The sequence below is a fragment of the Thamnophis elegans genome, chromosome 2 (assembly GCF_009769535.1).
Source record: "Thamnophis elegans isolate rThaEle1 chromosome 2, rThaEle1.pri, whole genome shotgun sequence".
Lineage (NCBI taxonomy): Eukaryota > Metazoa > Chordata > Lepidosauria > Squamata > Colubridae > Thamnophis > Thamnophis elegans.
The window spans coordinates 56,212,197-56,356,375 of NC_045542.1; the positions used below are offsets into that span (position 1 = coordinate 56,212,197).

Below are 144,179 nucleotides of genomic sequence, written 5' to 3' on the forward strand. Positions count from 1 at the left end.
CAATGGCTCATAGATCAGTGATGGCGAACCATTTTTGGCTCGCATGCCAAAGCGGGGAGAGCTCAGAGGGGTCATGTGCCAGCATGCCACACCCATAATGCTATGCGCAAGACCACAGTGCGCATGCATGCATGCCAGCGCTCCCTCCTCCCATTTTTGGTGTGCTTTTTTCGCCCTCCCCAGGCTCCAGAAGCTTTATAGGAGCCTGGGGAAGGCAAAAACAGCCTCCCCTGACACACACACCCGCCTCCCAAGAGGCCATCCAGAGGCTTTAGGAGTTTCCCTAAAGCCTCTGGAGGGCAAAAAATGGACCTACGGGGAACCTGGAAGTTCAGGAATGGACTTACCGTTTGCTCGTAGGGCCGGTTTTAGCCCCCTGGAGCCTTCAGGGGCCTTCAGGAGGCTTCCCTGAAGGCTCCGGAGGGCAAAAAGCAATGCTTCAGGGAAGCTTCCGGAGGGTGAAAAATGGCCTCAAAAGGAGGCCAAAGTCAGATGGCCAGCGCGAGCATCTGCGCTGGCCAACTGACAGGGCAAGTCTTGCATGCCCTGACAAATGGCTCCACATGCCACCTATGGCACACGTGCCATAGATTCGCCATCATGGTCATAGATTATCGGATAATTTGCATGCTAGAACAGGAGCATATCACTTTGGGGGAGGGGTTACGAAGTTGCATTCAGAAGAGTGGAGTGAGGCCATAGCAAAAAAGGGGCTGGCAAGGATAAAAACTAGACTTGTTTTAATTTACATTTTTGCTTAGTTAATATCAAATTGATCGAGTACTATTACTACGAGAATGCCCTCATATACTATTAATACAAATACTGTAATTCTTTTGTTGGAAGAAATGTCCTTCGGGTTCGGCTCCAAGTGGGGAAAAAGACACTGGAGACATGGAGGTTGCTTGGAAAGATGGTTTTAATGGTGGACAGGACCACATGGCTTGAGTCCTGAACAGAAAAGGTGATCACATGGTTCAATGTTGGTGGAGAAGAGAAGGGAAAGCAAGGAAGGAAGATAAGCTGAGTCCCTGGTTTTATGCCCTCTCTGGCCTTTGATCTTGGGTTTGTATTCTGATTGGTTGTCAGACTCCCATGGGCCCATGCAGGGGCAACTCTCTAAGATGCGTTTTGAATCCAGGTTTGGTAGAGTTCTCAGATGCCATGTAGCGAGTTGGGTAAAGGGCCAATATTATCATGCCTTAATCCCATTACTCTGGAGCTGAAGTGGATAACTCTTTATTATGTAAAGTGGACTAGCTCAGGCTTTAATGGCTCATTGACCAAGAGGGATGGGCAGGAAGCTGCAGGCAGCTATTCTGTCTTTTAAAACATGTTTCTTTTTTTTCACATGCAGAGAAATATTCTACCTTTTCAATATTTCCTAGGATATTTCATTTTTCTGGGACAGGGCTGGTTGATAACTTCCTACACTTTATTACAGGCCAACGATCTGGACTAACCAGAACTTAACCAAATAAAACCTACAAAAAGGAAAATGCAGGAGAAGAAGGCAGGGCTTAGCAGTGAGAAGACGGATTTTCAGGCTATTCCTGAAATTCCCCTATTCCGAAGCACTTGGACGGTTCCTTTTTGGACCCAAGCTGTCCCGGAGAGACAGTGAAAGGTAGGAGGAGATCCAGTGGCCCCAGAGACGTTCGCAAAGTCTCTGGGGGCTTGGAATTTAACCTCCTTTGCCAGTGACTTCTGGATTAGCCATAAGGCTAACTGAAACTGCAGATAGCTCCGAAGAATGGCGAAGTGTTTCCAGCTGGTAAGGCGATTTTATTACTCAGAGAAAGACAGTCCACCTAAAAATTCAAGCTAATTTAAATTAAAGAAGAGAAGGATCTAGCGGCGATTTCGATCTCTTTATTGGTTTATGGACGGTGGTTACCCTATTTTTTAAATGTTTAAATGCTATTTACATGGACAAAGGATAGATTACTCCAACATCTCCTCTGATCCTCTGCAAGTGGGCTGTAAACCAATTCACTATAATTTGGCTCCTTACAACTTGACACTTTTATTGCTTGGCTGGATTGGTCTAAGATCAGATAAGATTGTACAGTTCCCAGCTTGTTTTTACTTGCAAATACATCAGAGTTCCCAAAGAAAAATACTAACTGCGTACAAATATGGCGTCTATTCAAGCTTCTATTCAAATGATTTCTTCGGCACTACAAAAATTATCTGCCACACATGATAGAATTGAGAGGAAACTGGATCATCTGCTGTTTCTAGCAACAAAATATGAGGGGGAAAATGAGAACGTTGAACGTTTGAATGTTCTTCAAATACAAACGAAGGATGTCAGAGATAAAGATTTTCAACTTGCTGATATTCGGGGCAACTGGTTTACCTCTGAGGGAGAAAAAGATGGAATGTCTGAAGGGGGAGCAGCCACACAGAAGATTTACTTCGAAAGACAGGGCGCAGGAGGAGTGAGAAGCATTAAAGAATTTATACTTTATGAAATGCCATCTGCAAAACTTTCGATACCACCACTGAGAATTAAAGACAAGCTGATAAAGGAAATAAACGGAGGACGGCAGCATTATATGAGAGGCACCATAAGCAAAAAGGTGCAAAGATTTTTTTGTATGGACTTGCTCATAAACATGTTTGGAGAATTCGACCTACAAATGGCAACAGGATTAAGGAGGTTCTGTTACTGGAGAGATACAGGCTGATAGATGGAAGAATACAATTTAAAACTAGCTAAACCTAGTTAAATTCATTTGTAATAGATATAGTTGAATAATAATTGATAATGATAGTAATGTATGTAATGTTGAGTTGCTATGATAAATAATAATTGGATATGAGAAGGGAAGGTTAGAAATATTTTTGGACTATATATAAAGGTTATTAATCACAATAATTATTACTATTAAAAAATAAAATAAAACTATATACAGTTAAATCTTAACTAATATGGGGAAAATGCTATGATATACGATATAATTAAATAAAGAAAGGAGAATGATAATAAACTATATACATGGAGGATGCAATTTTTGGTATTAAATATTATGGATGTTTAGCTAAAACAGGATATGAGGATTTGATGCTAATGGAGGATTTTATAAACAAGTAAATGAAATGCTAGCATGTGGTTATGGATTAAATCTTTGGCATAGTTAAGGATGAAGGATGTTTAAACAACTGTAGTCAACTAAAAGTGGAGGTATGATGATGTTAATATGGTAAACATTTGAGTTAAGATATTTGAATTAATATGAATTAATGGAAGAGATGCACAAAAACTTGTTGTTACCAGCTGATATACTTTTTTATAACATATACTTGTTGTGTTTTTTTTGTTTTTATTTCTCTGTGTTGTTTTTTGTTCTTTTTTGTTTGATTTTTTTTCCCCACTGTTGTGGGCATGTGTTGTTTATGTAACAAAAAAATAAAAAAAATTATTAAAAAAAAAGGAACATGCAAATAAGGCATGCAAGATCAAAATCTTTGCTATCATGTTTCATTATTTTGCCAACAGCAATATCCAAGTTTTACAAGCTGGAAGAAATTCACCTTCAAAGTGGTCCTTGTTGCGTCCTCTTCACCCTCTTAACTGACCACAAGCCCCTTCTGTGCATTCTATCGGGGGACAGGCCCACCCCCCCATCCTCTTGACCACTCCGCGTGGTCGGAGTTCTTGGCCTCCTACACCTACACCCTTCTCTACCGACCCGGCAAACACATGGGTCATGCGGATGCCCTCAGCCGCTGCCCGCTGCCAATTCTCATGTTGCCCCCGTGACCTCCATCATCTCAGTGACTGACGAGCTCACCCTCCCTCCCTCTGCGGCCGATATTGCCTGCACTTCCCGATCCGACCCCCTCCTCCTGAGGGTCCTGGATGCTGTATGCCGGGGCTGGGCAGTGGACACTCGCACTGCCGAGTTCCTGCCGTTCTTCTGCTGCTGGGATGAACTGTCCATCCTACAAGACTGCCTCCTCTGGGGCTCCAGGGTCGTCGTCCCTGCTGCCCTCCACCAGCAAGTTCTCCGCCGCCTCCATGAGGGCCATCCTGGCATAGTGCGAATGAAGGCCCTCAGTCGCAGCTATGTCTGGTGGCCCTCTATGGACATGGACATTGCTGGCTGGGTCCAGTGGTGCCCAGCTTCCCAGGCCATCCATCCAGCTCCTCCCTCTGCCCCAGCCCATGAATGGGATACGCCCCCGCCCCGTGGAGCCAACTCCACCTCGATTTTTGGCCCCATTGATGGCCGCACCTTCCTCCTCATGGTGGACGCCCTTTCTAAATGGGTTGACATTTTTCCTATGCAGTCCACCACGTCCAGCGCCACCATACAACTCCTAGACTCCCTTTTCACAACCCGCAGCATTCTGGACATCATTGTCTCAGACAATGGCCCTCAGTTTACCTCCGCTTCCTTCCAGTCCTACTTAGTGGACCTGGGCATTCGCCATGTGCTGGTGGCCCCGTACCACCCTGCGGGGAACAGAATAGCAGAGCGGTGTGGCCGCTCGGCCAAGGAGGCCTTTGCCCATGTCTCCCACCTTCCTTGGCCGGCCCATCTCCGGACATACCTCCTGGCCTAGCATACCACCTCCTGCCAGGCCTCCGGCAAAAGTCCGGCCGAAGTCCTCATGGGGAGTCGCCTCTGGACCACTCTTGACCACCTGCACCCCTCCTTCGCCCCCACTGCCTTCCCGATCCATGGGCCCCCTGGTCCTTTCTGGTGGGGGAGGGGGTCTTCACGCAGAACTTCACCGGAGATCCTAGGTGGCTGCTGGGGGACATAACAGAACTAACTGGGCCCTGCTCTGACACCTCCGATGCCGCCCCAGCTGGCCTCACCATCACCACAACTACAACCAGGCGCTGCATGCCAGCCAACCACTCAGAAATCTCAGCTGCAGCCAAATGCAGCTCACCAGTTTCAACCTGTTTTCCCCGTTCCTCCTCGCCGCGTGCTACCTACTGACGTCCTGGCCGGGCACTTACCTTCAAACATTCGCGCTCGTCTGGGGGCCGGGCCTTCAACTCCACTGTGTCACAACAACAGACCTCCGACGACGACAGACACTCCCTTACCAAGGCGTTCCCAGCGCATTCGCGTTGACCGATGATCTCTGGGGAGCCAGGGATGGAGGCCATGCCTCCATCCTGGTGCTCCTTGACCTCTCGGCAGCTTTCGATACCATCGACCATGATATCCTTCTGCGACGACTGCGGGAGGTGGGGGTGGGAGGCGCTGTTTTACAGTGGTTCTCCTCTTACCTCTCGGACAGGTCGCAGTCGGTGTTAGTTGGGGGGCAGAGATCGACCCCTAGGCCCCTAACGTATGGGGTGCCGCAGGGTTCGGTCCTGTCCCCCCTTCTTTTCAACATCTACATGAAACCGCTGGGTGAGATCATTCGACGGCACGGGATAAAATACCACCAGTATGCGGACGATACTCAGTTGTATCTGTCCGCCTCGTGCCAACTCAACGAAGCGATGGATGTGATGAGCCAGGGTCTTGAGGCTGTTAAAGACTGGATGGGGGTCAACAAGCTTGTGCTCAATCCAGAAAAGACCGAGTGGCTGCTGTGTTTCCCTCCCGCGAATTGGCCAAGTGTTCCATCTCTCAGGCTGGGGGGTCAAACTGTACGCCCCTCAGACAGGGTTCGCAACTTGGGAGTCCTCCTGGACCCACAGCTGACCTTCGAACATCATTTGTCAGCTGTGACCAGGGGGGCATTTGCCCAGGTTCGCCTGGTGCACCAGTTGCATCCCTACCTGAACCGGGAGGCCCTCACAACAGTCACTCATGCCCTTGTGACCTCTAGGCTGGAATACTGCAATGTGCTCTACATGGGGCTGCCCTTGAAGAGCATTCGGCGACTTCAGCTAGTCCAGAATGCGGCCGCGCGAGCGATCGTGGGTGCACCTCGGTACACCCACGTAACACCTATCCTCCGCGAGCTGCACTGGCTGCCTGTTGATCTCCGGGTGCGCTTCAAGATGCTACTTATCACCTACAAAGCCCTTCATGGTAGTGGACCTGGGTACTTGAGAGACCGCCTACTGCCAATTACCTCCACTAGACTGATACGATCGCATCGATTAGGCCTCCTCCAAATTTCATCATCCAGCCAGTGCAGACTGGCAACTACCCGGAGGAGAGCCTTCTCGGTGGCTGCTCCGACCCTCTGGAACGAACTCCCCGTGGAGATTCGGACCCTCACCACCCTCCAGTCCTTCCGCGCCACTTTAAAGATCTGGCTGTCCCGGCTGGCCTGGGGTTAAGATTCTAACCCCACCCGAATTGTGTGACTGCTGTGTTTTCTTTTTAATATGTTGTATTGTCTTCATGTTGGAAAATTGTTTGTCCTTCCCCCCCCTTTTTGAACTGTGAGCCACCCTGAGTCCCCCCAGGGAAAAGGGCGGCATACAAATAAAGGGAAATGAAATGAAATGAAATGCGCCAAAGAGCGTAGTATCTAAACGATTACGCATGCGCAATCTGGGGGAAAGGAATGTTGCGTCCTCCCGACGCAGACAGCAGCCACGACCGGAGCCGGAAGAAGAGCTGATTGGTTCTAGCGCGGCTGCTGGCCGGTGGGAGAATTGTGCCTCCCTGATTGGTTCCCCGCCTGACAGCTGTCAAGTACAAATAGCTGTCAGGCAGGCGTTGTTTTGTTCTCTCTTTCTAGTTCTGTAAACGTTGAGTTAAATAAAGCTATTATATGAACCCTGTCCTCAGTGCTTGAGTATTTAAAAGTCCTAGTCAGTTGGTAAACACGGAACATAAAATTCTTCAGTCGATTGCAGAAATGATATTAGAAGGGATACTAGGAGCATTGCGTGCATTTAAATAGCAGAATATGAATTTGTTTTTCAATGTCGCTATCTTTACAAGAACCAAGCCTTTCACAGAATCCTGCCCCAGCTCTGCTGATAAAATAATACTAAACTGTAGCAATAAAATACTCACTGAGATGTATTGTGTGCATAAATAAATACACATTGGGTGGGTTTTGTTTTATCCATTAAAGCTAGTTGTGTCACACTTTGAGATTGGAAGTGAACCTTTAGCTGCTCTTTAAATACACATTAGCCATGTTGTTGTTTCAACTTTTGTTAACTCTTCAGGGCAATATTAGGCATGTGTGTTGCCACTTACAATAGCTTTCGTAGGACATTTGACCATCTTGTTTCAAAGTCTGACAATTCATTCCTGCATTTAATTGTGCTCTGTGACTTGGATAATGTCTTAGCTCTGAAAAACTTGAAGGCAGCTGGTATGCACTGGACACCTCTCTAGAACATGAACAAATGGATTGCTGGGAAATTCTTGTGGGTGTTTGAAGCAACCTGAGCAGTGTCCATGTGTTGCTTCCAGGATATTTGAAATCAGCCTGCTCTATTTCATGTCCTCATAGAATCCAATGCAATTTTTTTTTTTAAAAAATGGCCTGTGCAAAATGCACAAACTTTGTGACTATAGAGATTCAGTCAGAGCTGAAGAAGCTTCTGGGATGATGTCTTAAAAGGAAAACAAGGAAATCAAGTTGCCTCTTGAAAAAGCACCTTAGGGACATAATCTCTGTTTTTTTCATAATTGATCCAATAATAACAACAACAACAACAACAACAACAACAACAAAAACTCTGCCATTGCCAGTCCTAAGCCTGAATGAGTAAGGAGGAGGGTTGCTGTGGTGGTCTCTCATGAGGAATAAGACACGCAGGCAAGTTGTCTTGGGATGAGAGCTCAGAACAGAGTCCGAAACCCCCTTTTATTATTACACTCATTAGCATACAATGTTATCACTTAGGTGGCCAGAGTTGCCTATGTCCAGTTACTTTTATGAGTCATTTATCCTATTTTCCACATCCCATGCGCTTTCATTGTTTCGTGTGCTCTACTAAGGGACATCCTGTGGGAGCAGGTCTCTGCAATTATTCCCACATCATCTCCTTTTTTATATTATCAACGGAGACCTCCTCTAAGTTCAGACGGACCTTGGTTTCCATGGCCAGAGCGTCCGCCCTATTAGAGGGAAGAAGGGTTTTGCACGTTTGTAGCAGGTATGGGAGGCATTGAATACAACAACAAAGTAACACCAGCAATACAATAATGGTTATTATCACAGGAATCAGTGATCTCAGCCAGGAGCCATCAGGTAGCCATGAGCACAGAGCCCCCCAGAAGTCGATGGTACCAGAGCCATCACTATGCAGGGGGTTGTTACGTACCAAGGACTCCATTTTTTCCACTGTGGCAGAAATATTAGGTTGATTATCATGAATGTACATGCAACAATGTGAATGAATCAAAGCACAAACACCACCTTTTGCAGCCAAAATAATATCCAAAGCAAAACGATTCTGCAATGTTACACTATGTATTTCCCCCAGTTCCTGATTAACTAATTTTAGAACAGTAATAGTTTCATTAAACATAACAACAGTCCAATTATTTAACTTATGCAAATCTCTATAATTCATAGCAACACCTAGTGGAGGGAGAACACCTCTAGAAAATTGAGTCCAGGATGATCCTCCCAACGTCAGGGGGGATTTAGAGAAGGTGTTTCATTTATTTCGAATTCTTCCACTAGGTAATTCTTTCATAGCATATATACCCGGGACCAACAATCCCAATGTACATACGCCTTGCCAATTTCGTGGAGTCTGTCGGTAAGCCCTTCTACCACATATGAGCCACATATTAGGTATGTCATAAGTTCCTTTTTTCGAGGAGTTGGCAAACTGTACCATGGCCTACATTTGACTGCAAGCCCAGTATTTATTGACTCCATCTGGCACTGTTGTATTAATGGCATTACAACAAGTAGCCAATCCATTCCACGGAATCAGAGTCTCACAATTAGTGTAGGTGCCAAGATATGTTGCATTCGTCCATCGGCCTGTGCTGGAAAAACAGTAATGAGCAGGTTCCTGCACACGGGTGGCTACAGCATATGTGATGTTGAGCAAACTTTGCGTTCTAGGCCAGGTAGCTTGTTTCCATCCTGTTTCATTAAAGGGAATAGCGTGTAACACCATGCCACCTTTGCTATCAGCCGGGATATGTAAGCAAATGCAACAATTAGTTAAATTTAAAAGGTGTGAAACCTTCTTTAAGTCCTGTAAATAAGAATTGGCACCCCAGGCCCCCAAGTCATGTGTCCTACACCGAGGGAATGTCAGCAGCCACCATGTAAGGCTGAACACAGTGAGCAGGTGTCCAGATAATTTCACCATGGTCTTCAACTGCGGAATAACCATGGCCCCAAGTAATGAGGGAGGCAGGACCTTTCCGGGATGGGTACAGCAGACGTAGGTAGTACACTTGTGGACGTGGAGAGTCTGCGGGAGAAGCAGAAAAATTCCTGCTGGCGGCCGTGAGACCCGGGGTGCCGGTAACATTAAGAAAGTTGAGAGTGTAGAGAGTAAGATTTAAAACATTTTGTATTCCAGGTAAGCCGGGGTTATTTTCCCCTTTATTTTTGGAGTGTGCAGCAAGAGCAGTTTTCAAAGTTTGATTAGCTCGTTCCACAATGGCTTGACCAGTAGAGTTATAAGGAATACCAAATTTATGGATAATGGACCAGCGATGGCAAAACGCCGCAAAGGCGGAACTAGTGTAAGCTGGGCCATTATCAGTTTTCAACTCTGTTGGGTTACCCAAAATACAGAAAGTCCGAATGCAATGATTAATAACATGTTTGGTGGCCTCACCCCATTGGGGGGTGGCCATAATAAAGCCTGAATGGGTGTCAATGGAAACATGTAAATATTTCCAAGGGGCAAATGGCAAATATTGAGTCACGTCCATTTGCCACAATTGACAACTTTGCGTCCCCCGAGGGTTGACACCATGGGGAACTGCATGTGCTTGAAGGCTACAGGTAGGACATTGTTGAATAATGGCTGATGCCTCCTGAGCTGAAAGAGAAAATTGTTTCATAAGAGCTTTTTTATTCTGATGAAAATATGCATGACTATCCCATGGAGTAACCGGGGAAAGGACTAGAATGGAGGAGGCTGCAGAAGCAGCTCCATCCGCCCGGGCATTGCCCTCTTGAAGCATGCCCGGAAAAGGCAAGTGGCTACGAATATGGGCGGGGAAGAAGGGACAAACACGACGTTGCAAAAGGAGTTGAAGAGTATGAAAAAGGCTTAGGAGAGAGTCGTCCAAAGAGGGAGAAACATAGGAATTAGGCAAAGAAATAAGAACACGATACACATAAAGGCTATCCAAAATCAAATTAAAGGGTAAATGGGGAAAAGTCTGAAAAGCCAAAATCGTAGCGGCAAGTTCAGCACGTTGAGCAGAGGATTGAGGCGGGGTGATTTTTGTGTGCCAGGATCCATCCTGTTGCCACACACAAGAACCATATATTTTTCCCCCATCCACAAAAAGCGTCAACGTATCCAAGAGAGGGGAGGTTACCAAGGAAGTAGACAGGGAAAGGGGAATGTTGAGGAAAAGTTGAAAATGGGGATCAGAAGGTAAATGACAAGACACAAAACCCGACCAATCGGCCAAGGAAAGTTGTAAGACATCAGATGTGGCCAAGAGGGGTTCCCAAACAGTAAGAGAAATGGGGACATACAAACCAGCAAGATCAAAACCAATAAGGCATTTAGCTCGAAAGTGAGCCTTATTTATTAAAAGAGCCATTAAATGAGGCTGGGAACTGATGGACTTACGTGGGGTATGAGGGAGGTGTAACCATTCTACAACGTAAACTTTTTTGTCATGGCATTGTATAAGTGCCCCAGTGGATAACGGAGGAGTAGCAAAAATTGCCAATGAGAGTATGTGATCTGGTAGAGCTCGATCCACCCAACGGGTGGTCATTGCCTCATTTATTAAACTAAACACTTGCTCCTGGGCCGGAGTAAGAAGTACAATAGAAGAGGGGCCTAAAGGTCCCTTTAATGCCATAAATAATGGGGCTAATTGCATGGTGGTAAGAGCCAAAAAGGGTCTTACAAAATTTATGGTGCCTAAAATTTGCTGCAAGGCAACCAAAGTCAAAGGCTAGGGTATTTTGATGGAGGGTACTACCGGAGATGAGTACGAGGCCAAAACCTTATGGCCTAAGTAGGAAAAAGTTCATGGGTCTGAATTTTGTCTGGGGCTACTTGAAGACCAAACGTGGCCAATAATGTAACAAGCTCCGATAGCACAAGTTGTACTGTACCCTTTGGGCCAGGAGCCGCAACCAAAATGTCATCCATATAATGGTAAACCAAAAAAGTAGGATGAGATTTACGGAAAGGTTGTAATGCAAAATCCACAAAAGCCTGACACATAGTAGGGCTATTAAGCATTCCCTTTTGTACTCGGACTCAAACACCACATACTGGGTTCCATTAAGCAACATCCAAGCCAAATCTTTCCAATCCTGCGGTAGCAGTTGATAGGCATCCACTAGAGAATTAAGAAGTCCTCTGGAGTAGTGACTGGTAATTCCATAATCCTTTACCACAGTTTTTAATTCTTTAATCATTACCAGAGGCACAGGTTCCCAGTCAAAAACAATACCTGCTTGTGTATTTTGGTATGTGACTGGAAACAACTCAGTATCCTGCAAATCGGAGGTGTCTAAACCTCCGTCTTTTATTGCTTTTTGATAAGCTCCTCTAATAATTCCTGGCTGTTGGGCGTGGCCAGAGGAGCTGTCAGCAGTAGTCTGACAGCATGTGGGTTGGGAAAAACCCTCAGGAGCCATGGGTTGGCAAACCCGTAAATCTGGAGCAGGAGTTGTTAACATAACAAACATTGTTTGATAAGGAGGTGGATTTAACAACAGCTGAAGAGGGGATTCAGCATGTGTCTGAATCAATGTATAGGCAATTTTCCACAGACAAAGAACATCTGGGGGAGCCCTCGGAACTTGGTGGAGGACTGCGCCAATTTTCCTCCATGTCTCAGCTTTTAAGGAACCATGTTCCGGATAAGATGGACAGTTAGCCCAAACATAGGCAAGCAATTTTACAGTCTCTGATTTAGAGAGAGGCTTGGTAATTTTTTGGTCTTGGGTGCTTAAATATTTTTTCCTGCCTAATTGCCTAAGCTCTTCAACATGAACTTTCTGAGCTGCAGACATTCCACCCCCCATACTTACAAATTAGAGTCAGTCAGTCGCCAGCGACGTCGTCGGGTGCACCGAGCCTATTCCAGGCGGTAAGCAGAGGGTTAGCAGGGACGTACGCAGGATCACATCGGGGTCACCACATGTGGTGGTCTCTCATGAGGAATAAGACATGCAGGCAAGTTGTTTCAGGATGAGACCTCAGAACAGAGTCCGAAACCCCCTTTATTATTACACTCATTAGCATACAATGTTATCACTTAGGCGGCCAGAGTTGCCTATGTCCAGTTACTTTTATGAGTCATTTATCCTCTTTTCCACATCCCATGCGCTTTCATTGTTTCGTGTGCTCTATGGGACATCCTGTGGGAGCGGGTCTCTGCAATTATTCCCACAGGTTGCCAAACTGACGCCGTAAAAAAACCCGCCAACCTATATAACATGGTGAAAGAAACGAATAAAAATTCTATACCGCATTGGTCGTTCCGCGGGTTAACAAGGGCCGCGGTGGATGTTGGGGTCCCTGGGCATCCGTCGACAAGTGGGCTACAAGTGGACCAGCCAACAAAATGACAAAAATATAGTGCAGATGAAAATCGTGCCATAATGGCCTGTTATTACAACTCAGAGCCAGAAAAAAGAGGCTATTTAAAGCGAATGTATGAATTATGGAAACAACAATATCCAGATTCAAATGTTAGTGAACAACGACTAGTAGATCAAAGGTGATTTATTATACTGAATAAAGTGTTTAGTGAAGTTGAACTTGAGGAAATTCAGGCAATTTGCAAAAATAAAAAAACAACATCACAAGCGGAAACAACCAATACTCAAGACACAACTAAAGACATTGTAGTAGAACTCCCAGAAGAAGATGCCAGGGAGGAAATAACAACACTACCAGCAGAACCAGATATCATTGAACCAACTGATGAACTAACTCAAAAACAAAAAGAATTGAAGGACAAGATCATGGAGCATTTTCTGTCTAATGAGGAAAGGCAACGTTTACCATCATTAAAAACTATGCCTAAGAAAATTTTGGCTCCTATTATGAAAATGGTTAATGCAGTGCTTTCAACAATCAAACCGGGATCCATCTTGGAAACGAATCAGTTAATGTACAGTATAGCTGTAATAGTCATTAAAGAACTAGGCATCAAAATCAAAGCACCTAGTCACACAATGGAAAAAGCATCAAAGCCAAAGTGGAAAATCCGATTAGAACAAAAAGTCAAAAAATTAAGGGCAGATGCTAGCAACTTAAAGAACATGCATGAGCAACGGCTTAAAAACAGCAAAATCATAGATCAGCTAATCAGAAGATATAGATTGGATACAAGAAACATCAATGAAGCTGTAGAGATTGTAAAACAGCAGATAACAGCAACAGCTAGAAAAATTGAAAGATATGAGGCACGAATCATCCAATATAAACAAAATCAGCAATTTCGATCAGACCAACAGCGTTTTTATCAAAGTCTTAATGTGAATGGTGACACCAAAAGTGAAAAACCAGAAAATCAGGCCACAGTTGAATTCTGGAAAGAACTGTGGGAAAATGCAAAGGACTACAATAAGGAAGCAAAGTGGATACATGACTTTGAGAAAAGCATTGGCAACAAGCAAATGCAAGTATTAGAAATAACAACTGAGATGGTCAAAAATCGAGTAAAAAAGGTAAAGAATTGGACATCACCTGGAAATGACCAATTACATGGTTTCTGGCTCAAATATCTGACCAGTTTACATGCAATATTGGCCAGGCAACTGAATGAAATTTTACAAAATGGTCAAATTGATGAAAAAGGCAGTCAACTCATTGACACATAGTTGGATCATAAAATGCTTAGAAACAACTGGCATTAGCAAAAATATTACATTCTTTACTGAAAAGGCGATGAAACAATGGAGAACTGAGTTGGCAGTAGGGAATGAGAACTACGGAATGGTTAATATCAAGCAAGGAAATTTCCAGGGTGATTCACTTTCACCTCTTCTCTTTATCATCGCAATGATCCCACTATCAGTAATCTTTTAAAAAATGAAATTAGGCTACCAAACAGCCAAAGAAGCTGAAAAAAATTCTCATTTATTATATATGGATGATTTGAAACTCTATGGAAAGTCAGAAATAGAAATCCAATCACTGACAAACACAGTCCGAGTATTCAGCACCGATATTTCAATGCAGTTTGGCATGGAAAAATGTGCCACTGTATCCATAAAAAGGGGCAAAATCACTACATGTGAGGGAATTGAAATGCCCAGTGGCCAACTAATTAAATGCAACAAAAATGAAGCCTACAGATATTTAGGCATTCTGCAGTTGGATAACATCAAGCATGGAGAAGTAAAAATTATTGTCAGAGGAGAGTACACAAAAAGAGTTAGGAAAATTTTGAAATCTAAATTGAATGGAGGAAATACAATCAAGGCCATAAATACCTGGGCAATACCAGTTATAAGATACACAGCTGGTATAGTTAACTGGACACAAGCTGATTTGGACATTTTGGACCGAAAAACCAGGAAACTAATGGCAATGCACTAAAGTGTACATCCACGTGGTGATACTGATAGACTGTACCTGCCCCGAAAATCAGGTGGCAGAGGATTATTACAGGTGAAACAAATAGTTGAAGAAGAAAAACATGCACTGGCTGATTATTTAAAAGAAAGTCAAGAACATCTATTAATCAAAGTAAAGAACAAAAATCGAATGAAGGTCCAACAGACGAAACAAGAATACAGGAAAGATGTGATAAAATCAAGAATGGAGAGTTGCCAGAACAAAGCATTGCATGGCCAATTTCTGGAAAAAATAAAAGATAAAGTGGACAGTGAACAAACTTGGTTATGGTTAACAGCAGGTACATTAAAGAAAGAAACCGAGTCACTAATCCTGGCTGCGCAAGGACAAGCTATCCGCACAAATGCCATTAAGGCCAAAATCGAAAAATCCTCTGATGATGCCAAATGCAGACTTTGCAAAGAAGCTGATGAAACTGTTGATCACATACTCAGCTGCTGTAAAACAAATCGCGCAGACTGATTATTGCGGCACAATTCAGTAGCACAAATGACACATTGAAATTTGTGCAAAAATATTAAAAGAGCAACAAACTGGTGGGAACATAAGCCTGAAAAACTCACCGAAAATCAGATGGTCAAGATCTTGTGGGATTTTCACATACAAATGGACAAAATACTGGCGCATAATACACCAGACATCACACTGGTTGAGAAAAACAAAGTTACAATCATAGACATCGCAATACCAGGTGATAGCAGGGTCGACGAGAAGGAATATGAAAAAATCGTGAAATACCAGGACTTAAAAATCGAAATTCAACAATTATGGCACAAACCAGCAGTGGTAATTTCAGTGGTAATCTGCACACTGGGTGCTATTCCAAAAGCACTAGAATTACATTTAAAACGGTTAAAAATTGACAAAATCACCATCAGTCAAATGCAAAAAGCTGCACTGCTTGGATCTGCATGCATATTACGAAAATACGTTATGACGTCCTAGGCCCCTGGGTGGGGCCCGACTAGTAATCAATGCCAAATCTGGCGAAACAATTGGCCGCTGTGATACAATTCTGTTATTGTGATGATAATAATAATAATAATAATAATAATAATAATAATAATAATAATAATAATAATAATAATAAAATACGTTACAACATCCTAGGCCCCTGGGTGGGGCCCGACTAGTAACCAATGCCAAATCCGGCGAAACAACTGGCCGCTGTGATACAATTGTATCATCATCATCATCATCATCATCATCTGTTGGGTAAAACAAAAGCTGAACTGAGGTTATTAATTTAAAGCACAAAAGAATTTAGCCAAGACATTGGCATGCAGTTTGGAACTGACAAATGTGCAACACTGGCAACCAAAGCAGGCAAGGTCATAGAAGATGATGGAATAGAACTTGAGAATGAAGAAATGATAAAGGCAGTAAAACCAGAAGAAGGCTACAAGTACTTGGGGATTTTAGAGGCCTCTGACTTAATGCCAGGGACGTGCAGTCAGGGGAGGCAGGGGAGGCGGGGCCTCACCAGTGTCATGAGGAAAAGAAAAGAATTTTAAAAATAATTAAAAAGGCTAAGGTAGTTGCTGCCAGACTCCAGAGTCACAGTGACTCTGAATCTGCTTAGTGCTAACTGTAGGGGGAGGCGAGAGAACTATGGGCCTCCTTTGCATAAGGAATTTTTTGCCTTTTAACGCTTGCTCAGAGTTAATTCCTTATGCAAAGGAGGCACGTGATTCTCCTGCCTCCTGATCTGGGAGCAGCAAATCATGCCTTGGCAGCCTTGCCTAAGTAAGTTGCTTTTTTATTTAATTTTTTACATTATCATCATGACGGGCAGACAAGAGGAGAGTTGAAGATTAGGCAGCAAGAATATAGAATCCGCGCTTTTGCGGATGATTTGGTCATAATATTGGAACAACCGCAGGAATCTAATATGGTTTTAATGAATACGATTAATCAATATGGTCAAGTGTCTGATTTTAAAATAAATTTAGGAAAAACAAAAATATTAGCTATAAATATGAATATTAAACAAAAGGAAGAACTAGGAGGGATGCTAGGATGTGAGGTAGTCAAAAAAGTCAAATATCTTGGGGTTAATATTCTAGCCTCAAACGGGAAATTATATAAGCACAATTATGAACCACTTTGGCGGAGTATACAGATAGAGATGAAAAAATGGGAGAAATTGCACTTATCCTTGCTGGGTAGGATAGCGGCAGTGAAAATGAACATCTTACCAAAAATTTTATTTCTTTTTCAAATGTTACCTATACTTAAAAAAGATGCGAATCTTTTAGAATGGCAGAAGGGTATCAACAAATTTGTATGGGCCGGAAAGAAGCCGAGGGTAAAGATGAAAATAATGCAAAATGTACACAAGAGAGGAGGCTTGAAATTACCTAACCTAAAATTATATTATGATGCAGTGGCGCTATCCGCAATTAGTTATTGGACCCATTTAACCAACGATAGAATACTGAATATCGAGGGACACGATCTGGTATATGGTTGGCATGCTTACCTGTTATTCAACAAAAAATTGGATAAGAATTTTAAAAGTCATATCTTAAGAAATGCTTTACTGCAGATTTGGAAAAAATATCAATATAAACTAAATGACAAGTTACCCATGTGGGCAATTCCTAGACATGCAATTGAAAATATGAATATAGCACAAAAACAGGATAGAACCACCTACAGACAACTTCTCACTTCTGAAAGGGGGGGTTCTACAACTAAAATCTTTAGAGGTATTGAAAGAGGAGAAGGTAGTTCAAACATGGTTCCAGTATGGCCAATTACAGGCCAGGTGGAAAATAGACCAAAAAACTGGTTTTATCCAAGTTGAGGATAATTTGTTTAAACAAATAAGAGATCAAAGTTTAATGCATATAAAGAGGATATATAATGTACTAATACAGATGGATTTGGAAACAGAATTAGTTAAAGATTGTATGATAAAGTGGGCTCAAAATATTGAAGAACCAATAATGTTGGACATATGGGAAAGAATATGGGTAAGAAATGTAAAATTCACACAAGCACAAAACCTGAGAGAAAATTTTTATAAGATGTTTTATAGATGGCACTTAGATCCTAGAAAGCTGGCTTCTATGTATCCGAATGTACAGCCTAAATGTTGGAGATGTGGTTCTCTCGATGCTACATATTATCATATATGGTGGACCTGCCAAAAGGTTAAGGCATTTTGGATAAAAATGTGGTGGATTATGCAAAATATCTTTAAAAGAAGGATAAAGTTTACTCCCCAGTTATTTTTACTAGGTATATGTACGGACTTTACAGCGGTAGAGACTAATTTGGTTCTGCACCTAATAACGGCAGCAAGACTGTTGGTGGTGCAATACTGGAAGAAGGAAGACTTGCCTACAACTCAAGAATGGACATTGAAAGTCACAAACCTAGCCGAGATGGCGAAAATATCGGCATATCTTAAAGACCATTCAAATGAGAGATATAAACGAGACTGGAAAAAATGGATTGACTATATACAAAACAAATATGGGACTAATTACAGATAGCCTATGCTTAAGATTAGGAATAATCTAAACTGTTCATAGCTAGTGCAACAGGAAGAAGCTTAATTCAATGCAGAGATGTTATTAACTTCTTTTTTATTTCCTTTGTCTTAATATATTTTAGACTGTGTTTGTTAAAAATCTATACCGTTTACGGGCTCTGGGAAGTCGGGGGGGAAGGGAGGTGGGGTGTTAGGGGGGAGGGGGGAGGGGGGATACATAGTATGTGTTAGATTTTAAGGTAACGTGACTGCATTTGTATACTGTTGCTCTTTAATTCCACTGTAAAAATAGGACAAGCTGAATATATTAATAGATTGTAGAAATACACCGAAGGGAGGAGTAGAGGGATAGAAGAAAGAGGGGTAGAGAGGGTGGGAGAGAGGACTGGAGGAAGGGGGAGAAGGAAGGGAAGGAGTGTATCGGGAGAGAGGAGTGGTAGAGGGGGAGGGGAAGTAGGGTAGAGGGGAATGTTGGAGGGGGGCGAAAGAAAGGGTGTATGGAGAGTCGAAGAGGTACATTGGGTTTTTATTTTTGGGGGTACTGCTGATAAGAGGAATGGCTGTGTTTATTGTTTAATGTTATATGGCCCCGGTTATGCACAGTATATATGTGACTGTACGAAAATGAAAATGGAAAATAAAAACACATTTACATCAAGAGGAGAGTTGAAATCCACAGCTGGAAAAGGTATGTGGATCAGACGGAGGGAGGAGGGGATTCAAAATGATAATTTAATTTGTAATTTTTTTAAGGAATTTGTGTGTGTGTGTGAGTGTGCTTCTTTCGGGGGGCGAGGCGGCAGTGGCACAGACGTTCTCACCGCAGGGCTTTAAAGTGAGGGCAGGGCTTTAAAGTGGCGGCAGGCACCGGTGGCAGGACTTTAAAGTCCCGGTGCCACGTCTGCCAAAGAGCGGGACCCGGTCCCACTCTATGGCAGATGCGGCGCCAGGGCTTCGGTGGGGCTTTCACGCTTGCCACACTGGCTATGAAGCTCACCGCATGTCACTGCTTAATGCATAATAAAGTCAAGGAATTAACTTTAGCCAAGTACATTCGACGAATACGCAAGATATTAAAGTCCAAATTGAGTGGAGGAAACATCATAAAAGCCATAAGTACCTGGGCTATACCTGTGATTCGATACTTGGCCCTTCTTAGGGCTGTTTGAGATTTGTGATAATAGAACTGCATTGTCTGCATAAAGTAGCACACGTAGATGTCTTCTGTTTGGGCAGGATGAAAATCTCCCTTTTTAAGGATACTAATCATTATATTGATATAATAATTAAAGAACAATGGGGCATGAAAAGACTCTTGTTCATTCCCCTTGGGATATCACTGTGTTTGAAAGATGCCCAGCTGTGCTAAATTCCACCCTCAGATTGGCTGATTGAAGAGAGGAGATTTCAATTTCAATCAATCAGGAATTAGTCCTTGAGCTTTTCCAGAATAGCCTGCTTAGACTCTTGCCTCTTCTTCAGTGAGGAAGATCTCTTTCTGCAATCAATCTAAAAATTTCCAGTAGGTGAGTCTGGCACACATCTACTTATTCATTACTTTTAAAATAATGACAAAAAAGGAAAAAAACAAAACAAATTGCACAGGCAATGATGGCAAATATAGATATATCATTTTATGCCTTGGACAATTTGTGTCTGCCATATATCGTACTGATTATGCTCAGAAGGCTGACTGGGTGATAATTTGTTGGTATATCCTTTCCAGATGGAGATAATAATGTCTTTGCCCCAGTCACTAGGAATAATTGCTATTTATTGATATGAATAAAAAGAGAGGCCATCATCACTCAGAATATTCATTCGAGGTATTAAATCCCTACATTAGGTTTAATTGCCTAATTAATTTATGCATTTCTGACATCAAAAACTGGGGAACAATCTGGTAAATGTATCTCACCCCACCCCTACCACTCCCCAGAAAAAAACAGGTAACTTTTATGGGATTCTTTCCCAGCAATTCAAAGCCCCCAAAATAAGATTCACAAATCATAGCAGAGATAAACTTTCCTCAGGGTCTCTCCCAATTTAATGGCAAAATTTTGGAGAATTTGTTTCTCTGATTTTGCTATCAAATGTGTTCAGACTCCATGAGCAGCCTTTTTCTTTTTGAGATAAATTATGACTTTGTAAAAAAAATTCTGGAGAAACACCCTGTAAATATACTCAAACAGCAGTTGTGAATTATTGGTAGGGGACAACATGAATGTGCCATTTCTAATGGGATAGCAGGCATATAGAGCAAAAAGCAGAATTGTTCATGGGGGGGGGATCAATTAATAGTTACATTGGTGAGCCAAGAAATATCTAGCAAAGCCTCCATTCAGCTGAGTTCATCTCCTGTTCACATACATGTACATCTTCCTTTTCTTTTCTTAGTAACAGCAAATAAATGATTTGATCTGACCACCACCCCCCACACACACACACACAAATTTTCTTTTCAACATCCCAGTGCCTGTTTGATGTAGTAGTTAAGGTACAAATTAGAAACCAGAAAGCTGTGAGTCCTGTCTTAGGCACAAAGCCAGCTGGATGACCTTGGACTAGTCACGCTCTTTTTCAGTCCTAGGAAGCAGTCAATGGCAAATTACATCTGAAACCTTGCCAAAAAGACTGCAGAGATTAGGGCAAGATAGTCCACCAAGAGTCAACAATGACTTGAAGACGCACATACACAAAGACACACAAATCTGCACAAATAAACAAGAGTGAGATTTACTAATGCACGCTTATCTATGTACTTACTAGATCCAACCCTATTTAGTATTTCTGGGTATTAGCCAAAATTGGTCAAGAAATGTCTTGCACTGTATTATGACTCCCTCCCCGAAAAATCATAGCATCTTCCCTCCTCCTGATCATCATGGGCTATTTTTTTTTCTGGTACGTGCACTTATTCTCTGGAGACAAGAGCAAAGGACTTTTTAACTCCACTCCGACTGTGAATAGGACAGCCATTTGTGCACGGCCGATAAATAGATTTCCCCAAATGTTTACACAGTATACTAATTGGCACAGATACATTCCTGAAAAATATTTCCTATGGTTTAATAAAGACCCTGTTCATCTTGTCATATTGGAAGCTGTGATCTGTGTACCTGCTCAGGTTGTAGGGCAATTTCAGATGTCTGACTCCTTCTTCTTTTTTTATTATTAATTTTTTTTAATTTTTAATTTAAAACAAATACAACATCCTTCTTTACATGCTATAGAAAGTGTATCAGTTGGTTACAAATAGACTTTTGCGCATCTCTTGGTATTTGGTATTTGGTATTTTATTATTTGTATGCCGCCCTTCTCCGGGAGGACTCAGGGCGGTGAACAATTCAAAGGGGAAAAAAGGGGGGAACATAAGAGACAAAATACAAATAATAAAAGTAGACAACAGTTGCACAACCATACATGTCGAGAGGGGAGGGAACTCATCACCCCCAGGCCTGCTGGCAAAGGCAGGTTTTGACGGCTTTTCGGAAGGCCTGGAGAGAGGTGAGGGTCCGAATCCCTGCGGGGAGTTCATTCCAGAGGGCCGGAGCTGCCACAGAGAAGGCCCTCCCCCGGGTAATAGCCAGGAGGCATTGGCTGGTAGATGGCACCCGGAGGAGGCCAACCCTGTGAGATCTAATGGGTCTGTGGGAGGTAATTGGCAGCAGGCGGTCTCTCAAGTACCCAGATCCAATACCATGAAGGGCTTTATAAGTTACGACTAGCACCTTGAAGCGTATCCGGAGACTGATCGGTAACCAGTGCAGCTCGCGGAGGATAGGTGTAACGTGGGTGTACCGAGGTGCACCCACAATCGCTCGCGCGGCTGCGTTCTGGACGAGTTGAAGTCTCCGAATACTCTTCAAGGGCTGCCCCATGTAGAGCGCATTGCAGTAGTCCAGTCTTGAGGTCACGAGGGCGTGAGTGACTGTTGCAAGTGCCTCCCGGTCCAGGTAGGGACGCAACTGGTGCACCAGGCGAACCTGGGCAAATGCCCCCCTGGGCACAGCCGACAAATGGTGTTCTAAAGTCAACTGTGGGTCCAGGAGGACTCCCAAGTTGCGAGCCCTGTCTGAGGGGCATAGGTTTTCACCCCCCAGCCTGAGTGATGGAATATTGACCAAGTTTTTGGGAGGAAAACACAACAGCCACTCGGTCTTGTCTGGATTGAGTACAAGCTTGTTAACCCCCATCCAGACCCTAACAGCCTCCAGGCACTGGCACATCATGTCAACCGCTTCACTGAGTTGGCACGGGGTGGACAGATACAACTGGGTATCGTCCGCATATTGATGGTGTTTTATCCCGTGCCGTCGAATGATCTCACCCAGTGGCTTCATGTAGATATTAAATAGCAGGGGGGACAGGACCAAACCCTGAGGAACCCCGTATTTCAGGGGCCTAGGGGTCGACCTCTCCTCCCCAACTAACACCAACTGCGACCTGTCCGAGAGGTAGGAGGAGAACCACCGAAAAACGGTGCCTCCCACCCCCACCTCTCGCAGTCGTCGCAGAAGGATACCATGGTCGATGGTATCGAAGGCCGCTGAGAGGTCAAGGAGCACTAGGATGGAGGAATGACCTCCATCCCTGGCTCTCCAGAGATCATCGGTCAGTGCGACCAAAGCGGTTTCTGTGCTGTAGCCAGGCCTGAAACCAGACTGAAAAGAGTCTAGATAATCAGCTTCATCCAAGGACCGCCGGAGTTGCGAGGCCACCACTTTCTCAACAACCTTCCCAATGAAGGGGAGGTTGGAGACTGGACGGTAGTTGTTCAAACTGGCTGGGCCCAGTGATGGCTTCTTCAGGAGGGGTCTCACCACCGCTACCTTCAATGCCGGTGGAAAGAAACCCTCCCGAAGAGAGGCATTCACCATCGCCTGGATCCAGCCCCGCGTCACCTCCCTGCTGTTCGCGACCAGCCAGGAGGGGCACGGGTCCAGTACACATGTGGAGGCACTCACCGCTCTCATGGCCTTGTCCACTTCATCAGGAGCAACAGGTTGAAAATCAGTCCAGAGGTGTCGTTCAAGACCTTCCCCCGGTACCTCGGCTGGCTCTGCGCAATTGGAGTCCAGGTCCATCCGAAGCCGAGCAACTTTGTCCGTGAGGAACTGGACATATTCCTCTGCTCTACCTTGTAAAGGGTTCCCCGCAACCCTCGTGTTTAAGAGGGAGCGGGTCACCCTAAACAAGGCGGCAGGGCGGGACTCAGCGGATGCAATCAGAGCAGCAATGTGGTTGTTCTTTGCTGTCCGTAATGCCGATAGATATGCTCCGATGCAGGCTTTTAAGAGTGCTCGGTCTGACTCGGATTTACTGGTCCTCCAGCGGCGCTCTAGGCGTCTTTTTTGGCGCTTCATCTCTTCCACAGTCAAGAAACATAGTTCATGTTAGCTCGAGCATTTTAACTCAAATATTCATACATGTCACCATCATCATATATCCATTTTCATTTGACTATAATTATTATTAAAAAAAAAAGATAATGGTAATAATAATTTTTGTTTCTTAAACAATACAAGCCCACACCAGTGGGGAAAGAAAAAATCGAAGAAAAAGAAAAAACAAAAGAAAAGAAAAACCAAAAAAAAAAAAGAGGTAACACAGGTATATATATAAAAAAAAGTATATCAGCTGGTTACAACATGTTTTGGTGCATCTCTTCCATTAATTCATATTATTATTAATTCATATCATAATTCATATTAATTCAAATATCTTAACTCATATGTTTACCATATTGACATCATTATACCTCCACTTTTAGTTGACTACAGTTATTTAAACATCCTTCATCCTTAACTATGCCAAAGGTTTAGTCCATAACCACTTGCTGACATCTCATTTACTTGTTTGTAAAATCCTCTATTAACGTCAAATCCTCATATCCTGTTTTAGCTGAACATCCATAATATTTAATACCAAAAATTCCATCTTCCATGCAATGTAGTTTATTATCATTCTCCCTTCTTTATGAAATTATATCGTATATCGTAACATTTTCCCCATATTAGTTAACATTTAACTGTATATATTTTATTTTATTTTTAATAGTAACAATTATTGTGATTAATAACCTTTGTATATGGTCCAAAAATATTTCCAACCTTCCCTTCTCATATCCAATTATTATCATATCAACTCCACATTATATACATTACTATCAATATCAATTATTATTCAGCTGTATCTATTACAAATAAGAGTAATTAGATTTAGCTAGTTTCAAATTGTATTCTTCCATCTATCAGCCTATGTCTCTCCAATAACAAAACCTTCTCAATCCTATTGGCATTCGTAGAACAGATTTACCAAATGTTTTTATAAGCAAGTCCAAACAGAAATATCTTCGCACCTTTTTACTCAGGATGCCTCTGATGAAATAATAACGTTGTCCCAGGCTTGTTAAACTTTTCAATTTGTTTTTAATTCTCAAGGGTGGAATTAAAAATTCTGCAAATGATGTTTCATAAAGTGTAGATTCTTTAATGCTTCTCATTCCTCCTGCACTCTGTCTTTTAAAATAAATCTTCTGTATGGCTGCATCTCTTTCTCCCTCTGAAGTAACCCAGACGCCCTGCATGTCAGCAAGTTGAGAGGCTTCATTTCTCACATTCTTCATTTGTATTTCAGGAACATTCAAACATTCAACGTTCTCACTTTTTTCTTCATATTTTAATATCAAATGGTCCAATTTTTTTTCAAATCTTTCATATGAGTCAAACAACTTTTGAAATGCAGAAAATAACATTTGAAACGAACTTTTCGGAGTATGTATCGACGCCATGTTGTGATGCAGTCTAAAATATTTGCAAGTAAAAACACGCTGGGAGCTGTGCGATCTTATCTGATCTTAGACCAACACAGTCAAGCAATAAAAGTGTCAAATCGTAAAAAGCCAATTTATAGTAAGTTAATTTACAGCCCACTTAAAGAGAGTCAGAGAAAGTATTAAAGTAGATCTTTGAAACATCTAAAAAATAGGGTAACCACCGGCCATAAATCCATTAAAAAAAAACCAATTCGCTGCTAGATTCTTCTGTTCTTTGGTTTCAATTAGCTTAGATTTTAGTGCGGACCGTCTCTCTTTGAGTAATAAAATCAGCTTACCAGTTGAAATCACTTCTACCATTCTTAGGGCCTACCTGCAGTTTCGGTTAGCATACAGCTAATCCAGAAGGAGTTGGCAAAAGGGGTTGAATTCCAGCCCCCCCCCCCCCCCGAGACCTGCGAACGTCTCTGAGGTCACTGGATCTCCCCAAACCTTCACTGTCTCTTCGGGACAGCTAGGATCGAAAACAACCCGTCCAATTCCTTCGGAATAGGGGAATTTCAGGAGTAGCCTGAAACTCCGTCTTCTCACTGCTAAGCCCCGCCTTCTTCTCAGATGTCTGACTCCTTCTAAGGGCTATTAAAAAGGGCCATTCTTGGAGGTAAAGGTTCCCCTCGGGCACATGTGCTTGTCGTTCCAGACTCTAGCAGGCAATGCTCATCTCCGTTTCAAAGCCAATGAGCCAGCGCTGTCTGAAGATGTCTCCATGGTCATATGGCCGGCATGACTAAACACCGAAAGAGCACATAACGCTGTTACTTTTCCACCAAAGGTGGTTCCTCTTTTTCTACTTACATTTTTTACATGCTTACGAACTGGTAGGTTGGCAGAAGCTGAGACAAGTTACAAGCGCTTACTCCGTTACATGGCGCTAGGGATTTGAACCGCCAAACTGCCAACCTTTCTGATCAACAAGCTCAGTGTCTTAGCCACTGAGTCACAGTGTCCCTTCTTGGAGACCCACTTAGTAATAGATACTTTGAGGTATAACTGCAGCTGTTCAACAGAAAATGCTCTTCCTTCAACTGTATCCTGGCTATGGGATGCTCCTTTCCCAACAGATACAGAGAAATCAGTAAGGAAACAGGTTGCGTTTGTCATTCCAGTTGCTGGCGTCTTTATTACTGCCACAACTTCCTGTTTCTCCTATTGAGACAATTCGCTATTGCCTGTGTGTCTTGAGTCTGCCAGTAAGAGTAGAAACAATGTACAGATGCTTATCATATTCAACAAAATGGTACAATGTTCAGCATTTAAAGTTTAATGAATATTTTTTTTAAAAAATCCAGGCAAGTAACATTTTGTGAGTTTGAAAGAATGTGAGTGGATGGTGGACTGGGGCGGGGGGGGGGGGGGGGGAGGAACTTATATGCTTGGCAAGGCTGAGACAAATAGAAGTGTAAGACAATAGATGTTACAGAGGAATAGGAGGGAAAAAATTACAGGGGGCCCCATGGAACAGTGACTAGTTCTTACTAGAAAGTGGCTAAGGTGGCAAACATTTGACCATGCTGATATCTGGAATCAAGAGGACTTAACAGCAGGAAGAATAATAGAGCTGTGCTTTGAAAAAGAAAATGAGAGGAACCATATTTGATGGCAGCCTGGTGGTTAGATGTAGCTCAGAGATAAGTTCCAATAGAAGACAATATCTGTAGCTCAGGGTTGAGCTGTGGTCCTGCTCTCTGAATTTGGTTGGTTTCTTGCAGACATTTCATTACCCAACTAGATAACATCATCAGTGCAGAGTGTGGGGTTTGCTCCCAGTTTATGTACAGTAGCTTGTCCTGTCAGTGTTGTGTGTGTGTGTGTGACATTTAAAATATAAATGTTTAATATATTATTGAATGCCAGAACAGAAAGGAACAAGGAAATATCCACTGGAAAAGTTCCGAGCCCTTTGTAGGCATCACTGAAAAGGCAACCTCTTGAGTTCTCCTCAACTCAGCCAGTATTTACAAAAGAAGAATCTTTGATTATTTATTTACTTGAAAAAATTGCAGATTGACCAAAAGTGACACTCTGGGTAATATGCAAACCAGGGTCATATTTGTGCAGGCAAGTTTTAAAGTAACCCAATTTTAAATGGAAATGGAAATGGAGGTAGAACTGCTATTAAAAATAGTGTCTCTTCTTTCAAATCTCCTGTTAGCATTTGGGTGGCCCCAGTTTGCATGAACTGACATTTCCCAGAATTATTTAGAATTCAAATATACGGCAACAAATTAATTTGGAAAAATAGAGCACACGTCACTGAGGTCTGCTTTATCTTTTTAGCTAAGACTATATGTGATGTACAAGCCCAAGCTGTTTAAAAAAAGACATTCTTAGCATGTTACCATCTGTGGTTCTTTAGACATTCAATTAAAAGTACTTATGTTATGTCTTTGGGAAACAAAACTCATCCAGGATCAGGTTCATATACCTGTTCTTTAGAGAGCTCTCCCTGTCTATTAGAATTTTAGCAGGATACAAGTTTTTTTTTCCTTATTTGTTCAAAAATTTTACCCACGCATTGGGCAAGCTTTGTATAATCTTCCTAGGATCACAGTTGGAAAACTCTTATGTTATCAGCATTTGATGACAATGTAGTTCACCGTCTAGTTGAATTGTTTCCGCATAGATAGAAAGATAGAAAGCTGACACAATGAAAGTGCTGTTGATAATATTTACTCTCCTCTGGTCATTGTAAATTTTCAGTCAGAACAACGAAGCCTCTTGTTTACATAAAACAAACATGAACCTTGACTGGCATAAGATCTTTACCCCACAATAAATTAGATTGCTATTCATCCGTTGTTGAACTGATAGAAAGTGGCACCAAGGATAACCTTTTCTGTTAATTTACGTATATCTTGCCTCTATTGCCTCTATTTAGTATGCTTTGAATGGTCATCTTTCATGTGTGCAGCACATGATTAATCAAGTTATTGGTTTAACCCTCTGCTTTTGTTGCCATCCCCAGTTTTGAGGGTCACTGCTGACAAGAAAGAGCCACCAATCCAGACAATGGAGAGATAGAGTTGGGTTTTGGGTAGGCAAGGGGTTTGGCCTTGACCTGTTTCGTGCTTTAGTTTAAACAGTGTTCAGTGGGCAGAGGAGACAGGTTTTTACAGGTGACTTAATCTGCATATCCTTGCAAAGCAAGATAGCATCCGTCTACCTGGCACCTGTTCAGTGGACACGTGAAGCTGGAGTTCCTTGCTATAAAAATTGTTTTAATTGCTTTCAAAACTCAGCACCCATCCAGCCCCCAAAAGAAGCCTAATAGAAAAGTGGTATACTTTAATATAATTTCTGTCTCTGGGGGAAATGGGAGCAGTGGTGGGATTCAGCCAGGATCTCTATTTGAGAGAACCGATTATTAACTTTTTAAGCAGTTGGGAGAACCGGTTGTTGGAAGAAATCTCATTTTGTTTTTGTTTTTTCACTTTACAGGGCAAATCCTGTAAGGAAGGCGGGAAGGAAACATTCTGGTGTTGTTTCTGGCCTAATCTTTATTGCCCTGCTTACAGAAACTGCCTCCCTTATTACATTGTAACAGCAAAGACATGAGTGACGTTGAGTTGGCCACACCCACTCAGTCACATGACCACTTAGCCCTGCCTACCCAGCTGGTCATTAGGGCAGAGAACCGGTTGTTAAATTATTTGACTCCCACCACTGAATGGGAAGTTCAGAAATCTGCTAAACAAACAAAGAAGTTTCTGGGACTGGAAGGGAGAAAGTGTGCCAGAACCATCCTGGAGAGCCAATAGGTATAGGACTAATCCTGACCTCAGTGGGTCACTTGACTGGACTGACACCATGGGCAGCCAAGTATGCCTGTCCCATTCAACATACATTAAAATAATGACAAAACTTTAATACAGTAATGACAATTGTAGTTTTCAGAACAGAACAATGCTACAGTGCTATTCATTAGAAAGCTCAATAAGATTGGCATTTGTATGCTAAGAAAATTTGTACTTACTCATGCTCTATACCAAACAAAGATTATTAAACATCGGGCGTCATGTATTGCTCAAGATCTCAGGACCTTTGCCCTTGTAACAAGTCAAGGAAAGAAAATTCTCTAAACAATGTATTATTCAATGGGTCAAAGTTATTAATTGAACATAATGTGCTGTAAAAGCTCTCTTGTGCTCTAGGGCACATTTAACAAAGAAGAGAGTTTTGAATGATTTTTGCTGCAACAAAAGATTTCTGCTCAGTTCAAGAAATTCCACGACTGCAATCAGGAGAAAAGAAGTTTTATTTTCCTACCCTTCCATTTGCATGGAAGGAGCAAGGGTACTTTGTGAAGAGAGCTGTTTGGACTTGGTGCAGTGTTCTGGGGGCCATAAGTGAGTGTCAGTGCCCTACATATTTTCCAAAATATTTTGATCATGTGATCTTATGAACCAAATCAGTGGTGGGATTTGGATTTTTTTTTTCTACTGGTTCTGTAGGTGTGGCTTGGTGGGCATGGCAGGGGAAGGATACTGCAAAATGTCAATTCCCTCCCCACTGCAGGGGAAGGATACTGCAACATTTCCATTCCCTCCCGATCAGCTGGTACTCAGGAGGCAGAGAATAGATGGTGGTGGGGCCAGTCAGAGGTGGTCTTTATACCAGTTCTCCGAACTGCTCAAAATTTCCACTACTAGTTCTCCAGAACTGGTCAGAACTTGCTGAATAACCACCTCTGAACCAAACCATACTTCTGGCTTACAATTGCTGTCTATATGCTTACCCATCTAACACATGCTGATTCTGTGAAGACCATTCATTGTATCATAAGTGCTAGCAGCTTGATCCCAGTCCTGTGGAATTAGCCATTTCCTCCTCCTCCTAATAATGAGATTTATGACACTGATTTCTGTGTGAATCTACAAGTAGTCCTCAATTTACAACAGTTCATATAGTGACTATTCAAAGTTATAACAGCCCTGAAAAAAGTGACATGACAATTTTTCAACATGACCATTGCAGCATTCCCCAGAGTCATGTGATCAAAGTTCAGACCCTTGGCAACTGACTCACGATGGCTGCAGTGTCCTGGGGACATGTGAACACCTTTTGCGACTTTCTGACAGAGTCAATGGAGAAGCCTGATTCACTTAACAACTGTGTTACTAATGTAACTGCAGTGATTCACTTAACAACTGTGGCACGAAAGTTTGTAAAATGGGGCAAAATTCACTTAACAACTGTCTCACAGCAATATAAATTTTGGGCTCAATTGTCGTAAGTCGAGGACTACGTGTATAAACCCTAAACAGTGCTAACATGATCACTATCTGATTTTCATATTATGTCCTCCAGATGGTATATATGATATGTTACATGATATGATATGATGATATATGATTACGATATGATGATATATGATTATGATATGATATATGATTATGTCTTCCTTCATACTCCAATTCCTTAGAGGGAACTCCCCAGGACCTTTGCTTTATGATAGAGGTGAAGAACACGTAGACCTCTAGGTGTTGCTATTTCACAGTTGCCCATTTCTGCATTTTATGAGAAATACATATGGAAGAAAGATAAATAACAGGATGAAGCCTACTAGTTCCGAAATAAAAAGTTAAGTGAATGAAGAGTTACACAATTGGACATACTGGTAGTGCTCAAGATCAAAGGCTGAAATGCAGGATTATGCCAGAGCTGTTTAAACGTGCTGTAAGGCTTCCCTCCGTTTCCTCTTTAGAAGAGGGCTTCAGTAACAACCACTGTTAGATTGGGTAATGGATAGGCACACACAGGCTTAACGGTAACAACAGCTTTTTATTAAGTACAACAAGTGAGAACAATCCAGCGAAGGTTGAGTCTGACATCAGCCCTTTTATAGGGAGCTGTCAGACCCTTCGACCAATAGGATTAAACCTCCATTCCCGTCGGAATAGAGGACCTTGGTAGAAACCACTGTAGTTAGAACTAATATCTAACAACCACTGTAGTGGTTATAAAGTTGGATTTGAAGTGGAGAAACCATACTCAATTGTCACATTTACTGAGTGATTCTAGCTCATTGACTTCTCCTTAGCCCAACCAGTCTCCCAGACAGGAGTGTCCATGGGGCATTTTCAAAAAGAATAAAGTGGTGACTATGATGGGGCAATCAAATTTTATATCAGTTGCACTTTTTGATCATACCTGGTGGACATCCGTTCTCAGAGGGTTGTTGTGTTGGGAAATTAGGGGAATCATAAGCAGCCTTGGGGTCTATCAGAAAACATAGGATGTAAGTCAGGGGTGGGTTTCTCGCCCCGTTCCAACCGGTTCGGTTGGAACAGGGCTGGCGGCGTGCGCACGCGCACGGCGCACGCATGCGTACTAGCATCTGTGCGATGCTCCAGCTGCTCCTGGAGGATCTCGCAGGCGCTGTATGCATCCTGCGCATGCGTGGAAGCGTAGAACTCATCAAAACCGGGTAAGGAGCGCAGGCGGGCGAGTGGGCCCTTCGCCGTTCCCGGAAGTTACTTACTTCCAGGTTCACTGACCAACCAGTTCACAGGGACCGCCGCGAACCGGTTGAAACCCACCCCTGATGTAAGTCCAATAAATGATGACGAGAGATTTCAGGGCAGAAAATGCGAGAGATTTCAGGGCAGAAAAGAGTAAGGTGACCAGACGTCCCGCTTTTGGCGGGACACCCCCGCTTTTTAATGCATTTTCCCGTGTCCCGCACGCTTTTTTAAAAAGCACGCTTTTTTTGGCGCTCGCAGCTCCCGCCCATCAGCTGCTAGCTTGCTGGGCTGGCTCATCGTTCTGTTCTCTATCCTACCTACCTACAAATTTAAGCCAGCCCAGCCTGCCGCTCACTGATTGGATTGGCCTGGACTCCAGCCAATCAGTGAGCTGGCTGGGATGGAAAACGCGGTGTGCTTAAAGTTTTCCATCCCAGCCAGCTCACTGATTGGCTGGAGTCCGCTTAGCATGCCGCATGAGTCCCGCGCCCATCCATTGCCGCTCGCATGGGCGGGGTAGCGTAGCGAGTGAGCGGGGAGCGAGCTCGCCTTTCCAGCTCCACTTCCGGACAAGCTGTGGGAAAACCTCTGCGAAAAGTGCCACCTGGGGCCGCCGCTTCTTCTCCGAACTCAGAGTAAGTGACGGGCGGGGCGAGTGAGCAGGGTGGTGGTGGCGGGATCGCCGCCCGCTGCACTGCAGCTGACTCACCCCGGGCCGGGCGGGCTGGGAGGCTCTGGGTGTCCGGGCGGGAAGAGCGCAGAGAAAGGCAGAGCAGCGCTCGACGCGACTCTGCTATTTCTGCTGGAGGAGTCCCTAGATAGGGAAGGCGGGTGGCGAGGCAGAGCAAGGGAGCGCAAACGGAGGATCCCGGGCTCATATGCAGAGGGAGCTCTCCAGGCACAGGAGCGCTGGAAAAGTGCTCCGCTCATGCACCCACCGGGACGGAGCACGCTCGCTCGCTCGCTCCAGCCCTGCCTGCCGGCACGACTTTGAAATGTTGGCTTGCCGCTTGCCTTCCACGTCGGCCCGCGCGGAAGGCAATCCAGCCCTTTCAAAGTCATGCCGGCAGTTTAGAACTCGCCCGCCATTCAGCGAAACATCTTTCACTGAATGGCGGCCGAGGGGCACGCTAAAGTGCCGGCATGAGTTTGAAGGGCTGGCTTGCCGCTTGCCTTCCACGTCGGCCCGCGCGGAAGGCAATCCAGCCCTTTCAAAGTCATGCTGGCAGTTTAGAACTCGCCCGCCATTCAGCGAAACATCTTTCGCTGAATGGCGGCCGAGGGGCACGCTAAAGTGCCGGCATGAGTTTGAAGGGCTGGCTTGCTGCTTGCCTTCCACGTCGGCCCGCGCAGAAGGCAATCCAGCCCTTTCAAAGTCATGCCGGCAGTTTAGAACTCGCCCGCCATTCAGCGAAACATCTTTCGCTGAATGGCGGCCGAGGGGCACGCTAAAGTGCCGGCATGAGTTTGAAGGGCTGGCTTGCTGCTTGCCTTCCACGTCGGCCCGCGCGGAAGGCAATCCAGCCCTTTCAAAGTCATGCTGGCAGTTTAGAACTCGCCCGCCATTCAGCGAAACATCTTTCGCTGAATGGCGGCCGAGGGGCACGCTAAAGGGCCGGCATGAGTTTGAAGGGCTGGCTTGCCGCTTGCCTTCCACGTCGGCCCGCGCGGAAGGCAATCCAGCCCTTTCAAAGTCATGCTGGCAGTTTAGAACTCGCACTGCCGCTTCTTCTTCTTCCCCGGCCTTCCCAGTTAGCTTGCTTGAAGCTACGAGGAGGCGGGAGGAGGGTCGCAGGAGTGGAAGTGGGGGGAGGTCTCCCCGGCCGGGAAGAGCTGAGAGGCTGCCGGCCCCTTTCGCAGGAAAATTAACTTTTCTTGACAAAATCCTGCCCCCCCCCCCGCATGGGTGAGTGGTCGGCTGTCCTCTTCCCGTAAGCCGCCCGGAGTTACCTGTGTGTGAGGTGGGCTGCCCTATGCATTTGCGTGTGTGCGCTGGAGAGAGAGTGAAAAAGAGAGGGAGAAATAATTATATTAATTAGATAGATCAATCTTTCTCCACCTTGGAGACTTGAAAGTGTGTGGACTTCAACTCCCAGAAAGGGAGTTGGGAGAAAGGGAGAAAGGAGGAGAGAATGAAAGGAAGATGGGGGAAAGAAGAAAGAGGTAAGGAGAGGAGGATGGAAAGGAGAGAAAGAGGGGGAGAGAGGGTAGAAAGGGGAAGAGGAAGAGCAGGAGTAGGAGAAAGGTAAGGGAAGAAGGAAGGGGAAGGAGAGGAGGAAGGAGGAAAGTAGAGAAGGGAGGGAGGGAGAAAGGAAAGGGAAAGGAAAGGAGGATGGAAGGGAGAGAAAAGGAAGGAGAGAGGGTAGGAAGGGAAAGAGGAAGAGCAGAAGCAAAGGAGAGGTAAGGGAAGAAGGAAGGGGAAGGAGAGGAGGAAGGAAGAAAGTAGAGAAGGGAGAGAGGGTGAAAAGAAAGAGGTAAGGAGAGGAGGATGGAAAGGAGAGAAAGAGGAGGAGAGAGGGTAGGAAGGGGATGAGGAAGAGCAGGAGTAGGAGAAAGGTACAGGAAGAAGGAAGGGAAAGGAGAGCAGGAAGGAAGAAAGTAGAGAAGGGAGGAAGGGAGAAAAGAAAAGGAAAATAAGGTGGTGTTATAACAGGAGGAAGGGATGGTAAACAAAGCAACCCAAACTGTATATTATAACCTATTAAATGAAATAATAAATGTATAAGAATGATAAATGTTAAAACACTTGTAACCAAATGACATGCTATATGTGATGATGGGGTTTTTTTCTTTTTGTTTTGTTTTGTTTTTATTGTTGTGGGTATGTGTCGTCTATGTAACAAAAAAAATAAAAAAAGTTGATAGGCAAGAGGAAGGAGGAAGGAAGGAAAAAAGAAAAAGAGGGAGAGAGGAAAGAAGAAAAGATGGAACTAGAAAGGAAAGAAGGGAGGGAGGGAGGAAAGGGGAAGACAGAGAAAGAGCAGAAAGACAGAGAAGGTGAAGGTAGATAGGCAGAAAGAAGGAAGAAGGAAGAAATAGGAAAGGAGGGAAGGAGGAAGGAACAGAAGCGAAGAGGAAGAGAGAAATGGAAAGAGCAGAAAGACAGAGAAGGTAGATAGGCAAAAGAAATGAAGCTGAAAGAATGGAAGGAGGAAGGAAGAGAAAAAAGGAGGAACGGAGTGAGTGAGGAAAGAAGAGAGGATGGAAGGAGAAAGGAAGGAAGAGAGGGAAAGAGCAGAAGACAGATAAGGTGAAGGTAGATAAGCAAGAGGAATGAAGGAAGAAGTGAGGAGTCTCGAGGAGGGGGAAAACATTTAGTGACCAAAGTTACAATGGCATTGAAAAAAGTGACTGATGACCATTTTTCACACTTAGCGACCGTTGCGACCATTTTTCACACTTAGCGACTGTTGCAGCATCCTCATGGTCACGTGATCAAAATTTTGTTTGGCAACAGATTTGTATTTATGATGGTTTCAGTGTCCTGGGGTGACCTTTTGACAAAAAAAAAAATTTTTAATCAAGCCCCCCCCCCCAGTCAAAGGCGTCCCTCTTTTCCAATCTGAAAATCTGGTCACCTTAGAAAAGAGTTAATATATGTTTGGGGGTGGGGTGTCAATAGGTGATTGATAAATAATGCAAGATCAGTTGGGAGTCAATTAATCTTCTGAGATCTCCATGAACCTTCATGACAGGCCCCAATTCTGAAGAAGGCTTGTGGCATAACCGTTCCTGTAGCAGGAGTGGCAAAACCTGGGACAGAGTCAAAAAAGGAATCAGCCTAGAATCTCTATGTAACCACAAACGATCGCTAAGTCCAACTCCTCTGGAATTCTGTTGACCCTTAATTAAACCAAAATAGTGCTAACTATTAATTAAGTAGATTCCTCTTCATAGACCTTTTAGCAATTAATTGGGCCTTCAGGTGTGGATCTGGTATTTTGCACTTGACAGTTACCCAGGGTTAGATGGTCATCTACCAGCAAGAACAGCCTTGAGTTGTCTCTTTTACTATTGTTATTGCTCATAATACTATTAAATATTTCCTTCATCTAAATATATATAATAAAATGCATCATTTGAATATAATAAATGTTTGGGTGTCGAATAGATCTGTAACTTCAAGAAGGGATCAATAAACTGAAGATTTGGAGGGCCCTGATCTAAAGCATAAAAAGTTGACAGTATTTATGCTATTTTAATAGGGTTGTTAATCTGAGTTGCTAATTGTTTTACACTATCTTGGTTAGAAAAACCCTTCATGCTGTGTTTTTACTATTTATTTTAATTACCATTTTTTGTATTTTATTACAGCTGAAACAACCCTTAATTTTTTTTAAAAAAAATGCTTTTATATGGCTTCTCCACTCAATGAAGAGATAAGATATATGCTTCTCTTTGTCAGAAAGCTCCCAAATCTTTTTAAAAACAGTATTAATTTTTTTTTTAAAAAAAAACTTAAAATACATACAATTCTTTAAAACTAAGGGATCTTCTAAAATAAAGGAGTAGTTTTGAAAAGATGTTTCGCTTCTCATCCTGAACTGAATAACTTTTTGGATGAGAAACAAAACGTCTTCAAGGAAAAACAAGAAAGTCCTCTTGAAAAAGCATCTTTTGGACCACATCAAACACATTACAAAGTATTTTTTTAAAAAAAGAGAGAGATTGATTCTAGCAGTGTATCTAAAAGAGATATGATATTTCAGATAAGTAAAATATCTAACTTTGCAGTAATAAGCAATAATTGACTCAGAAATGAGCTAATGAAGATGTTTCAGAGTCTATTAAAAGCATTCCAGAAAAGTTTGCGGAAACCATGGCTTCCAAAAACATTTCAAGATTCATCTTATATAGACCTTGTTACCATAATAACATCAAGAGGCAAATAGATTATAAAGCAATGCTTATAACAAGATTATCAGGAGCAAATAATGCAAAATGCATTTATTTAGAATTAGCACCATCCAGTGGACTAGGAAAGTCACACCAACTTAAAATTTCTGACCGACTATCATCAAAACTACTTAGTAGTTACAAGCCTTAGAAGGCTTATTCTGCACATGAAAGTTTTTACTACTTGGAGCTTCTCAGGCATAATGCAATGTGATATATATTAGGAAGTAGTGAAGCTACTTCCTAATATATGAAGATAATAGATTCCGCCCCCCCCCCAACTCCAATATACCCAGCATTATTACTAAGTGAAAATTATAAGGCAGCAACTGTGGGGCGGGAGAAGAGAAATGCTTTTTTATGAAGTGTAGGAAGTTATCATCCAGCCCTCTCCCAGAACAATGAAATATCCTAGGAAATATTGAAAAGGCAGCCACTGGATGTGAAAAGGAAGAAACATGTTTTATAAAGACAGAATAGCTCCCTGCAGCTTCCTGCCCATCCCCCTTTGTCAATGAGCCATTAAAGCCTGAGCTAGTCCACTTTACATAATAAAGAGTTCTCCCCTTCAACTCCAGAGTGATGGGATTAAAGCATGATAATATTGGCCCTTTACCCAACTCGCCACATGGCATCTGAGAACTCTACCAAACCTGGATTCAAAATGCAGCCTAGAGAGTTGCCTCTGCATGGCCCCATGGGAGTCTGACAACCAATCAGAATACAAGCTCAAGATCAAAGGCCAGAGAGGGCATGAAACCAGGGACTCAGCATCTCAGCGGCCCTTCTCTTCTTCTCCACCAACATTGAAGCATGTGATCACCTTTTCTGTTCAGGACTCAAGCCACGTGAGCCACCATTAAAACCATCTTTCTCCAACATAGGTGGAGACAGCAGCCATGCATGGGTTAAGTCAGTCAGTAACCAATAGAACTGAGTCTACCAAAGTGATGTCATCACCTCAGAGGAGTGTCCTCCCACTTTTTTAGACTCAGTTCGATCCGAACTGGCTGTGCTGCTTTCTCATCAACTTTAGTAGATATTATAATTACCTTTAATTGGATATTTTTCTAAATTTCACCTAAATCACATCCAAATTGGAAGGAATCAGTGGATAGCTCCTCAAAGGAGGGTTCGCTACGTCACAGAGATCCCTCCTTCCAGCCCTGATAGCTCAACTCTAGAACCAGGTGGCAAGAGATGTCAGGGCCCTGGTCTCAGGTTGTTGTTGCTAAATTCTAGGTCTGTGATTCATAAAGCTCCCCTCATCCGGGACTTAATATTAGACGAGGGGGCAGACCTGGCATGTATTACTGAAACGTGGCTGGGCCACGAGGGAGGAGTCTCCCTCTCAGAAATGTGCCCAGAAGGGTTTCAGGTGCTCCACCAACCACGACACCAGAGAAAGGGGTGGGGGAGTGGCAGCCATCATGTGAGAGTCATAAGTTCCTCGTGGGATCCCTGCTCCAGAGACTGTCGGGTGTGAGTCCCTCCTTGTGAAGTTGGACCTAGGGGGTCAAGTGGGCTTGTTTCTAACATACCTACCTCCCAGCTGCGTTACAACAGCCCTGCCTGCGCTCCTTGAGTCAGTAGCCGGACTGGCGGTTGAGTTCCCCAGACTGACAGTACTGGGGGATTTCAACCTGCCATCTCTTGGCGAACGCTCAGATGGAGCGCAGGAGTTCATGGCTTCCATGACAACCATGGACTTGACCCAGGTAATTCAGGGTCTGACTCATACAGCGGGTCACATGCTCAACCTCGTGTTTCTCTTGGGGCAGTGGAGACGTGATCTGGAACTGAAGGGCATAGAGATCTCACCCTTGTCATGGTCAGATCACTTCCTACTGAGACTTGACTTTCGGAAACTACTCCCCCACTCCAGGGAGGTGGAGCCAATTAAGTGGTTCCGCCCCAGGCACCTGATGGACCCTTTGGGATTTCAGACGGCACTTGGAGAGATACCTGACTCCCATGCACACAACCCGGCAGAGTCCTTGGTCCGCTTGGAATATAGCAGTGGCTGAGGCACTCGACCGGATTGCGCCTTTGCAGCCTCTCCACGGCAGTGGATCCAGGAGGGCTCCTTGGTTTATCGAGGAACTCCAGGAGATGAAGCGCCAAAAGAGACACCTAGAGCGACATTGGAGGGCTAGTAACTCTGAATCTGACCGAACACAACTAAGAGCCTTTATTAGGACTTATTTTGGGGCGATACGGGCAGCAAAATGTGCTCATTTTTCCGCTCTTATTGCGTCCACAGAATCTCGCCCGGCCGCCCTGTTTAGGATAACACGCTCCCTCCTGAAAGGGAGGGATGCGGGAGAACCCTTACAGGGTAGAGCCGAGGAATTTGTTCAGTTTCTGTCAGACAAAGTCGCTCGGATTCGGACAGACCTGAACTCCACTTGGACAGTTCCTGCGGAGATGCCGGGGGAGGGCCTTGACCTGACTTTGTGGAGCGAGTTTCAGCTTGTCGCTCCTGAGGAAGTGGACAAGGCCATGGGATCGGTGAGTGCCTCCACCTGCCTACTGGACCCGTGTCCCTCCTGGCTGGTCTCGACCAGCAGGGAGGTAACACGAGGCTGGCTCCAGATGATTGTTAATGCCTCTCTACGGGAGGGATCTTTCCCGCACCCACTGAAGGATGTGGTGGTGAGACCCCTCCTTAAGAAGCCTTCTCTGGACCCAGCTATCCTTAACAACTATCATCCAGTCTCCAACCTCCCTTTTGTAGGGAAGGTTGTTGAAAGGTGGTGGCCTTTCAACTCCGATGGTCCTTGGATGAAACAGATTATCTAGACCCTTTTCAGTTGAGTTTCAGGCCTGGTTACGGCACAGAAACTGCTTTGGTCACGCTGATCGATGATCTCTGGCGGGCCAGGGATAGAGGACATTCCTCTATCCTGGTGCTTCTTGACCTCTCAGCGGCCTTCGATACCATTGACCATGGTATCCTTCTGTGGCGGTTGCGGGAGGTGGGAGTGGGAGGCACCGTTTTACGGTGGTTCTCCTCCTACCTCTCGGACAGGTTGCAGTCAGTGTTGGTTGGAGGACAGAGGTCGACCCCTAGGCCCCTTAAATACGGGATGCCGCAGGGCTCGGTCCTGTCCCCCCTCCTATTTAACATCTACATGAAGCCGCTGGGTGAGATCATACGCCGGCACGGGATCAAATACCATTACTATGCAGACGATACTCAATTGCATCTATCCGCCCCGTGCCAACTCAGTGAAGTGGTGGAAGTGATGTGCCAGTGCCTGGAGGCTGTCAGGGTCTGGATGGGAGCGAACAAGCTTGCACTCAATCCAGACAAGACCGAGTGGCTATTGATGTTGCCTCCCAAGGATAGTCCAGATATTCCATCTCTTAGCCTGGGGGGTGAAATTCTACACCCCTCAGAGAGGGTCCGCAACTTGGGTGTCCTCCTGGACCCACAGCTGACATTAGAACATCAATGCAGCACTGCAGGCTACTGCTAGATCAGCAGGTCAGCGGTTCAAATCTCACCGGCTCAGGGTTGACTCAGCCTTCCATCCTTCCGAGGTGGGTAAAATGAGGACCCAGATTGTTGGGGGCAATATGCTGACTCTCTGTAAACCGCTTAGAGAGGCCTGAAAGGCCTATGAAGCGGTATATAAGTCTACTGCTATATATTGCTATATTTGTCGGCTGTGACCAGGGGGGCTTTTCCCCAGGTTCGCCTGGTGCACCAGTTGCGGCCCTATCTGGACCAGGAGGCACTTCAAATGGTCACTTATGCCCTCGTCACCTCTAAGCTCGATTACTGTAATGTGCTTTACATGGGGCTGCCCTTGAAAAGTGTTCGGAGACTACAGTTAGTCCAGAACGCAGCTGTGCGAGTGATTATGGGTGTACTTAGATACATACACCCATTTTACACCTATCCTCTGCGAGCTGCACTGGCTTCCAATCGGTCTCCGCACACACTTCAAGGTGCTGGTCATCACCTTTAAAGCCCTACATGGCCTAGGACCTGGATATCTGGGAGACCGCCTCCTGCCACATACCTCCCAATGGCCGATAAGAACTGACAGACTGGGCCTTCTCCGGGTGCCGTCGACCGGACAATGCCGGCTGGTGGCTCCTCGGAGGAGGGCCTTCTCTGTAGCTGCTCCGACCCTGTGGAACGATCTACCTGTAGAGATATGGACCCTCCCCACTCCCTCGGCCTTCCGAAAAGCCACTAAAACCTGGCTATTCCGGCAGGCCTGGGGCTGTTGACTCCAGGAATGAGGTCCAGCTCCACCCAGATTGAGTGTATGGTGCGTTGTTTTTAAATTATTTCTTTTTAAATTGTTTCCTTATTTTAACTCTTTATATTAACTTTTTCTGTAAGCCGCCCGGAGTCCTACGGGATTGGGCGGCATATAAATTTATTAAAAGTTAAAGTTAAAAGTTAAGTCTCTCAGTTAGCTCCCAGGCTTGATGATGATTGTTGAGGGATAGCCACAAGGGCTGAGGATAGCATATCTGCTTGCTTATTTTGAAGAAAACTGTAGTCTTTCCTGATGAAATAGTGAGAAGGCTGTGGAGAGGCCAACAGTACCCAGTTCAAGCAGCTTGCCCAGTGAAAGTAGCTCTGAGTAGATCCCTGAAGCCTTGTTTCTTTCATGAAGCCACATCCATTGTTTGTTTGTTTTTTGTTCAATATAATGCACATACAAAGTCCACTTCCTTTTCCCTGTAGATATTTTTTCCTTCCCTTTTTATGCATCATAAAATCAACACCAAATACTGAACCCAATAAATAGTGGCAGAGATAACTACCCTCACCATCTCACAAACCATCTCTACCTGCAGAGGCACAGACCCTAAGCACAGACTAAGCACTGAATAGTTCTGTAGACATGTTAGAGCCAATGTGTTTAACTAACTACCCTATTTTTCAGAGTATAAGACCTCTGAAGTATAAGACTCACCTAGCTTTTGGGGAGGAAAACAAGGGGAAAAAATCTCCCTCCCGGCAATTTGGCTCCTTCAACAAACAGCAAACAGTAGAGACAATATACACTGTTTGTAGTGTTACATTTCAGACTACACTTGTAGAGATGCTGTAAAAATTGATGTGCTTTCTGGAAGTATAGTTATTCTCTGCTAATTAAAAGAAGCTACAATAGCACTGGGCCTCTTCAGACCAAGAATTTATTTTAAAAAGCTTTTTCATTTTGTTAAGCTGTCTAGAACAATAATAAAGCAGTCTTTAAAAAATAAGTCTAATAATTTGAATATTCTATAGGCATTTATAGTTATTGACTTACCCTCTTGCAGCAAACAGCCTGATTAGCACAAGAAAAAAAAATCTGCTTCTGCCTCCCAGCAATTTGCCTCGTGGAGCAAACATCAAGTTTCACTTCGTGCCTCCCAATCATCAGCTGTTTCAGGCTGCAGAGATTGCTACAGCCTATTGCAGCCTCCACAAGCCCCATTTTTCCCATTTGCTAGGTGAGACTACATTCAGTATATAAGACGCACCCAAATTTTCACCCTTTTAGGGGGGGGGAAAGGTGAGTCTTGTACTCCAAAAAATACGGTACGCAAGATGGCCGTGTCCCATTCTTTCTTAATCCCATTGAGCAACTATTCAACCATCCCACGTTTGGTAAAGTCTGTGCCTATCATATTAAATTCTGATTTATACGTTTTGATTAACAGGATGGTGTGTAAGGGCCACATCCACATCCAGCCCATGGGTGGTCCCAGTTGGTCGGTAGCAGTCCAAGTTTCTCATGTGGCTCCTTTGGAAAATTAATCCTCCCACCCCCAATATAGACAAGAAAGGATTTACTCTGTGTATTGATCTTTTGTCTATCATTGCACTTTGTTTTAGAGATTGCTAATTTCATATCATTTTCTTCTGCTTTCTTCCCAAGTATACTATACCTATGGGGAACATGCTCCTAGACCAGGGCTGTGAAACTCCCAGCCCTTGTGCTGGATGCATCACATGCTGGCCACGCCCACGCCCAATTTAGCGAAGGGAGGAAAGTCCTGATACATCATGTGACGCTGCCGTGATGACATGAGTTTGATTCCCCCCCCTCCTATACTCTTCTTCTAGTAAGATAAAATTAGCTAGGTGTTGGATTTTGTTCATGTATTTCTTGTAAATAAATCCATTATTACACATGTATACAATCCAAGATCCTAGCATATTAAACTCCCCTACTCCTAGTAATTATGCTTATGAATGCAAAAAAAGTAAATCTTACCAGCTGGTAGAGTCAACTAAGATAAAGTTATCAAAACAAAGATCTGGTTGAAAAAATATATGTTTATAGGCAGTGAAACACAATGATTCCTTTGTGCAATAAAAATACATTCTTTATTCCCAGAAAAATGCAGATGGCAGATAAGTGTTGAAATAATTTCATTAAAGACATTAACAGATTATGTTAGCCTAACATAACCCTAAACATTATATAGCGTTTTTCAAAAATCTATCAAGTTACACTACAGTGTAAAAATAATTGTGCTATTCTACAAAACACCCATTGCTATGAAAATAATAATTATGCCCTACTACAGAGTTGGGATATTGCAATTTAAACTTTATTCAAGATTCATTTCTTTGCCTTTTTCCAGTTCTCTAAACTGCTTGTTTTATTCTGAATCATATAGTATGGTTCCATGCCACTTATTAATTTCCCAATGTACTTGTTAGCAAGAACTCCCTTGGAAGTTGTAATAAAATGATCATGTTACTAATGGACACCTAGCTAATTCAAAGGGGTAGACCTACTAACAAATTAAGATGCAGCTTGGAGGCATTAGCGATCAATAACTAATTGCATTGATCTGTCCCCAAAGCAGGTAGATGGAACTTCAAACAGACCACATTCAGTTTTATGGAAGCAGTCTGAATTTGAAACAAGCTTTCTGAGCTTTGAATGTGCTCCATCTATGTTGGATGGAGTTATCTATGTTGTAGTCAGAATAAAAAATGATCAAGGGGTATTACAACTTGTTCAACAATAAACTACTGTGCTTCTGGAATGCTCGCAATAACTTGTTCCAAAATCAGAATCACTCATTTTGAAATCTGAACAGAAGTTTTAATTACAAACTAAGTTGAAAAGTCAAAGTGTGTGTAAGAATTTTACAGAAACGTTAAAGATGTAATAGTATTGGAAGATTGCTGGAACTTGTTTTTACATTCCATAGTCTTCCTCACACAGACATCTATATTCCTCACAGATTATAATTAAATTCCTATAGTGATATTGTACAGTATTAAAACTGTACAAGGGTTAGGAAACATTTGCCACAATCAATTCACAGACAGGTGAATTTATTATGTCAATCATCTTCATCTCCTTTGGATAATGTGACGACTGCCAAAGAATTATTTAGAATAGTGATGTTAACTCATACATACTGATAGATGGCATATTAAAGTTTCATAATATTTCTGGAATATTTCCCCCCAGTGTTTGACATCTGCATGGGATCATCCTCAGTCTAAATAAGTGCTAACAAATGGATGGACACATTCTATGGTTATTATGTAGTGTACAGTACAGTCCAAAATCTCCCAATGAAATAGTAATTTGTAGATTTATAATGAAACAGTAAAAAGGGGGCATAAATAACCTGATGATTATTCTTATAAAAACTACAAACAAAAGGATGATTTTCCTGTCATTTTCAACTAACTATGGAAATAAAAGCTAGCTTTGAATGCTATCAGATGAAATTGGCAAGATGGAGGGGAGGGGAAAACAATGCAGTCACCTTTTAAGTGCATATCCATTGCTCTTTACTCTTACTTTATATTTTTACCAGCAACATTTTTCCCTTTTTTATTCCCCCCCACCCCCACCTTAAGGAACAATTATGTGAAATCTAAAATCTAAGTCATTATTGCTAAATTTGTAGGTTTAGTTGCTATAGTTATTTGTATTTTCTCTGACAGGCCAACTAATCCACTTGAATTTATTTTACTTATTATGAATGTTATAGCTAGTTTTTTTTAACCACTATTACTGAGGAATACTGTTTATATAGAAAATACAGAAAATTCCTAATATTAAGCATTAATATTAAGAAAATAGAATCCATACTGTTAAAGTATTTAATCTTATAAGCACCCAAAAATAAAGTAAAGAAAAAAGCAAAACATATACAGAGCAATATGCTGCCAAATGCCATAATAATTTTCTATGTGTGCCATACAAGAAAACAACTTTTGTTTGGCGTCACCTCTTTGAGACAATACTGCTGGTTTTGGACAGAACTTTACAAGTTCCTAAATGTCTTACTTCAATGGCACTAGGCTCTTGGATTAAGCTATTTGTCAACTGTGGTTCAACGGGCATGTTAAATATACAATATTTTGAAAAACAGCTATTTACAAAATACTCTTTCATGATGTCCAATCTCAGCCATTTCTTTCAGATATTATTATAAGAAAAAAAAACCTATTCAATGTTTCTACATATATCCTGATATATTAATTAAATATCATAGAAACTGTTTCTTTAAAGGTTAGGAGAAAAAAAAAAACAAGGCACACGCAGGTATGTCTACTTCACAGATTTGTGGTGTTTTTCATTACAGCATCTTATATGTTACTTTACAATAACCCTCCACTCAGTTTCATTAAGATGAATGCACCCATTTGAAGTCTTCCTAATGTAAGACAGACAGATTTTTTTTCATTTGTTACAGAAGTCCAAAACTTATTTATAGGAACACATCTGTTAATCTGCAACATATCTGTGAGAGAAAAGTTTAAGCTATATTGTATATAGTCAGCTCATGTCTCCTTTTTTTCAGGTAATAATAAAACCAATCTTCCCAAATACAAATACAGACTACTTTTCAAAAATGCTTTCCCAGCTACTGCAAAATCTGATATAATCGTAATACTTTCTTCAGATCTGCTATGAAGATATCAACTCCCTCATCAGTCAGATTACTGACATCTGGCAAGAAGAGGTCTGATTTATCAGAAGTAATTGAATTATGTGACAGAAAGTGCACACCAATTTTATTGCAATAGGTTACCATTATATTGTTAACCAGAATTTGAGCAGTTTCCGTATATCTAGGCTTTGGATCGTATTTCCAAATACGTCTTGGTAACAGTGAGGACCAAACTATAACAGCATCCGGGAATGCTCTTTTAAGAATGCCTAAATCATTTTTCATTGAGATAATGACTGAAGTATTATTTTCAGGAAACAGATCATCTTCACCAAGATGAATTATTATTACTGAAGGAGGAGATCGGCTATGATAAATTTCATGCAGAGCAGGCATAAGTTGCGTCCACATCATGTCTTCTATGCCATGCCAAAATACATTTGCCCGTGAAGGTGATATGCCCAACTGCAATCCTTGTGGGTGACTTTGCGCTCTTTTTTTCGATGCCAAGATCACAGAATTCCCACATATCCATATTTCCTTTGGTTTAGGTGGCAGATTTCCAACACCTAAAAGCAAAATACCACATTAACTTATTTGATTCAAGTTCTATATAAGTTTACTATTCCAACATCAGAACAGCAATAATGCCTCTTCAAAGTAAAATATTATAAAAATGTTACTATGATGGACAAATCATATCAACACTTAAAAACAAAATCAAGAAATGCAGGTTAATTATATCTTCAAGAATGTACCATAATTAAATTTTAGAATATTGTTAAGACAATGGATTATCCAAATGGAATGAACAGATCAGGGGATGACAAAAGATCAGCTCAACTATGAGATTGAAGATGAATTGGCACAAAAACAAAAAATTCATTCTTAAAATATATGTGATGATTAACAGAAGCAGATGAAAGAAATTTTCTCTTCATATTTCTGGGCCACCACTACACTAAGACAAGCAAGAGCTTGGCCTACACCAGTGGTTCTCAACCTTTTCTTCACCATGGACATCCTTTAAATACCCTTTGTGGCCACAAACCATGGCCAAGGATCACCAAGACTTAAAGTCTTAACTTAAATCATAGCACTTCTTCAAGCCTTCGTGGGATCCACAGACCATAGCTTGAGAAAAACACTGTCACCGCCATTAATTTTCCATCCAGTAGCAGCAGTAATACATAAGCAAGAAAAAAACATAAAAGCAGCAATATTCACAGATTTGTGATCTGTCGTAGTGCCATCTCCTATGGAGCAGCCTTATCCTTTACAATTTAGAGAACCCAAGATCTCTTAGACTTTCAGAAGACTGGCCTTGGAACATGGCCCCAAAATATGTGTATTCTTATACAATTGTTATATAATGTCTTGTTTTTCTATGAATTTGTTTATTTTTAATTCTGATCATACAGTTTTTATAACAGCTTTGTACCATATAGTATCAAACTTGTTAACTGCCAAGATTTTCCCCTATGTATTCAAAATGGACTGTAATTAACATAGCTTTTGGTGTCATTTTTGTAACTTGGCATTTTAGTGGTACTGCTGCTATTATATTATTATCCTCGGGATGGTGTCATTATTCGGTGGGTGACATTTCCTTCTTTTGAAAGTGGTACATTAGAACTTCATGTTAATATGTGCCATTGTGTATATGGGTAAATGACAATAAAGGCTATCTTATCATTGTTTTTGCATTGACTGCTTGCCGCCTAGAGTTATGTATTTCAGATGGGTAGACAGTCATTTTGAGAACACCATGTGTGTAAATGAAGCAAAAATAGTTTAATGTGAACTAGAGAGAACATACAGCTGTATTTGTGGCATCTCTCTGGAGCTCAAGATTTAGAAATACCCAGTTGTTTTCACCCGAGCTTAAACTATTGCAAGAATCACAGAATCTCTATAAACATGTAAGAATCACACTATCTTTCCAATTCTGAATGGGAAAAAATGTGAAAAGTTAAGATGAAGGGGCAGGATTAAAACTTGAAAAATGGGGAAAAGACAAAATAGCACAGATCTGTTCTGGCATTAGTATCTGGGAAGATTCTATAGCAGATCACAAAATATCTGATTTACAAGGAGTTTGAAAACTACAAGAATTACCATAAGTCAGCAAGAATTTATCAAGAACAAATTTTGCCAGAGTAACCATATTTCAACAAACGTTACTGCTTTGTGTCTCATTCTCAGCACCACACTTGAAGAAGGATTTAGAGATACCAGGAAAGGTTCAGGGAAGGGTGACAAAGATTACCAAGGGACTAGAATCTAAGCTTATGAAGAGAGATTGAAGGAGCTGAAAAAAGATGACCGAGGTCAGTACTCTTCAACTAAAACACCTGAAAAGATGCTACACAGAAAAAGGTCAAGACCTTTCTTGTGTCGGAGTACAGGAATAATAGATTTAAGTGATAAGGTAGGTTCTGATTAGAAAAATTAGATACTAGGAAAAAAATCATAGTATTTGGAGAAGTATATGTATGCTCCCATTCCTTGGCCACATGAAAGCCAAAGCGAAAACAGTCATTTGTGGGAAATGGATTTGAGGGCCAAAATAGCCCTTTCTAAATCAATGATTCTAACTCTCTGTACTTCCTAATCTTGGTAATTTAAATTAAAGCTACAAATATGATGGGGGTTCACAACAGTGGTGGGATTCAGCCAGTTCGCACCACATCGGGAGAACCAGTTGTTAACTTTCTGAGCGGTTTGATGAGCTGATTGTTGGAAGAAATAATTAGGCAGAGAACTGGTTGTTAAATTATTTGAATCCCACCACTGGTACACAATTTACAGTGAAACATGCAAGAGTAGAGTAGAGGATGGGGAGGAATGGAAAGGCACAGAATAGAATGAGCTGGGACAGGACCTTGGAGGTCTTCTAGTCCAGCCCCCTGCTCAAGCAAGAGAATCTATACTATTTAAGCTGTCCCACTGGTTATCGTAACTTGGTTACACATTACCTTGCCTTTTCAATAGCTATAGGGGTGAGACCAAGATTATCAAAGGACTAGTACCAGTCACGTCACATTAGGTACCTATGGATCGAGAGTTTGTCTATCGCACTAATTTGCGCTTAACTTTTCTGGCAGAAGTATAAAGCCAACAGAGGTTTTGCACATACAGTTTCCGTTCAAGAGAAACGCAGACATTTCCAGATTTCCTTGGAAAGGTGGTCTGGACACTCCAGCGGTTGCCTGACTTAACTCACCTTCTGCGGAGGGCACCACAGTGATTACAGAGGTACGTTTCTGATTGACTGCCCTCTTCCTCTGGTCGCATCCCGCCACTAGTGGAATACGATTCAAGTTACCCCCAGAAGCTACTCCGTTGCAGCCGCCCACGTTCAATGCGGGGACAGGGGATGCCATCGCCGCAGGACCCAGCAAGCCCCGTCTACCCGCTGTTATAACTGCGTCTAGGGCTTTCGCAAGAGAGGAGCTGGGCGGGTTGCCCTTGGCATCGGAGGGCAGGGCATCTTTATCCCTCACAGTATTATAGAGAGCCGGGCTACCGTCGTTAGGCTTAATGGGTACCATGGCAGGAAAATTCAGACTGTTTTGGGACTTTAGGGCACGAAGCAGGGACTCTTTTCACTGAAGCTGCCTTCTCCGTCCAAGGACCGTCCTTAAAGAGAAAGACCACCCGAGGCTGGAGAGTGGCCAATGCTCCACCAACTAGAAGGAGCCGAGGACTTTCGTTGCGGAGCCACGATATGCAGAAGAGGCAGATTCTATGGGATCTTCTGGGCTGATGCGGCACCGAGTCCTGCCCTTACCCGTTCACGCCCGCGGGTGGGTAGGAGGGGGTGGCGGCACAGCCGAACACAGCAAGCAGTCCGTTACCCTGGAAACCACTTCCTGGTCACGTTCCCTCTTCTAATCCTGATGCAGGTTTAATCGAGTCACGGAAGAGCATCAAAAGAGAAACCGCGAGATTGAAAACGGCTCCGCCCGGCCGCCGTAGCTTTAAAAAAAAAAACCAACAACACCACGTGGCTCAAATGTATTCGCATGCGTATTAGCTTCGCTAGGTTCTGTAAATATGTAAAAGTTAGGCGTGCAATGGTGCACTCACTTCCAGGTTCCTTAAAATCTTTTTGTCTACTGGGAAGAATCGGGCCCTGTAATAGAAAAACCTCGGGCCAATAAACCAGAATTTTATTTTGTTATTACAAAGCAAATGGTCCCTCTTACGTTATGTGAAAAAATTATTTACCACAGAAAGATTAGCTATTTTGCTTTGAATTTTAGTCTCGGAAGATATATAAGCAAGGGGGAAAAACGATAGTTGGACGTTGGCAAAAGCAACAGCAGCAAAAGTCATCTTTCGCAAAGAACATTATTACTTGCGGGGTTTAAATATTTCTAACCTTTTAAAGAAATCCAAACATCCCAAATAAACCCTAGTTAGAAATGACGTCAACTCTTCCACCTTTCTTAGCTAGTTTATGGTTTGTTTTTCCCTTGTCTTAAGAGCGGATCCCACTTCCGCTAGAGAAGAGGAAACAAGAGTAAACGACCATCTTAAAGCAAGAAGTCGTAGTGGGCGAGTTATTCTTAGTTTTCTTAGATCTACGTTCCTCTTTCTATGAACTTCGCAAATAGGCGCTGCGCGCCGTTTCCCGTCCTGCAGATCAGGAGTGGGTGCTCTTCTGAGCGGTGCAAGAACGCGCATGCGCAAAAGGAAATACTGTTTCAAAGAGCGAACTCTCTTTTGTGTGTTGCATTTCCTGTATCTTACTAGCCGGATTTTTTTTAGATGATACTGTTCCATCTTATCTGCCTAGTTCACAAATGCATTACATTAGAAAGACTCTGTTTGCATGGGCATTTTATCCTGGATTAACTAATCTTGATCTGATTTTGATTGAACGGTGGGGGGGGAATTGTTCTCACTACATAACAGAATTAAATGGAACTGGCTGCTTTATGGCTCTGTATTGGCGCAAAGCTTCAAGTAGTTGAGACTTCAGCCTTCCTTAAAATTAATTGGGACCATGTGATTGACATCAATGCTTATGCCATCTCAAAGACTAGTTGCCCCTGTAAAAATGCAAAACTTGATTTGACTGTTGCCTTCAAAAGGGATTTGTCAAGCTGGAAAAAAAATCTTTAAACAAATATTTAGAAAATTTGCACTACTGCAACTAAAAAGTGATAGTAAATTCCACACTGGATGTAGCATATAACAATAAACTGCAAACTAACCCGACTACATTTGGCCTATTCTGTGTAGCAACACATTCTTTTATTAATGGTTATTCTGTATGTTGTGCAACCTGACCAGATTAGTCCAGGAGACCTGGTGCCTGTTGGCTCTTGAAAAGGTTGGCTTCACTTCGAACTTTGACCTGTCATACTGTGATGACCCGGGGCTGGGCACGGAAGCAACACCACCAGCACCACTCTGGTGCCCACTGTTATTTAGAGTCATCTTAAAGCAAGCTTACTAGACTTCTGGGCACTTGAATGTTATGTGAACACAACTAAAAAGTGATGTTTTTTGAAAATCAACTTTACATAAATTTATCTTTGTGGGGAAAAAATCAAAATCAAAGATGTGTTGTGATGGAAACTGCACTGAAGTTGACACATGTAAAAAAAGGAGTAGACCATGCATCACAACATTGTAAATTTTGCCTTTTTTGATCCTTCCCCTTCATCCAGTAGTCCCCTTTTGTATGTGTATGTCTTGTAGATGATAATTAAGTGGGGTAATTTATAACCCAGGAGACAAAAATAAAATTCAAGATTGTTTTAATATATTTGGCAAATACGCTAAAATGACATCAAGAAATTCAACAAATACAAAAAGGTGTACTTCACATGCACAAGCAAATGTACATGGGAATTTGGAAATATATGGCTTGATAATATTACTTGTGTAAAAGAGCCTGAATTAATATTTGATTACAAACAAAACAGCAATCAATACTGTGAAAGGGCTGCAATGATGGTAAAATGCAATTTTGGACATCAGCAATAGCATAGTTTTGCTTTATTCACTTTATTTATTATACCCACTTCAATTTAATGTCCAGCATCACACTTTAAGAAAAACAATAAAACACCAAATGATTCATAAAACATGTTTTGTAATGAACATGATTAGGGGAATAGAAAAATGTTAGTTTAACAAAAAATAGCGTACTCCATTAGATCTGTCCAAGCAGAACTCAGATAGCTATTTGTTGTGTTTTAATTTAAATTCTTGCATAGAGCAGACAATTGGATTTGATGCCACACAGCCTCTTCTGACTCTGTAGTTCTTTGATTTCATAATATGATTTACATTATTTGAGTCCCACCATTGTGATTTTGTAAGCCATGGTTTATGCCTTAGTCTGGTAGGTGAATTCATTTGGTTATGGCTTCATGTGATTTGTAAACTCAGACAGTTTATGGTAGATGGAACTTACAATGCCAACTTTAGGACTGGTGTGATTTAGAGCTTTAGGGATTTGTGCATGGAACAAAACAGTTCCTAATCTTGTGGATCAATGCCCTTTTCTCACATGACCCATTTGCAAGGCTACTATCCTGAGTAGTCCTAAATTATCCCTCTTGAGAGTGGAGGAACCGCCTTTAAAACTTTTTCCCCAGCTGCCGGGCATATAAAGTACTAATACTTAACTATAGAGACATAGTCCTTAGATGTGTCATGAAATATTGCGCTCTGATAGTGCATCCTTGATGCTATCAGGAAAGTAAGCCTGAAGTGAAAAGAAGAAAAGGGCAAAATGCTGATTTACTCCAAAGAGGTAGATTTAGGGCAATTTCTGTGTCTATGCAGTTTTCAGTTTCTCTTTTCTTACCCCAAACAGTACAAACACAAATACCAAGCTTTCAAGTAGCTGATTAGTTGGGCACATATACATTTTGCCACCAGTCCTTAAGTATGTGGAACATAAATTCTTTTATTTAAAAAAGGAGACGTTCCAGAAATAATTAAAATAACCAAACATTCTTTCAGCAGCATACCCATTCTCCATCATAGTATAAATTGTTCGAGAAATACTCCTAGAGAAACCAGCATGTGTTCTGTCTTCTTTGCCACCTGGATGATGAGGTTTGAGTCTGTTCTTCTAGTGCCAGGGCACAGATTTGAAATCTCCCAAACTTTATTAAGAATCTGCACAGTCTCAGACACACAAGGACTTTGTTAGGTAAGGTTCCAAGGTGGAACCTGAATATACATACAAGCAAACTTATGTAGTAAATTCCATACAAAGCATTTCAAATGGTGCCATAGCACTAGTTAATCTACATTTGATCATTTATACATTTCTAAGAAAGTAAAAAAAAATCCCTCAAAAGTTTACTTTTGACAATCTATCATAATTATGGCATTTCCAGAGCAATATTCTAGTGGGGTTATTCCATTATCTATAACAGCTATTTTATTTTGCATCTCCACTGCAACATTGAAACTGCATAGCCAGAGTTGTTGTTGTTAGTTGTGAAGTCATGTTCGACCCATCGCAATTCCATGGACAACGTTCCTCCAGCCCTTCTTGCTCTCTACCATCCTCTGGAGTCCATTTAAGCTCACACCGACTGCTTCAGTGATTCCACCAAGCCGCCTCATTCTCTGTCGTCCCCTTCTTCTTTTGCCCTCAATCTTTCCCAACATTAGGCTCTTCTCCAGTCAGTCCTTCCTTCTCATTAGGTGGCCAAGGTATTTGAGTTTCATCAGACTTGGCCTTCTAAAGAGCAAAGTTTGCTTTTCTATTCTGGGGTGTTTCACTGAACAGCTAACTTCGCATCCTAATAATAAAGTCATTTTGGCCTCTTTATTAGAACTAAATTCCATATGAATTTCACCCACAATTTCTCTTGATCCACCCATTACAAAAAAAACAGTGTCTAAATTATCTCTTTAAAAAGAAAATAAAAATGAATTTGCTCAAGGTATTTGTAGGTATTTGCTGTTACTCAGCAGAGGGCAGCACCAAATCAATTTTGCTGACCAAAATTAAGTAGATTTGTGGGACGGGGAATGCCTTCCAAGTCAGGGTTAACTCCTGGTTGTGGGTGAAATTCATGTGGAATTTAGTTCTAATAAAGAGGCCAAAATGACTTTATTATTAGGATGCAACTTCCTGGAGTAACTCTGCAGTTTTCCTGGCAAGTTTTTCAGAAGTGGTTTGCCTTGTTCTTTTTTAGGATTGAGAAACAATGACTACCTCAAGATCCCCAGGCTGATTTTATGCCTGCTGGAAGAAATATCCTTCTGGGTGAGGGCTGGGTGATAACTTCCTACATGCCTAAGGTGGGAGTGGAACTTATGATACCTTTAACCACTATACCAAACTGGCTCTCAAGTAGATTTATTTTAATTGCCCAAAATGAGAAGGAGCCTAGTAGCACCTTCTCAGAGTAACATATTTTATTAAAGGACCTGAGATTTTGTGAACTACAGCCTACCTTGGTTCAAGTCAGTAATATAATTAGAGAAGAGCTCTTTGTGGCTGAGAAGCTGGAAAAAAAACACATCACACACTAAGGCAATGCCACTTCTGTAATGTTGCTTTAAAACATTGTGGATTCAATAATCAGAAATCTTACAATCCACACATGTATTATCCGTAGTCCCTATCGAAACATTTAATCAAGAATGTATACAAAATTACATAACTTCTACAGTTTGATACTTTTATCTTAAATATTTACAGAGTTAATCTAGGACACAAATTTCTTTGAAAACAAAGTTTAGTATAAAGTGACAGACACTGTTTATTTTTTTTAGATTTACAATAGTGTTTCTGATGCATTAGCTTCAGACTCACTGGTTACTTATATTTTATTGAGAAAATTCTTTTTTAAAATGTCTCCATCATGTTATAGGCAAGTTCAAAGACAGCTTGTCAAATATCATTCACTGTCTGTAACAGGACAATTTCCATTCAATAACAATAGGACATTTCCATTCAATAACAATATAAGATCATTGTAAGAAATTACAACAGCATTTGGTATATTTTAGTTCCTTAAATATTGATTTGCAGACCTTCTTAGATATTGATTTGACACAACTAAGTGACTTTTATTCTTTCTCAAAAATCATTTAAAAAAGATAAAATACAATTTAAAAAACCTACTTGTTGCATTTTCATATACAATATATTCTAATCATGTTGAAAACTACAGGTTTTACACCTTTAGAATACTGAAAAGGGAAAAAAAACTTACAGTCTACATGTCATAAAGCTTAAGTTGTTCTTTGATATCAGATTCAGACATATCTCCAAAAGTGTCTGTTTTTTCCTTTAGAAGGGTGAAGATGGCAGCCAGCTGCTCTCTCTGAACCCTGCCAAGAAGAGAACAACAAAAAAAGTGGGGGGGGGGGGAATGGAGATACTTTTGTCTTGAGAAAGATAGTGGAGTTTAGCTTGCAATGTGCGATATTTCATATCTGAAATTTAAAAAAAATGCCTGATGGAGATGTGTGAATAATTTTTTCCCCCCTAAGAATAAAAACCTACACACATTTGATCTGAAATGCTGGGAATCTTGATTGTGAATCTCCCGTCAAGATGCTTTTTTATGCAGGATGACCCCACACACATTTTAGACACATTTTCACTTTTAGCAAGCTACCTCTTGCTACCTCCTGATATCATTAATTCCAATGTATATTTTGGGTTGTGAAAATTTACATATGGCACTAAGACTATTTACCTACAAATTAAATAATTTAAATGGGTGAACAATCTCTTATTGTTCACCCATTTAAATTACAGCACATGTTGTAAGGATCATTTTTAAGCACAAGAAACAGCTAAAAAAATCCAGTGTACTTTACAAATGTACTATTATTGTACTGCCACATTATCACTATTTTCTGATACTATTAATAAGGAGATCTACCAATTAATCAATTAAAATGTGGACACAACTAGATGCAAATGAGGATGCTTGTACAGTACCCTTGTTCAGTTGCCTGGAATATGACATTAGATGGATCTCGGTCTGGATTGATTATCTTACCTACCCTCTTAAGAGACTGGAGCCTCAATCCATCTTCTTCTAACAGGTAGCCCTCAACTTATCATCACAACTGGGATCAGAATTCCCATCACCAAGCTATGGAGTTGTAAAGCATAACATTACATGACTACATCACCTCCCACAGCAATACCAGCAATCCTGACTGCTGTCATAACTCCAGATGTATGGGTTGTTAAGTGGGAAACAGAGGGAGTCCATAAGGAGCATGGGGGTACTGTAAGGGGATGAGAGAGGCAAGCCATGCATGAGATTCAAGGAGGCTTGAGAAAGAGGGTATGGGGTGTGTGAACACATGTGTGCAAGAACAGGGAGGCTAGGGAATGAATATGCTGTGGCTCAGGGCCTCTCTGGTACATGGAGACTCTGGGACTGCAAGAAGCCCCTGACCCACAGTGCAAAGCCGCAGCCATCCCTGGAAGCCTCATCTGCCCCAAGTGCTGGGTTGGGGCAAAACCAATATGCTATGGAAAGTGCCAACAGCCTGGCTCAAAGCCACAGATTTCCAGGAAGTATCAACAGAATGGGGCAAAGCCACTTTGCCCCAGATAGTGCCCACACCTGAGCCACAGTTGCCTTTGCCCCTCTACATTCGGAGCCCACCCCGCCCTTCATTCTGCTGCACCACACAAAGCGCCAACAGCATGGTACAAAGCCAAAGCATCCCAGAAATTGCCCCAGCTGCACAGCTGCCACCCAAGAAAAGAGCTAGATAAAAAGCTAGAAAAAGAGCTAGATAAAGAAGCACCCATGAGGTTGTAAGTGTAGGCAGGCTGCCAAGTCCCCTAATTTGGATTGTGTGACTGTGAAGTGCTGCAATAGCCATAACTTTGGGGACCAGTTGTGTAAGTCACCTTTTCAATGCTTCTGTAACTTCAAACGGGCTGAATGAATGATTGCAAGCTGAGGATTACCTGTAGCATTTTAACATTAAATGAAACTTGTTTACCCAGGGCTTAGAAAATATTTCCCTTATCTTAGTTTAACACTGGGATTCACTGTTTGTAGGATGCCTAGATCTGTCTCTTATTCTGCCTCTGCCATCATCTGCCAAGAGGGCGTTTTTGAAGTTTCTAAAGTCTCTCTCTGATGTTTGGGCTAATTTTTAGATGGCCACTGCTCCCTTTCAAGCTCTCAAAAAGTGGAGGCATCAAGTTGCAGGTGCTCCTAAGATTTTTTTTCTAAATGCGTATGTGCCTAGAGCACCACACTTGTCATTCCACTAAGAAGGGGGAAAAAAACCAACAAAATCATGCCAAAACATGTGGCATGTTTTTTTAACACAGTGTAAAGCACAGGTGTCAAACCTGCGGCGTCATATTGCTATTACATGACATTTCACAATGTTTTTCCCATTCGTGGAGCTGGGGTGGGCATGGCCTACACACGACACATCCGGCCTACAGGCCAGCCCTGGTGTAAAGTGTCAATCCAAACGCCCAGATATGTAGGCAATTTTTCCCCTTGATGTCTTCTTTATCAATTACAGTGGTACCAATGATAGCTCTGCAGATGCATACAGGTAGATGCATACAGGTAAACCGTGGTGTGTGTGTATAGCCAGAGATTTAAGAACTGACATTGGGGGAGAAAATTGGTGGAAATCCTCTTCCTTTTATTGCACTTCTAAAAAGACATGGATTTACAAGCTTGACTAAAATCATTACCAGCTGTGAAAAATGGTTAGCAAAGTTTACCTGTATGCAGACATTCTTAGTTAGGAAAGTAATACTCTTATTTTACATCTCTAATTGTGTGCAGAAGTTTAGCACTCTTGATCAAACTTTTTCAATAATCCCTAAAGGAACAGAAGCTAACAGAACCTTTACCTAGCACAAAATTAATTTTTCTCTGCAAATTTGAATGCATACATACTATTTATGTGTAGTTGTTAATAAGATTCAAAACAAAACAATGGTGAATATTGCAGGTGTAAAACATGTGGACACCTTTCCAATCAGTATTTGTAACATCTCCTTTGGAAGAAATACCCACTTTCAACTGTTTCTTGTAACCACTTAAGGGTCTTTATATTCTTGCTTTTGAAAGGTTTTCTCGCTCTTCCTTGTAGAATATTTCTAGTTCAGAAATAGTCATAAGTTTCTTTGCGTGCTATGCATGTTTGGGATATCTTTATAGATTTTCAGTAATATTCAAATCTGGGGATTGTGAAGGGCATTCTTTCGTATAGTAAATTAAACTATGGTTTTGTTTTCTAATGGCAATCAATCATAAGTTTCCCAGTTCCAATTCAAATCTGAATTTATTGGAAGTAAGAGCAGTGTGTATACTATGCATATTTATAAACACAATGACCAGTCATGAAAACTATTTAAATGTTTATTGGACTGAAAAATGGCAATATACATTTTGAAATTGCTAGAAATTATAGTCCTTTGTACAAGATCTTCATATTTAGAAGAACAAAAACAAAAAACAAAAAAAACCCACTCAAGACAGCAATATTTGTCATTATTGAAGAGATAGCTTTGCTCATTGCTACTAGTCATTTTCCTTATATATGTATTGCTGCATACTGAAAGATTATATTGTATATAAGGCATTATTTGCATAGTTAATGGTGTTTTGAACACTGAGTCTATCAATGTGAATCGGAGGCAAAGTGGTTGCTAACAAATATCTCAAAGCAGAGTGTCCTTATATGAATGGGATTTGGTTGCAAACTGTACTATATTAGAGAAAATAGGTATAGGAATGGAAGCTTATTTTTAAAAATTAACTATGGTCAAAGCTTCCTGCTGTTTCTTAAATAAGCCTGGGTAACAAAGAATTAGTCTAGAGGAAAACAGTTCTTAAACCTATGTGTCCCAAAGAATGATTGACTAAATAATTTCAAGTATTTCCAAATAATTAAGGTTTTGTTTCAAAAAGTAATGGGATGGATTATGAAGCTTTCCCTCAAAATACAGGAGAGCAACATTTTTTAAAAAAAAAAATCCAATCTACTGAACAGGAAGTGATTATCAGTAAAATATCAAAATTGATGTGATGATGGAATAGTGAAACAACATAAAAATGGATATATCTTTTAAACTTATTTAGGAAATGTAAAATTGGTAACCAAAGGGCCATTTTACATCCCATAGCTCACATTTTCAGATTCCATTCTTGGGAACAGGCTTGAAGTGTTAAGTAAACAAAAGCATTAGCTAATGAAGCGCTCTTAATCCTTGCAATTGAAATTAGTCACAAATTGTTATACCAAGACTGCAATCCTATACCCTTATTTAGGAGTATACCCCACTAAATTCAACGGGACAAACTTCTAAATATACGTGCATAGGGTAAATCTTCCTTGTTTCTTGGGACATCCTTCTAACTAAGATGAAATACTGCCTCATTTTCAAGAGGCCAGAGTCTGTATCATGCAACCAACCTTCCATCTGTGGATGGAAGGAACTTTCAGAAGGTCTTATATATTACAGCTCTGTCTTCAAATTTATCTAGGTGGGGGTTTTTTTGGTCCAGGACAGAATGGTGAAAAGGGGTCAGCTCTAGCTTGTTCTACTATCTAGACAGGAAGCAGGTCCATTGTACAATAATTGATCACTTTTGTCCAGGTTATCTAGTTATTTTGTTTTGTTTTGTTTGGGGGAGGCTACAGATATGGAGTACTGAACACAACAAAGTGTGCTTGCTTTATTCCCCCCGAGATCTTACTTTACATCCAAGAACAGAACCCTCAGAGTATAGTCTGCTATTTTCTCTAGCCATATAATTCTCCAGACCAGACACCCCAACTTGTTCCAATCTTGATATTACAAGGATTTATTCTGAGGAACTCAGCTTCAGCCAAACAGAAAGTCTTATATTTTGAGGGATAATTTTCGGTTGTGTTTGGGGTTTTGCCCCCCCTTTTTTCCCACTCAAGCCTTTAAAAATGCCAAAAGGTAAATCTTAGGAAGAGTCTAGGGATAACTTCATATAGTCTTCAGTTCTGCAAAGAGAAACAAGAAGAAAATAAAGAGAATACATTTTAATTGTGCCACTTTGGGTCAGTTATATATTACTAATGCTTTTATTTATTTTTTAATAAGAGGCGAATAACTCAGTGCAGGGAAGGAGTCTTAAGGAAAGTTTCTAGACCTTTTGGGCATATACAACATAAGGATGCCTCAGGTTTTAAGAGGTTACTTCATCATTTGCAGCAGGATAGCCTATGCCCAAGAACACGAGTATCTACAGCACATCTCATTTTCCATCAGGAGCATTTCACATTTCTCTCTAGCCCTATAGAGTGAAAACTGACAAGGATCTCTTTGACATTTGGGGAAAGGAGAAATACAGAACTGTGTCTGTACTGAGAACTGCCTTCTTTAGCAATCCCATGATTTGTTGCTCAGATTCATGAACAGATTCAGATGTGGGGAGCCAATATGAGCTGTTCCATTTGTCAGAAGCCAGATTCGCTAAGCCTAGAATTGGAACTTGCAATGAAGGGGACTGTCATACTGCGTAGCTATCAACAAGCTCCTTTTTGTCCTGGAAGTGCATCCCACTTTCTTCAAGTCAGTGAAAGAAGCCAGATGGTAAAACTTTCGTTCATATACCATGTTTCTCTGAAAATAAGACAGGGTCTTATTTTCTTTTGACCCCCGAAATAAGCACTTGGCTCTCTTATTATTTTTGAGGTGCAGGAGGTGGAAAGCGTGATCACCTCGTGGCTGTTGCTATGTTGCAATATTTTCAGGGAGGGTTTATTTTCAGGAGAGGGTTTATTTTAGCGCATGCGCTCAAAAGTCCGATTGAGCTTATTATCTGGGGAGGTCTTATTTTCAGGGAAACAGGGTAGTCCCATGGCAGATGCTAATTTTCAAATGTCCAAAAATATAACCATTCTATGAATGCTACTTTCATTTTCAATTGTGTGTTTTTATAAGTCAAATACTAGGTTCTAATATTATATTAAGAAAGCACAGGCTTGGTGAGGATCATTGTTATGATGATGTGGATACTTGTAAGCCATTCATCATAGACTGTTACTGAAAAGGCCATTGGTTGTACATAACGTCCACTTCTTAAATATCAGGCAAAGAGTTTGTATAAAATGTAAATGCTGTACTTTTGAAGCTAAAAAAGTCTCACTGCTGCACAATTCCATCTATAATTATGCAGATCCTCTGTAGGTAATGAGATTAAAACCTAAAATGGACCATCTGAAGCCCCAGGAACAGATGAAGCCTTCAAATCTCTCCCCCCCAACCCAAGTTTTGTCTGTCTATAGTTGCTAAAAATCTGTAGTTCCTTAATATTTTGAGATAGGAAATTTGTTTCCCAAGAAGCATTATTTCAACAGTTAGAACAAGCTTCTTGGGTGTGAAGCAAAAAGTTTTCAAATAAACTCCCTCACCACCACCACCCCAAAAAAAGTCTAGTTGCCTTTTAGAAAAAGCATCTTTGGAATATTTCAATAGACTATGGCTAGTTTCTAAGTTTTATTTTAATAGACAATATTAAGATATTAAAAGATGGGCTGTCCCAGGGTTCCAGCTGCAGAAAAATCAGAGATTAGCTCTGTAAAAAAATGGTCAACAAGCTATTCTATATTGTACTGTCCTGATGTGCCTATGCTTTATTTTTAAGTGATGCATAGTGCGTTTTTTTTTACAGTTATATTCTACATGGCCCATTTTGTAAAGTAACTTTGGGGCAAACAGATTGAGTAACATTTGGCAGTCATTTTCTTGAGCTGTGCTATTATACAGCAGTTGTCATCAAAACATTAATAGCTGTGTTAAAGCTTTTTTAACTGTAGTTCAGCTGAAATATTTCTTAGGAGCATCAGTTGAAAATGCAGGCAGAAGGAGCTCACTTGGTTTCATATGTTAATTCAACAACACTACAACAAGTCATTGGTATGCCAGATTGATATCCTAATACTTTAGTGCAAAGCTACAGAAATTTTTGTAAGCTTCAGGCCATTATTGTTTACTATTGTTGCAACAATAGTAAAGACAACAGAATTCTCTGAATGGTTTTGAGCTGGGAGAGGAGGAATGTTTTCCTTGGACATGTAAAGCTTATTTCAGATTTAATTTAGCAATTTCCCCCCTGTGTTTGCTGTTAATTTGCTGCTGAATTACCTCAATGATCTGAAAACCTTCAGGGCTGCAAAAACTATAGTTAGGGGATCATGCATAGCTTGTAGTTTAAGCCCCATCTACCATCGCTCCAAAATGTTTATTTTTGTTAATATACTAACAAATTATTATTTAAATCAATGGCTTTATGTTTTACCTGAGAAATCCTAAAATTGCCTGGAGTAATTCTTAGCTATAGAACTGTTTAATCTGATGGATTATTATCTAATTCTTATCTCTTTTATGAGGATATACTTGCAAAATACAGGTCAAAGCTGAGAGCTGACTTTCAAACTGAGAGTTTCGAAGGTTGCATCTGGACAGCAAATTCATCCAACTTCCTTCAACATTTCATGAATGAAGCAAGATAATAAAACTTTCATTCATATCCTAACCCATGGTAGATGCTAATTTTCAAACCTCCTGGTAGTTTCCTGGTTTTGACTCGCCTTTTATCACTGGTTGAAGAAGAATTGTACCCACAACATCAAATAGGTTTGCAGGCAGAAAATATCTGACAATGACTGGGTCAGAAACATGAATAAGGAGACAAATTCCTTGTGTGTCCAATAATACTTGGCCAATAAAGAGTTCTATTCTAGGAAGTATAGAAGCATATACTGTGGAGACTGCAGATAGGCTAATGAGAATAAGAAGCTGAGCAGAAATGGAAAACAATCAAGGGGTCAAAGCAGCTTTCCTTGTCATCCCCCTCTCCACCCCCATCTTTTCTCTCTCTCTCTCCCTGCAGATGTAAAGAAAAAAGAATTCAATTCATTGATTAAATTTCCCATAGAGACAATTCCTGTAGAGATTTATGGAGATGGTCTTGAGGGGAATATTCAGCAGCCATCTCTCACACCCAGAAAAAAAGGACAGAAGCAATCCTTAAAGTATGGTAAAAAAAGGTAATATTTGGAAGACATTCAGGCTGGCTCCTTGAGTCACTAAATGGGAGGAGAGGAAAAACACAATCAGATTTGCAAGATTCTGTTAATATAGTTTATCTCTATATAAAGCTGACTTCTAATTTTCTTGTGGAATCTGTTTCCTGATCTAGTCAACCCGAAAAGACTGGAATTTTCTCCAGTGTGCCAGGCACATTTAGGAAATGTGTCACGAAAGAGAATCAGGTACAGGCTTAAAAAAAAATCAAATTTTTATATGTTTAAATACAAAATTGGACTGTATAGTTTTTAAGAAAACTTACTACTGCTTTTGAAAATGATAGAAATTTGAAAAGTATGGACTAGCAATCAGCTACTTTGTAGTCCAAATGATCTTTTCGATTTGCCAGTTCTTTCCATAAATTGTTGCTTCATTTTTCACAAGGTGTTGCTGGTGCCCCATAGCAGATAACTGCTAGCAGAAATAGGTCTTTCTGCCAGAAAATATTGGGCGAGCCAGATTGCTGATGTTTGGGAAATTGTAACTGAAATTTACTAAATGTGGTTATTTTCACAAATAATATCTGCAGCAATATCCAGGTCTTTCTATTAGTTGGATCAGGTTACTCAAAATCACAATCCAGATGAAATAGGTTAACTGAAGCCTTAGTGAACCTATTGGGCAATGCATAGGATTTCACTATGGCTAGAAGGCATCCAGGTGAAAAAGCTGACCTATTAAAACAGGTCTGGTCTGAAAACCTTTCCTGGGTTAACAGATTAAACAGCATTTAAATTTAATTTGAAGAGTAACATTCCCTACTCATGTACCCTATAACTGAATTTTGACAATAAGGCCTGTTGCCCGCCCAGACTGGGAATTAATAGTAACTGTAGTCCCAAGATATCCAGAAGCCCCAGGCTGGGGAAAGAAACACATGACACTTTTAATGAGGGCACTAACTCCCCCAAAGTTTTTGTCCACCCTTCTTGCCCAACCTTCTATCGTGCTGCAGAAGATGAAATGGTGGGGGGGGGGGAAGGAGTAGAAACTTACCAGCCTCTCTTATCCCAAAGAAACACCATGTCGGACAGGAAAGCAAAGCTGCTGGTAAAGGAGTGAGAGGAGGAAGAGGAGGAGGAGGACGACGACGACAGTGGAGAGGAGGCAAATGACAAGAAGAGGTGAAGGTATTCACCATCCCAAGGCAACACATAAACACACAGGGTTTCAGCAAGCAAAAATTATGGGGAAATTAGCAGAAGAGCATGCACGGAAGAGCAGGGTTGGCAGATGCCAAGGGATAACTGTTCCAAGAGATCCCCATCCTTATGAAGGCTGGTGTTTGGGAAAAGGGAAACTGGAAAAATGTTTGGATGCCATGATTAACCTTCTGCTCCTTTGGCTTATATATACAGGAGCTGTTATGAATTGTCCAGTCCAAATTTAAGTATAGCTTATAGATTGATTTGTTATTACAAGAAGACAATCTGTTTTTTTTAAAAAGAAAATAAAAAGCAGACCTCAAATGGAAAATTCTACCCCCTCTTGCTGTACCTTCTTGGATTTCAGCAAGGGTTTGTGGCCCAATAGCTTTTTAATGTCAGATATTGTTCTTTCATTTAGGTGAATTGAGTTTCGGATTGTGGTATCCAATTTGCTGCAAGCTTTTCTCATCACTGAAGTTTAGATGAAAGGCAAGGACAACTGGAAGAGCATCTCTATCTTAATCTCACGCCATTCCTCATCTGATAAATGAATGCCTACTGGTAAGTAAGTATTTGTACATCTTCTTTCTCCCAAGTAGCTAACAGAACATGTGATATTGCTATAGCAATCTTCATTCCATATTCCCCATCTCTGGTGGAATGGAAGTAGGAAGGCATGATGACAACTAAAGTTTCTTCATGCATTGTAGAAGGGAAAGAAACCTACATATGTAATTATATTACCAAGAAGCACCTAAGCAGGATTTGAGGGTATTAGCCTCTCCCACTGTTAATTCCCAGCATTCAGTCTTCAGAGATATAAATCTCTCTCCTGGAGATAATATGCAAACAGCATAATTAGCAACCATTGTTCACTTTCTTTTCTATTAATTTCTAATTTTCCCCACACTTGGAAAGTTTTTTTTGCTGTAACTGGAAGAAGCAATTTTCTGTATTTAGCACAGATCTATTGCCTCTTTTGTCTTAACCTTCAAAATGAACCTCAGATTCTCAATTTCTCTCACCTACCCCTCTGGAAAAAATGTGATAAAAGACGTTTTACAGCAAATGACTAGAAGTATATATTCGATTTGCAAAAAAAAACCCCACCCAGGTTTCCCTTTCTAAATCTACTGTGTTATCGTTATTTTAATAACAGAGCATTTACAAGTAGGGAACCTTCAGTTCTATAAAAGTTGTTGAATTATAACTCCCAATATGTTCCCTTCTCCCATTTGCCCTGGATAGGTCTCGTGAAAGTGGTTAAAAAAAGCACTTAGAGGACCACGGGTTCCCCATCCCCTAGAATAATTATGTATAAATTAGTTATTATGTTCTGAACTTTAGGAAGGAACTGCGGTTGAGAAGATCTCTATCTCCTCTTGCTTAAATAATACTAAACACCTTGTATTAATAGCAATAGCACGTATGTTATATACCATTTCATAGTGCTTAAAGCCCTCCCTAAGAGGTTTACAGATTCAGCATCTTGCCTCCAACAATCTGGGTCCTCACTTTACTGGCCTCGGAAGGATGGAAGGCTGAGTCAACCTTCAGCCAGTGAGGATCAAACTCCTGGCGGTGAGTTTAATTAGCCTGCAGTACTAAATTCTAAATACTGCGCCAGCATGGCTCATAATACCAATTTAATCTTCAACAATTCACTAAAAGTGCTAGGAAATATAAGTTTAAGAAATGTTATGAAGGATACAACACACCACTCCAAAATTACATCTCAAGATTCCTACAAAAAAGACTAGATACTAAAAACTGAAGATATGCCCAAATAATGCAATTTAGCAAAAGGGATTTTGTTGGCAATTTCAAATGAGAAAACATCTTATCTTCATCTTCTGAGAGCATGCTACTATGAGGCCTTCATAGTGTCATCTTTCAAGGAAAAATGAAAAATACAACATAGTAATTAAAAGATTAGAATTGCAAAAACCATTTTTTCAAGCTTCAAAACTTGCATTAAAATTGTTTTATAAATAAATACATAATGCAGGTCCTATTGAAATTAACCGGGTGTACATTTATAGACCTGAAACTGAGTTGAATTTAACCTATTTGCAATGCATTTAAATGTCTGCCATTTAATGAAACATTGCAGCTCGTGCCTAGAATCTAAATATTATTTATAGATTTGACTGAATAGCCTGAAGCTGGTGCCTCTGTAGGGAGCTATGACTAATCCTTGGAGCCTCTTTGATTGACTGCTCTCCTTCCCTGTTGTTTTTCTCCTTCTTCATGTTGCCTGATTTCTGAAGGAGTACAAGCAAGTTGGAAGAGCAGCAAAAAGAAAGAGCAACATCCTCACTTTTTCTGGAAGACCTGCAACTCAAGCAAAGAGCTTTTTCTGTAAGTGGGTAAGGGCAGCATGTTGAGGAAACAGGAGAATTTATTCTGATGCCTATACAACAAGCTAAGGACTATTATTCTCTGGTGTCTGCAAAGCCCTTACAAATAGGCTTATAACTATCGGAGCAAACATGGGAGAAGCTGTACCTTGTAAGGTAAAGGTAAAGGTTCCTCTCGCACCTATGTGCTAGTCATTCCCGAGTCTATGGGGCGGTGCTCATCTCCATTTCAAAACTGAAGCGCCAGCGCTGTCCAAAGACGTCCCCGTGGTCATGTGGGTGGCATGACTAAATAGCAAAGGCGCACGGAACGCTATTACCTTCCCACCAAAGGTGGTTCCTTTTTTTCTACTTGCATTTTTACATGCTTTCAGACTGCTAGGTTGGCAAAATAGAATAGGTAAGGCAGAATATCAAAGATATACCATCCATAGTGCAAAACTGATGCAGATTTAAACAAAAGAGATTGAAGCATGTATTTTGATTGATTGTGCCACCGATATCTCATAGTAGCTAAGAGCAGGAGCTTTACATTGAAAAACAAAACCTTTCTGCTGATATCAACGTACTGACTCTCAAGCAAGCTACTCTCTCAGCCTTAGTCTCCTCCACAGAAACTGCTACATTTGACTGATTTGGACAGACAGTCCCTCCAGTCCCAAATGTCACAGAACTGCCCCCCAGGACTCATTGAATTGGCCAAGTTGCCCAAAGTTCAGACTTCAAATCAGAGGGACACGTTCCTCCTCTTAGCTAAAGACTGTGGGTGAGGTAATAGATGGGAAAGGCCAGCAGCATATGTTCCACTAGGCAAAAGTGCACCTCTTTTGTTCCACTGAACTGTGGTGCTCCTGATAAATGAAACGGGGCACAGAGGAGTGGGAGACTAATTTATTAGTTATGAATGGGGAGAAGGGAAGGAGGTGCAGGGGGAGGGAAGAACATGGTCAACTTTAGTTTCCAGTCACATTAGCAGAGGTTATAGGTGGAACCACTACTTCTAAGAAGTATCATCTCCTTACCAAAAAGATTTGCTAGAATGTTTGTGGCCGAGGACCTAAGGTACTTGCTACAGGGATGTGAGGTCAGAGGTCAGCTCAATCCTGCAATATAATAAACGCAGCAAACCTGGGTCACATCAGAATGGCAGCAATGCCAGGCAATGCCAACAGGAGGGAGAAAAAAAAGAAAAGAAGGCCAGGAAGGGTCGGGATGCACACGCAGGCACATGGCATGAAGAACCAAAGGCTCGAAGGGCGGATGGCATGGCTTTCCTCGGCCGATTCATTGAAGCTCCTTACCTGAGGGCAACCCTGCCCAAAGAAACCACAACAAAGGAGGAGGGTTTGGAAAAGCCTGAAGTGGAAAAATGCTGATGCCACCACCAGCTCTCCGAGGGAGGGGGGGGGGAAATAAAACAAAACAAAAACAACTGGAAGAAACAAACACAGACCGACAGACAAGGTCACTGTGACGAGAAACAGAGAAACCGTTAGAAGAAATGCAACAGTCTGCCAGACGCCCATTAGCAGAAGAGGGGAGGGGGGGAGGGAGTTTGCAAACAGCTCTGCACAGGCCAAGGCAGCAAGCATTAAGTAGGGCAGGTGAATTTGGAAAGTGAATACAGGACACAGGAAACCCTAGCCAATCATGGTGCGGGTGGAAAAGGTTCTTAACAAACCCTTTCTTTCCTTAGGAAAGAGCTGTCCTCGGGAGATACTCAGGTTCGTGTCAGGAAAAAGATCAGTTTTGGTTATGTGTAACAAAGGTCAGGGAATCCTGTTTCATTATTGTCCCAAAGGTGCTTCTTTCAAGAGGCTTTGTTATGGTTGCATTTGTTCCTCTGTATTTGTTCATTTTATTTTACAAAGCCACTCCAAGTGCAGCCTACTCCCAGTGACATAGGATTCCTGTTGCCTGATAAATCAACATTTGCACTTGATTTCTCCAGTGTGTAATTCTTCAGATGTCTGGGATGCAAAACCCTTAACATTTCCAACCAAGATGGACGGTGGAATATATTTGGAGGGGACCACATCAGAGAAGGCTGATCTGCACGATTGTCAAAGCAGGCCTGAATAACATGTAGTGTCTGGAACTGATGCAGCTTTGAATTTAGTTCCAAAGGGCTCAAAGTGCATCTGCTGGTTGTATAAGGAGATGAAGTACCGTATGTAATTCTATTTGGTCAGCTGCCTATGGTACACAACTGGTATGGCAAGTTTTGGCACTTGGGAGCATGCTGTGCATGACTGACTGCTATACAGACACAGCACTACCTTGGTTTATAGCTATAGCCTTAAAGGGTATTGATGCCACTTTTCTCATAATGCCCAATAGAATCAAATAAATAGTCTAAGGCCCAGGAAGACAGTATCTAGTCATAACTAGTCAAACTAGATTCATCAATAGGCAGAGGAAATTGAGAAAATAAATAAGAGCCACACCATTCACAAAGCAAAAATGAACACAGCAATGGGATAATTATCTAGCGCCTCTTTTGCCTGCCAGCCATGCCTCAGTTAAAAACTAGCTAATAATTTTGGAAATGTTGATACTGTATTGGTATCAGTAGAAATGATAGAAGGAATCCATCATATTAGACTCTGAGGAGTGTTGAATATTTGATAATAGAGGAATGCTCCCGGAACCTTGATTTGTTGTACAGTGCAACCTATAATACCAGTAGTTACAAAAATAATAATTAAAAGAATGTAACTCATTTGCACTTTTGAGATTCGTATATGAATGCAAATATGCAATGTCCCCTGAATGTTGTGAATGCAACGGAAGAATGGGAGATAAATAATACTTATAATCTGAGATGGCTCGCAGTATTGTGTATAATGATACACAACAGCCTTAAATAAAATGTAAAATGAGCTTGTTCAGAGATGAACCTCAGCAAATAATCCAAGTTTGTAGATTTGTATCTTTGCTGTATTGTTAAATTATTGTAAAACTCTCTCCCAAAGAAACATTGCACTAACAATATTTGAAGGCATTTCAATAGAACAGGGAATGAGTATCTCTTTAATCAAAGAGATCATTTGTAAAACATTCCATGGAGCAAACAAGGGGGCTACAGGTCTCTTCCTGATCTACAATTCAGCAGATAAATGCACTACACCCCATCCTTTAGGAAAGACTGTTCTTCTTCCACTGAGATCTATGATTTATATATCATTTGTCTTAGTAGTACACTCTTCTCCAAATTAGGACTCATCAAAGGATTATCTGTATATTTAAACTGAATATGTACACATTTAAAGGAAAAGGTTTCCTCTGTCCAGTCGTGGCCAACTCTAGGGAAGTAGTGCCCATCTCTGTTTCCTAGCTGAGGAAGCCAGCATTATCCAAAGATGGTTCCGTGGCCAGTATGGCTATAGGCCAAAGTGCATGGAATACTGCTACCTTTCCATCAAAGTGGTACCTATATATCTACTTGTATTTTCATGCTTTCGACTTGCTAGGTTGGCAGGAGCTGGGGCAAGAACGGGCACTCATTCCATCATGTGGTACTTGGGTCTCAAACTGCCAACCTTCTGGCCAACAAGTCCAATGGCTTAACTGCTAGGGCAGTGTTTTTCAACCACTGTGCCGCGGCACACTAGTGTGCCGTGACATAGTGTAAGGTGTGCCGTGGGAAAATTACTTTATATATAGTCAATATAGGCCCAGAGTTAAATTTTTTTAACATTTTCTAATGGTGGTGTGCCTCGTGATTTTTTTCATGAAAAAAGTGTGCCTTTCCACAAAAAAGGTTGAAAAACACTGTGCTAGGGCACTATGCCTCCTATATATACATTTAAAACCTGCTACGTTCACTCACAGAACCCCTTGTCTTTTCTATGTGGTTACATAATTGCTTGGCCCTATCAAAAAAATCCACAGTAGAAATGACTAACTGTTAGTTAAGAATTAATTTTGTTTGTTGATGTACATCTTAGATCAAGAACTGGGTAACAGGAGGGACACATGCATTGACAACTTGACATTCCTAGTTAAACAGGAGGAACATTGGTATAGGCAACTTCTCATGCTGCAGTACTGAAGGGTTGACAAAAGCTGCATTGCCTGAAATTCTACACAGCTGTTCAGGAGACAGGAAAACTCATCCATTGGATTTGATCCTTCCTAGTAGAGGTATGCACAACTCATGCCCCAGATTTACAAGTAATCCACCCCCAAATACCCTGTTTCCCCAAAAATAAGACCTTCCCAGATAATAAGCCCAATCAGGCATTTGAGTGCATGTGCTAAAATAAGTCCTCCCTTGAAAATAAGCCCTCCCCAAAAATATTGCAACACAGCAGCAGCCATGAGGTGACTACGTTCGCCGCCTCCTGCACCTCAAAAATAAGAAGACCTCCCCCAAAATAAGGCCAAGTGCTTATTTCGAGGTGTCAAAAGAAAATAAGACCCTGTCCTATTTTCAGGGAAACACGGCAATACTAAGACTCCAATTCCTCCCCCAGTTTTGACAAATACACTAATTCTTAATTTAGTATATAAAATTAAATGCACAGAAATAATCATACAATGGTTTTGTTTAATTAACTGTATTTAATTTCAATTAACTTTCAATTAAGCCAAATTCAGTTTTTTATTTCATGCACCCAATTTTTTTACCATGCCCTTCCACACTGTGTTACTCAAAAAATGGGCAGCTATCTGATCAAAAGAAAGGATCCACACAAAGGAACCAAATTATTTGTACTGAAAGCAACCAAATGAACTTGAATTTAGTGGCTTATCTAAGCCTCAACCAAATGGTCAGATAAAAACTTATCTCCTTAAATGTTCTAGGGGAATTTTGTTTGTGATGGTAACATTAGGTTTGATTATAATTGTGAGTTTATATGTTCTTTCAGCTTTTTCCCCTTATCACAATATTCTATTCCAAAACATACAATTTTTGTAGATTTAGTAGCATTTTCAGCTGAACTCTGAAAGATGAAAGAGCAACATTTTTACTTTTGTGTATCATAATAGTTTAGAAATTTTATTGCTGAATAAATACTAATAATACAATAATGGAATTGTTGTTAAGAATGTATATTTAAAGTAAAGTTTGGGCTTTATGGGGTTGATTTAATTTGCAACAACAGGAACTTCATCAGTCAGATAATTAATGGATCAGACTTTGGAACTCTATTTAGAAACAACATTTTTTCTTAGGCTCACAGTAAACATAATGGAGCAAAATTTGTAACAATATAAGCCAGAATTGCAACACCTTTAGCAAAAGGGAATGCAGTATTGATCTATATTTTTAAACCAGGAAAACAATGCTCTGAGCACACGCTATCAGTATATACTTATTCCAGCTGCAGCTGTGCTGCAATTGCTCTACCATACTATTCCCTAAACAATTTCTGAGATAGCAAGTAATTTATTTAATTTATTTCTGAATAGCCAAATTTATGGGAGTCAGGAAACCACTACAATTTTCTTAATGCTAAACTGAAATATTTGACCTGGATTTTTTGGCATTTATGGCGAATAAAAACAGTTTTTGTAAAATGTTAGAATTGGAATAATTTTTATGTGGGATATGAAGACTTGTTCTGTCATCACTTTAATATGCTTGGTAATCATAATAAGGACCAAGGTATGGAATCATAAGATTTATGTGGAGTCTTGTTTAAACTGAGCTTACTTGGTGGTTTAGGAACCAGAATATCCACTGTAAATCTTGCTACTTTGACAAACGTTCTGTGAAATGAGAAGCAGCCAACAGATCCATTTCCAAGGAAGTGGGCAAGGTTCTTCATGACTGAGACATCACCCAAGAATAAATCTTTGATCCTAAGAAGACTATACTGGTTCAACTGGGAAAGCTAAATATACCTAAGACCAGTTATACTTGATGGGACACGGCAACTTAGAGGAAACGAGAGCAGTCAGAATCTTTAGTTATTCTGTTGAATTTAAAGAAAATCCAACTTACCTTTGTTCCTCTTCAAGTTCTTCTTTGGTCATCATTGTTTTATACTGGTTTCCTCTCAGTTTGCCAGGACTATATTTAAAAGAGAACTTTTCATCTGCTACAAGAGAATGAGAGAAAGAAGAGAAAGGCTATTTGCTGTGGTGAAATTATTAACATACTGAACCATGTTAAAATCACATTCTGGTCAGTCTCCCTGTTTTTTTCCTCCTTCCCAGTTATGTTCTTATATATGGTCGAATCTGGTGACTGACAATAATTGTTGGATCATGCCAACTTACTTCATTATTTAGGTGTGTTTGATTTATAAGAAGGAATTTTAACCCATTTGGTTCAATGCTGAACCAGATTTGGGGATCTAGCTAGTTGGACAAGAGAAACAACTGGAGTTGTAGAAAGACTTCCAATAATGAAAATTATTTGTATTAAAAACAGTGTATGTCTTGAATCATTGTATAAATCATGATTACATTAACTATAGCATGTAGTACAATGTGTGAATCCAATTTCTGTGTTAATATGGACCACTGTTAATGCTACTAGCTGGCCACAAATTGATGGAAACCATTCATTCTTCTTTTCCATCATCTGATAAGAACAGAATTTTTATGTGGTAGGTTGGGATTTGGCCCTTTTCTTTATGTAATAACAAATCATGCTTCCTGAGCCCCCTAAACTGCAAATCTTCTCTCATTTAAATGTTATAATTAACCAATACCCAGCCAGATATTTTTCCTCTTTTTCATATTCTAAATCACTGCTTCACAGTAAGATTGGATCCAGTTACTATTATTTATTAGATTTATTTGCTGCTCCTCTGGGCATCGAGTTTAAAGCCCCAAACCAAGGGCTGTGCCTTTTTTAGTGGAAAGATGGTGGAGAATGACGTTCTTAAAACTTCTATTTTCAACTATTTTCAACTACAGTGTTGATACCATGGTTGTCAAAGAGGTTCAGTGATGTTTTCACCATTAGAGTCTGAATAATGCAGCTAATCTGAATACACAAATATGCCACAACACTAGCAGCATAATGACATAACTGTCAGCAATTTGCAACTCATTTGAAAGAATACAGAGCCATCAAATAGGATGTTGCTCCTAAACTGTAATAAGCTTTAGCCAGAAATGACATGTAATTTTCATTAAAGGTCCAAGCACTGTTGCCCTTGGGATCACTAGGACACAGATGGGAAGGAAGCACTTTGCACAGTATTTGTGTAGCACTTAGCAAGGTTATCTTTCTACAATATCTGGAAATATTAGCGACCCTGGGAGCTGAAAGGAAAAAGCCAATTTTTATCATCCAAATTTAATTTTATGTTAAGGTTATAAGCATCAAGGTTTACAGCCAAAATGGCACCTTCTACACAATTGTAATATCAGCAAACTTGAGGGTAAGCCCCATGAAATATACCATTTTAAAAAATATTTAAAAAGCCAACATTGGGCATGTCCAAGTGCCATGAAAAATTAATTGTTGGGAGGGAAATGGGTGAAAAGACCTGGAAGAGGGCATGGCTAATCAAGTATGAACAAGAACAAAGTCCATTCCTATGTTTTGTTGTATTGTAGGGTCCCAAATGCATATATACAAAATGTACAGAGTGGACATTATGGTTATCCTATTAGGCATAGCCTCTTGATAAAGTGTACAATCTCTGGAGAAAATCTCTAATGCTGGGAAAGGTAGAAGGAAAGAAAGGAAAAGGATGATTCAATTATAGTAGATGGATATAGTGATGAATGGGATAGACTTTTGTTTTGGAGAAGACCTATCTATGTGGTAGCTAAGAACTGACAGCAATTTGATGATACTTAATCCAATTTTGGCCACCGCAATATAAAAAAGATGTTGTGATTCTGGAAAAAGTGCAGAGAAGAACAACAATGATTAGGGGGCTAGAGGTTAAAACATACAAAGAACAGTTACAGGATTTGGTTATGTCTAGTCTAATGAAAAGAAGGACTAGAGGAGACATAATAGCAGTGTCCCAGTATTTGTGGAACTCCTACAAATGAGGGTGTGTCTGTGTGTCAAACTATTTTCCAAAGCACCAAAAAGACAAGAAAGAATGGATGGAAACTACCCAAGAAGAGAAGCAACCTAGAATTAAGGAGAAATTTCCTAATGGTTTCTAAATGGTAGTTTTGTTTAAGAATGCTGTAAAAATAGCAACAATAAGTTTGTGGCGTCTTAAAAATAGTGGTGTGTAAAACATTCTGCGTTTGAGCTACTTCATTGTACAAAACAAGCTGTTCCCACTTCACTGGAAGAGTTCCAATCTTAAAATAACTTTTAAAATAACTTTTAAAATAATGGTTAGTCAGAACACATCTAGTGAGACAACAACAATTTGATTCAAGCTTAGAACAGAGCTGAAACATAATGTACACCTATCCTTAAAAACAAACTTTATTAGACCATTATAGCCCATACAAATGGGGGAGTACGTACAAATATCCTATTATGTGAACAAAGTGATTGTTAATTTGAGTTTAGGACATAGCACAGGACAACCAGCAATTTCTTAGCCTCCTTTTTTGTGGCCTTTAGAACAGACGGACTACTGTGAAAGAAGATGGTTGAGGTGATTTAGTCATAGAGAAAATGAACAAGGGCAAATATATGTGTCCCAGGATAATGTTCAACCCAACTGACCCAGATTGGATCCTGCAAAATGAATGAGGACTGAACTGTTAAAACAAAGATATGAAAAAAAAGGTCTGAAGATGTTTGAGAAAATGATGTGTGATGGAATTCAAAGACGATTCGTAAAAAGAGAAAAAGAAGCTTTGGAGTCCCATTAACTGTGCATGAAATGGAAGTTCTAGACTTCTATAAGCCTTAAAAATGGAAATTATATTCTGAGATCTAAATTGTACCTCCTGGCAGAATGAACTCTGAATATGGCATGCTTATTTGAATAAGCCACTATTGAGTTCTTACAATGTGCTAAGACAGAATATACAAAATATGATGACTGGATTTATACAATGTGGTAAAAGCAAAAGAGAACAAATGAGATTATGGTTTGTTATGAATTGTGAAATAGGCATATCATAACTAGGTTGCAAAAATCTAGATGACCACTAAATGGCTGCAGATACAATTGTTGTTAGTTGCGAAGTCATGTCCGACCCATTGTGACCCCATGGATAATGTTCTCCAGGTCTTCCTGTCCTCTACCATCTATTTCTTTGGTGTCATAGTATGGTTATCTAAACCTTTGCAGCCCATACATAGTACAATTACTAGGAATGGAGGCATTTTGATTTTGAATTCTAGGAGCTGCAGTCTAATACATCTTGAGATAACCAGTTGAGGAAGGCCGATCCAAATGATATGGATACTAAAATGTCAGAGTTCAATTGTATCTGATTTGGGCTGGGGAAAAATCATGTCTCTAGGACTTAGATGAATGAGGGCAATAGCTGTATCAAGTGCTGATCGTTTTCCATCTGTCACCCCAGCAACTAATTTTAACACCAAATTAAAAAGCAGTCCACTTGTAGTTAAATCAGTCAACATAGAAACCATTTAAATTGCTCCAGACCCTTTTAAATGTATTGAATAGGTTATAGGCCTCTTGCATTGCCTATTTCTAATTTAACTCCATGAATCTTTCTCTTTTAGTACAATATGAAAGCTCCCCTCTATTAACATCACAACCTCGCTTCTATCATTTTGTGCAAAGCTGAAATGATCCTTCAAGGGCATACAGTTTGCTAACTTTAGTTCGGAGCTGGCGAAGGAAAGGAAATATCGTCATGCATTCAATCTTGCCTTCATCTAAATTTCAGTACCCATTTTCAAATTCTGGACTTGTTAGATGTGTAATGGGAGTGAAATGACCTACTTTAAACAAAGTATCTGGAAAGAGACATTTTTAAAGACAAAGCTACTCTCCATTCATTAAAAGCCTGCAAGAAGACACATCATTTCTTTCAAAGGTCATTTCCTTGCAGCCATATTTTCAACAGAGAGCTTTAACTGAAAGACTTCTTACACATTGTACCTTATGCTACTATGCCTATTTACTCAGAAGTAAGCCCAAATAAATCAGCAGCACTGACACAGACTGTTCTATAGCCTAAATACAATTAAGCATGTAGCTATAGCTGCAATTTTCTTTAAAAAAAATGGATTTTCTTTTGTTGAAGTTGGATTCCAGCTCATATCCAGAGTCATTCAAAATAAAAACATTCCCATTTTAAAAATTAGCAAAAATTAAAACAAAGGAATCAGCTCACATACTTTAAAGATAAAAATAATAGGGACAAATTCATTTAAAACAGAGGCTTACAATTGTGACTCCTACAGAAGTAGACATAATAAAATGGATTAAGGAAGCGCAACATTCACTTTCTCATCTTTTAAAATCCATGTGACAGCTAAGGACCTCACTTTCCTTATCTACCAGTCCTCCTGTGAATGTATCTGAATTATGTAATTCTCACTTGAGGAATATATCAGCTGATACAGTTGTAAGGGTAGAGTCCAAAGATTTTATAGGATGTCCAGAAAACAAGGCCCCTGAACACCTGTTTGTCAGTTCACACCATCACTATCACCTCATTTATCCTTTGGTGTGCAAACATTATCTGATGCTGAGGTCTGATAATCAAAATTAGATGTGCTTTCTTTTTCATTTAGCTATTCATTGCACCTTAAGTAACCTGTTCCAAATGTAGTCTTTGGAATTACATCTTCTAAGCTCTATGTAGAACTGATAACAGAAGAGAATATTTGCGGCTTAGGGTTGAATTTGGGAATTTTTGGTGTCCTCTGAGCTTGATTAATGGGAGTGGATGTGGAGTTTGTTCCAGTAGTGGGGTTCAAATTTTTTTACTACTGGTTCGGTGGGCGTGGCATAACGTGGTGGGCATGGCTTGGTCGACGTGGCAGGGGAAGGATACTGTAAAATCCCCATTTCCTCCCAATCAGCTGGGACTCGGGAGGCAGAGAATAGATGGGGGTGGGGACAGTCAGAGGTGGTATTTACCGGTTCTCCGAATTACTGAAAATTTCCGCTACCGGTTCTCCAGAACTGGTCAGAACCTGCTGAATAACCACCTCTGGTTTGTTCCCTGTTTATGTGCAGTAGTTTTCCTTGCCAGTGTAGGTGAGGGCGTGGTTTTCTCCTTGATAATTCCTTGATTAGAATATTGTTTGACTGTTTGTCTGGTGTTAATCCCTGCTTACAGTATCTGGTGTTGGTTGTAAAAGAAAATGTGTTCTGGTCTTTTTGTTTTCTTCTTAGCTTTTTTCACTGATTCTTTTGAATGCTGTGTGAATGTGGTTTATCTCTGTATTTCTACTGATGGCTGATTTGTTTGAATGGCAAGCTTCCAGGATTTCCCTAACAGTATTGGTCTAAGATGTCAATTTCCCAATTGAAAGCATGGTTGAGTTTGTTCAGTGTTGTGATTAAAGAATTTTTCATCATGTCTTCTGAATTTTAGTTGATGTCCATGGATATCTTCTGCTACTCTCCTGCTTATCTGTTCTACTTAGAGGCTATTACAGTCTTTACCCTGTATGTTATAGAATATAGATCACTCCTTCTTGGACTACTGGATCTTCTGGTTTACTTAAGGTGTTTTAGAGGGCTTTATGTTGGTTTGTGTGCTGTGGTGATGCCATGTGTTTGTAACAGTCTGCTGGTTGTTTCTGAGATGTTGATTTATGTCGGTGTTAACTTTTTCATAGCTTGCGTTGTTTGCACTGTAGTGGGTTGAGTGATCAGACATTTTTGCATGAATATCAATTTTGATGGAAGATGTTGTATAGGTGGTCTGTTACCTTTTTGTGGAGTTCCCTGTAAGCAGGGATTAACATCAAGCAAACTATCAAGTAGAAACAATACCTTGATCAATGAACTGCCAAAGAGAAAATCATATCCCAGCAACACTGGCAGGGCAAGCTACTGCATATAAACAGGGATCAAAGCCCACACTCGCTTGCATTGATATTGTTACCTAGTCAGGTAATGAAACATCTGCAAGCAAATAATCAGGCTCAAATAATTCCATGGACTCCATAAAAGTCAAAATTTGGGAAAACTGAATTTCTTACACCTGCAGGACAGGAATCTCTAGACCAATCAGCTTCCCCAGTTCTGGAATCTACCAGGAATCTGCTGAACTACTGAGTTCTGACTCCTTTTTCCCTAAATTAAAGGTTGAGAAGGTATAATTCAGTAAGTGTGTTTTTTCTTGGGAAAAGAATGTGGCTCAGTAGTAGAGAAAATATTTTGCACAGATGGCTGAATATCCTGTTATATTTGCCAAGTTATTAGAAAGGCTGGATCTCATACCAGACAATAAAAATGCCTTTGCTGAAAACCATGGAGTTAGCCAATGGAAACAATTCTGGGCCACATGATAAACAACTGATTTCTTCCAAATGTCATATGGCTTCTTATATCTTATTTAGAAAAAATGATCCTGTACTATTCCTCACCCACCCCCCTTGCTACATATGAACACTTTCCTGGCTTGGAAATGAGAATGCTCAGAATGAGCATTAGGTATATGAAGATGGTCACTGAGCAATATGGCAATTTTTTCTTCTCTATAAAATGGTCTTGCTATGTGAACTGCAGCATAGACTATGTTCCTCCTCTTCTATAAAATAGAATAGACATGATGGGATGTGGATGGAAGACTGTTTAGAAGTGTTAGAACTGTAATCTGCCTGAGCCAATCAGTTTATAGCCTTAAAATACTGTAGGAAAGCGGGACAAGGAACCATAGTTCCTATCTTTATTCTTCCACCCCTTTCTTGGGGGGGGACCCCGCATTTACAATATAATAATTTACAATATAATAATTTATCAATCTTTTCAGCTAGGACTTAGAAATCTGTTTCAAATGATTGGTTTGCAACTGAGGAGTTTTGGTTCATAGCATAAAGCGCACATTCTGCAAAGAGTGATCCTCAGGATCAGTTTGCCTATACTGTATTGCTAACCACAATATTTTTAATGAAGTCACCAGGATTGTTTGTTTTGTTTGGATGTGTCCTGTTGAAGTCAGCAAACACATGGTTAGGGTCTGAAAGCCCTTATACAAATTTTCTAAACTGGGCATTCTGGCTCAAACCACAATTATTTGCTGTTTGTGGGAAACACCGCTGTTGGCAAAATAACTTGAGTCAGCCCTAGACAGCCTTGAACACTATCTCTCAGTCTTACCTCCAAGGCTGGGGATGATGATAAAAAATTAGCAGCCTCCAGATGTAGCCTTCTGAACTCTGCAGAGAAAGTGTGTTTGGCTAACGCAGCCTTCCTCCATGTGTATGGGATGACAAATCTACAATTCCTAGCTAGAACAGCCATTGGCATCAGTTGGCCAAATTTGCTACTTTAATCCTCTGCCAAAACTTGCCTTCTCCCATCTCAGCTCTAACAATTAGTTGAAGGACAAGTGAAGCTGTAACTTTCCTATACTTGTTTCACGTTAAAAGTGTAAGGAAAGCATCGCTCACTGGTCTTGTCATTGAGGCAGTGTTGGAGTCGCCATCAAGGACTATGCAGTTTATGCCAGCATACTCTTCCACCAGATCAAGGACTGGTGGAAGCAGTTTAACATTTCCTTTGAGAAAAAAGTCTATAATCTTGTATTTTTCTTAAGATTGAGAATGTATCTGCTCTTGAATTCACATTACATAATTCAAGTCCAAGTATTAAGACTGTGTTTCTCGTGCCCCCCCCATCATGCATTCTCTAAATGAATGAATGGGTTAATGAATGACAAAAATAGCTCTTTTCTTCTTTCATTAATATTATTAAATATTAGGGCTTAAAGTGACCTTGTTTGTGTTAATTGGAATCTTCCTTGACTGACAACATTCCAGATATTACAAAACCCAAAACTTACCATCTTCAGTCTCAGGTTCCTTTACTACTAGTTTCTCATTTTCTGATTCTTGATCTTCCTCCTGAAATAGAAACATTAAACATAAAACTATTGGTTAGCTATTAGCAATAAAATCTCCCTGCAAACCAATCCAAGCCATGTAGAACAGGGGTGTCAAACTTGATTTCATTGAAAGCCACAACAGGATTTTGTTTGACCTCAGGGGGCCAGGATGGGCATGGCCAGCTTGACGTCACTCATGTTGGGGGTGTCTATGGTGGCCCGAGTGCTCTGCCAGTGAAAACGGGCTCACGAACTCGTTTTCAACTGCAACAGCCTCCTGCTGCCCTCTGCCAGCAAAAATGGAGTGGGGGGGCACGTGCAGCTCCCCCAAGCTCTGTTTTCACTGGCAGTGGGTGGCAGGTGGTCATCATGGCTGAAAACAGAGCCTGGGAAAGTTGCGTATGTCCCTTCCAAGCTCTGTTTTTGCTGGCAGAGGCACCGCGGGCCAGTCTTCCACTGCTTCCAAGGCAGCCCAATGGGCCAGATCTAGACACCCTACAGATCGGATTTGGCCCACGGGCCTTGAATTTGGTACCCCTTGTGTAGAACTTCAACTGAAATTACAGACAGAATTTTAGCTGGAACTAAAGGAAAGGATGCTATAACAAATAACTCTTGCTTAGAGAAACTCTGAATTTGCCTACATTTCCCCCCCAGATGTTCTTTTGGACAAGAGGACTGGGCAGCTGCAATATCTTTTAGAATGTATGTCTCTTTTGAACCTATCATCATTTTTTTCACAACAAAAGGACTCTAAGGGTAAACATTTAGTTCTGTATGCACTTATTTTTACACCTTTGTTGGCTGACATGTACATTCTTTTTTTCTCTCAAATTGTCCTGCTTCTCATCTGCTGTTATTATATAATACACATATCTGCCTTTACTTTTATATTCTTTTTTTAAAGTTTTTTTATTTTAATTGAACAAAAACACAAAAAAGAATCATCCTTCATTACATCTTGTAGAAAGCATGTCGATTGGTTACAGATAACTTTCGTGCATTTCTTCCAGTCATTACTTATAGTTCATATTAGATTATACACTTTAAATCAAAAATCTTTGTATATCTTACTATCAATGTACAATTCTCATTTGACTACAATTATTTAAATGTGCTTTTACCTCAAATCATTCGTACTTTTTTTTATTTATTTATTTATTTTTCTTAACACATATTGTATTTCCCCCCTCCCCCTCCCCCTAAATCCCCACCTCCCTTCCCTCCCCCCGACTTCCCAAAGACCATACGTGGTATAATTTTTGAACAATCACAGTCTGAAATATCTCTACATTGAACTCAGCTTCTTACTGTTACCCAAATTTAAAACAATTTAAATTATTACTGATACTAAGCATAAGCTATCTGGAGTTTTTTAGTCCCATATTTACTTTTTATGTAATCAATCCACTTTTTCCAGTCTCTTTTGTATCTCTCGTTTGAATGTTCTTTGAGGTATGCTGAGATTTTGGCCATTTCGGCTAAGTTCATAACTTTCAAAGTCCATTCTTGAATTATAGGTAAATCTTTCTTCTTCCAATACTGCGCCACCAAGAGTCTTGCTGCCGTTATTAAATACAGGATCAAATTAGTCTCTGCTACTGTAAAATCAATACATATACCCAGTAAAAACAACTGGGGGGTAAATTTTATCCTTCTTTTGAAGATGTTTTGCAGGATCCACCATATTTTTATCCAAAATGCCTTAACATTATGACATGTCCACCATATATGAAAATATGTAGCATCACAAGAACCACATCTCCAACATTTAGGTTGAACATTTGGATACATAGAGGCAAGCTTTTTAGGATCTAGGTGCCATCTATAAAACATCTTACAAAAATTTTCTCTCAAGTTTTGTGCTTGTGTAAATTTCACATTTCTTACCCAGATTCTTTCCCATGTTTCAAGCATTATTGGTTCCTCGACATTCTGAGCCCATTTTATCATACAATCCTTAATCAGTTCCGTTTCAGAATCCATCTGTACTAATACATTATATATCCTCTTTATATGCATTGAGCTTTGATCTCTTATTTGTTTAAACAAATTATCCTCAACTTTTACAAAGCCAATTTTTTTATCTGTTTTCCACCTAGCTTGTAGTTGACCATACTGAAACCACGTTTGAACTACCTTCTCTTCTTTAAGTACCTCTAAAGATTTTAGTTCCATCACCCCTCTTTCTGAGATAAGAAGTTGTCTATAGGTGGTTCTATCGAGTTTTTGTTCTACATTCATATTTTCAATTGCATGTCTAGGAATTGCCCACATGGGCACTTTATCATTTAGTTTATGTTGATATTTTTTCCAAACCCGCAATAAAGCATTTCTTAAGATGTGATTTTTAAATTTCTTATCCGTTTTTTTGTTAAATAACAGGTAAGCATGCCAACCATATAACAAATCATATCCCTCGATATTCAAAATTCTGTCATTAGTTAGATGAATCCAATCACTAATTGCAGATAATGCCACTGCGTCATAGTATAATTTTAAGTTAGGTAATTTCAATCCTCCTCTTTCACGTGCATCTTGCATTATTTTCATCTTTACCCTCGGCTTCTTTCCTGCCCACACAAATTTGTTGATACCCTTCTGCCATTCTAGAAGATTCGCATCTCTTTTAAGTATTGGTAACATTTGAAAAAGAAATAAAAATTTTGGTAAAATGTTCATTTTTACTGCCGCTATTCTACCCAGCAAGGACAAATGCAGTTTTTCCCACCTTTTCAACTCCAACTGTGTACTATGCCAAAGTGATTCATAATTATACTTGTATAATTTCCCATTTGAGATTAAAATATTAACTCCAAGATATTTAACTTTTTTAACTACCTCACATCTTAGCGTCGCCCCCAGTTCTTCCTTCTGTTTGATAGTCATATTTATAGCTATTATTTTGGTTTTTCCTAGATTTATTTTAAATCCCGAGACTTGACCATATTGATTGATCGTATTCAATAATACCCTACTAGTTTCCTGTGGTTGCTCCAATATTATAACCAGATCATCCGCAAATGCACGAACTCTATATTCTTGCTGTCTAATTTTGATCCCTTTTAGACCGCCCAGGCCCCGTATCTTATTCAACAGTATTTCCAAAGTTATAATAAACAATAATGGGGACAGAGGACAGCCCTGTCTTGTACCTTTTTCAATTTGAAAGGAGTCTGTCAGACTTCCATTGACAATGATCTGGGCTGTTTGCTGCTGATATATTGCACCAATTGACCGTAAAAAGCCATCTCCTATCTGCATTTTTTGCAATGTCTTCAGCAGGAATTGCCAATTAACTCGATCAAAGGCTTTCTCCGCATCCAAAAATATGAATGCGGCCGGGATTTGATTGTTCTTTCCCAGGTATTCTAAAGCGTTGATAATTAATCTAACGTTATCCTTCATCTGTCTGCCCTGTATAAAACCAGTTTGATCGGTATGTATCAGTTGCTGAGTTACCCCCATTAGCCTATTTGCTAATATTTTAGTAAAAATTTTATAATCTACATTGAGTAATGAAATAGGTCTGTAATTTTTTGGTTGGGTAAGGTCTTGATCTTCTTTGGGTATCAACGATATGAACGCAGTCTTCCACGAGGGAGGCACTTTCCCTCCCGATTGAATTTTATTGAATAGTTCTCTGAGGGGTTCTACCATTTCTAACTGTAGATATTTATAATAAACAGCTGTTAAACCATCTGTACCTGGTGCTTTCCCTAACTTTAATTGTTTAATTGCCTGCAAAATTTCCCCAGAGGTTATAGGTTGGTTCAGCTTATGCCTATGTTCTTCTCTGACTAGGGGGATTTTCTCTTTATCTAGGTATTTGTCTATATCTCCGTCCTTAATTTTATCCCCTTTATACAACTCTGTAAAAAATTCCCGAAATACCTTTTGAATCTCTTCCTGTTGAAACACTTCCTTCCCTCTGTAACACAATTTGGATACATTTCGAGCTTTCCTTTTTTTTCTAATCTGATAAGCCAACCACCTACCGGGTTTATTTGCATTGCAGAAAGTATTATGTTTAGCATATAATAAACTAGTAGCTACCTGGTCAGAGATCAGCATATCAAACTGAGATTTTAATATAGCAATTGTTTCCCTAATCTTTGTATCTCCTGGATTCAATGTTAATTCTGACTCTTTCCCTTTAATTTCCTCTTCCAATTCTTTTCGTTTTTGCCCTTGTTTGTATCTATGTATTTTATTTATATTCATTAATACTCCTCTCATATACGCTTTGCTTGCATCCCATACATATTCCAAAGATGTACCCTTGTTCATATTGAAGACAAAATATTCCGATAGCAATTTTTTACAATCATTAACATACTTTTCATATCTAAATAAATTTTCATTCAACCTCCAGGACCTTCTTGCCTGGGCTACCCTTCCCAATTCCATCCAGACTGGATTATGGTCTGAAAGAACTCTCGCCATAATCTTTGTCTTCTTCACCCTACAAAGTAAATCATTTGTAATTAGTATAAAATCAATCCTTGAAAGAGATTGATGTCTATTGGAAAAAAAGGTAAAGTCATATTCTTCTGCATGCCTCTCGCGCCAAGCGTCTCGCAATTCAAAGTCGTCCAGCATGTCAAAAAAGGGTTTGGGTAACTTAGCTCGAAATTTGGTGTTCGGTCAAGCTGTCTTCTTATCTCTTTTGGTGTCGATCACGCCATTCCAGTCACCCATTAATATACAAGACTCAAAATCCCACTGTACTAATTTAGCATGGAGATTTCTATAAAATCCATCTTGTTGTTGATTAGGAGCATAAATTCCCAATAGTAACGTCTTTTTCCCTTCTAAGATTAAATCTAATGCAATATATCTTCCAAAGGGATCTGCTTCAATTAGCTCAGCTTTAATGTCTTTTCTTAAATATACTACTATGCCATTTTTCTTTTCCATGGCTGAGGTCGCAAAATGTTGGCCCAGTTTGGGGTTAAACAAATATTTTTGATCGGTTGATTTGATATGAGTTTCTTGCAAGCAAATTATGTCATTCTTAAACTGTTTAAGATAATGAAATATTTTCTTTCTTTTCTGTGGAGAGTTCAGTCCGTTAACATTCCATGTCAAAATCTTAGTTGTCATTTTTGGTTGCCTGAAGCTTTTTTAGAGCCTCCCGCAAGGCCTGTCTCACCTTTGGTTTGGCTCCTCCCACAGCTTCTGAGCTTGTTGCAGTAGCACCTTGGTCAGTGGCCAATGATTGTTGAGATTGTTGCATAGTAGCTTGTTTATCCGTTTGTCTGGTGGTCTTACGGTTGGATCTTTTTTCCTTGACTCCTTGCCCTTCCGGAAGAGGGAGATGATACATTTTATCTAATGGTTGTGTGGTTTGCTGTTTATCTTGTTCGTCTCGTGGTTTTTCACCATATCCCGAAGGTTCAGGGTATCCCATCTTCAGAATCTTATGATAGAAATCACGAGCTTTCCATACAGAGCTGAGACGATATCTTTGTTTGTCCATTGTAACTATAATACCGAATGGGGCATCCCATCTGTACTGTATCTGACGCCTTCTGAGCTCTTCCACCAGAAAAGCATAATCTCTTCTGGCTCTTAGCATCTGAGGCGGTATTTCTTTCAAAACAATCAGGTCCTGTCCACCAATTTGAAGCTTAGTATTGTAGGACTCTTGTAGTATCATATTTCTAGATTCTCTTGTAACAAAGTATATTACCACGTCTCGGGGAAGTTGCCTTTGTTTTGCCGCCCATGAGTTAACACGAAAAATCCTGTCAATCTGCCAATCAGAATTGGATCCCGGTTTTCCCACCAGACGGTCAAAAGCTTCAGAAAACATTTGCTTTAGGTTCTCCTGCTTTTCTTCACGCAGCCCCCTCACTCTTAATGCAAGCTCCATCTGCTTATACTGTATCATAATAATTTGTTTTTCAGCATTATCAATTTTTTGTTCCACCACTTCAGTTTTGGATATCAGGTTAGTTTTAGCTTCATTGAGAGTTTCTAAATTATCTTCCATTCCAGAAATATATTCTGTTATCACATTTACAATTCCCATCATATTATCATTCATTTTAGTGACCCTGGTATCGAATTTGTCATATAGAACTTCCATCTCATTCCTTATTTCATCTTTGAAATCTTTAATCATTTCTAGATTCTGTTCTCTGAATTCTTTAAACATTTCTAAGTTCTGTTCTCTGGATTTTTTGAACATTTCCAGAAAAAATTCTTTTGTTAGTACATCTCCACTAGGGGGCATAGATGGTGGGGGCTGCAACTTTGTGCCAGGTATGGGAGACGTTTTCGGAGGTAATTTAACAGAGGTTGATTTGGATGCCATTATATTTTGGTTTTAATTATTTATTCTAAATTACTAATCCACTGTGCTATGTGGAGAAAAAGAAATTCCTCCCCCCCCTTTTTTTTCCTTCTTTTTTTCTTTTTTTACAAGGGGTTTTACGGAGGATTTCAAAAGAGAAAGTCCGTTTGGAATGTTTGGAATGTCTCTGAATCAACAAAGAGTCTTGAAAGCTTTAAGGGAGTAGCTCTAATTAAATTACAAGAGATTATTTCTTTAATTCTGTAGCAGGAAGCCGGAGATAACAAATGCAGAAGCTGTAAACGCCATTTTGAAGACAATTAAACAAAAGAGGTTTTTATAACATTGAAGCTGGTATTTCAGATAGAGAAAGGTTTTAAAGTTCACAAGTTGGTCTTTGCTCGTATTGATTTTTAATAGTCTCTTTTCTAAAGATTGTCCTGAGGGGAGGGGATCCTGTCTTGTGCTGTGGATAACAGCTGCGAAGTTCAGGTCGGAGTTGAATGACTCAGCTATGGGTTGATCCTCCCCCTCCGTCCACAGCTCACAAAGAAACAAACTGTGAACTTCAAAGAAGATTCTTACCAGCTGAGATTCCTCACTGCTTTTTTCTTGTCTGAAAAAAGAGTTATCTTCTTGATATTGAGTAGATAACGGTCCTGAATTCTGGGGGCAGCTCTGTTAAGCTGCCGACCGGCGACAGGCCACTCCCCGGAAGTCAAATCATTCGTACTTAAAGACACAACCACATAATGGCATTCATTAGCTATTTCAAAAAATCCTCCAATAACATTACACCTTTATGACATCTTTTAACTAAAAGTCAATTAATGAAGTTTCTAAATCTCCCCCCCCCAACTCACTGTTTAGAATTTATATCCAAGTTACTTTTGCCAATACCATAGCATGTATATATTGTTAAATAATGTCCATTGACATTTCCTTGTTGTTATTATAATTGGCTAAAAATCATTTACTATTTATGTCCCATCTCCTCTCATCAGATCCCCCCCCCAAAAAACCTTACACCTTTATGACAAGATCTAAATAAAAATTTGTTAATAAGATTTATAGGTCTTTTTCCCAGGTCACAATTTACAATTTATATCCAGATTTCCTTTACTAGTTTGCCAGTACGTGTATATATCATTAAGCTGTATCCGTATCCATTATCATTTCATTATTGTTATTATAGTTAATTATTTGTTAACAAATAAACATTTAATAACAATCTAAAACAATCTAGGAGTAACTAAATTCCTATTTATTGGTCACCAAAATCAACTATTTTTTTTATTATCAACTTTCATTGTCAACCTGTATCTTTACAGTAACAAAACAGTCTTATCTTTCTTGGTGTCAGTCTTCTTTTTATCTCCTTTATAAGGTTTTTATAGACTTCTCTCTGCACTTTGTTGCTTGAAGGTTCTCTCAGGTAATCTTGTTGCCCTCCAGCTGTTACTAAAATTAGCTTGTCTTTGGTTGTCAATCTTGCTTCTGAAAAAAATTCTCTTCTTAAGTCTATCATCATTACCATTTTTCTTCTTCTGTATCTTGGAATCTGAGGTAGAGCTCCAATTCATCAAATTCCCTTTTCCATATTCCCTTCTTTCCATTTTCACCCATATTTGCTCCATTAATAAATTCATCAGTTGTCTTGTCTTTATCTTCTATGTCTTAATTCTCTCCTTTAATTTTTGGGGCTCCAACTCCTTCATCTTTCACTGTGAGGAAGACTAGTCTTTCCAACTTCTTCTCAATTCTCCCATATCCTTCCAATAGATTTTGAAATATTTTGGAATTGTAAGGTTTCCTCATCTGAATATTGATCCATGTTTCCAAAAAAGAAGAAATAAATAAAAAAACTAATAGCCACTGCCACTCTAGCCTTCCAGGCCTCTTTTATTTTTTAATTTTAGGTTAATTTGAACCCAGGTTCTTTTAGGCTCTTCAAAGGAGAAGGGTTCTGTTTTTTCCCCCTTTCTTCCCCTGCCAAAATAGTTCTCAAAGGCACTTGTAAAAACAATTCGTGTCCTTGGCTCTTTATCAGTTTCTGTAAACAAATTGCAAACCCTTCAGCTACAAAGTCAGTGAAATAAAAGAAGGAAAGAGAAGAGATACGTTGTTTCAAAAACTCCAGCCTCTGACCTCCGAGTGGCAGTGTTGCTACTTTTCACTTTCTAATATTTATCTCTGGCTTATAGGAAACAAAGTTCTTTAGATTTCTTTTAATGAAATTTAATAACAAGTAATAGGAAGAATTGTTAAAATAAAAAGGAAGGTTTTAATTCAGAAGTCAAAAAATAAAGCAACAAAAAGCAGAAAAAAATCAATCCATTCACTTTAAGAGGAGAAATGTTGCAAGCACTTCAATCCACAAAGTATAGTTACAAAGGAGAAAAAAGCTTTCCAAAGCAATCCAATATAAGTTAATTTCGCCGCTTACTTCTTTTGCTTAAGGATCTAATTTGGCTTTTAAAAAAATTTCTTTGTCAGGTGGGGTTGTGAATGATGAGTTGTGTTTTCTTTTTATTTTGTTTTTTTTATTTTTTTATTTTTTTTATTTTCTTATAGCAAATACTCTGTATATAAGTGATTGTAAAATGGAATGTGAAAATGAATAAAATATATTTAAAAAAAAAAATTCTTTGGGCAGTCTTTCGCAAAAAAGAAAAAAATACCTCACCAGATAGCCTTTCTCTTTTCACTTCCTTCCGGAGCTGTCTCGACTTTATCAGCCTGGGGGTTGCCTGTTTACCGCCAGCTTGAAGCGCTTCCCTTGGGTCTATCAGGGACTTTGCGATGTCCCTGAGACCAGCAAGGCTTCGTCTTCCTGATCACCATCTCTGTGGGACAGTTTAGGTCTCAATGGACCATCCAGCGGCAAAAGTGTCAATGGCGGTCTCGAAGTATCGAGACCACATGTTGTGACATCGCAACTTTGGCTCCTCCTCTCTTTACTTTTATATTCTTAATCTCATCTTTTCTACTATGGGTTGTTTTGACCAGCCTTTCCCACTTAAATGTATATACATTCCCACTCCCCACATAGACATATATTGTACTCCCATGCTTCAGGAACTTAGGGTTACTTCTATTTTTTTCTCAAGAATAACAATCTTTTTTTTTAGATCACAGTAGCACTGTATCACAGAAACATTGTGAACACTCAGTTTGTGCTTATGGGCATAAATTCAAGAAGCACTTCCCTATCAGGAGGGGGAACTATGGCTCCATTATGACCTGTGGACTTCAACTCCCAGAATTCCTAAGCCAGCCATGTCTCAAAAGAGACATAAAGTCTAATAGTCTGAGCCTTGCTGGCTCAGGAATTCTGAGAGTTGAAATCCACAGGTCTCAAAGGGGCCATAGGTCCCCACCCCTGGTCTATACTGACAAAATATTTACATACTACTAATGGGAAAAGCAGTGCATTAGAATTAGGCTGGGGTCCAAAACTCATGATATGGACAACTTTGTTAAAGAAAGCTGATCACAATCTGGTCAGCTCTTGCACGAAAAGAGCTCAGACAGCCCGTTTGTTATTTTTGGAATTCCAGAGAAGAATGGTGAGCAGGCAATAATAATCTGATTAAGCCTTCTCCAACCTGTCCCCCTCTAGCTGTTTTGGTCCAAGCCTCTCAGAGCTGGAGCCAACTAGTAATCTGGGCATTCAATAAATGCCCACTAAAAACACTCCATTGGTTGGATTTGCTTGACTCTAAACTATCATCAGAAGAAGCGTATTTATGCAATCGGGAAAAAATACTTTAAAATTATATGGGTATGATGAACCTCAAAAAGAATGAAAGCAAGGGGAGGGGGGGGGGGAAATCAGCTTTTAACCAGTCTGAAAACTGAGGCCTTCTGCAATTTTGTACTTAGGCTGCAATTCACAATCATTTTTTTGGTTATTGTCAGTGTATAAGAATTTATGAACTGGAATAGCCATAACAAGAAGTCAGCCAATGGGAAACTGTTTGGTGATTGAGACACAGAATTTGTTGTGAGCCATGTGAGATGTCTAGGAGCCTGGGCATGGCTTAGCTTAACTGTTCTTTGTACATAAGAGTTTGTCTGTTTTTGCTTGAGAGTTCCTTGCTTCTACTTCTTGTCCTTCTTGCTGCTACTTCTCTCTACCACGTTGCAAGAGCTGCATGGGTACTGTATACGTGCACCATGTTTTATACTATTGTATATAAAAAAGTTTCTTCTATAAATGAATCCTGCTGAATTATTTACTTGTGTGCTGGCTGGATAGCTACAGACTCTGACAGTTATTCTGGTTATTTCACATTACACAGGGGCAAGATAGTTATGAAGGCTCCATTATGACCTGTGCCATAATTAGGGTTGGGTCAAATGAAGAGTACACGTTGAAGATAGGGAAGGTTTAATAACTACAGGGAAAGATTCTTCTCTGACATTCTGGAATGGATCAATAGCTTCCCTCATGGTATCAATCAAGTTCCATCATACTGTGAAGAGCTGGGACTCTATTATGAAGCATCTCTTCCATCCCCTAGAGATCAGTGGTGGTGAACCTATGGCACACGCATCGAAGTTGACATACCACAATGCTTTAGGTGACACACCGGATTCGCTATCACCTGACAACTCTTCTTGAAAGAATGCCCTTTTGTGAATGATTTTTGGAGGCTCTGGAGCCTCGTGTGAGAATAGGGTATATTCTTGCATGGCATGCAGACCCTCTGGAACTCATACAAGAGGGCTGCACAAAGAGCACTGGAGCACCCAAAAATCATGCAAGAACAGAGTTTGCTGTCATAGGGTGTTTGGAGGCTTCAGAGACCACAGAAGAGCATTTTCTGAAGCTGCTTCAAGAACGAAATCCTTGTACAACCCAGAGGAATGTTGGATAGGCCTCAGGGGCCTGTCAACAGAAAGAAGACACCGCCTGAAGGTCAGTAGCAAATGGCAGATCCTGGGGATCACAGTCATGATAGGATTGTACTTTTAAAAATAAATATGTAAAGAATTGTTTCTCTTTTGTTTTGTGGGGTGTGTGAGACATACCAACAAAGTCAACTTAGACATTTTCTGAATTGTTGGCACATCAAGCAAAAAGGTTCATCATCGCTGTCTTGGGTATTTGCAAGCCTGAAGAAGTTTCTTCTTTCCTATTTGAAATCTATGGCTATTAGAGCAAGCAAATAAATGCACAAAAGTCCCTCAATGATTGGGTAGTTTGGGGGAGGAGAGAAGTAGAAAGAAAACTTCTGAGGCCCCCCCAAGCTGAAATTATCTGTCTTCCTTATTTGATAGATTATTCTAGATATGCCCCAAAACTATAGGGAGATGGGGCCCTGACACAACACCAAATCTCAGGATAAGAAGTACCATATTTTTCGGAGCATAAGATGCACCAAGATTTTGAAGAGGCAAATTTTTAAAAAAAGCTTTTGCACTCTGCAGACCTCCCCAAAACAGCCCATTTTTCGTGAAAACAACCCCATTTTTTTTTTACAAAAGGGCATGAAAATAGCCTTTAGGAGGCATGTAGAGTGCTCCTGGGGGGGCCTGCAAAAACGAGGAAAAAATGGCCCATTTTTCTTTTAAAAAAATGGCATGCATAGCCTTTAGGTTTATAGAGTGCTCCTGGGGGCTGAAGGGGGCAAAATTGAGCAAGAAACAGCGTGTTTTTCGCTAATTTATGACCTACCCAGGCCCCAAGAGCACTCTACAAGCCTCCTAAAGGCTATGCACAGCCATTGTGATGAAGGGACGGGGTTTCTGGAGGCAAAAAAAATGCTGTATTCAGTGTATAAGACACACCCAGATTTTCAGCCTCTTTTTTGATGGAAAAAAGTGCATCATACTCCGAAAAAAGGTATATTTTTGAGCTGGGAAGAGCTTCATATCTTTCTTAAGCTGAGAAGACTGTCTCTTCATCCATAGCAATCCCTAAAAAAATGAGAGCTATATAATGAGAGCTATATGAGAACTATATAGGCAAGAGAGGGAAACTAGATATCACAGGATTCTTTAGGAAATGCTTCAACCATTTTAATTCAATGTATATTTGCACATAGTCTGGCTCCAAGTTTACAATTAGGGAAAAGTTGACTCCGGTAGCATCTCAGCGTGCCAATCTATTCATTTTTTTCATACTCAACACAAGGACGTAGGTAGGCATGTGCATGCACACATATTATGGATTCACTTTTTCACTGGTACTTAGGTGCCAGATTGCAAAATAACAAGACAACAAGTTATACTTATTTTTCCTGTGACCCTGGAAAAGAGCGAAACAGTTAATCAGATTCTAGATGATGGGTGGGCCTGCTTTTTTCTCAGCACCTTGAATTCCCCTGGTTGGGTTCAGTGGGGCTTGACAGCTTCCACCATTTCCTAGATTTGTACAGGAGGGTGTGCACAGAGAGGGCCACCGGAGGAGACTGTCACTTCCAGTTAAGAGGACAAAATCAAGATGGAAAAGAAGCCAAGAGCAGAAGGGAAGAGCCCTGGGCTGTTAACAAGATGCAATAAAAGAGACATATTCTTTGCACCAAATGTCTTGGGAATTTAGAAAGCAGTTTTATAAAAACCAGGGATCTCTACTGTTATCTCCAGCTCAGAAATCAGGGTGAAGGGTGTCACCAGGGAAGAATGTATACTATTCACTAGCCTTCTTCATTGCATAAGCTCCTTTTGCCTCTTTGTTCACTTCTTATGAAGCCCATATTTGGGGGAAACAAAGTGGGATGCATCCTGAGCTGACTTTGTTCAGAGGAGTTGCATTACAACATTTATGGTTTCTCCTCACTACAATCAGTGCCTTTCATTAGTGAGTGACTCCACATTGGGAAATGTGGGTTGCTTTATACTGAGTTGACAATTCTGTCTGCAGTTTCTCTAGGTCAGGGCTGTCAAACTTGTGGTCTATGGGCCAGATGTGTCATGTGTTGGCCACACCCACACCCAGTGTGGTGAAGGGGGAAAAAGTCCCGATAAGTCACATGACTCTGCCATGATAACATGAGTTTGACAGCCCAGCTCTACTTCAGGTCTACAGCCTTTCCATCCTTACCTGGAGCTGGCAACAACCAATGGTGGGTTTTTCTGCATATTCAGGCTATTCCTGAGCTAGAATGAAAATTGTCTGGGGAGAAGGTTCAGATGGGTCCTTGTTATTATGCCTACCTATTTATTATTTAGTTAAAGAATGTATAATGCACAGTGATTCTAGGTGGCTTACAAAAAATAAAAACTCAGTATACAATGAGTTAAAAAAAGTACCTAGGAAATGGAAAAAAAGGTCTCAAAATCCCAGATGCTGATGTCTATTAATGGTGTAATAAATATCATTTGCCTTGTTATGGATTTGTAAAACCAATGGTATTTTATTAATTTTGATGGGTTATGAAGCTTTTAAGAAAGAAAATGGTTGGGCTATCTGAACTACCACTAGCCAGCCTTGTCTGATAGGGCCATGGACACAGCTTTATGGTTAATATGTCTCTTATTAGAAGCCACCTAATAGGTACAATAAGAATTTGGGTTCACCAAGTAAATTTCGACCCCTCTAAACCTTTTTGAGTACGTTGGTTTTAGTCGGTCCCCAAATGGATACCAACACAGCAGTAGCCACATTGTTAAGCTTCTCTTTGTGGATTAAGATTAGCAGCATTCATATTGGAAACCTGAGTCATCTGCTTATAATTTTCCTCCCATGTCTGTTTTGCAACGAATCATAGATATTGCTGCAGAACTGCCAGCTGAGTCTATTTGAGCAGTTATCTATTTCTATAAAGGATTATCTGCTTTCTAAAGGTGTTTTAATCCACCTACCTCCTCTTCACTCTTAATTCAGTCAATTTAATATAAAATACATGCTAAATCAAACCAGATTTTCTACAAAAATGCTGCAGATTCAATTGCAATAAGCCAGTTATGTCAGAGAGCATAAAATAAATTCAGTGAAGCTCAGAATATACACATTCAAAGCCTTATTAGTAAATACAGAATGGGAGGATGGGGAAGAGGGTCCTGCATATAAAACCTAATTGACCTTGAAATTAATTGCTACAAAAGAGTTGGAAGAGCTTAAAAGCAGATTGTTAGTTTGTTTACTTTATTGTCATTGCACCTCGTACAATGAAATTAAATGCCATTGGACTGGATGCACAACTTAATTAAAGTGATTTCTCTTGAGCAGGGGTGTCAAACTCACGTCGTCATGGCATCGTCAAGTGATGTATCACAACTGTTTCCCCCTTTGCTAAACCTGGCGTGGCCAGCACATGACACATCCAGCTCGTGGACCATGAGTTGGATACCCCTGCCCCTGAGATTCAATGTTACTTGGACTGGGGGTTAACTGGCCTTCAAATCCTGACTTCACAGAATTTCAGAAGGTCAGCGCTACATCTGGATCTCCTGCTTGCAAGGACAGTAAATAGGTCAATGTGAGAAATAGTAGATTACGATGGATCTTGGACTGATCTAGCAGGGCTTTTCTCGTGTTCTTATAGCATAGTTGACCATGACATTCTTAGGAATGTGGTGTGGAAGAAGATGGTGGGGAAAACATCCAACTATTGCTTTAGTTGTCAGAGATTGTTTTGGAACTGGATTGGAACCTATTTAAACTTTAATTTCTAAATGAAGAAGCTGACAAAGTCCCCTTGCTTATTTCCCACAAGCTTCATCCTGTTGCTGAAGGATCCATGGCTTCACTTTGCAGCAAGTAGTAAAGCTGCCCTAAATTTGTTGCAGAAGGAAAAGACATGAGAGAAACGAAATCTTGCTCTGTTACCTTATTTTTATATACATTAAAAAATGAAGTTGCAATGCTAAATATAGATATAGGTTGGAGGAAGAACCATGCAAGCTCTTTATCACAGAGAAGGGGTGTGAAAGGAATTTAAACCCAGGAGTTTGGTAGGAGAGCTTTTTTTTTAAAAAAAACTGCAGGATGGAAAATAACTCTTGGCTATCATTTCTAAAGTGTGTCACATGTTGCCATTTAAGGCTCTGCTTTTTTATCCACGCCTGATGCAAGACGCTGCAAGAGGAAAAGAATTCAGCATGCAATAAAGGCCCTGCTTCACAAAGTCAGTGACATCATTTGCTGCTCCCTTTCAACTGCTTCTTGATCTCTTCATCATTGTAATGAAGGAAACAGCTGCTAAAGCAAACAACTTCTTGGACTATTGGAATAATCAGTGCTAATCTTTGAGGCTGGGTGTGCCTTTGAAAAGGGATAAAGTCTTCTGCCTGCCAAATAGTCGAGACTGTTATATACACAGACAGCAATGTGAAATGGTGAATTCAAGTGAGAACCATTTGCAAATTGGTACGTTACATGCCTCATGCTTGAGCAGACACACTGAAGAAGGAACCCCGTGGAAATGTGAAGAGAGATTTGGGTATAAACTCACTGCTATAAATTAATCAGCTATATTCACCGGTACAAGAAATAACCAGTATCAATCAATTGGATATTGAGGACTTGTTTTTTAAAAAACAAATAAGGGCATAAAAACGCTCAATTGTTTTTTAACTTAAAACTTATAAAATATTAGCTTAGAACATTAAGGAAAACAATAGCCCAGTTTTTAATATAAAAACAGTATTGTACGTAATTCTTCAGATAATACAGCATATTTATTTTTCAAGGAATCCAAATATGTCAATTTCATTGTGAACTTTTTAAAAAAGTTGCAGTGGTTGTTTTAAGGATGTCTGTTGTGTTAACTAATCTTGATAAAGAATTCCAGAATAAGCTTCAATAAGTTACTGGACTACATATCAGCCTAAGTGGAATAATTATCATGACACTCTGAAATTATTAATTCAATCAAAATATTAGAGGAAACCAGCAACGGTGACAACATCCAGCCAAGAAAAATAGAGACATTCAATAAAATAATTAAAGTACTCAATAAAATGTTATCTTAAGAGGGCAAAATGACTTTAAAAAAATATTCTACAATCCTGTAACAGTGAGACTTTGTACTTCTAAAAATAGTTGCCTATTCACACTAAGGTAAAGGTTCCCCTTGCACATATGTGCTAGTAGTTCCCCACTCTAGGGGACGGTGGTCATCTCTGTTTCAAAGCCGAAGAGCCAGCGTAGTCCGGAGACATCTCCGTAGTCATGTGGCCAGCATGACTAAACGCCGAAGGTGCACGGAGCACTGTTACCTTCCCACGAAAAGTGGTTCCTATTTTTCTACTTGCATTTTTGTGTGCTTTCAAACTGCTAGGTTTGCAGAAGCTGGGACAAGTAAATGGGAGCTCACTCTGTTACGTGACACTAGGGATTCAAACCGCCGAATTGCCGACCTTTCTGATTGACAAGCTCAGAGCCTTAGCCACTGAGCCACCACATCCCTTTGTTCACACTAGTTGGGGCCATTATTAAGAGCTCTGACCTTGTATTTATAGTCTTAGTTGTGCATGCACAAAGGTTTTTACATCTCAGCAAAAGCTGAGATGATGGCTGAAACCTAATGAGTGAAGTCACATCACTTTGTAACGTGTGCTGTGACCTACATAAAAAACAGGCAGGACAACAATTCCAAAACTATGGACACCTTCTTGAGCTCCTCCAGCCTTTTATACTAAGCTACTGCTGGAATGTAGAGCAATATGGTTAGGGTATTAGAATCATGAAAGCATGTGAAAAGTTCTATTTTAATGGGAGTGGTTTCGCACATTTCTTTGCCTTGTTTTCTACTTTCCCAGGATTGAGATATCTTTTTCCAATGGCTCCACGTTTTCCTGTTGTTCAGGATCATCATCCCAGCAATGCCATCCTACAAATGTCACTGCTGCTGTCTGAGCTTCCCCAGTAAGGACAGAATCCCAGAGAATTCCCACAAAGTCTTTGTGCACAAAGTCCTGCAGGACGTATGCAGATCCAATTAGTTCTAAATTTCCATCCAGACTACTTGAGCTCCATGGCATTTATTCCCTAAACTACTTTTAAGCACTAGCCCAAGATCTTGCATCAGAAAGAGGCAAGCAAACAAATGTATTTTAAGAATGTTTTCATCTCTGAATCTTTTTTTTCTTTGTCTATCTGACAAGCTCCATCCTGGTACTGCTTTCCCTATACCTGGAGATTGAAATATTTCTCCCATCCTAAAATGTTATTCTCTAATCCAAGGCAGATTAGAGCAATTATGAAGAAATGGTTACAAAACTTAAATTGAGGAGAGGGAGTGAAGGGAAGACATTATTAGGCTTTCAGGATTATGTAGCTACAACCTGTACATCATTAAAGGTAAAGGTTCCCCTTGCACATATGTGCTAGTCATTCCCGACTCTAGGAGGCGGTGCTCATCTCCATTACAAAGCCGAAGAGCCAGCGCTGTCCAAAGACATCTCCGTGGTCATGATTGAATGCCAAAGGTGCACGGAATGCTGTTACCTTCCCACCAAAGGTGGTTCCTATTTTTCTACTTGCATTTTTACATGCTTTCAAACTGCTAGATTGGCAGAAGCTGTGACAAGTAATGGGAGCTCACTCCATTATGTGGCGCTATGGATTCGAACCACCGGACTGCCGATCTTTCTGATTGACAAGCTCAGTATAATTATAGTCAAACTTGCAGAATCTGTTTCCTGACATTTCTTGAAGGGCTGACAGGTAAGGAAAGATTCTCTCTTTCCACAGGCATCCTATAGCCTCAGTGCCCAATGTCTACATAATAACTTTTTGACAGATCTTTTCTCAACCTATTCCAGGCTGATTTTATTCTAACTATGGAAATAGATTGGAATATCATCAACTTATTGCCACCATTCCAGTAACTCAGTAGCTAGAGGGCTGGGATTTATTTGAGTTTACGTCTCTTGTGTTTTTGCAAAACTTTTGGTGGCTCAGAAAGCCCCCGTTCCTTCCTTTCTCTACACAGTCAATTTAACATAAGCTTATTTCATTGTCATGCTATATCAAGAAATGGGGGTGTTTTTGCTCAAATAATAGATTTAGCAAACAAAGAATTGAAATATTACTTCTCCCAGTAACTATTATCTACAATTACATCAAGCTGCCAGCATTCCCAACTGGGTATTTAGATTTGAACAAATTCTGGATAAATTCTTTGTAAATCTACTATTTCTTCCCCTTCTATAATAGTCTCAACTCTCTATGCAGTAATAAGGAAAGGAGCTGACATGGTCTTCTGGGCCTCACCCAGCCTATCCTCTTGAGATGCTTTGCAAGCTTGTTTGAGTCTGCTGTTTTTAACTCATTTCTAATCTAGTTCATTAACAGTAGACCTCCAATTGCCTTTGCCTAATGATAAACATCATTTCACCTGGGCATTGATAGTATAAATAGATTCCATATCAGCTTAGAAGCCAGGAATTGCTGGATTCATTAGTAACCACTCAGGATTACCTATCTTCAACTCCTAGATTGGCCGCTTGGGAACTGACTATGTAGCCTTGAAGATTTCCCACCAATGTTCTTTGCCTTTATTACTTGCAACTGAGAAAGGCTTCCTGCAGATATCAACTAATAAATCTAATTCTTCTTGAAGAATCTGTTTCTTTTATACTATAGTGTTTATGAGTACCAGAAGTTCAATATCATGCATTCCTCTCTTTAACATTTTAATTATATTTAATTATCAAATATTTTTTTCTTTGTCCTCATGGTCTTTGTGGAACCACAAGCAGTATTTCCATTTTATACCCAGAAAAATACAGCTTGTTCACATATAAAGTATCATAGGATAGGCTGCAATTTCACTTTGTAAAGTCAAATATTTAGATTAGGATTGTTTTGTTTTGGAAAGGATATCCATGTCATAGCCTTGTTGGAATTTAGTGTTTGGTTGCTTTAAAAAGCCCTGTCATCACCACTTGCAAAGCTCAGTTGAGTGAGATGTTTGTCAGTTCCAAAGGCATTAAAACTGGTTTCTGAACAATGCTGCCATTTTGAAGATGAGATGAAGAGGGTTCTGCAAGAACCATTATTTTTGACAAGTCTCTCTTAAATGATTAAACTTGAATATAAGTGAATCACTAGGGGCCTTGGATGACCAAACTCACTCAAAAGATGATTTAGCATTAGGATAAAAATCCCTAAATGGGGTCTGAGTTTAGTTTGGAGACATACAATGTACCCCTTAAAGAGGGCTGGATTTAGTTGGCATGTGGATAAAAGACCTTCCGCTATTTCTTCTTGGGCTTCATCATGGAAGAAAGGCAGATGCATACTACAGAAGGTGCCCTTTACAACAAAGGGTGTGTGTCTGTGTGTCTGTAACAGCTGGCTTATATGAAGCTCCAAGTGTACTTCCACAGTCCCTGAAATCCTTTCAATAATAATATAAAAGCTGGCCCACATTTTCCCAGTGTATTAAAATATGTAATATTTTAGAACAGTGTTTCTCAACCTTGGCAACTTGATGTGTGGTTGGTGGACATGCTGGCTGGGGAATTGAAGTCCACACATCTCCAGATTGCCAAGGCTGAGAAACTCTGTTTTAGAAGGATTGCATTTCTTGTTTTCAAGGGCTAGGATTTTGAGAGATAAGTTAATTTGGATCGTGGAATGAAGGTTACTTAGAAAGATGAGCTATTAAGATAAAACACGGTAGTCAGATACTTGGTTCCATTTATTATTACTTTTATTAGATACAAGCCCTCTCACCTTCAGCAGCAAGATGGGAATTGTAGTCAACTTATATTAAAAGCTGATTAGTTGAAAAAGACTGCCTTAAATCTCTAATACAGCCTTGTTTTAATTTGGGGAAATGCCTGCAAGAACATGTGGCTTGTTTCCCAGAGATGTCGTGTTAGGAGGAAATCAAGCATTATTTCCTATGTACACAGGGACCAGGTTTTCTGAATTCCCAGCTCCTAAAAGAGAATGGACAATAGCTTATTAAGGCCCCACTAATTGGACTCACTGCTGGCATCTGGCATCCATCCTAGCTGCTCTAACAAAGGAAGGCATTACAACAGCCTGGATGTGTGGCCTGATCTCATCATTTCATATTCGGGAGTGTGAGCTACGGAGTCTAGCTAGCCCCATTTGCTATTGAGATTTTAAAATCTTTTTTTCCCCAGAAGTATGCAAGAGCCTACAAAAACCCTCCAGTTCATGAGTGCCGAGAGGAAAAAGAAAATAAAGTAATTCCATAATTTATAAGAATTGGAGTGGTAGTGGAAAGGAGGCCATAATTCAGATTATCCACTATTAAAGTTGCTGAAATGCAGCTCTATTTTGCCATACCATTTATATAGAAACTAAACAATTATGCATGTTGAAAGATGGATTTTCTTTTTGTAAGTCTTCTGTACATTTTCATTGAAATCACACAGACTCTGCATTTTCTTAAATGAAATATGCATATCCAACAATACCACAATTCTTAATTGGACTTGTCAGCTAAATTATTTGATTTCCCTCTTATTTATTCCTCTAATCCATGTCTAGTTTAATGTTTAGCAATAATTCCCAACACTCCTCCTTATTGGAATGCTATATATATATATATATATATATATATATATATATATATATATATATATATATATATATATATATATATTCACAATAGCTAGCAATAGCTAGCGACCTTGAAATATATATATATATAAAATATCTCTGATTCTTAAAACTCCTGCCTACCCCAAGGAGAAACCCCTTCAGAGCAGCTGAAATAACATCTTCCCTTTGCTCATTAATCAGAGCCCCGTCTCCTTGAAAAGCAAGGAGTGTGTTTGCAAGCAGCTGACTCTGCAGGGGGAAATGTCAGTTTATTGGAAAATAGGACTGCTGTTGTCTAGCACAATTCATTTTCCACATGGCTGTGCCTGTCAGAGGCGGTCTCTGCCTCTGAGGGACTAAGGCTGCCTGCTGCCCTGCATTTGGATATATTTGCTTGGCTAATGACAGCCAGGCACAGTCTTCCAGATCACTTTTTAAAATGAACCCTTGGAGAGGCAGAGGGCTAACTAATGAATAGTTACCTCCCTCACACATGCGTACAGCATGCACCCATGCATAATTTCCTCCTGGGGCAAAGTGAAACCTGCCTGTTAAGTTTGAGACAGTGAACTGCCCGTGTACAAGCTGTCACTGGAAATTGCAGTCCCATGTATGAATTAATCTAAAGTCGCATTGATCTTGGCCACTTAAAAACCTTTGATTTCAGTTAGTTCAGATCAAGGTTCCAATCACTCTAATGCAGTTTGTTAGGATTGGGTTTAGTGTTGTGAATCCAACCACAATGCTGCACTTGAATTTTGCCAATTGTGGTTTATTCAGTAAACCGTAATTAAAGCAAAACTATGACATAATAAGCTGCAGGTACTTAGCCAAACCCAGAATGAGCCACAATGTTTAGACACAGAGATGTTCTGCAGTCTACCAAAGAACTACTGAAATGTGAAAGGTGGAAAATGATTAAAAAAATAATAATGTTGCAATGCCAAACAGAACAATATGAGGGGAAGACCAATTGTTTCATTAGTAAGAAAAAAGAATGGAGGGAAGTACCCGAGGAAAAAAAAACAATGAAATTCTATTTTCATTCACACATTTTATGAACCATATAAAATGTTTCTATCCGACTACTGTACCCCAAATATTGAGTCTATAACTCCTATCACCTCAGATCCTGACAAAGTCAGGTGATGGAAATTGAAATATCCAACATTTGGAGAGATCTAGGTTAATGGAAGGGTCATTATCTGGAAAGTATATCAATGAAAATCTTCCTTTCTGGTTTCCTATCTTCCTTTTTTTATTCTCGTGTGTCGTTCCATTTTTGGGAAAGCTTTGAGGCAAGGAGGGACAGAAACAAGGTGAGGAACAAATCTCTCCTTGGATATACTAGGCCAGCTGAAGAACATTTCAAGACTGAGCAACATAGCATTTCCTTCCCACAGTCATTTTTACTTTGGTGCAGGTGATGTGATATCTGACCGTGTCAGAGGGCAGTAGCAAAAGCCATGTCATATACAGAGCTCTCTCCCTCAGCATTTCTGATGCCCCCTTATTCTTCTGACTGTTGCACTGCCCACATCCTAAACAGCAGGGAGCTGTCTCACCTTGCCTAATTGAAGAGTCAGAACCTTCTTCTTTCTGCTTTGATGGATATATATCTGCCTAAAATCAACCAACAGTTCCAATGATTGAGGGAAGTTGCCACACTTCTTAAATTTGCCATATTGTACATATACAGAACATGTCTAGGTACAAATATCATCAACTTATATCACTTCTTGGAGGCTTTGGACTCAAAGAAGCAAGTCCATCTTAAAATTACATTTAATATCTCGTTGAGATAAGTAAATTTTCATCCTTGCTCTTTTTAATGATCCTGATACAAGATGGTGTTTTTGTGTTGCTGCTAATAGCATCTCCCTTTTCCAATGAGAAAAGAACAATATTGAGAAGGAGTGTGCAGGTTAGTTAGGGAGCCTCATCCAAATCTAACTGTTCCAGTAATCTTGCTGTAGGGTCACTGAAATTCAGCAGGGAAATGCCTACCAATTTTCTGCACTCTGCTAGAAGCTGACAAACTGGGCAGCTGAGATATGCTTCTCAGGGGCCACTGTCTGCCCAAATAGTGTTTATACAACCAGAGTCATTAGTTTGAGATGGGCAGCTATTCAAATCAAATTATAAAACCTGAGTTTGGAACTCGGAGCATATTCCAGTAAATATGCTTTACTCCAATGCTCCAGCTGTTTCCTCTCTCTGAAAAAAAGACAATCTGTCCAATTCCTTCATAAGGAAGCAATGAAAGAGAAGCCTTTGTGTACTGGTATATTTTAGGATTTGCATAATTTATGTTGATTTATAAACATATAACAATCTGTGGCCTCACTTATTATGCTCTTTTTTTACAGTAATAGCTAAGGTCACCAGATGGCAAGCAAAGTTTTCACATTCAAGGCAGAGCTGAATGGCTAAGTAGTTGAGCTGGGCCTCGTAGGATATTGCATATTCTGTCTTTGCTCTGGAGCTAATTCCTGTTTTGTTTTTAAGGAAAATGGCAACCTTGGGTTAATAACTACCAAATGCGAAAAACAGCACAAATGTATCCTGCCTGAAATTATTTTCAGCTCACAGAAACACGATGTTCTTAAGTTTAATAGGTTGGAATGAGTAGAAAGTATTTATGTCTAGCAGGCCTACTTTCTGTACAAGTATGTGTAGGTGTAACAGAGCTTAGAATGAACAAGAATTTCTCCAGGGCATAATGAGGAACGAAGGGCCCGTGACATTCTGCTGCTTGAGGCAAAACACAAAATTGATCCTTCCATGTTCTATGTATAACGATTGAAGAAAACTTACTTCATCTCTGGCAATGGGGAAGTTTCTTCAGTGACTGTTTTAGTCAGGTATGACATCCAACTCCCCACCTTATCACAGTTTGCCAGGGTTCAGGGTCATGGTGCCTGCTGTCTGAGGCAGCCACTGAGCTGAGTGTGTGGATAAAATAGCACGAGAAGAAATACATAGTATGAAAGACAGATGGGCTTCTGAGGATCTCTTACTGGGTAAGTCAATGGCCAATCTGTTCCCTTTCATGAAGTTCAGCTTAAGTAGGACATAGGCACCAGAGCAGTAGTGGGATTCAATTTTTTTTTTCTGTGGGCATGGCAGGGGAAGGTTACTGTAAAATCCCCATTCCCTCCCAACTCCAGGGGAAGGTTACTGCAAAATCTCTATCCCCTTCCGATCAGCTGGGACTCAGGAGGAAAAGAACAGATGGGGGTGAGGCCAGTCAGAGGTGGTATTTACCAGTTCTCTGAACTACTCAAAATTTCCGCTACTGGTTCTCCAGAACTGGTTAGAACCTGCTGAATAACCACCTCTGCACCGGAAGTCTCATGAAAGGGAAAGCAGGAGCCCTTAAGATACAAAGCTGCATTTTTGCTTGAGCTCAAACTTCTGTATCAGAATTGCAGTAGCTTTCAGTAGGATAGCAGGCCCTTCTCAAAATTGCTTCTTCCTGGGAGCTTTATAAGCTTGAATAACACATAAGAAGCATGGAGGAGAAATATGATCCAGCTCATAGGACAAGAGAAGGATGTAAGGATTTTAATTATTAATTGCTGCCAGCTCCATTTGCACCATATGTATACTGTAAACTGCTCACTTTCCCTTCCAACAAGGAGCAGTGGCCAACTTCACAAGTTGTCATTATGACATTGCCATTGTGTTATCTCATGAAAGAATTGTTCAGGCAATCTCTGCGACCAAGAAATCAAGCTTCAAGATCAGCAGAGACTTTCTGGTCTTCCAGTAATCCTACCAGCTGACAAAAGGAGAGCAAATCTGGTTTAAGAGAGCTGGACACAACCTAGATAACCACAACATACCTTTCCTGTTAACAAGGGAAACATGCTGCATTCAGTAGGATGGAAAGAAAATACTTGTGGCTGTACCAAAATCTGAAGGAAATTATTCTATATTTTGCATGATTCAGACCTAGTCAGTGTAACTCTGTCCCTCTCACTCTCAATAAGCCATTTTTTACTGCCAGGAGTCTAGAATGTATTATTCATGCCTTTCATTTGGTAATATACAGGTAGTTCTTGACTTACAATAGTTCATTTGGTGACTGTTTGAAGTTACGACGACATAGAAAAAAGTAATTTACGACCATTTTTAATACTTACGATTTTTGCAGTAACCCCTGGTCACGCAATCAAAATTCAGATGCTTAGCAGCGGATTCATATTAATGACAAATTGCAATGCCTTGGGGGTGGTGGTCATGTGATCACCATTTGCACCAGTGATGGGATTCAAAATTTTTTACAACTGGTTCTGTGGGTGTGGCTTGGTAGGCGTGACATGGCGTGGTTGATGTAGGTGTGGCAGGGGAAGGTTACTGCAAAATCCCCATTTCCTCCTGATCACCTGGGACTCGGGAGGCAGAGAATAGATGAGGGCAGGGCCAGTCAGAGGTGGTATTTACCAGTTCTCTGAATTACTCAAAATTTCCGCTACTGGTTCTCCAAAACTGGTCAGAACCTGCTGAATACCACCTCTGGTTGCACGCTTCTGACAAGCAAAGTAAAATGGGGAGGCCAGATTCACTTAATAGCCATGTTACTAACTTAACAATTGTGGTGATTCACTTAACAACTGTGGCAGGAAAGGTCATAAAATGGAGAAAAACTCAATTAACTGTCTTACCAACAGAAAATTTGGGCTCAATTGTGGTCATAAGTTGAGGACTACCTGCATTGTCAATGATTCTGAATAGGAAAAAATAATAATATTGGCAAAGCATTGCAGACACTTTCCACCTAGATAATCTGGTGCATTTCGGGATGGGTAAGAGAAGTAACCCTCCAGATAGATAAAAATATGAATAATCGTATGTCTCAAGAGGGAATCCAGAATCTAAATAGATCTTTCCTAACCTGATGCTGGCTTCAGCTAGGCTGCACTTTGGTCCCTTTATCGCCAGTCATACCACTGCCAACATCTCAGAGAACAGTAAGTAGGAAATACTGTTTTAAATTATGCTACTTATTAAAAAAACATGTACATATATGATGGGGATACCTTTATTAGAACCAATTGAAAGGTTGCAATTGGCATCCCATCACTCTCCATCAGATGTGATGCTAAACACATGAAAAACCCACATAAAACACTAAAGATGGTGAGGAATGGGGCAATGGCTAAAAACAGGGACTCTGTTTTATTAAAATTACAATATGCTTCTGAACAGCTGAAAGATTACATTTGAGTTATGACACATACATTCTCCAAAGGCATTTTGTGAGAAGAGGACATGAATTCCCCTGCCAGTTGGCCACTTGGCAAAGGTGAACTATATTTTCTTTCTGATTCAAGGTAAATAAACCATTGACAGGGAAGGAAGGATCATACATCAGTATTCACTAGCACAGGAGTCAGCAACCTTAAACACTCAAAAAGCCATTTGGACCCATCTCCCACAGAAAAGAAAACACCAGGAGCCACAAAACCTTTTTGACAAAAGATGAGTCGAAAACCTCAATAAATCGCGTACCAGCGGATATCGTACATTGGCAATTGTGATGCATATTTTGAGCGACAGGGAGCCACAGCAGAGGGATGAAAGAGCGACATGTGGCTCCAGAGCTGGGGGTTGCAGACCCCTGCACTAGCAGATAAGCCAAGAATTTTAATTGCCAAAATGCACACAAAGTTGGGTTCAACTTATGCACAGATGGGCTTATCTAAGAGTATATATGGTAATATTTTAAAAATATCTATATATCTATATCTTCATCCATCCATATTCATGTATAAGCCTATTCAGATAAATTGACCCTTGCATTTTTAACAAAATGCCATGAAAAATACAGGCCAGGTTATCTCTGCATGGTGTACTTTTCATGTAATTTTGGATAAAATTCAAAGATTAGTTTATCCACAGATGGGCTTTTCCATGTGCATATATGGTTCATTGAAGGAATTGTGTCTATGCATATTACGTGAATGGACCACCACAGTTCAAACACCATAAATAGAGCTCAAACACAGTATTTTTCAATAGAGCTGACCGATTTACCAGTGAGTCATCTACTGTGAGTCACTTGATGAGTTTTAGGCAACAAAGAATGTGAAGTTGCACCCTGGTGTATAAACTCAGCCAGAATGAATCATACACATGATAAACTTGCAAGTATTTTGGAATTTGTCCTGAATACCAAAGCTAGGGTTCAGTATCCTGCATTCGCTTATTTTTATTTTCACAGGTCATTCTCCCTTACTCTAAATCAGGGGCATCAAACTTGATTTCACTGAGGGATGCATCAGGGTAGTGTGGGCCAGGGTGGACATGGCCAGCTCGTCACTCGTGTCAATAGCGTCTGTGGTGGCCTGAGCACTCTGCCAGCAAAAACTGTCTCATGAGCTCCGTTTTCGGCTGTGATGGCATCCTGCAACCTCTGCCAGCAAAAACGGAGCTCAGGAGGGCTGCACACGGCCCTCACAAGCTCAGTTTTCACTGGCAGAGGTACCGCGGGCCAGTCCTTTGCTGTTTCCAGAGCGGTCCGGCGGGCCAGATCTAAGCAACCCGGTGGCTGGATCTGGGCCCCAGGCCTTGCGTTTGTACCCGTGCTCTAAATCATCCAGATTTGCTCAAATCCCTGCCTTAAAATTATGAACTGACTCATTTGAAAAATGTTACCTGTACTGAACTCAGATAAGAAAAGTTCATTTGTACCTAGCAACAGGCCTTTGAATGGGTTGTATGATCACACACGTCATGAAATCAGATTTACGTAGTGTATATGGTAGTATTTTGATACACTTGTTTTGATGGCACCATGCTGATCAGAAAGGTTGGCAGTTTGGCGGTTTGAATCCCTAGAACAGATCTCCTGCGTGAGCAGGGGATTGGACTAGATGACCTCCAAGTTTCCTTCCAACTCTTGTTACTGTTTATGCCTTGTTGCAGGTTCCAAAGCTAGTGGTAGTTTATTCATGCTGACCATTAATTTCTGTTGCTAAACATGCCAGCATCTAGGCATGGCCTGTTCTTCTTGCGTGTCTCTTATCTACATTGCAAAGTACTGTATTTACAACATTATCAAGTACAATAACATGTAGTTCTTGATTTACAACAGTTCATTTAGTGAGCGTTCAAAGTTACAATGGCACTGGAAAAAAGTGATTCTGACCATTTCTCACGGTTGCACATCCCCAATGGACACGTGAACAAAATTCATATGCTTGGCAACTACTTTATATTTAGGAAAGTTGCTGTGTCTCAGGATGTGATCGCCTTTTGCAACCTTCTGACAAGCAAAAACCAATGGGAAAGCCAGATTCACTTAACAACCATGTTACTAACTTAACAACTGCAATGGTTTGCTTAACAATGTGGCAAGAAAAGTCATAAAATGAGGCAAAATTCACTTAACAAATGTCTCACTTAGCAACATAGGTTTTGGGCTCAACCATAAGTCAAGGACTACCTATAAAATTATAAAAATATGCATGGATACCCTCAGCTCCCTGTATGTGAAGAAGGATGACATTAAGATGCTAAATGTGTAACATATGAGCAACCTCTTTATCCATAAATTCTGGAGATTTAGCGACTATATTTTAGCTAACTAGTTAATATTTGTACTGGATTCACACACATCCTGATAAATGATACCCCCAGCCTGTTAAAAGAAAAAGAAGACTGTCATTGTTTTGTCTATGTCTCCCGCTATAACAATCCAATTAAGAGAGACCATCTGCCTATTTAGAAAAGCACTAATATTGCTGGAGAAGGGACATTGACATTATGGCACCCAGGTATCTAAAGAGTAATAAATTAATGAGGAATAGTCCTGATTCAGTAAACTTCTTTTGATATAAATCATGCCAGTCTAGATTACAAATTGGCTAGGAGACATGCAATGTCATTATACTTGGAACATGTACTGTAAATCCTTCTCCAACCTTTTCTTGGCCTTCAGAAGTAGTTACGTGGTCATATTTCTCCCCAAATAAGATCTAGATAAAAAGAAATTTACATTCCTCCTTTGGGAGCAACTATTCTGCCCCACCTCCTGGCCCCACATTGAAGTATCTGACTCACTTGTATGCCCTACTCCCCAATTTGTCCTTCCAATGTTGTTTCCCTCCCTCAGTTTTTTGTTACCTTTGTTGCTACTTATTTATTCCGAATAATATGTATTTTCAAAGTTGTAGAAGCAATTTTGTAATATTTTAATCTTTGGCATGAAGCAGACAGTTCGGGCAAGGATTTTATGTCTGCTTTCCATTTCCTCTCCTTTTACAATGTGGTAAAAGCTCAGCTCTTATTTTATTTTAGAGGAGTCCAATTATCAGTGTGTAACATGAAAGCACTTGCACTATTTTACATGTGTTTATTAAACATTGGAATAAATTGAACAAACTGTGATATACCACCTTCTGTTTTTTGTATGCTTATAATGCTAAGTATGGTCCTTTGTGAAACAAAACCTGCACATTTTTCTGCATATAAACTTTCAGATTGTGCAGAAATTCTAGGTTCAGAGAGATTCAATCCTGACCCATCTTTTCTTCCATCTCTCCTTCCTCAAGAACCAATGAACACTTACTTTTTTCATTTCTTTCTGTTAACAATTGTTTGACTTGAAATGGCAAGAAATACCTCTTTTGTGGAACCAAAAATTGGGAAGTCCACATGAGATCTTCCCTTTTAAATGCAGTTAACTTGGAGTACATCTGTCCGGATTCCTAGCATGCTCCCTATATGTATTTACTCAGAAATCATCCCCAATGAGGATTTCTCCTCTGATGAATGAGAATAGGACTGCAGAGTAATATCTTTCCAGAGGTTATCAATCTTACAATTGTAACAATAACATTATCAAATATTTGTATTGAAAAAGGCTTCAAGAAAATGACCGCATGAAGTCAATGACCCAGTGAAGAATGCAAAATTGATATAGTTAGTCGAGACAATGTAACTCCACAACGAAATTATGCCTGGAAGGAAGAATGAAGATCATCATTCAGTAGTTCTGCATGCATAAGACCCTAAATTTAATCCTTTTTTGCATGTTAAGAAAATAAAAAAAACTGCCAGAGATTGGAAAGCAACTACCAACATTGACTAGATTTGCCTCCTTCTCCAAGATGACAAATTCCTGTGATCATGCAACTAGATTTTAAGGAAATTGGGTTGAGATAGGCTGCATTGGGAGGACTGGTACAAAGCAATATGTTTCAAGTTTAAGGAGAGGACTAAACATTCAGCTTGTTGTCAAAGATTATGATATGAAATCACTATCTGTTCCAAGACTTTAACATTTCAATTATTTAAAAAAAAACAAGCTTACTTTAGCTCTAGCTAGAAACATTCAGGATGTCAAGTTTCCAAAGGCTAAAGGGCAGCTCCACTCTACAGTATTTTGACCAGTGCCACCAATCCTGGGCTCCCTTTTAGAGAGAGCTAAACAAATAGCTTGCTCAAGAAGATGCTTGGCACGCGCCAGCTCACACCGAGCCCCGCCAGCCCAAACCTTTCAAGCACTTAAGTCAATACAGAAAAATGTCTCTTCCCTCTGGATGCTGGTCAGGCACAGCCTCCCTCTAAAGGCAGCCAAGAAAAGCCAGGCAGACGAAAGAATTTAAATAGGGCTATTATTCCTACTGTTGGGGGACGGCAGAGAAGGAATACATCCATTTTTCTCCACCCCCTCCTGCTTTTGAATATCCAGTGGAGTGGGACAGAGTCAGAAGGGGAGACTAATGTTTAAAACTATCTCCTATTTTGATCTAAGTTGTTAAAAAAAATATTTAGCAATCAAATTCTAGCGGCAGTAGCAAAGGGAAACACATCCCAGCCTCCTACAAACCAGCAGGTTTTTAAGCCAACACATTCCAGGGTGTTTTTTTTTTTTTTTTTTTTTAGCCCTTTGATCAACGGCCTTGAAAAATTCCAAAGAATGTAGGCTTCATAAACTTCAGAAAGGAGGAGGTCTGGTTTATCTATATGTTACATTCTTTTGGAGTGCAATTTCTAAAATTGTAACACATCCTTCATAGCCCGGGATTTTCTTCCCCAGACCTCTGTTCTTTTAATATGTTTTATTATTCTTTAAAACTCCTTTTGAATAGTTTGGATGAAAAGGGACGCCAACCAGTTCAACCAATGACCTAAATAGGATTGGATTAGCCTAAATCAAAATGTTCTGATCCTGATTCCAGCCAAGCTCATTGCTCATTCATCCCCCACGGGGCCTTCACTCTGATACACAAGGTTCCTCTGATTCTTCGTATCATAAGGCTGCATTGATTTCCCCCCTGAAGTGATAAGGATGCTGCACTTCCAGATCCAGATTTTTTTCCTTTGAGCTGTTCTGAGTCACATGCCCTCAAGGATTAACTGTTGAGGCCAGCCTGTGAATTGTTGAGTTTATCCAAATATAGTTGGTAGGGATGATAACATTTGCTTTTTTTCTCCTTTCGCCCAAAGCAGTGTGCGCCAGTACAGACAGCGATTTCTTGCCAAAAAGTCTTTCATGAACTCCTGAAGATTAGATACAAGGCTCCATAAAGATTGCATAAAGGCTGGGCTTGGAATGTCTTTATAGCAGCCATTCCAAACTGATCAACTTCCAGATTTATTGGAATAGCACAGAACTGGAGTCCCTAAATAGCAGTCTTTTTCATTCCCACTAAGATCACTTGGGATCTTAGACTAAAGTGGAATCAAGCTTATTCTGGAATAGCCTGTATCAATTGACTCAGAGAAGATGGGCTCCTAAGCCAGCCCACGAGGTCCATTTGGGTCTAGCAAAGGGATGGGCAGCTTATCTCAAAGGACTGCTCACCAGATCTAGTTCTATGTTGGTGCAGTCCCCATTGTTGCATAAAGTACCATCGACTGCATTAAAACAAACAAATTTATTTGTATTAAAAATAAAAGGAGTAACTGAAGGATTTGGGGATTTCCTTTTCCTCCTGGTCTGTTCCAGTGCCAAGCTTTAATAAATAGGGCCGATAACCACCAACAAGGGTCCCAGCCTGCAACTGGCTCCAAGTCTCAGACTCAGCTCTCCTTATATGGGTACCTTTTGAAGACTGGTTTCATGCTTTGGCTGAGGGCAGACAATTGCATTGATGCTTATTCTTTGGGGAACAATTGTAGGAAGAAGAGAGTAGAGTAGAACCCTGGGGTCTCACATAACTATTGGTGGGGGCATTTCACTCCTAGGATTATTTTTAGGCTTGGTAATTAGCCTTCTCCAGTCTTGCCCCTTCCAAACAATTTTAAGTATAACCTATCACTGACAGCTAGTGGACCTTCTGGCTGGAGAAGGTGGGAGCCATCTGAGACATTTGGAGGCATCCAACCAAAGAAAGCTGCCCTAGAGTGACTGGTCACTGTGACCTCAATGGGGAAGTCATCTGGTAGAATCCTGTTCCCATGGGCCAGCTTTAAGGATGTGGCTTTTGAAGGCATGGACAAGTCCCTGCAGTTTTCTTGGCTAGATTTCAGAAGTGATTCACTATTGCCTTCCTCCTGGGCAGAGAAGGGACTGACCGACCAGCTGGCTTTGTGAAAATGATTGTAGGTGAAAACAGTAATGAGAGCTCTGATGTGATGTGAGGAAAATGCTATTTCAGACAGGCCTGGACAGAAATTAACAGATAGCTTTACTTTATAAAACTCTACTTTTCTCAAAGAAATCTCTATCATAATGGTAAGGAACATCTTTTGGGAGGAGTTAGGAAAAAGAGATATGAGTGTACAGCCATGCTTTACTTAATGAACCCAAGTTCCATAATCTACCCAACACTGTGAACCTTAAATTAATCATGGGATTAGATACTTAATGTGCTAGGCAGGTGTGTGTAGAATTCAAACTCAGACAAAGATAACAAAACAGTCATTTCCACTTCAGTCTTGCTTGTGAAGAGAAACTCAGTAGGTTAAGAGGCGATGTAAATAGCAATAGCACTTACTTATATACCGCTTCATAGTGCTTTACAGCCCTCCTCTCTAAGCTGTTTACAGAGTCATCATATTGCTCCCAACAATCTGGGTCCTCATTATATTCTTTTAGTCTGCATCAATAATCATATAACAAGACATACCAGCAACCTACCAATATTTTCATTAAGAGGTGGTAAATATTGCCCAGGATCAATGTTTCCATAGAAAGTCTACAGGCAGGAGGAAGAGGAGGAGGAAGAGGAAGAAAGAAGAAAAAGAACAGCCATTCTTTTAAAAGGAACAGAAGTTACTTCTGCTTTCTCTGATATATTTCTGCAGTCCTTGTAGGAGAGAGGTTCCATCCAAGCATTTTTACCTTAGGGGCTGCTGGTTAATGTTGTGTGTTACAGGGTCCGCTGTGTGTTTCCACCTGGGGAGGCTGGTCCATGCTCTGCACCTTGCTGGTAGCTTCAAGCAGTGCTAAGAAGCCCAGCTGGCTAATGGACAGCTTGACCAGCAGACTTGCTTCGGGGCAACATTTCCATGTCACCAATGTTTCTCCTGGGAAATTATGCCTAGATAAACAGATCCCGGAGGCAGAAGCACAAGGCTGGAGTATAAAAATAATCATTCGGGTTATTTTTGAGATGGAACAATTAAGGGAGAGGAATTTCATTTTCTTGCACAATGGTGTCTGGACCCAAGCAGCATGTTTTTAATACAACTGGCTAGACACTCATTCTATGGTTTGCTTTGAAAAGCAAAAATAAGTCTTAATCTGAGCTGAAAGCCATTGCATAGCTTTGTCTGAGCTATGATATTAAAATCGGTTTGGGTCTGGTTATTAGTTGAAAACTTGTAGGGATTTCCAGGATTGTAGGCTAGATGGGATAGTTAATAAGCACCTTACAGTGCGATTTTCCAATCTTGGCATCTTTAAGCTGCGTGCACTTAAATTCCCAGAATTCCCTTGACAATATTCCCTGGCTGAGGAATTTGGGGAATTGAAGTCCACACAGCTTAAAATTGCCAAGGATGAGAACCATTGCCCAGGAGTAAGGCAATGACAAATCACTTCCAAGTTTTGCCCAGAGAGATTGGTAAGCTTCTCTATTAACAAAGCAGATGCTGAATTCAATTGGAAATAATTTTAACTTTATGTTTGGCTTTTTCGAGCATGGCCTTAACATCTTTTCAGTTCTTTCCAACTCTATAACGCTATGATTCCTGATCTCAAGCCATCAACCTCAATTATGGAACAGACTAATCAGCAGAAGTCCCATGAGCACATTTGGCTAATATAGTTTCTTTACTGCAACAAGAATGAAGTCATAGACATACAAAAGATCTGCAGAAAGCAGAAATTAAAGTCAAAATATATCTTTGCTCCAGAATTTAAATTCTAAGCCTTTTTCTTCCAACTTTATGAGTTGGATATTTATGGATATTTGGTCTTTCTTTTCATGGCTTTAAGTTTAGGAGCTCATGCTGGGTTTTGACATAACAATTCTGTGTGGCTTGCGAATCACTGGTTCCCTTCTCATCAGCCTCATTTCTGGTAAGTTAAAACAGGGGACCCCAACTTCCAGGGCATGGAACAACACCAGGCTGAGGCCTGTTAGGAACTGGGCCATGCAAACAAATAAAGCTTCATCTGCACATGCTACGGATCTAAATAGTGCATGAAATCCCCCCCATGAGGTATCCCCCCCTAGAACCAGTCCCTGGTGCCCAAAAAGTTAGGGATCGCTGGATTAAAAGATGCTGAAGAGGCAGGGAAGAGAAGTGGATGAATCAGAAACAAAATTAAAATCACTCTTTAGGCATGACTCTCCCTCCCGTAATTAAATTGGCACCATTCATTTACAAGAGAAAAACTATTAGGAGGCTATAATAATTCTCTTTCCCATCCAAAACAAATAAAAATCCCACCCCAGTAAAGATTGAGCATGCTGTTCTCAGAAGAGAAAATTAAAGGTTTGAAAAAAGAAATGGCATATTCTGAAAAGGGCAAGGCTGGCATATTGAACAGAAGAATGTACTGTAACACCTATTAGGATTTGAGCTAGCGAAAAAATGTGCTTTCAATGCAAATCCAGAAACATGTACATTAAGTGTGGGTGGGTGGGAGAGAGAATGAGAATTCATCTGAACTTGTAGAAAGGAGCCTATTTAAATGATTAATATCACATCTGAGACCAATCTGACAGATTACACTTCTAGAATGCTTCAGTTCCTCAAACATCTATTTAAGTCTCAAGGGTCTAGAACTGTTAATATTGAAGCCATAAATAGGCAAAGGTAAAGGTTCCCCTTGCACATACGTGCAAGTCATTTTTGACTCTAGGGGGCGGTGCTCATCTCAGTTTCAAAGCCGAAGAGCCAGCGCTGTCCGAAGATGTCTCCGTGGTCATGTGGCTGGCATGAATAAATACTGAAGGCGCACGGAACCTTCCCACTAAAGGTGGTTCCTATTTTTCTATTTGCATTTTTACATGCTTTTGAACTGCTAGGTTGGCAGAAGCTGGGACAAGTAATGGGTGCTCACTCCCTTATGTGGCACTAGGGATTGAAACCGCCAAACTGTCGACCTTTCTGATCAACAAGCTCAGCGTCTTAGCCACTGAGCCACCACATCCCTATCATAAATAGGTCCTCTTAAAATGAAATCCCATCCTATTTTAGAAATACCAAGAAAACTGAACTGTTCAAGTCACCCAAGATGGAAACATCATGGGAAGATATCTGTATTATTCTGTGGTGGAGAAAAAAAATTGACACTATCTTTTCTGACCAACAAATTTAAATTTCAACTCTTAATTTAATACTGCTTTATGCTTCTAATAAATTTTAATAAATACATCTTTGATTAAAATTTGTTAGAAAACTTCTACCAAATTCCTGTTGCATCCAACCACATTTAGGGTAGAAATGGCAAACATCTGTTGTTTTCTGGAACTGGCCAAGTATAGCTAACTTCCCTTCTTAAAATCATGGTTAAATCTAGCATTCCAGCAAGGCACTCTCTCCCTTTAAGGGTTGGTAGTTTCTTTTTTAAGTGGTTATAATTCAGAGCTCCATGTAGGATATTGATAGCCATTTTTTGAATGCTGTTGCCAATTGCTAAGCCAGGGCACATTTCTGGGGAAAGAGGAATTCCTGGATTGTCACGCACTTCCTCAACTATGAGAAAAAAATACCAACTGCAGCAGGGAGATGGAATTTCTCAAGGCCAAAAGGGGCCATCAGAGGGGATTTTTATTAAAACTATGCCAAAAGGCAGAAAGGAGATTGCAAGTCCTCCCTCCCCCACCTTTGCAATTTATATGGAAGAGAGAAAAACTCTAGGCTCCTCCTAAAGCAGGATTTTCTGAAAGTAGCCCAAGTAAAAAAAAAAAAAACTACTACGTATACCTAGTTCTTCCACCACTTTATATACGCAAAGCCGTGCTGACGGTAAGCCTTATGATAAGGCTTATCAACCTCCACTAAATTGCAGTCTTTATTTGTTCCTGAGGGAGGAAGGTGGGCGGCAATGAGGACTTTACAATCCAACTGCTTTTAAGAGGACCCTGTTCACATTTTCTGGAGCAACAGGTGGTTTTTCTTCAGCCGGTTACAGCAAATGGTAGCGGCGTAGGGGGAAGAAAGGGTAGTAACGGATATTTTTTAGGGGAATGTTTGGTGGTTGGCGCCTAACCGAGACAGAGCAAGACCGTAAGGCGAGGCTGGAATTAAAACCGATCAAATCCAGCCTCGCTCTCAAGCCCCCCTTCCCGCTCTGACGCAAGAGGCACGTGCGACCCGAAGTCCTAAAAGCAATTAAGAAAGGGGAGATCTTATAGAGGACCGTCGAAGGAAAAAAAATAATTAGAGCATATTCGCCAATTACACTCTCCCCCTCCGCCCCAAAAACTGACTTTTCATCACGGTTGGCTGGCTTGCAGAATTTGCTTGAGACAGCTCGAGCGTGCTTGTCCGCTCTCCCTCCTCGCGTGCCTCGACACGGATGGGCGCAGATTCCCCACGCTGCGTGGCCTAAGGCAGCAGCGCCCTTGCTCGTGGCGCAGCATCCTTACCTTGCTTTCCTCCTCCTCGTCGTCCTCGTCCTCCTCTTCCTCGTCCTCCTCTTGCTCTTCTAAAGCCACCGGAGCAGCAACGACCGCATCCTTCTCCGCTTGACCGGGCACCTTCCGCTCCACTTGAACGTGACTCCGCTGTTCTGCTTTCACCGCCTCCGGGGCAGCCTCGTCCTCGACCACCTCCCCTTTCCCCTTCTCCCGAAGCCCTTCTTCCTTTTCTTCGTTTGTCCCTTCTTCAGCAGCCCCTATTTCCTCTACGGCGTCCCTTCCAGCTTCTCTGCTTATTGCCGCCGCCGCCTCCTCTTCTCCTTTCTCTTTCCGAAGCTGCGTTCCGGCCGCCTCCGGTTCCCTCTCATCCTTCAGGAGTGCTTCGCCGTCCGTCCGGTCTCCCGCAGCAGCGCTCGCCTTGGCCTCCTCTTCTTTTGCCGCCGGCTCCGTAGCTTTGTCCTCTTCCGAGGATCTCAGTCTGACAAAGACCGATGCTAGAATAACGGCCAGGACGGTGAAAAGCAGCGGGACTGCAACGTATAAGTCCACCGCTATATCCATGCCTCCGGCGGCTGGGCGACCCCCGACAGCACTGGCCGCAATTTGACCGGGAAACTGCGATGGCGAGTCGTCGCCCCCTCGTGCTTTTTTTTTTCCCCTCCTCCTCTTTCTGCAGCCGCCACCGCCGGGCAACTGAGCAGCTGGACTGAATTCAGCTGCCTGAAAGCGGCGGTCGGTTAAATCCCTTCCCTTCCGAAGCCGAAAGCGGGATAGGGTTTCACAACACCCGCGTCACTTGGCCGGGGCCCGCCCCTCTCTGCCTCTGGTGCCACTCCTGACAAGCTGAGGCGGCCGGGATGGCCATTCCCATTTAGGAGCCTTAACACGGGGGAAGGGAAGGAGGGACCAAAGGAAGGGCTGTTTTGAGAAGAAGTTTCAAATATTTGCAGATGGATATTGCATCTTCATCAAATATTGGGTCGTGTAAACTTCCCAGGAAAAATTTGAGAGTTGGGTTGTGCTGAGTGTTAGACCATAAAACGTGGTTTATATATCACTCCACCGCAAAGCCAAACATTTTTGGGGGCTCAGGGTAATCCACTCTCCCTGATCAGTCTATTAGAAAGTAAACTCTCATTTCATTATCTCTGTTTTCCTTCCTTCCTTTATATTTCAAATGTATAAGCCATCCAATTCATAGCAGCATTCAATATAACACAGAAAAATAACCTAGAATATGCCAATTCATTAATAAAATTCCCATAATGGACACATTTCTTAAGTTGGAATGTGAGTCAAATATTTGGTCTTTAGGATGGCAGGATGGGGTGACTGAAACCTCAGTGGGGATCCTTTTGCAGAGGATAGACTCCATGACAGAAGGAATGACCTCCAAGTCCCATCGGATGACCTTGTTTTAAGATTAGGGTTTATCAGTAGTGCAGTTTGAGCAGCCTAATTGCAGGGTACTGAGATACACCACAAGTGTTTGTGCTGCTACAATCTGGATCAATTATAGCTTCTGAGTGATTGTCAAGGGCAGCCACATATGGAATACATTTCAGCTGTTGATATGTGAGGTAACGGGATCTAGGATCCTTCAATCTAGGAATGGCTTCAATTGGCCCACTTGGAACCTTTCTGCTCATACTCTGTAGAGATTCTCAGTCACCCAGGTCATGGTAGTCCCAAAGGGCCTTTTTCAGGAGACAACTGGACTTTCTTGTTTTTTCTTTTAAAGAAAAAGTTATTTCTGCTCATATTTGCCACTTGCTTATGGAGCTGCAACTGTGAACCCAGAAATTTCCCTATTGCGTGCTGCATTTGTCTGGGGAAGAACAAACTCAAAGAGATGAAAGTGGAAAGACCTTGGCGTTGGAGCAATCCAAAATACATAACCACCAAGTCTTGCCAGAGTTGTCCTTTAACTGTTTCTCCCCAGTCAGACCCCACCATCTTCAGATATTAAGAGAAAATTTTGAAGGCATTGGTCAATCTGTTATTCAGTTGAGTATCATCAGCATGTGGTTATTATTTGACCCCTGGGCAGTGAATGAATTCATCCAGTGGCTATAGATGTTCATATAGATGTTTTAACAATAGCATTGAACCTTTGAAATACATCAGGAAACTCAAGCTTGAGTTCTTTCCCCAGAAATACCAATTGGAACCAGCCATGAAGAAAGGGGAACACTGTGCCCCCTAGTCCCTGCTTTAGATAGATACCATGATTGATGATACTGAAGGCTGTTGAGAAGTCAAGGAGAATAAAAAAACTGAACACAAATCTGCCAGAACTCATCTACAAGCAAAGATCAGTGCCACTGACACAGCACTGATCTGTGCTGTGTCATGGCCTGAAATCCAACCCCCCAAAATTCAGAAAATCCATTTCCCCTAAGGCACTTTGAAGCTCATCTGACAATCTAAAAAGGGACGTTGGAGACTGAATGAGTGTTAGCAAATAGCAATGACACTTAGACTTATATACCACTTCATAATGCTTTTACAGCCCTCTCTAAGTGGTTTACAGTCAGCATATTGCCTGACTCAACAATCTGAATCCTCATTTTACCCACCTGGGAAGGATGGAAGGCTGAGTCAACCTTGAGCCTGCACTCTAACCACTGTGCCACGTTGGCTCATTATCCATTATCTGTTGGGTCCAATGATGGTTTAAGAGTGTGTGCCACTCGCTTCCTGTTAAAACATGCACTCAAGGATGCACAAATCACTGCATCCAGGATCTGGCTAAAAGGAGGAAGATATCAAGGTGACTGGGATTTGCTTCTTTTGCGTAGTAACTACTAATTTTCTATTTAAAATAATGTTGATGCTTATGCTGCAGCTGCAGAGACAGCTTATGGAATTTGCCGATTCACTAATGTAACTGATCACAAGGACTAAAATCATGAACTTTCAGAGAATTACTAGACAGGTTGGGATGTTAAGAGGTTTTTGCCACTGAGTGCTTGAAGCTATATAACTATATTTTGTGAGATTATTCTGTTATGATTGCTAGCCAGGAGGAAAGGCCATCATCGGTAATATGGAGTGACATAAGCAAGCTATCTGGTAGCAGTGCAGCTACTGCATTTTATTAAGAGTCAAACACGCACCTGAACTACATTCTTAATCACAAGTTTGAAGGCACAAATTGTGTTTTCTAAGCTCTGCTGTTAAAGATGCTGAGCTTGTCAGCTAGAAAGCTGATAGCCAGAGTTTGAGCCCTGAGCACCATGCAATGGTGAGCTCACACTTGCCCCAGCTTCTGCCAACCTAGCAGTTCAAAAGTATGCAAATGTGAGTAAATAGCTGTCATGTACCTAAGCATATAAAGTCATGCTGGTCACATGATCACAGAAGCATCTTTGGACAACGCTGGCTCCCTCTGCTAAGAAGCTGAGATGAGCACCACCCCCTAGTCAGACACCACTGGACAGGGGAAACCTTTACCACTAAAATAAGACTTAATTCTCAATTATCACAAGCACCCAGCAATGATTTTACAAAAGTCACTTTTAAAATATTGGTTCTGAACTACATTTCACTTTCAGCTGATTTTAATTCAGCAATGTCTCTCAGGTTAGAAACTATGTTGCTTGAAGTAGATGTTGGCAATATTTCTTTGGAAAACCTTTTTCCTTGCATTATTGTGTTTATTCAAACTAAAGCTTCCTGTAATCCAGGTTTCTCCATTTCTGCATTTTAAGATGTTCTTTCTAGATATTGCATTCCTACCTCTTGTAACGTACCACCAAACTTCTCAAAAGCTCTCTCTACTGCACCTTGAGTAGCTGATACTCATAGGATATTACTAACAGGTATTATTCTGCTGTTTACTGGATGTATTTAGCAATGTCCATGCCTATTTTGAAGTAGTTGTTTACCTTCGCGTGTGAAATACAGCACATTCTAAACTTCTATATTAGTGATGGGAGGCTACCATCCTCATATTGCACCTGATCCAGTATTTGTGTCTTAAAATTTTGACTACTTATCATATAGAGACATGAATGAAATTTAAATCAAAATATTAAATAATAGAAAATACGACTTTTATTTTTTTTAATCATCAAACAAGATTTAGGTCTTCGTAAAATGTGAATGAAGTTCTATATGGAAAAGTCTAGGGTAAATTGACTCAATATAATGAACTGGTTGCTCAGAACATGTATTTTACCTGGTAAATGGTGACTAAAGTGGAATTAACAATCAACTAGAAATTAACTTTGTAACAAGAATTATTTTTAAAAAAAATACCAGGACTGAGTTATTATACATGTAGTTCATTCAAAACATGTATCTTCCTGGGATTCATAAAGATAATTTATAAAAGCATCTTCAAAAGAGGATGACAAAAGCCCATCTTAGTGTTTAGTCTAAATACATTGTTTAGAAGACCTTCTTATAACTTGGTAAACTGGCTTTAGCTTAATAGGAGAAAAATATAGGAGAAAAACCACAGCTAAACCAAATTAATCACTACATAAAGCTATAATTGTTAGTACTGGAGGCAAATCCTAATTTAAGTCTCATGTACAAGTATGCCCAATTTTATAAATAAAATTTAATTCCTTTTTAAAAGAAGGAATAACCAAGTTTATTTATCAATTTGGGAATCTGAAATATAAAATGTAACATCAGAAGCAAACAGCTGTTATAAACAAACCTCATCATTATTAAAAAGATTTAAAAACTTATGCCATTCCACTACTGTCTATGGCTACTATTGCTAAGAATGCCATCATTAGTAACTTTTCATGCAAACCAAACAAAAAAGCTTCAGGTTTATTTCTTTGTTTTGAAAAATCAGATTCCATTATATAGGAAATACCACATATGTAGGGTTCTTTTTTATTAGTCAAAACAATGCTCATTTTTTGTCATACTAACTTCCTGATTAAAATCCAAAATAAGAACATATAAGTGAATAGATTTATCTGATTCCTTGTGTCACAAATATAACATATTTCTAGTTTTAAAGGAAGCGTTTCTGCCTGTTTGGGTGCACAGAACCTGCAACTTGAACACTTAATGAATCTTAAAACCCAAGCCATAGTTCATGGTATCAAGGTCTAGTCAAACAAGATTTAAGTGTATTCAGAAACATAATGGGCTGTTCCAGAACATCCTACCTAAAAAGTAAATTCCATTTGCAGAGAGAAATGAGATTTTGAAATGAGGTTCCTACTAGGGGAAAGATACATAGAGAATGGAGCAATTTTTGAAAATTTTGTACTCCTTACTTTAACATCTCTTCATAAGGAACAGTCAACTAAAATTGCCACTCCTTCGACACCCTAACTCTGGCCAGGAGTCAGTTAGTAAATGGCCATGCACAAGCTGATTTCACATTCCACCGTCCATTAAATATGGATTTTCTTAGGCATCTTCAGTTATATAGAATAGAATTAAATAACCTGCACTCCATACCTTGTAAGAAAATCTCAATAATCACTTATTGCATTTTCAAGGGTGATCAGTGTACAGAATATTTTCATTTTGCTTATCTAATCTTTTCAACTTGGAATGGAATTACCTTCATAAATGGAGTTATAAGCGCACCTCAGAACAGAATACCAGTCTCTGTTACCAACAAAAGTGCCATTGAAACAGCAGCACATCCTGAAATAATCCAGCTGTCATGACAGATATACAACCACATTATTCAGGACAGAATAAACACACCTCAAATATCTACAACACTAGAACAGTAGATAACAGTAGAAAGTTTGTAGGCTCCCAAAAAGCAGTTCCTCATTAAATAGATATTTTATTTATATTTATTCAGACTCTACCCACTCCTTTTAGGAACAAATCCTTCTACCTTCATGTTTCCAGAAATTCCCACAGGGAGATAAATGAGGCAGCTAGTTTCTCCCATCTCCATTTGTTTCTGGGTTATACTTCCAAAGTGACTGCAAGTATCTGCAGTTTTTAAAAAAATATTAAAATAGAAAAAAAAAGCAAAGCGATGATGAACTGCTGGTTCAAACAATATTTTCATAAGAGTCTCATTAGTCCATGGTTGGATTGATGTTATCAATATATTCAGAATTATAAAAGGTGCTTTTACATGTAATAATTTACACAATAGGAGAATCATCTTGGTTTGCTTGTGCTACAATGAAAGATCTGCTGGCCAATTGCAGACTAACGGTTGTATGTCTGACCCCCAGTTGTTAATGCACTAGAATTCGTCTTGTAAACATATGACAATATTGGAGCAGGGTTTGTTTTAAAAGACAGTTTTGTTAGTAGAAATTTGCCATTTCCATTGTTGACTGTATAGTGTTGGAAAGTATAGTATGACTTTATAGACATCAACACTGCCTTCTGTTTATTACCGTTGTCTTGTAGAATATGAGAAGGAAAAAAAGTTTGAACACATAGAAATCTTGAGTGTTCTCCTTTAGTTAGCAAGATGTCAGACTTTGATAACGGAATAGAAGTTAAAAGTTTAGATTTTAAAATAAAAATGGAGTGGGGAAGTCTTCAAAAAACTTCAAGAGTATAGCTGGTGGGAAGAATAGAAGACATCTGGCAGGTTGCAACTATTTGCAGAAGGTCTTGTTATCTTTCATGGATGAGCACGACTTCCACAAGATTCCCTAATTCTGTCAAAATAAAAAATATATAAATAACTGTAATAGCAAGTTTCTTATAACATGCAAGTGACAATACAGTATTTCCTTGGAAAACTATGCATCTTAGATTTCTTGTAAGTAATCCCATTTTCTTCAACATCAAAGGAATCTCTTTCATTGTGACAACAAATGAAATCAGAAGGAACTAGAGAAAGAGCCTTTAATCATTCAACATTTGGTGAGAATTTAGATACAAAAAATTAAGAGGGATGAGCTATTTACCCTGAGATTTTGTCCAGAGAAATATAGCTAAAGGTAAAAGTTCTCCAGCACATGCGTGCTAGTTGTTTCCAGCTTTGGAGGCGGTGCTCATCTCTGTCTCTGAGCCGAGGAGCCAGCGCTGTCCAAAGATGTCTCAGTGGTCATGTGGCCAGCATGACTAACGGCAAAGGTGCACAGAGCACTATTACCTTCCCACCAAAGTGGTCCCTATTTTTCTACTTGCATTTCTTTACGTGCTTTCAAACTGCTAGGTTGGCAGAAGCTGGGACAAGTAACGGGAGCTCACTCCGTTATGTGGCGCTAGGGATTCGAACAGCTGAACTGCCTACCTTTCTGATCAACAAGCTCAGCGTTTTAGCCACTGAACCACCGCATCCCTTGTCACAGAAATATAAGATCTGTAGATTCAGGATTTTCTCTTAAGCAAAAGCTAAATAAATAAATTTTATTTATTTGATTTCTATTTCTATTTGATTTATAATGAATAATCTAAAAAAGAAAGATGGTGTTACTTTCTTATGTGACCTTGTTGCTTTTAGTCACTTAGTAGCCCAACCATAATCTCCCAGTCATATCAACATACACAATTTTAAAAAGGAAGATCTAATATAAATAATAATCTTTGATAGAATATAGTTACCATGGAGGTATTTATGGCAACAGCACTACAGGGAATTAATTATATAAGACATTCCATTATGTAATTGCACACTAAATTCTTATTCCTCCATTACTAATTGTAGTATTTTAAAGTCTTTTACAAGTATAACATTTGATCTAATACCTCAACAACAGCATTTTCAATTGTGTGCATACTGTTTACGTGAAGAGAATAGTTTGACAAAAGACTTAGAATTAATGAAAAAAGTCTTCCTCAAGACTTTTGATAAATAGGAAAAAAATAAGTTTAGAGCATTAGAAATGGGATATCTGGTTACATATAATGTGATAAGCTTTATTCTTTGTAGATATTCCCAATTATTCTCTGACTGCAATCTAGTTTAGTTCACAGCTATAGATCTCACTAACTTTTATCCCTGGCTGGTAAGAATAAGTATTTTGATTTAATACCTGGAGGAGCTACGCTCTTTGCTCACACAGTCATCGTGAGAGGTAGTATCACCATTTCCCATCATGCTGCATGTTCTCCGCTTTTTTCTTCGATGCACCATTCCTTCGGTTTCAGAGCTAGAATCGCACTAAACACAAAATAATAAGTTAAATAAATAATTTCAAAACTGCAAAAGGCTTCATCAGAAAAAGAAGCCATGACATTTGAGGAACAACATCCAGTACAACTAGTCCTCACTTAACAGTCCATAATTGGGATTAGCAACCGTCATTAAATAAAGTGTCATGTGACTGTTCCACTTAGTAATGGCAGTTTTAGCAAGCCTAGCTGTGGTTATTCAATGAATCCCATAGTCATTAAGTGAGGACTCATCGGATCCAAGCCATTCTTGGAAAAAGATTAGAGACTGCCTCCACTTAAACTACCCTCATCCATTTACCTCCCCCTCATCTCTGTCCATTTGGCTGCCCTTCTATCCTACTGTCAGAAGCCCTGCCTACCACACTGCACGCTGCTCCTCTACAAGAGCAGAAGTCTTATGAAAGGCTCTGGAGCAAAAGAAGGCCCTAGCTGGTACAGCAGTGGCACATGGTATGGTGATGAGCAGAGCCAGGTGGTGGTAGTTAAGTTGGTAGGCAGCCCAAAGGCAGTTATGGGAGGCATTGCAATGGCCAGAATTTTAAGGACTAGTAATTTCTTTGTTCAACACCAGTGTAATTTTGAATGGTTGCTGAACAAATGGACGTTAAGCAAGGACTACTTATATGCTTTAACCCAGTGTTTCTCAACCTTGGCAACTTGAAGATGTCCAGACTTCAACTCCCAGAATTCCCCAGCCAGCGAATGCATTCGCCAAGGTTGAGAAACACTGCTTTAACCCTATGCAGAAACAAAACAGGGATTGTAGAAAAACCTTAATGTATAACTAAGGTTTAATTTGAGCCTGTTCTCTTCCATCCAAAATCACACAAAACTCCAGGCTGTGGTAGGACTTCTAGAGTGTCTCTGATCTGCAGTTATGTGCTATTCTCTCCCTTGCAACTACCATCAATTTGAATTACAAAGTAAGTAGCAGAACTACTACAAAACAGTGCCTCCAATCCCTATACCCCATCTTGAAGAACATCATGGTGAATTATACTGAAGGCTGTTAAAAGGTCCAAAAGCACCAGAATTAGCAAACTATCCATGTCCAGGTACTGATGTAATTCATCAACAAAGCAACCAATGCCAACTCTATCCATTGCCAGGGTGTGAACCCGGATACCAAGTCCAGATAACCCACTTCTACAGTGCTCTGTAGTTGATCCCAAACAAGTGTCTCAACACATTTTGTCACAAAAAGGTTGGAGACCAGATGATAATTATCCAGAGAAGACCCCCCCTAAGGAGATGATTAATGCCTCTTTATAGGCTACTGGCATAAAACCCGCCTACAAATAGGTATTTTTCCCAGGTCCACAGAATTATCCACCCTTCCCAACTACACAAAGAGCCAGGATAGGCAAGGATCTAGCTCACAATGGTTCAGATAGAACTCTATTCACTTTGTTGGAAGTAATAGGATGAAAAGAAACCCAGGTAACTTGCCAAGATGGTCCAGATTAAAGGGAATTTGAGGAAACCATGCTACAAAGTGCATGCAAACAACACACAAGAAACGGCAGAATGGCCTTTACCCAAAAGGGAGCTCGACATCCAGAAAAGGGTTGATGAATGATAACCAGCAATGCAGTAAGAGATAAGACATAATTTATATTATGCCTGTCCATAACCAAGTTGTAGATGTCTTCTTATAGAGAGAGCTGGCCTTAACTGGTACCAATTGAAGACCAGCTGCCTCAATTAAATCCCCAAGTAGAAGAAGCCAAAATGGAAGAAAGGCTCACCAACATACTGCAAGCCTCTCTTTCCTCAACATTAAGCTTAATACTCAATCACTCTTTTGTGGTCTATTAATGGTTTACTTTTGGGGGTGGGGAGAATGAAATATCCTATTTGGAGGAGGACATAACAGAAGTATGAATGCCATTCACACACACACACAGTTTGTCTCTAAAATATTTCTTCTGAATATGTTAATTGGTGTAATCGGCAGAAGCAGAGTTTGCAACTTTGTATGAAATGGAGAAGATAGCTCTTTCAAGGTACCGTCCTCCAGTACCACGCGGGACAGACAGATCCTTCTCAGGATTTCTTTTTCAATTAATAATGTCATTGATTTTGGTTGAGAATCTTACCTCTCATTTTTTATAGACAGTTTTTTTTGTCTTTATGTATACCGTATATACTCGAGTATAGGCCGACCCGAAATAAGCCGAGGCACCTAATTTTACCACAAAAAACTGGAAAAGTTATTGACTCGAGTATAAGCCTAGGGTGGGAAATGCAGCAGCTACCGGTAAATTTCAAAAATAAAAATAGATACCAATAATGTTTTTGAATATTTATTTCAAAGAAAAACAGTAAACTAGCGGTGTATTCAATGAAATACTTCACTCACCTCATGATGCTGATGTCCCGCTATGATGATGATGTCCCGTGCAGCTGCGGGAGCGATGTCCCGCCTCCTATGACACACGGCACAGTGATTCCTATCATTGGATCACTGTACCAGAGGAGGTGGGACATCGCTATGTGGCTGCTTGCCATAACAAGGAGGTGGGACATCGTTGCAGAGCGGCAGGAGGGGGAGGAAGGGGAATCGTAAGACAGCCCTGCATTACATTAGAACGTGAGGAGGGGGGATGGTGCGGTGCGCGCTGCGCGGCAAACTGACACAGAGGGAGGGGAAACTCACAGGGGCACTGGGCCATTCACGAGTGTCACCCAGCGGCATGGCCCCGCCCCTTTTTCTCCTCCATTTCGGGCAAATTTTTCACTGACTCGAGTATAAGCCGAGGCGGCTTTTTTCAGCCCAAAAAGTGGGCTGAAAAACTAGGCTTATACTCGAGTATATACAGTAGCTATAGCTTGGGTTAAGTAGCAGGTGTTGTTTAGTTCTAATGCAGGTGTAATCTGCAGCAGCCTGGTCCTTACCTCTGAATCAGAATCTGAAGAACTGGAGCTGGAAGAACTAGATGAATCACTAGAACTGTCTGAAGCAATGCCCGTTGATTCTTGCAAGTCAACAGAATCTGCTAGTACAGCTAGTTCAGGGTGTTCCTGCTTGAGGACCCTTGGGGTGTATAAATAAAGAGGATAAAAGCATTATGTTTTAAAGAGATGAAAGAGTACAACATACCCTACTTTATTTCATAGGCCACTCAGTATTTCATAGCATAACAAAATATAACAAGAATATGCCCTGCTCTCCTCCTCAAGCAATACATTAAAAAGTAGTGACTTGGTAAAAGCTAATAAACTGGGTCATAACATATTTGTTACCAAAGAAAAGAAGAAACGGTTGTCTCAAAAATGTTTCCTTTGCAAGATTATTATCCATCTCAGGGAAGTTTTGCTTGGGACTTTGCCAAGGCGTCTTCCCAGGTGGGGCTCCATAATGGACGGCAGCTTACTCTGTTCTCTCAAAATTCAGCTTTTACTGCCCATTTTATTAATTTAGGAAGCAAAATATTTCATTGCTGAAATCAGTTTCCCCCCCTATCGTCCTCATTTCACTTCATTTTTAAAGGTTTTCCCTAAGTGTTTAACTGGCATTAAACCCACCAACCCAGGAATTGACATTTGCACTCAACCTATGGAATATCAAACTACTACAGCTATAAAATATTATCTATCTTAGGTAGCTAATGAAATGAGTAGTGGAATGTACAAATTCTGTTCTTAAAAACATGACCCAAATTAATCCTACAACAGAACAGACTATTAATATTTTTCTTAAAAGTATGAAACTGCTTACCAAAAATATAACAAGAGAGGGCTATTGCCTGCATGGACCTACTGAATCTGTTGGTTTCCCAAAGACCAGGTGACACATTGTTATGGGACTGTAATACCTAACCTTTGATTTGATCCAGCAATGCTTGGTAGGATACAGAAGACTATTGCTCTGCAAAAGTTTAGAAATCCTGGAGCTAGTTGGGATGCCTTTACATCCACAGTAAAGTTAGGAAGCTTCATCTTTAATTGTATTTATTTAATTAAAACATTAAAATAACTTTAATCAGTAATCACTTTAATATTACTTTTGTGTTTAATAACTGAGTGATCAAACATTCTCAGCCTTAAAACTATAACTTTTAAATATATAGTTGAGTCACCTTAATGAATCTTGAAATCCAGAAGCCTAATTCTTCTTCTGGACTCCATGGACCATGTTGCTATTACAAGCCAGACTGCCCAGAAAGTCTTTCCAAAATGCAAAAAACTTAATTAGATTTACATTTCACATATTACATTAAACATTATTCCAGGTGTCTGCATTGCTCTAGGAAGCAACAGCTGGCTTATCCAACCCGCACCTGGGAAATCATTGAAATAACATTGACATCTCTCACCTGTACCATTTTCTAGATAACTTCGGTCTTCCCCTTACTGTCTTGTGCCACACCACAGGGAAGTTTGTACAGCTGGCAAAATTCTGAGTGACAGCAATAGTCGTGTCAAGATTGAGAACAACATGCCACCAGCCACCTACAAATGCAACACTGCAGAAGCTTATGATCATCAACAGAAGAAAATATGTATATCACTGTTTTAACTGTAACTTTACAATCAATAAATAGCTTGTTTGTTTTACATGTTTTCTTTGTAATATATCCCAAAGGTCTGATAATCAATAGTAACTAATTCTGTGTTAAATTTCCAACACAAGTTCTCCTTTTAGTTTTCCATATATTGTAGAGAATGGAGAATTGGGCAGAGAGTAGAAGGGATGGGGGAGGGGATCCTTTTTTGCAAAAGCTGACAAATTCGTACTCCTTTTTATGTAAAATTCCAGTAGACACAGGCTGAAATTATCTGCGTAGAAAGGGGATTATATGATACTAACTTTTCTACCTGTGTTTATCAGATGAGTAAATTCTCTAGACAGTGGGACTTGGGGATTGAGACTAGGGGATATGTATAACCACAGGTAGAGCCCCCAAGCTCCCTTAAGGATTTCAGCTCAGAAAGCAGGTCATAGAAGAAAAACATCAAACAATTTCCAATTTTTCCAATTTTAATAGATTTGTATGCTGCCCAATCCCAAAGGACTCCAGGCAGCTTACATAAAAACAGTTTAAAAGCATTTTAAAAAAAGTTTAAAATACAGAACAAAGATGAGTTAAAAGGAGGACACAACATACACTCAATCTTAATGGGGCTGAAGATCAATCTAGATCAACAGCCCCAGGCCTGCCAGAACAGCCAGGTCTTAACAGACTTACAGAAGGCCGAGAGAGTGGGGAGGGTCCGGATCTCAGGGGGTAGATCATTCCAAAGGGCCAGGGCAGCTACAGAGAAGGCTCTCCCCCAAGGAGCTGCCAGACGGCACTGCGCAGTCGACAGTACTCGGAGGAGGCCCGCCCTGTGCAATTTTATTGGGCGCTGGGAGGTATGTTGCAGGAGGTGGTCACGGAGATATCCAGGTCCTAGGCCATGTAGGGCTTTAAAGGTAATAACCAGCACCTTGAAGCGTGTTCGGAGACCAATGGGGAGCCAGTGCAGCTTGCGGAGGATAGGTGTAACGTGGGTGTACCTAGGTACACCCAATATCGCTCGCACGGCTGCATTCTGGACCAATTGTAGTCTCCGAACACTCTTCAGGGGCAGCCCCATGTAGAGTGCGTTACAGTAGTCGAGCCTTGAGGTGACGAGGGCATGAGTGATCATTTGGAGTGCCTCCTGGTCCAGATAGGGTCGCAACTGGTGCACCAGGCGAACCTGGGCAAAAGCTCCCCTGGTCACAGCTGGCAAATGATGTTCTAGTGTCAGCTGCGGGTCCAGGAGAACGCACAAGTTGCGGGCCCTCTCTGAGGAGTGTAAGATTTCACCCCCCCAGGTTTAAAGGTGGAATGTCTGGACTGTTTTGGGGAGGCAGCATCCAAAGCCACTCAGTCTTATCAGGGTTGAGCGCAAGCTTGTTCATTCCCATCCAGACCGACAGCTTCCAGGCACTGGTATATTACTTCTACCGCTTCACTGAGTTGGCAAGGGGCGGACAGATACAGCTGGGTATCGTCCGCATACTGATGGTATTTAATCCCGTACCGCCGAATGATCTCACCCAGTGGCTTCATGTAGATGTTAAATAGGAGGGGGGACAGGACCGAGCCCTGCGGCACCCCGTATTCCAGGGGCCTAGGGGTCGACCTCTGTCCTCCGACCAACACCGACTGCGACCTGCCAGAGAGGTAAGAGGAGAACCACCGTAAAACGGTGCCTTCCACTCCCACCTCTTCCAGCTGCCGCAGAAGGATACCATGGTCGATGGTATCGAAGGCCGCTGAGAGGTCAAGAAGCACCAAGATAGAGGAATGCCCTCTATCCCTGGCTTGGCAGAGATCATCGGTCAGTGCGACCAAAGCGGTTTCGGTACCGTAACCAGGCCTAAAACCAGACTGAAAGGACAAGAACAAATGGTTGACATATCGGAAATTATTAGAAAATCAAGGGGAATGAAAGATTATGATGTAACTAGAGAAAGAGAGTGGTTAAAATATAATTGTACTTGTAACAAGAATGAAGAGTACAGGAAGCCACTTTTTGCATCTTTTTTCTATTTTTTCTTGCACCTTTTGTCTGATTTTTTCTTTATCTCTATTTCTTATTCCCCGATTTATATTAGTTTGCATAATTTTATCTTCTTTTTTTAACTTTTGATAAAAATTATATACAAATGACTTTTTTAGACAGTAATTAAAATATTCATAAGGTATACCACACTTTTGTATGATGAAATTGGTTAAAATCAAATATCACTAAATTTTCTAGCTTTTATTTATCTTTAACAAATAATGCCAGTGAAGATTTGGTGTTGGAATACTCTTGAATTTAAAGGTGGAATATTTCTGAACAGGCAACAGAATTTCATTTTTAATGTGGGCCAGTGTGCTCACAGTAAAAAAAAAAAAAGACAAGTAAAGTTATCTTATTTTGTTAAAGCACTCTTAAATTATAATTAATAAAATAAACAAGTAGCTAACATAGAACATGACTGCAATCCACGTTCAGTTTCTTGTGAACTGAAAATATCATGTATCACCTTAGACATTATTAAACCATGACAAATTATTTATTCAATTTTAAGCTGAAAATGTGTGACTGCCCAAAATCACTCAATGAACTTCCATGTGTAAGGGTGAACTTGAGCCTGGATCTCCCTGGTATCATACAACATCATAATGATTACACCATGTTTTAGTAAGTAAAATTATTTAATCCGATTGACTATAGGGACTTTATTTCCATTTGATGAAACTCTGAAAGAATAAGGAAAATTACTTCTCCCAACTATGTAAAATGACCTTTGCACAAGTAGCTGTATTAATGCATTGAAGTAACTGATTTTAAGAAGTTATTTAAGAATGATCAGCCTGTCAATAGCCTGACTGCACTAATTAAGGTGTCTGTCACTCAGAAGACATTATTCATGGATTCATTCACCATAATTTTCATAACATTCTAATTGTTTAGAGCATCCCTATTTCAGTTTTCTTTCTGAACAACTCACTTTATATTAGGTTTATTCGTCGATCCATGTGTAATGTTTCCTTTATGTTCATTATACTATTGGATATATAAAGAGAAGCCTTTGCAGATTTTCTAGATGTTTGATTTTAAGGAATGGCAGCTGTGTTAAAAGGCTTAGGGATCTTCATAAAAAGATTGTCTAATTAGAGTATATTCTTCTACAGGAGATGTAGACAATCACTTCTTGTGAATTAAATTAGAGAAGGAACCCTAACATCTACAGTAAGCAGTGATTAATCTATAGCTTGCCTCCTAAAACAATGGTGCTTTTAAGCTTATGGTCTTCCAAAGGCGAATGACATCCTGAGTCTTTGAGAAGGGCTTTGGAGATTAAATGTGCACATTCTTTGTCACCAGACTGATTTCTGCTGTATTATGATACAATATAATATGACCTTGTTAGAGACATAGTAACAAAATATATAAAAATGCAAAAAAAGTATAGGCTGAGTCCTCCAGGATACCTTGGTTAGTAAATCTAAGAAAGAGGGGGGTCATGCCACACGTTCATAAACCTACACTTGTTGTCCCCCCCAAAAAAATTTTGTTTTGTGAGTATTAGAATTTTTATTCTTTTCCCCTCTAAAACATACATAATTTGGAGCTTTGACGTTAGCAAAATGCAATGACAAGAATGAAGGAGGCAGTGGAGCGCCCCCCCCCCCACAAAGGACCATAGATTGACCATCCTTACTGTAAAATAAAATAGACTTCAGCATAGTTTAACAAATACACATACCTGGCACAAACACAGTCTCTCCAGGTTTTTGTACTATTTCCAAAGGTTTGAACTCGGAAGGCCAAGTGGCAAGTTGCGTTCGGGGATATATTACTCTGAACCAAGTAATGGCTTCATCTTGCTGATTGCCTCCTTCTTCACGGGTCACTTTGATCAGTTCTCTGGGAGTGCTGGTAGGGAAGAGACACCAGCGCTTATGTCCATGGACTAAAGCATTCCATGCACTGGTTCCCAGAGGGTCAATGTGAATGCCTGTTCCTGAACGAGGTGGGCCCATCACAAACCACCTGCAATATTAGAAAACATAATTATTTTTCTTGTTAACATTTCCCCAAAAATAAATATTTCCTTTCCTTTTCTAAAGCAGACCTAAATATTTTGTTCCATAATGCAAAAGTTTTCAGAAAGATTATTTTCATATTTCTGAATAAAAAATAGAATTCTAATTTGTACTCCCTTTCCTAATGGAATATAAAACATTTCAAGATAGCTACTGTATTTTTCGGCCTATAAGACGCACCTTTTTCCCTCAAAAAAGAGGCTGAAAATCTGGATGTGTCTTATACACTGAATACAGCATTTTTTGCCTCCCAAAACCCCACCCCTTTCACCAAAATGGTCGTGATTAGTCTTTACGCGGCTTATAGAGTGCTCCTGGGGGGTGGGGAGGGCAGAAATGAGTGAAAAATGGGCCATTTTTATACTCCGAAAAATACGGTATGTAGTTTATTTTACAAAATGTGAATCCTGGCCAAGTGTGGAATGGTTTTCAGAATGTACCATGACCACTCTATGAAGAAAGGATTTCAAAATCTGACTATTTTCAATGTAGGAGAATAAAAAAGAAAAGAATGCAAAGCATCATTACTAAAAAGAACAATGTCAAGAATAGATAGAAAATATCCTCCATTCTTTTTTAACATTTCAACAATCTAACACAATCATCCAAAAGTATGCCCTAGCAGTTATCTTAAAGGCAAAGATGAATAAAATGTTTTTTTCCCCAATGATAGTAGAATCCAACTATGGACATTGTTGTCTAAACAATCTAATCCAGAACTGCACAATAGATGCATTTAAACAGTAGAGCAACTATTATCAATCCAGTGCTATTCATGTATTCAAACTGTATTCATGTACAGAATCTGTACTCAGTATTGCCTTTTGACCCATTCAGAGAGTACTTTATTGGCTAAGAGCAGTATTGGTAAGAAAAGCGAAAAGACCACTGACTACACAAGTTCACCTTTTAAAAAAACATAAAAAACTTTATCTGGCTTTAAGTGATTTATGAGTTATAACTTAAATGTAGCTGCTATTTGGAAAGCCATCCTGTTTTACTGTGTACATCAAAAAGTCTAAACAACCCTTAGTGCCTGGTCTGAATGAGTAGGACAAATGAGAATAAGGGACATTCACTGGCCTATAAGCCAGACTTTTGGTCCTTGAGGTTAGCTAGTTGATACCTGTAAGGTGGCCTTCTCTTCTCTCCTGCATATTTGAACAAATCGTCAGTGAAGAATTTGGGTACCCTATAGTCCTCCAAAAGTTTTTTGCGCTTTGGATGTTCCCCATAACTGCTGTCAAATATATAGAGAGGACTATCATCTCGTGTAGTCTCCATGTATTCAATGTAATATTTCATCTTCATTTTCACAGAATAACCGTCGTTGTCCTCCCCACATTTGAATTTCTGGTTCCTGTATTTGCGCTTCAGACGTTCCAGAGTCCACTTCTCTTGGGCTGACCACTCTGCCTCAGCATTTAACAGGACAACAGGCTTATAAGGTTTCTCGTATCTTTCAATGAATTCTTCCACTGACAAATGGAGGGCATCTGCTCTTTCCACATTATCCTATAAGAATGGATGAAGAACTATCTTTAAAATGATGTAACAAAGAATATAATACAGTAGAACATTAATGATCCTATTAGCCCCACAGAATGAGACCCACAAAGTCAACAAAAATGTTTTAAGATTATGTTAAACTTTTGTTTTCCTTATAAATTGCATAAATTTATTCAGGTACTGCTAGATGAAATGGATTTTATTTTTTAATTTTGAAATAGAAGTGTTTGTAATATAACTTATGAGATAATTTTTACATGAGGCAATTCCACTGTACTTCTACTTATAAAAATTCTGCCATTTTAATTTGTTAAACTATAGAATCCCATAAAGAACTGCTGTTAAGTTCACAATTACTCACAGGTAAGCAAATATATAATCAAAATCTTAATGAAAAATGTTTCAAATGATAGCTACCAAGCTGATCATTAGTTTTTGCCTATGACAGACAAATGTGCAAAAAAAGTGCTGTTTAATATGCATTTCAAATACTGTACTACATTTCTAAATAAACTTGTGTGGATGGTAAATTGGAATTTTATTTCCTATTGCCCATCAGGAAGAAGGTGCAGAGAATAAACCTATCCCATTATTTGAAGAACAGCTTAGACAGGTCTTTGTAGTGCCTTTCACTCAGTTTGAAAAGAGCCCTTGCATGGGAGTGCACTGAGGCATGATCCAGAACTTACCTGCAACTGTTTAAAGCAGCCTCACAAACCTGGAAAAGACTCATTTGCTTTAAAGAGCTTAAGTGAGGTGCTACACTTGTGTGCACATGATGCAAAGTATTACACAATTCCACCCTGAAAAATCTTCAGGTACAAGTAATGGACAAGGAGAACAACAAAGAATCCTTCTCAATCTAATCTAAAAGCATTTAAGAGCCTTATCCAATCTCTTATCCTCAGAAACATCAAATGGCATGGAGGTTTTCACAGACGCAATAGATTTTGAAATATCTATTTCAAAAATATGTGCCTGTTAGCAAAGTAGGAGATAAAAGTTTTAACTGGGAAAGCAACAGAGAAATAAAGACCAGTAGGGTATGAATTTGCTATTACAGGTAATCCTCAACTTATGACCACAATTAAGTCCGCAATTTTGATTATAAGTTTTGATGGTAAGTTAAGCGGATCACCATGAGACTGCACCTGATTTTATGACCTTTTTACTGAAGCAATCATAAAATAAGTCCATTGTTCACTGTGGAATGTTTTTTGCCAGAAACTGGAAGTAGATGCCTTCTTCTAGCAAAAACATTGTAAATCCCAGTCATGTGACTTTATGATGCTGCAAATGCTCATAAATGTGGACCAAGTGCCCAAAATGTAGTCATGTGATTGCAGAGAGAGGAGGGGATTGGGTATTGTAACTTTGAATCCAGTAGCTTTTCTGGTTTCTGTTGTAACAGTCTGCATGTCTAAGTACTTGATTTTATACACCTGTGGCCATGGAAGTGATTGGAACACCTGATTCTGTTTTTTTGGATGGGTGAGCAAATACTTTTGGCAATATAGTGTAGGTCTGATGGAAAAAAATGGAAACTGCAGTCTTAACTGCAGTTCCAAAAACAAATATCCCTGGTTGAAAATGAAGTACTTTATATCTGAAACTAAAATGGACCCACATCCATATCGTTACCTTCATCTTCTATTATTTTATACTGATATATCTTACTGGCATGAAATTTGTCTAAACATATAGATACTTAATTAAGCTGAAGTCCATTAAGTGACCATGAGTTAAGCTCAACTTGAATGAGATTTTACCAACTTTATTTGTAGCATGCCACATTGTTGCTTATGGTAGATTCAGTTGCTGTTCCATTTAAAAATTGGACATAATTTAACTTGGTAATGAACAACCCAATTATTGCTTAATCTTATTAACGGCTACTAAGAACTACACCACATATAATTAAAAATGTTTCCTACTATGTGAATAGGACTGGATTCCACGAAAACATAAAAGATACAAGCATTTGCAGCATGCAGATTTCCTCTTAACTTTTAGGAGGCAACCACTTCCTTGCTATTCTTACAAGATCTACATTTTATAATTCACCTTTTCTCCACTTTCTATATTTTGTCTAAACTAATCTCTACCTACACATATTATTGTATGAAATCTATTTTACATAAATATGTATTCTCAGCATATCATAAACATCTTAAAATAATTATCTGTCATGAACATTTCCTTTTCTTTTTCCCTTTATTATCCCATTCATATCTATAATTCTGGTGATTAAAAAGTTAAAAATACACAAGTGTAGGTTCTCTCTGACAAACATCAATTCTTGTTCAGAAACAGTTTCCACAGCAATTAAGTCCAGCTGAATTCAACAAGGCATCGTTTATGCACCATCAGAATAGAGCTGGAAGGGAACTTGGAGGTCTTCTAGTCCAACCCCTTGCTCAAGCAGGAGAACCTATACCATTTCATACAAGTGACTGAGTGTCCAGTCTCTTCTGCAAAACCTCCAGTGATGGAGTACCTGCAATTTCTGCAGACAAATTGTTCCACTGGTTAATTGTCCTCACTGTTACAAAGTTTCCCCTTAATTCCAGGTTCTCTCTTTGATTAGTTTTCATCCACTGTTTCTTGTCTTGCCTTCTGGTGCTTTGGAAAATAAATTGACCCCCTCCTTTTTGTGATCACAGTTCCTTTCCCATCACTTTAATGGAAGCCCAAACCATACAAAATACAACACAGGAGAGGGGTTTTAGCCAACGTGTTAAGGACTCTCCTCACTTTTGAGATCCTATCTTGTCCCCAAACTCTTCATCTCCACGACCCCTTCGCTGGACCTTCGGGTTGTTTCTCGACCGCCAAACATTCTATATTGAAAATAACTTAGTGATCACTACTTTAACTAAGAGCACTACGAATAACCATAGCAACAATAAAGGATAAATAGCCCCATCGATCTTTCAGGGTCGATCTTGAACCTCTAAGAGCCTACACAATCCCACCCTCCGAGACATGGGGTGAGTTAACCCACTCACCTCTCTCGGCGCCCAACCTACCAAGCGGGGTTCCTGTCGGTAAGATCAGCCGAAGAAGAGACCGCTCTCTACCTAACCCGACTTGAGATCCCGGAGGAAAAGGTTACAGAATCTGACGTGAAAGCCGACCCGCCCCCCGGGAAGGGATCTGATCCCCTATGAGAGCCTGTCCGGCTGCGGCTTTCGCTGCCGCCCTTTACCCGCCGCAGTCTCCTTCCTCAGACTCTCCTCCGAGCCTTCTCGCTCACCTTGCAGCCCGCCGGGTTCAGCGGGAAGCTCTCGCAATAGTTGTGGCGAGTCCAGTCGAGGGAGTCCTTGAGCTCGGGGCGCGCGCTCCGCTTCGCCTCACGGATGCGCTTCTTGCTTTTGTGGTTCATGCTCCCCACGCTGCTCTGCCTTCCCCGCCCGACTCTTCCGGCTACGGATTCCGAGTCGGCACGCTCCCGAACAACAGCGCCCCGCCGCTTCCAGAAATTTCACCAACGCGCCGACTCAGCCGCCGCATCGCGGACTCGACGCGCCACCCCGCCTGGCGGGCCTTCAACCTCCGCTTCCTCCCATTGGCTGGCGCCGCCGGGGGTGGGGTGGGGTCTCGCGGACGGGACAGCTCCCATTGGGTCTTTCGAGCAGCGGAAATAGAAGCGGGCGGCGCCAGAGTGGAGGAGGAAGCGCTTCGGCGCCATTTTGGAACGTCACGCCTCACCGAGAGGCGTCGCTGTTGCGCAACGCGGAAGGCGGGGGGGAATGCGCTCTTAGCAAGGCGCGGAATTAAGCGGCGTTGATTTGCAAGGTGGGTGGGAGGGTGGTTTTTATAGGCCAGGAAGGCCCAGTGAAGAGCCGCGGGCGGGGGGGGGGGGAATAAAACGCTGAAGCGAGGATCGGATTGTTGCAGCGGCTGCACTTGGGCGGAAGCACGACTCTTTCAGGCAATGAGATTTCCATTCACTTTCCTAGGAATCTTAATTTAGAAATCCTACTCTGTTCCCGCGAGATTTAATCCCAAACTGCTGTGTCCATAAACAGCACCTTGACTGTCATATTGGAGTTTATTCCGCCCACGCTGAAGGACGGTGGTTTCCAAACTGCACAGGGAAGCTCATTCATAGGGAGGTGCAGTTTGATTCTCGATATCGGTGTAGAATTTTTTTTTAACTGTTTATTGGTCTAAAGGGACTTCAATCCTTAAAGGACTATATGACACTCACATTACGCTAAATGCAATAACTCCCCAAGTGGCTGCAATGGATTGCTCTGTAAAGAGTCTCAAATCCTTCCGGGAAAGTTCGAGTGAAACCAGCGAAATTAAGCTCTATTAGCATTTCTCCATAGGATCAGTTAGCCTGCAAGAATAAACCGTCTGTCTTCAGCGGGAAAGAAGTAAAAACAGCAAGAGAAAACAAAAGAAAACCTGGGAAAGGGAGGTAGCTGTTAAGTGCCATTCTTATCGGCTGGGTTTTCATAATTTCCCCCCTTCTTAGAAATGGACATGATTGGCTGCCTCGCCCGGAGACATGCTGGAAGAGCCTGACTGCGGATGGCCAATCGAGCCATATCGATAAACCCGGCATGTGCGAGATAGCGTCCAACTTGTCTGTGAAGGAATACCGGTTTGGAAAAGATCAGAAAAACGGAGACGGGGATGACCGGCCCCGGGAATTGGTGGTGCTGATTCCTGAGGTACCATTTTTGTGATTATGGTTTGTCAAGTAGTCAGCCGATATGTAGATTGGATTTGGCATGATCCACCTACCAGAGTTCTTACCTTCTGAATGAGAATCAGAGGTTTCAATTTAAGGACCTTGGAAGATAATCTCATAGCTTTGCATTTCACAGAAATTGCTCGACTAATTTTGAAATACTTTTTTAAAAAAAATATTTTTTTTATTTTCAAAACAAACACAACACATTCTTTACATACTGTAGAAAGTGTATCAGTTGGTTACAAAAGGTTTTCGTGCATCTCTTCCACAGTCATCAAGCATAATTCATATTAACTCAAGTATTTTAACTCAAACATTTATACATGTTACCCTTATACCTCCATTTTTATTTGACTATAATTATTTAAACGTCCATCATAAAATATACCAAAATTTAATACATAACTACATACTGGCATTTCATTTAATATTTCTAAAGTCCTCCAATAACATTGAATCCTTATGTCCTATTCTAGCTAAACATTCATAATATTTAATAATAGACTTTTCTAATCCTCCTTTCCAAATCGCTGTTGGCAATTTTCATCTACTTTCCTTATATTATACTCATATATTTATATAGGTTGTCATCATTATCCCTCCTTTATTTGACTATATCCTGTATTGTAACATTTTCCCCCTAATAATCAAAACTTAACTGTATATAACTTAATCCTTTTTTTATTAACTTTTGTATCTAATCCAAAAGGATTTCTAATCTTCCTTTTATGAGTACCATGCAATATTCATATCCAATTATTACTTATCATAACACAACACATTGTATACATTATTATCATTATCAATTATTTAATTATATCTATTATTACTAAGTTTCACTAAGTTTAACTAGTTTCAAGTTATATTCTTCCATCTATCAACCTGTATCCAATAACAAAACAATCTCATATCTTCTGCCATTTGTGGTACCAATCCTCTAGTCATCTTCTTGATCAGCTTTGTATGGACTTCTCTTAGCAACTCCTTGCTTATAAGATCTCTCATATAATCTTGATGCCCTCTTTCTGTTTCCTTATTCAGTTTGTCTTTGATTGTCAGCAGTGTTATCAAAACTTTTGCTAGTGGAATTTCTTTAAGTCCATAGGTTCTTTAATTTTATCTTCTTCTATATCTTGACCTTTGTGATAGATTTTCTCTCCATTTAATTCCTCTTTCTGTATTCTATTCTTTCCATTTTCAGGAACAACCAATTACCATAGATATCAGCAGGTTTAATCTCTTTATATTCATTTTCCACTTCAGTTGTTTTGAGTTTCAAGCACCCTGTTTTGCATTTGATGAACATTTTCAATTTTTTCATCATTGTTATGTGCTCTAGATATTCCAGTTTTTTCTCTTCTATATTTCATAATTTCTGTAGTTCTGAAAGTATATCTCGCAAAGTCAAGAACTCTATTTTTCCTTGGGATTGTGTCATTCTGACAAACACAGCTACTGTAGCTTGAAAGATCAACAAAATTAAAGCATAGATTCACAAAGAATGCTGCTCTCATCTCTGGTCAAACTTCAAAGGGACATCTGTGCATTCTTATCAGTCTGTAGCCAAACAGTAAAGCCTTGAGGCACCAAATCAAAGCAATCCATGGAAAAAAGATTTCCGTTTTGAATACACAAAACTCTGATCAACAATACCTCCCAACCCCCGGAGCAAAGACAATATTAAAGAGTTTCTTTTTGTATCTTTTTTGTATATCAAATTAGAAAAAGAGGTCCAATCTTTAAATGAATTAGAAAAATACCCACAGCAATAAAAGAGGAAAACTTTAGTCTGTAAATTACAGAGAGTCACAAAGAGAAGGTAGGAGAAAACTTAATCCATCCATTTTAAAAGGTTTGCATAGATTCGATCCATGTAAATAACATTTAAAAAGTAAGATAACCACTGTCCAAAACCATTCCAAATTCAATTCCGCCGCTTGATTCTTCTATTCTTTAATTTAAATTGGTTTTTGAGTTTAATAGGCAGACTCTTTTTTAAAACAATAAAAATTCCTCACCAGCAGGAAACACTTTCTCTTCCGTATCCTTCCACTTTGTCAGCCTTTGGCTGGATTTTTTGTCACCGGATTGAAGAACCTCTCTTGCTGCTTTCGAGGATTTTGCGATGTCCTCGAGATCAGCAAGACGTATTCTTCCTGTTCACCGTCTCTTCGGGACGGTTTAGGTTCGTTTGGACCACCCAGTGGCAAAAGTATTGGCTGTGGTCTCAGAGCATTGAGACCACACAACTATCTCGTTGCGACATTGGCTCCTCCTCTGAAATACTTTTTTTTTCTAAGTACAGATGCTGTACTGAAATTTGGTTAAGATAGTTTGATAGGCATGGTTTCTTTTGGTTTTCACCCAACAACTTTTCTAAAGTGAGTTCATGTTCCAGTAAGGTTTTGGTTTTTCAAACTAGTTTGATGAAGTTTAAATTTAAACTTAAATTGTTTATTTCTGCAAGTGAAATGACGAATTAAAAAAGGTAAGGACTATTATATTTCAAAAACAAATCAGAGTTAGTATGGTACCCTGTATATTTCTTCAATGTAAAGCTTTTAGAATGCAATGAGGCACATTTTCAAGTGATCATTTAGGGTTGCAGATTTATTTAGCCACATGTTACCAGAGTATTTCAAAGTTACATTTGGTATATACTGATCGTTTCCCCATGTTTATCAGTGGTTAGTGATCTGATAAATCCTGAAGTGATTCCAGGGCTTATCTTAATAGCCTTTATTTGTGAATTACTAATCAACAAATCAATGAATGAAGAATGTTTTTGGTAATGGATACAACAGTTTCTTAGATTTAAAAATACTTAACGCTCAGTTGTATTTTTGTGTACACAAGCATGTCATATTTCAGTAATATGCCTAATTGACTTAAATCTTCACAACATTTTGACATTTGAATTTACAAGATAGAAAACACATGCAAGTTTGTGTGCAGGAAATAATGCATCTCTGTTGCTCTCTTAAATGCTTTATAATTTGACTTCCTGACTTTATAGATTAATCCCTGAATATAACATGTTTCTGTAATCATTATTGCCTTTTTTCTTTTGAAATTAGCTGTAAGCACTGAGAGCAGAAGGCTTATCTCAGTAAATATATTTAAACTAATTAAGTTGACCTCTGCAATATGTCAGTTCCACAATTTGTATTAAAACAGGCATTCCCTAACTACATGTTATTCTCCTAAACTAAATCAAATCTAACATAGTCATATTCTGTGTTTGTATGCCTTGAGCAAGATTAGGCAGACAGATATAGTTGTTTGATTCTAAGTAGAAGTGGTTAAGAAGTTTAGTGTAAATTTCTTTACTTTGTCAATTGTTAGACAATACACACACCAACAGACAGACAAAACAGTAACTTTGCTGTCCTTTCTGGGTGAACCTGTAACCATTCACTAAGATTTGAAGGAGGAATTACATCTGTCTGCATATTTTAGTAGGCTCACATGCTGGATTTTATTTCATTTCATTGTACGTACATATGTAGGTGCATAGTCACAATTGAGCCTGAAAAATTACAAAATGCATATGTTCTAATGAATATTTTCTTCTATAGATATCTAACAGAAAATATACAGCATATTCATTATTCCAAATATATTGTGGATTTCAGCTTTCTCCTGTGATTTGTATGCAGTTCTAGCACATTGTAGAAGAGTATTAATAGAAGTATTTTACAAACTACTTAAAGACCAAGAAAACAGGATATATATATATATATATATGTATGTATGTATGTATGTATGTGTATGTATGTATATATATATATATATGTATGTATGTATGTATATGTGTGTGTGTATGTATGTATGTATGTATATATATATATATATGTATGTATGTATGTATGTATGTATGTATGTATATATATATATTTAAAGTCACAACCCCTGGTATGCCCAAATATGGGAGGAAGATCACTACTTCCATTCTCTGTCCTTCAGCTCGTCACAAGAGACCATCCAGAAAGAAACCCAATATTTTTTTACTGTTGCCTTTTTGTTACATTTGTTATATTTGTGCTGATAAATAAATAAAGGGAGACTAGTATAGATGTATTTCAAGCTATTTAGCTCTCATCAGCTAGCCATACCCTTACTGGGAATTGAGCCTGTGCTGTATTGCCTCTTAGGCAGATGTGTTAACCACTGAGCTAAAGAGCTCGACTCCTTATCAGCCAAGCCAGGGTGAAAGGTATATATTTAAAGTCACAACCCCTGTTATGCCCAAATATGGGAGGAAGATCACTACTTCCATTCTCTGTCCTTCGGCTCGTCACAAGAGACCATCCAGACAGAAACCCAATATTTTATTTCAAGCTATTTAGCTCTCATCAGCTAGCCAAACCCTTGCTGGGAATTGAGCCTGTGCTGTATTGCCTCTTAGGCAGAATATTTGGGCATACCAGGGGTTGTGACTTTAAATATATACCTTTTACCCTGGCTTGGCTGATAAGGAGTCGAGCTCTGTACTCAGTGGTTAACACAAAATATTGGGTTTCTGTCTGGATGGTCTCTTGTGACGAGCCGAAGGACAGAGAATGGAAGTAGTGATCTTCCTCCCATATTTGAGCATGCCAGGGGTTGTGACTTTAAATATATACCTTTCACCCTGGCTTGGCTGATAAGGAGTTGAGCTCTGTAGCTCAGTGGTTAACACATCTGCCTAAGAGGCAATACAACAGAGGCTCAATTCCCAGTAAGGGTATGGCTAGCTGATGAGAGCTAAATAGCTTGAAATAGATCTATACTAGTCTCCCTTTATTTATTTATCAGCACAAATAAAATATA

At 40.2% G+C, this 144,179-nt stretch overlaps 4 protein-coding genes across 4 annotated transcripts in view; 1 reads left to right on the top strand and 3 right to left on the bottom strand.

Annotated features, from left to right (window-relative positions):
• Positions 1 to 42,681: 42,681 nt before the first annotated feature.
• LOC116504938 lies at positions 42,682 to 49,247 on the bottom strand. Its single transcript, XM_032212189.1, has 2 exons — positions 48,484 to 49,247; positions 42,682 to 45,826 (listed from the first exon to the last, which is right to left on the bottom strand). The coding sequence occupies exons 1-2, from the start codon at positions 48,809 to 48,811 to the stop codon at positions 45,231 to 45,233; spliced, it is 924 nt and encodes a 307-aa protein (XP_032068080.1). The 5' UTR covers positions 48,812 to 49,247; the 3' UTR covers positions 42,682 to 45,230.
• Positions 49,248 to 54,393: 5,146 nt separating this feature from the next.
• On the bottom strand, positions 54,394 to 79,763 carry MXRA7 (matrix remodeling associated 7). Its single transcript, XM_032209235.1, has 3 exons — positions 79,673 to 79,763; positions 71,793 to 71,889; positions 54,394 to 54,584 (listed from the first exon to the last, which is right to left on the bottom strand). Exons 1-3 carry the CDS (start codon positions 79,746 to 79,748, stop codon positions 54,470 to 54,472), a joined length of 288 nt encoding a protein of 95 aa, XP_032065126.1. The 5' UTR covers positions 79,749 to 79,763; the 3' UTR covers positions 54,394 to 54,469.
• Positions 79,764 to 121,334: 41,571 nt separating this feature from the next.
• Positions 121,335 to 138,188, bottom strand: JMJD6 (jumonji domain containing 6, arginine demethylase and lysine hydroxylase). Its single transcript, XM_032209234.1, has 7 exons — positions 137,916 to 138,188; positions 134,277 to 134,665; positions 132,811 to 133,097; positions 128,894 to 129,029; positions 127,473 to 127,611; positions 124,433 to 124,560; positions 121,335 to 123,109 (listed from the first exon to the last, which is right to left on the bottom strand). Exons 1-7 carry the CDS (start codon positions 138,042 to 138,044, stop codon positions 123,073 to 123,075), a joined length of 1,245 nt encoding a protein of 414 aa, XP_032065125.1. The 5' UTR covers positions 138,045 to 138,188; the 3' UTR covers positions 121,335 to 123,072.
• Positions 138,189 to 138,339: 151 nt separating this feature from the next.
• Positions 138,340 to 144,179, top strand: part of METTL23 (methyltransferase like 23) — a 10,352-nt gene continuing 4,512 nt past the window's right edge. The window contains exons 1-2 of the mRNA XM_032212413.1: positions 138,340 to 138,457; positions 139,146 to 139,344. Of these exons, the coding sequence (XP_032068304.1) occupies positions 139,234 to 139,344 (111 nt within the window). The 5' untranslated portion in view covers positions 138,340 to 138,457; positions 139,146 to 139,233. The remainder of the gene's footprint in view (positions 138,458 to 139,145; positions 139,345 to 144,179) is intronic.

Coding starts and splice junctions, on each gene's coding strand:
- MXRA7 (XM_032209235.1), bottom strand. CDS start 79,748: ATGTTTCTATTTCAGGAGGAAGATCAAGAATCAGAAAATGAGAAACTA. Junction 71,890..79,672: donor GGAACCTGAGACTGAAGATG/GTAAGTTTTGGG, acceptor ATTCTCTTGTAG/CAGATGAAAAGTTCTCTTTT. Junction 54,585..71,792: donor GAACTTGAAGAGGAACAAAG/GTAAGTTGGATT, acceptor TCTTCTTGGCAG/GGTTCAGAGAGAGCAGCTGG.
- LOC116504938 (XM_032212189.1), bottom strand. CDS start 48,811: ATGGTACCCATTAAGCCTAACGACGGTAGCCCGGCTCTCTATAATACT. Junction 45,827..48,483: donor TGTGGTGCCCTCCGCAGAAG/GTGAGTTAAGTC, acceptor TTTTGCTTTTAG/GTGTTGGAAATCTGCCACCT.
- JMJD6 (XM_032209234.1), bottom strand. CDS start 138,044: ATGAACCACAAAAGCAAGAAGCGCATCCGTGAGGCGAAGCGGAGCGCG. Junction 133,098..134,276: donor AAGAGAAGGCCACCTTACAG/GTATCAACTAGC, acceptor CTAATATTGCAG/GTGGTTTGTGATGGGCCCAC. Junction 124,561..127,472: donor CTTCAGATTCTGATTCAGAG/GTAAGGACCAGG, acceptor TTTTGTGTTTAG/TGCGATTCTAGCTCTGAAAC.